The sequence below is a fragment of the Lampetra fluviatilis genome, chromosome 61, assembly GCF_964198595.1.
Source record: "Lampetra fluviatilis chromosome 61, kcLamFluv1.1, whole genome shotgun sequence".
In the NCBI taxonomy this organism is placed as follows: Eukaryota; Metazoa; Chordata; class Hyperoartia; order Petromyzontiformes; family Petromyzontidae; genus Lampetra; species Lampetra fluviatilis.
Window position 1 is genome coordinate 6,623,100 of NC_136335.1, and position 144,179 is coordinate 6,767,278.

The 144,179-nt window shown below is 54.1% G+C and overlaps 2 protein-coding genes across 2 annotated transcripts; one reads left to right on the forward strand and one right to left on the reverse strand.

Moving 5' to 3' along the window:
• Positions 1-14,759: 14,759 nt before the first annotated feature.
• On the reverse strand, positions 14,760-65,661 carry LOC144951246 (regulator of G-protein signaling 3-like). Its single transcript, XM_078881396.1, has 25 exons — positions 65,581-65,661; positions 65,203-65,289; positions 64,087-64,246; positions 56,969-57,391; positions 37,309-37,359; positions 36,153-36,211; positions 35,183-35,277; positions 34,273-34,341; positions 32,575-32,635; positions 31,831-31,921; positions 31,221-31,288; positions 30,961-31,042; positions 30,467-30,572; positions 29,561-29,792; positions 28,989-29,031; positions 27,912-28,133; positions 25,989-26,032; positions 24,615-24,887; positions 22,124-22,590; positions 21,153-21,435; positions 20,079-20,191; positions 19,015-19,134; positions 18,253-18,314; positions 17,371-17,537; positions 14,760-16,044 (listed from the first exon to the last, which is right to left on the reverse strand). Exons 1-25 carry the CDS (start codon positions 65,659-65,661, stop codon positions 15,823-15,825), a joined length of 3,681 nt encoding a protein of 1,226 aa, XP_078737522.1. The 3' UTR covers positions 14,760-15,822.
• A 6,202-nt stretch (positions 65,662-71,863) lies between these two features.
• LOC144951173 (nicotinamide/nicotinic acid mononucleotide adenylyltransferase 2-like) lies at positions 71,864-103,926 on the forward strand. Its single transcript, XM_078881314.1, has 11 exons — positions 71,864-72,684; positions 89,555-89,643; positions 91,794-91,861; positions 93,278-93,356; positions 93,685-93,862; positions 94,886-94,966; positions 96,078-96,122; positions 96,636-96,712; positions 97,610-97,711; positions 100,491-100,558; positions 102,473-103,926. The coding sequence occupies exons 1-11, from the start codon at positions 72,600-72,602 to the stop codon at positions 102,639-102,641; spliced, it is 1,041 nt and encodes a 346-aa protein (XP_078737440.1). The 5' UTR covers positions 71,864-72,599; the 3' UTR covers positions 102,642-103,926.
• Positions 103,927-144,179: the final 40,253 nt, after the last annotated feature.

Sequence of the window (144,179 nt, forward strand, 5' to 3'; positions counted from 1 at the left end):
CCGCACGAGGCACTCATCGGAGGCTGAGTCGACCTAGTGGAGGCCCGGGACCGGTTCAGACACTCGTCACTGGGTGTTGGCCGTGAGCGGTCACCGGGTCCACAGCGCTACCCGCTACACTACCGCTCCTCACCCCACGGTAGCGCCCACCCCCCACGCCAATCAGCACCCACCCCATCCCCACCCCCACCCCATTGTGACGCTGAACCATCGCGCGTCCCGTGGCACTTGTTCGCACCACGTGTTGGGGAGCGGTGGCGCAGTGCTTAGAGGCCGTCCATAAATGACGTCACGCACCTAGGGGGGGGGAGGGGTCAGACATTTGTAACGATGTGTGACTAGGGTGGGGGGGTGTTTGAGAAATGTGACGTCACATCAAAATGCGCAACTTTAAATAAATATAGAATTGTTATAACAACACTCCTCCACCATCAGAGTGCAGCGCCACATTAAATACGCACTACAATCACAATAGTTTAAAGCGATTTGAAGCATGTTTTATTTTCAAAATGGAAATATGGTTGGGGGGGGGGGCAGAGCTTTGTGACGTCATATTTGAGAGGGGGGTCTGACTTTTTGTGACGGGGGGGGGTCAAATATCGTCCAAAATCTTGTGACGTCATTTATGGACGGCCCCTTAGCGCGCTGCGTCACCGAACCCGGTGGCGGACCCGAGTTCGATTCCCAGCTAACGGCCAGTGGCAAGTGACGATTATAATCCGAACCGGTTGACCCGGGCCTCCGCTAGGTTGACTCGGCCTCAAATGAGTACGAGGTGGCGGTGTGTAACGAAAACACGACCATCGCAACAGGGGAGACGAAGGCGGCCGGGCGTGGCGTCGGCCTTTGTGATTTGCGTGAAGGTGTGATGGGTCGTGCAGAAATACAATGATCATGACAAAGACAAAATCAGGGGTGGGGAACCTTTTTTCTGCCAAGGGCCATTTGGATATTTATAACATCATTCGCGGGCCATACAAAATTATCAACCTAAAAATATGCCTGTTATATTTGGTCAAACATTTAATAAACTCGCCCCTAATGCGATGGGCTGGAACTGCTTCTCTTTGGCGAGGCGTGTGATGTTAGCTGGTGTTGATGATGTTGCTGCTACTCGCAACTGCTTTTCCAGGTTTGCTTCTAGATTTATTGAATTTCGAGTCCCGCCTGCGGTTGCCTTGGCAGGGCCACACCAAATGATTTCGCGGGCCTTGTACGGCCCCGCGGGCCGGACGTTCCCCACCCCTGAGATAAAGGGGGCAGCCCTGCAATTGCCGGCTCACGCCACCAGAGGCCGTCACCCGCTCTCGGAAGCCGTGGGAGTTACCCACACTGCACCCCACCACCGCACGTGACGAGCCTGCCGCTCCACACATCGTCTAAACGACACTGGACACAGGAATACTGTACCGTGAAATTTGGTTAGGGACCAGAGCATGGAAGGATGTCAAAAACGGACGAATATCAAAGCAGAGCCTTTATTTACAAAAAAATAATTCTTTTACAGTGATCACGAAAATAAGCACAGTATGAACACTGTACACGTGTTTTATAATCACGAAAATAACACCGTAGTGTTATACTGTTATCACATAAATAACTATTAATTGTTTACAGTATAATCCCAGAAGTACAGCGTTAAGAATTTTGATTAATATGTTGTTTTCTTCTGACTTTATGTGAACGAAAAGACACAAATTCGCCAGTTTTCTCATTTAAAATAGGTACATTTCTAAATATAACTGGCCTGGTCACAAAAGCAAAGTTTGTGGAGAATAATAGCCATTTTCTGTACTTTGTGAGTCATAAGCAATTATGAAATAACACTACCCAGGAGTCAAAAAATATGTTACATAGTGTAATATATGAATACACACAAATATAAGAGATGCTCACCGAACGAATTATATTCAAAGACTGAACGAAAAAAATGGCGCGTGGCGCGAACGTCGTGGAAGGGTTGCGATGAAATCGGATGAGAGAGGAGAGCCGCGTGGACGAAAGTTGAAATGTGGTGATGATTGAAAACGGCCGAAAGAGTGAAGCGACGAAATTCTGGTGGACGAAAGTCTGGTGGACGAAAGTGAAATGGACGAACGTCAAGTGGACGTTAGTCAACGTATCTCTCTATTTTTTTCACGTTACCAGGTAAGCCTCCACACCGAGCTACGTAGCTCTATTTCAGAAGCGATCTGGCTTCTGGAAAATAAATAACAGCTCGACGAAGTTTGATTATCATCGCGCGGGCATTTATAGTAGCAGCCATATACTCACGCGTGTTTCTGAATGTGGAGGGGAAAAACCAGAAGACCCCTAAAAAAAATCCACGTGGCCACGGGGAGAGAGACACTGCAAACTCAAAATATACAGCAGTAGGCGTCAGGGGTCGTTATCGAACCCACGCGACCTCCTGCACACCAGGCGAGGTAGTAAACATCTCCTAGCCACCGTGATGATGATAAGAGAGATAAAGGAACGCAAACTCCAAATATACTGCAGCAGGCGTCAGGGGTCGGGATCGAACCCACGACCTCCTGTAGACCGGGCGAGGTATTTAAAATCTCGTAGCCACCATTCTGCCGGGTGGACAGACGTGACGGGGTGATGGGGAGTATGGGATGGGTGGGGTTAAGAGGTTAATAAACTTTGACCCTCATTTCAACTGCGGTGGCGCCAGGAGATGGAGTCGGACCGGTGGCCCTCTGGATGGCAAAGCCGCGTGGTGCTGCTGACCGTGACACGGCCACCTTGGGATGGGCTGCCTCCACGAGCGCGTGCACAATCGAGCGGGGTCGTGGAGCCGTAAAATTAATCATAAACGGCAATTACGGTGATATGTCTATTAAAAGGAGAGTTGCAACATTTATAAATCGGCAAGAACATTGTTGCAAAATCCACGGCGAGACGGGGGGGGGGAGCAGGGTGGTTGGGAGTTCCCGTGCCTCGCGGCAAGCACCACTAGGGTTCGAATCCCGACTAAGGTGACCCCATACTGTTCGGTTTGGACGGCTCAGCCACCCGCTATGCAGAGGGGGGAGTGACGACGTTTGTGCGTGAGAGTTTGAGCGCCTTGGTGACGACGAATCTGAACTGGTGCTGAGCCGGTTAAATGCTGACTGATGAAGACCGCCTGCGTTGCGATCGAAACGTCGTGGGGTTTTTTTGCTTTTATTATTTTCAATCTATTTTTATTTTTCATTTTATTTTACTACTTTAATTTTTATTGTGGGTTTTTTTCTTTTATGATTTAGAATATATTATTTTTATTACTTTCAATTTTTATTTCATTTTATAATTTTTCTGTTTATATCTCCGTGACTTTACCGAAAGAACCAAGAATATGGTGCTAAGCCGTGCCCCAGAGGTCGACGAGTTCGATTCCCGCTCCCGGGCCGACAAACACCAGCGAAGATTTCCCGAAACGGTCCCGGACCTCCCCTAGGTCGACTCGGCCTCAAATGAGTACTTGGTGCGGTGTGTACACATGAACACTGGGAAGACAAAGGCAGTCGGGCGTGTTGCTGGCCACTCTCCCCCTCGCGTGCCGAGTTGGTCATCAAAGGTGCGCGCTCACAGCACTTGCCCGAACAGCCTGTTAAAGGCTATACGGGGGATCTTTGTCTCCTTCTTTGTGCGTGGAGTTTGCATGTTCTCCTGTTCACCCTGGCGTTCCCCCCGGGGTTCTGCGGTTTACTCCCATAGCTAACCCCCCCCCCCGCTCTCTCCCAACACAACGTGACTGGTGTCACGTTTTCAACACTGCACCGCGGATTTACTCGATCGCAAAGAAAAAAAGAGACCCCCCCCCCGTAGCCTTTAACAGACTGTTGGGGCAAGTGCTGTTTGCGCGCAGCACCTATGAAGGCCGGCACGGCACACGAGTTAGTGACCAACACCGCACCCGACCGCCTTTGTCTCCCCAGCGGCGATGTTTTTCCACACCACTGCACCAGGTACTCGTTTGAGGCTGAGTGGACATAGGAGAGGCCCAGAACCGCTTCAGATAATCGTCACTGGTGTTGGCCGTGAGTGGGAATCGAACTCTGGTGGCCGGTGTTCGTAGCGCAGCATAGCGCTAACCGTTGCACCACCGCGTCACAGCCTAACCCTCGCCACGACCAACCAATAGCCGCAATTCGCCACGAAGTTACGGTGACGTCACCACGACGCCTGTGCCAGGCCACGTGAAGTGTCGAAGGCTCGCTGCTGACAGGAGGTATCGGGACAGACCCAGCAGGCGCCATGGGTTGGCTGACTGAGATGACTGCTAGACGCACCAGCTGTACCCCCCTACTGTGTCAACTTGCTGTATTTTATCCGCGCGGCTCTCCACTCGTTGTGAGCGTCGCTCCTCTGCCCTCTGTTGTTGCTGGAGGGTGACCGCCTCCAACTGCCCAATAGTAGCAGCGTCCTTCACGAGCCTCCTCCATAGAGGCCGATCTTGATACCGCGGGAGTAGTCATCGGCAAGTCCACTCAGCTTCACATCCTCCCGTACAGCATCAGCTCCATCTCTTCTCAAGCCCATCTCGTGCCCGTTAAGCCCCCTCTATGCGGCCAAAAAGAAGTTGCTTAGGCATGCGGTGGCTGGGCATGCGGGATACATGACCCAGCCAACGCAGCCTTGCCTGCCGGAGGAGCTCACTGATGGGAATGTGTTCAGATCTTTCAAGGATTTGTGAGCTCCTCACACAATCCAGCTTGGTTAAACCCAGGATGGATCGTAGGCAGGGCCAACCTGAATGTTTCTAACCGGCGCAGATGTTTCACTAGAGGGGTCCACGTTTCACAAGCATAGAGAAAGGAGGGCATCACTGTGGACGAGAAGGCTCGGAACTTCGTGCGGAGCGACAGACCAGGTAGCTTCCACACAGCATTACGCAGCCGATACAAATAGAATGCCGCCCGACTGATTCGGAGTGAGAACTCTGCTGTCAAACCGAAGCTGGTTACTCGCAAAATGAGGCTCCACACACCCACACAAAATATAAAAAGACAAATATCCACCGTATAGCCTTAACAGACTATAGGGGCAAGTGCTGTTAACGAGCACCTATGAAGGCCGGAACGGTACACGAGGGGGTGGGTGGCCAGCACCACGCCTGACCGCCTTTGTTTCCCCAGTGGCGATATTTACACACCGTACCAGGTACTCATTTGAGGCTGAGTCAACCTAGATGAGGCCCAGGACCGGTTCAGATAATCGTCACTGGTGTTAGGGACCGTCCATAAATGACGTCACGCACCTGTGGGGGGGGAGGGGTCAGACATTTGTGACGATGTGTGACGAGGGGGGGGGGGGGGTTTGAGAAATGTGACGCCACATAAAAATGCGCAACTTTAAATAAATATAGACAACACGTTCTACTTAATTAAATATACTTTTTAATACGTGTTTTCTCCTACAACATCAGAGTGCAGCGCCACATTAAATACGCAACTACAATGACAATAGTTTATAATAGCGATTTGAAGCATGTTTTATTTTAAAAATGAAAATATGGTTTTGGGGGAGGGGGCAAAGCTTTGTGACGTCATATTTGAGGGGGGTCTGACTTTTTTTTTGACGCCGCGTGACGAGGGGGGGTTAAAAAATCGTCCAAAATCGCATGACGTCATTTATGAACGGCCCCTTGGCCGTGAGTGGGAATCGAACTCGGGTCGCCAGGTTCATAGTGCAGCGCGCTAACCGCTACACTACCGCTCCGCACACCCACACACACAGCACAACGGGTAGATTGTGGACCGCCTAGCCGGCCTCTCCAATGTTGCCGCGCGAGCAGGGATACCTCTGTAGTGACATCGCTGGATGTCGGGGACCCCCAAAAGGGGGGCTGGGGGGACCACGTGTCAAGCGGAGATCCTCCTCGATAGTTCGAGAAGGGGGTCGTGGCTAGGAGAGGAGCGAGCCCGGCCACAGAGGATAAAAGCCGGCCTCCCAGTGGGACCGGTTGCTGTTGTGATCCTCAAGACTCTACGTTCTATGCCTAAATCCGATGACAAGACCAACACGGGACCTGGACCCAAGCTGGGGTCCCGTCCATCGTAGCTACTCCCGGTGTAGTTAGTGTAGTTAGCCTGGTGGACCACCATCATAGGTTACTATCTGGTAATGGGGCAGTTACCCCTTTGTGTTAGTGTGTTGGTATTAATAAATGTGTTGCCTCCAAACAGGGCGTCTGAGTCTCCGTTTGAGCCCACTACAACTGGTGTCAGAAGTGGCCAAACGTTCTTAGTTAAATAACTATAGATAATGGATACAAGAAGGAAGGTACGTACCAGGACATCGGATGAAGAAGGCGACGATCCAGCAGCCCCGGGGATGACAACCCCGGAGGACGGAGGCGAGGCGCCGCCGACGGAGCTGCACGCCGTCCGGCCGTACAACGGCTCACCACCGTTGGGGAGGGTGCTCCGGGCGGAACACTCCCACCTCGCTGAGCTTCTCCACGCCGTGGGGATTCAGCGGTGGAGGAGAGAGACATGGAGCCGCGCAGAGCGGCAGTCTTTGCCGAAGTTTCCGCGGTTCCCGCCAAAACTTCCGCATTTCCCGCCAAAACGCGCCGCCAACCGGGAGCCTCCGCGATTCCTGCCCAAGATTCCCGCTAATCAGGAGCCTCTGCAGCACAGCCCATGTATACGGCCGCCATCTTGTTGTGGAGCGGAGTGGAGTTCCCGCCAAAATCGAAGCTGCACCGCGATCGCCTGTGCACACTCCATCTCTTCAACGCCGCCTGCCCGTTTTCAAATAATTTTCAGCCGCGGGAGGTGACTGGGCGGCCTTCCAGCGGTGCTTCCTTTCCAACAGCGAGATGGTGGGGTGGACGGAGACAGAGGCACTGAGGGCGCTTCCCGCCGCCCTGTACGACGACGCCCTGGCAGCATGTCACCATCCTGCTAGGGGACAGGTCCACGCTGCAGCAAGCGTTAAAGTAGATGGCGGCGATCTACGGACCGCCGTCCAAACGAGACCTCCATATCGTCATTCAAGCCATCGACGATGATGACTTGTGTTTGCTCAAAGTTTCCAGGTGCATTCAAGCTCACCTGCTCTTGCAACGAGACAAATAGTTGGGAGTGTGTGCCGCGCCTTGTGAGGCGCGGGATACACCTGAGGTCACAGAGCCGCCTTAAGCCTGCGCATCGACTCAGGGCGGAGGTTGAAGAGGGGACGGCATGGCACGACGGGACGACTTCCATTGCCGAGGGAGGACATCACCTCGTCCGGGGCGTGTCCGCGCCGGGTGCTTCAACTGCGGCCTGCCGGGACACGTCTCAGCGGGTTGCCTTGCGCCACGACGGCGCCTCTCCGGACCACCGCCGTCATCCATCCGCCGACTGGCCGCTGGTCGGAGCTGGCCCATAGATGGGTTGCCGCGACCGCTGATTCATCTGTTGTTGTTGGTTCAATCGAAGGGGTCGATATTAGGATGCTCGTTGACACTGGTGCGTTGCGGACCATAATTTATGAGCTAATCTATAACATTTTGCCCACTAAATGCCGTGCCCTATGCCCCGTTGATGTTTCTTGCTTCGCCACAAATGGCAGCTCCATTGGGCATCATTGATAAAATATCCGCACAGGTGTGTATTGGCGATGTTAAATGAATGGGACTGGTTCTCGTATCGACGTCCCTTGCGGTTCCATGCTTGCTCGGGACTAATTTTTAGGGTCAAATGCCGGTCAAAATTCTCATTGACCAAGGATGCATTGAATTGCTGTCGGGCCGTCGTATGGCATTTTTACCGTCTCTCGCTCGGGTGTGTACGGCCAACGCCACTGTGCAAGCAATGGTGTCCAAGACGGTTCGTGTTCCCCCTGACGCACAAATGCTGATCCCCTTACGCTTGCGCAAGCCATTAAACCGGACGGCGACTGCGGGAGGGATCCTCTTGGGATTGACATTAGTTGGAACCCAGACTCTGGTGTCCAACGACCAGGAACCCTTCATCCAGGTTCTCAACGCTGGGCTAGACACGTTCATTGTTCAGGAAGGCACCGTGTTAGCGCATGCGTCGCCCGCGCTTCACGAGGGATGTGTTGTTGGGGGTGTGGAGATCGTGTCTAATGCGCCGCCGCGTAAGGGTTCGGACGACGAGTAGTTGAATTCACTTTGTTCAGAAAGTGTGGAATTGTCCGACTCCCAGAGGGATGACTTGAGGGCGCTCTTACGTGAGTTCGCTGACGTTTATAGCATGGGGAAATTTGACATCGGCCGTACTACGCTTTTGAGCCACCATATCGATACGGGCGATGCCGCTCCCATCCGGCAGAACCCTTACCAGCCGAGTTCTGCTGAGAAGGAGCATGTTCGGCTTGCGGTTGATGAGATGCTCGCCGCAAACATCATTTCACCGTCCACCAGCCCGTGGGGAGCCCCTATCATTCTTGTTAAAAAGCATTATGGTAGCTTGCGCTTCTGTGTCGATTTTCGCAAGCTCAACAAGATATCTGTATTCTTAGGTTTTTTTCGGTAAAGTCACGTAGGTAAAAAAAATTAAAATTAATAAAAGTAAAAAAAAAAAATTACCTACGTGACTTCACCGAAAAAACCTATGAATATGAATCATTGCAGTCACGAAAGCTTCAAATCTAGAATTAAGATATCTGTAGCTGATGTTTATCCTCTCCCTCAGTTGGACGATTCTCTGGACGCCTTAGCGGGCACCCACTACTTCTCTACCCTTGATCTCCTGTCCGGATTTTGGAAGTTGCCACTGGACGAAGCCTCTAGGCCCAAAACAGCCTTTTTAACCTACGTGACTTTATCGACAAAACCAAAGAGTATGGATCGTTGCCGTCACGAAAACTTCAAATCTAGAACAAAATCAGCCTTTCGTACACCTCAGGGCCTATTCAAGTTCAATCGGCTTTCGATGGGGCTCCACTCCGCGCCGGCTCCGTTCCAACGATTGATGGAGATGGTCCTAGCTGGACTTCAGTGGGACTCATGTTTAATATACCTCGACGATGTTATCGTCTTTAGCCGTACGTTCAAAGAACACCTTGCTCGGTTACATGCTGTCTTTCTAGAAATGCGTGCGGCCAATCTTAAATTTAAGCCACAAAAGTGTCACCTCCTTCAAAAATCCTTCCGGTATCTCGGTGATATTGTCAGTGAATCGGGCATTGCGACGGACCCCGACAAAACCGCTTGTGTTCGGACTTGGCTAACCCCCACGTCGGTGGGGTAGGTGCGGAGTTTTATAGGGTTCGCGTCTTATTATCGACGTTTTGTCGCCGGGTTCGCTACCATCGCAAAATCCCTCCACACCTTGATGGCCAAGGGTCAGAAGTTTCATTGGGGGAACGCGGAGGAGGTCGTATTTGTTGCGCTCCGCAATGCCTTGGTGAACGCCCCTCCGCTCCGTTCCTGCCACGGCTGCTCCTACCACAGCCTGCCACTGGTTCTTAATGTTCTGCAGATGTAGATGCCATCACCACTATATTTTGCGTGGCGGTTGAACTTACGACTCTCGGTCCGAACAGGCAACTGGACACACGGGACCAGGTTTGTTCGCATCTCTGAAAGTTCGTAAGTCGAATGTTCGTAAGTAGAGGAGTCCCTATATGTTGAACTTCTTTCACACCTTACATAGCCAAAACCGTGCGAAACAAACTAAACAAACAGACACACGCAACGCAGTTATCAAGAAATGCGTGTGCTAATCTTGATGATTTAAAAATGCATAAGCACCAGGAAGGGGCTTCCTCGTGTCGTTCCAGATGGCCGCAGAAGCGCAGATGAATGCGCGCTGATGAGATGGCCACGGTCTTTGTTCAATCGCTATCGCCAAAATCCGCCGCCGCTGCTGCGACGATTCTAATTACGACGATTAACAACCAAACAACGTCAAGGGAGGGTACCGGCGGCTTAATCCGTCGCTCGATCTTTTCCGAATGAAAATATTTACCGCCGCGCAAAGTTCGCCCTCTCTCTGCGAGTCGATTAAAAATTAACAAATATCCAACATCGTGTCGCGTGCGGTGAGCTCGCGGGCGGTAAAAATGCACCCCCCCCCCCCACCTTTCATCCCCACCCACCTTTCATCCACCCCCCCACCTTTCATCCCCCCCCCACCTTTCACCCCCCCCCCCCCCACCTTTCATCCCCCCCACCTTTCACCCCCCCCCACCACTTTTCATCCCTCCCCACACCTTTCACCTCTCCCACCACTTTTCATCCCCCCCCCAATCACCTTTCATCCCCCCACCTTTTATCCCCCCCCACCTTTCACCATCTCATCACTGCGGCGCTCGACGATTTAGACCACGAGGCGAGCCAACAACAGTTTTATTTTTTTTATTCCTAATCCACTCGCAACCCCCTGCCACGCCACGTGGTGTCGCGAACAGCAAGGGTGGTGGCGCTGGTGGTAGTGGCGGCGGTGGTGGTGGCAGTGGTGGTGGCAGTGGTGGTGTGCAGTGGTGGTGGCGCAAAGTGGTGGCTCTACATCTCCCCCGCCTCGCCCCACAGCCCCCCCCCATATTAGAGAGAGGCCCACAGAACTGGATATCACAGAGCTACTTCTGACATTGCCTCTTCATTCAGTTACCCTCTGGTCCACACACAGTGCAGGGCACCACCTTCCCACCGGCCGGAGTACAACTCTGGAGGGCCTCTCTGGAGAGTGGTTCCTCGCGGGAGCGCATTTGCCGTGGGCAAGCAACTTGCAGGGCTGCACCTTGGCCTCGACCTTCAACGTGATGGTACTGCATCGCTCGGGTCACACGCAGTGGTTTGGCGCACTCCGATTAGCACGGCTGGCTACGTGCGGTGCGAAAGAAGTTCAACGCACACGCATCGACCGCGTCACGAATCTGGCGACTTGAGTTCGATTCCCGGCCATGGTCAGACATCAGTGGCGAGTGATAGCGGAATCGGTTCCCGTGGATTGATCGTGGCCGATGATGATGACGTCATAAGAAGATACATTGCAGCCACGTGAACGTGGAATTTCCACCCTGTGGCATTATCCAAAGAGATTAACACTGGCTCAGAATCATTACATAGGAAACCACTGAAGACTTTTATGAAAACATTTTGGTGGAAGGGGGGATGGACCCAAGTTATAATTGAGTCCACATGCTCCTGGCACCGTCGCTGTCACACAGACACAGCCTGCGGTGGTTGCACGGGGGGGGGAGCAGTCGCTATGCCTGAGGACACCCCCCCAGTGGCAGCTGTCCCCGACTGGCGAGTGACACGGGAACTTCAAAGACGTCCTGCCGTCCGATCCAGCGAAAAACCAGGCGCCGTAGTATTAACCAGGGCAGCCCCTGCCGGGATTCGAACCGCGAACCGCATTTGCAACGAGTGGCGAACGCACGGCCGCCGATCCACAAAGGCCGCCAATGGATTTCTTTTGCGAGCACAAATTTGAAGTCACGAAGGTCCCGTCTGTTCATAAGCCGACGACCCAAATCATCAGCCAGTTGAAATGCATAAGTTGGCAAGGTCAGTCAGTTCAGAATTCAACTAACCAAGTCACCAGGCCAGGTCAGAACCCGACTAAAAAAGTCACCAGCCAGGTCAGAACTCAACTAACCAAGTCACCAGGCCAGGTCAGAACCCAACTAAAAACGTAATCAGCCAGTTCAGAACCCGACTAACCAAGTCATCAGCCAGTTCAGAACCCGACTGACCAAGTCATCAGCCAGTTGAAAACCCGACTGACCAAGTCACCAGGCAAACTCAGAACCTAACCAAGTCGTTTCCTGAATATTCTCCCAGCAGATGGAGCGAAACGTCGGACATCGCGCCTATCATCATCAACAACAACAGCAACTAGCGGCACAACTCGATGGCATATCGGAGAAGCTGCTGCTGCAGCAGCAGCAGGAGCAGCAGCAGGAGCGCGACCCGAGGTCGCATCGCTTACTTTGTCTCCTCGCTGTGGCCGGCGTTCTGCTCCAAAAGGAGCAGGTCCCAGAGGCGGCTCTGAGGTGTCAGTGGCGTCTCCCCTTCTTCCATGGTCCTCAAAGCTTCCACCTCCACCTGCTCCTCCATCTGCTCCTCCACCTGCTCCTCCTCCTCCTCCACCTCCTCCACCTGCCCCTCCACCTCCTCCACCTGCCCCTCCACCTCCATCACCTGCCCCTCCATCTCCATCACCTGCCCCTCCACCTCCATCACCTGCCCCTCCACCTCCACCACCTGCCCCTCCACCTCCACCACCTGCCCCTCCACCACCTGCCCCTCCACCTCCTGGTACTCCTCCTCCACCTCCTCGTGCTGCTCCGCGTGCCGCTGCTGCGTCTCCACCGCGGCGCTCGACATTCACCGTCCGCGTGCCCGCGGAGGCGTGAGAACGACGCCCCCTCCCCCCCTGTGCTCCCCTCCCGTCCTGGAGCGCGCAACTTTATTGGTGACCTTTAGATGCCACCTCCACCTGCGATGATGCAGCTTCTGCTGCTGCTGCTGATGATGCTGATGATGCTGCTGCTGATGATGCTGATGGTGCTGCTGATGATGATGCTGATGGTGGTGCTGATGGTGCTGCTGATGATGCTCATGGTGCTGGTGGTGCTGATGGTGCTGCTGATGATGCTCATGGTGCTGGTGGTGCTGATGGTGCTGCTGATGATGCTCATGGTGCTCCTGATGGTGCTGCTGATGATGCTCCCGAGCGAGTGGCGGAGCGAGCAGTGCGCTGGGCTCGCGATCCAAAAGAGCCGCGCCCACTCCGTTCCATCCTCACGGTTGTGGCAATTGACGACGACGATTACGATGAAACAAAAACACAAACGGTGCAAGTCCTATTGGCATGATGAGGCAAAGCGTGACGGGGATCGCCCGGTTGTTTACGTCCAAGCTGGACTCCCATTGACGCCCTCTGGGCTCGTGACATCGCAGGTCGTGAAGCGCCACAGGTCAGGGAGCGGTGGCGCAGCGGTCGGCACTCCGGCAGACCCAGGATCGAATTCCCACTCGCGGCCAACAGCGGTGACGAATGTGTGAAGCGGTCCTTGGTGCCTCCCCTTAGGTCGGCTCGGCCTTAAACGAGTAGCGTGCCCGGGTCGGTGCGCGTTAACATCGCCACTGGGGAGACAAAGGCGGCCGGGCGTGGTGCTGGACACCCACCCCCTCGTGCGCCGTGCCGGCCTTAATAGGTGCTCGCTAACAGCACTTGCCCTGGCACTCTGTTAAAGACTTCCTGGGGGATCTGTGTCTTTGCTCGCTAACAGCACTTGCCCCAACAGTCTGTTGAACGCTACATGGGGGATCTTTGTCTTTGCTCGCTAACAGCACTTGCCCCGGCAGTCTGTTGAACGCTACATGGTGGATCTTTGTCTGTGCAAAGATGCAACCCTCGCTCAGGATGAGGTTTCCCACAACCCTGCTGCGGAGGCAAGGGTTGGTGGATCACGTCGAGATTTGTAGAGCTCACAAACCTGCTCTGGGCGCGTGCGAAGTTGGCCAGGAGACAAGAGTAGGGGGGGCAAGTGGATTCGTGAACCCATCTGTGTGGACCTGCGAGTTGTTGATCTCCCTTGCATGCGACTTGGGTTCCCTCCCGACACCCGCGTTCGCTCGCGCACGGAAAGAAGTGGGCCACGTGGCCCAGAGACCAGAGAGGGGGGGAGGGGGGAGGACAGGGGGGGTGGGAGGAAGGGGAGGAGAAGGAGGGGGAGGGAGGGGGCGAACGGATGATGAGGGAGGAGGCAAGCAGAGGAGGGAGGGAGGAGGCGCAGGAGGAGGGAGTGGGGAGGTGAGAGGATGGGGGGGGGGTGATAGGAGAGGGGGAGGGGGGGAAGAGGGGAGAGGGGGAAGGTGAGAGGAGGGGGAAAGGGGGAGGTGGTAGGAGGAAGGGGGGGAGGAGGCGGAAGAGGGAGGAGTGGGGAGGTGAGAGGAGGGGGGAGGGGGAGATGGGGGAGGTGAGAGGAGGGGGAGGAGGTGAGAGGAGGGGAGGAGTGGGAAGGAGGAGGGGGGGGGGGAGATGAGGGGGAGGGGGGGGCTCTGCGTGATCTCCGAGCGGACGCTTCGCCCCGTGACGACGACGCCTTCACGTCGATGGCGGCGCTCGCCCCCCCCCCCCCCCCCGCGGGGGTGAAACTCGACAACCGAGGAAGGAATCACAGCGGGGTCCCCCCAGACACAAGTTTGGAGAGACTCGGTAGGGGGAGTTTTTTTTTTCCCTGGATAGGGGTGGTTATTATTGCTGCGAATATAAATGCGTGCGTGAATACACTCGTGAGAATTTGTATACATCTTTGGATTGCGCACGCTTCATTACACTGCAGGCGATTAGTGGAATGGACAGTTAATACACCGTCAGCACGTTAACACGAACCCCAATTAACCCTTTCCCATTCCGATGATGTACGCGGTTCACCTGATAATTCCAATCGGATGATGTACATGGTGCACGTCATCATTTTGTTCCAATGATGTACACAGTGCAGGTCATCATTCCGTTGTGATGACTACACAGTGCACGTCATCGTTTTGTTCTGATGACATACGTGGTGTACATTGCCAAGAAAAAAACGACAAAAAAATAAAAACGTGATCGGTACCAGGGCTGCCACAAGGCCGTGCGGGAGGGGCGTGCGGCACAGTGGTGACGCCTGCTATTGTAGAGTGGCGGTGGTCGTGTCGCCACGGTTCTCTGCGGTGAGTAGCAGCTGCCGCTGCTGCTGCTGCTGCTGCCGCGCCTCTCTAGATCAAATTAGCGCCGAGCTGGTCGCAAGTTCCGATACTCAGCGGTGAACGGGACACCCTCCCACCCACCCACCCACCAGCCTGCTACTTGCAGACGTCTCGGAACGGGAAAGGTTTAAAAAGACTGAACAGCCCCATGCACATATATATAGAACGTAAATATTAAAAGCTTTCTGCTAAAACTCTCGTTGCAAATGAAACCGCGTGCAGCTCTGATCTCGCCCACCGCCAGGCAGCCAAGGGGATGGTGGGGGAGTGTGTGCAAGAGGGGCGCCCGGTGCGGAGATGGAGCGACGGAATTCGGCTGGCGAGCAGGTGTCACATCGCAGGATTGCGTGGCGTCGTCGTCGTCATCATCGTTTGTAATTGTCATCGTCGTCTTCATCATCATCATCATTATCGTCGTCTTCGTCATCGTCACGATTGTCATCATCATCATTGTCGTCATCGCCGTCAGGGATGATCGATCCGCTGCTGGACGGAAGCTGTCCCCAAAGCATCCCGCTGGGATGATCATTTGCCGGGCGACCGTAACGGCCGCTCATCGCCGCTGTCGCAGCCGAGACGGAACCCCCGAGGTGTCCGCTCCGGAATGCGTGGACGCGACGGTGTCCCCCCCCATCTCTCTCTCTCGCAGGCATCGGTTGATGGTTTACTCGAAGATCACCTGGGACTATCGCTCGCACGGTGCCTGGCGATCATCGCACCAGGAAAGCGCCGCTGCTGTGTCACTTACATGGCCTGCGGAGGGTTCTCGGGGAGTGAGCGACGCTGCTTCTGACGCTGCTGACTCAGCTGCTCACGCTGCTGCTGATGCAGCTGATGCAGTTGATGCCACTGCTGCTGCTGCCACCCCACGTGAGCGCTGCGTGGTGTAAATTTGTCAAATCTACCACGGGGACGTTGCCCACGCGCGATGGCCTCACCCATTTCTGGACGGTGCCATTAACCGCGGAGCGGACAGCGCGCTGCGATGCGTCACCGTTACCGAGCGTGGCAGCCGGCGGTGCCGCCGCGCTATCCTGTCGATGTCGACGACGAACAATGTCGCCCAGGTGCTTCAACACGGAAATACGCAATAAATAAAATAAACCCCAATCTTGGGGGAAAATGAAATCCCCCGACCGATTCGCGCTCGGGGCGCCGCCGAACGCCGGTCAGCGGCGGGACGGCGGCGGCGTCGGCGTCGGCGGAGGATGCCGGGGGGCGGCCGTGGCGCTCAGCTGGGTGTAGGCGGCGGAGCGCAGGAAGCGGGGGTACGAGTCGCCCTCCATGAGGCCGCGGATCCGCGCCTGCGCCGAGCGGAACGCGCCCGGGGACGCCGGCGCCGCCCGCAGGCGCTCCGACACGGCCGCCCGCGTCATCGCGTCCAGGTTCACCTGGCGGCGGCGGCGTGGGCAGTGGGCGGGGACACGACCACGGCGGCGGTGTTGGTTATCACAGTGGTGGTTGTCGTGGTGGTTGTCGTGGTGGTTTTGGTGGTGGTTGTGGTGGTGGTTGTGGTGGTGGTTGTAGTGGTGGTTGTGATGGTGATTGTCGTGGTGGTTGTGGTGGTGGTTGTGGTGGTGGTTGTGGTGGTGGTTGTGGTGGTGGTTGTGATGGTGATTGTCGTGGTGGTTGTGGTGGTGGTTGTGGTGGTGGTTGCAGTGGTGGTTGCAGTGGTGGGTGTTGTGGTGGTGGTTGTAGTGGTGGTTGTCGTGGTGGTTGTGGTGGTAGTTGAAGTGTGATGCAACGAGGCAACCGGAGCTCGATTCCCTCTCACGACCAACACCGGTGACGATTATCTGAACCGGTCCTTAGCCTCCCCTAGGTCGACTCAGCCTCAAATGAGTACCTGGTGCGGTGTGCAGTTAACATCGCGACTGGGCCCTGGTGCTGTCCACCCACCCCCTGCCGTGCCGGCCGTCACAGGCGCCACTCGCTAACGGCACTTGCCCCACCAGTCCGATGAAGGCTACACACGGGGGATCTTTGTCTTTATGAAATGTGGAATTTGCCGGTTCGATTCCAGCTGAAACAATGGGGGGCAGCTGACACAATGGGGGAAGTCTCTACCGCACCCCCCCACCACCGCCTCTGTCCACACAGCAGAGTGAGTGGATACGATCACCGTCAAGACAATCGGCAGGTGGCGTGCGGTGGCGTGGGGTGAAGTGTGAGTCCACCCACCTCTACCCAACAAGACAGCTGGAAGAGCAGGCCAAATAAACACGCCGGAGTGGAGGCCCTTCCGCCAGCAAGTGTGGCATGACTTAGGAAATTGCAGGGCTGCACCTTTGTTATTGTTGTTATTGTTATCGTCATAATCAGCGACCGCCAGGTGGCTATAAGGATTGGCTAACCCTGGTGATTGCGGTGATTTACTTACCAGTCCTATACTTTGCACTCCTATCGTCTTTTTTTCGTATCGTTCGTTGCTGTAACTTTCCGACTGGCCCCTCCTTGACATCTGCGATAAGAAGAGCTTCATAGCTCATCAGATTCCTCCAGTGTGAATAAAGATGTGTACAACTAGATTGGAAACTCATTTCTTTTCAAATGCTTTTCACTGTCCCCCCCCGCACCTCCGATAAAGCACGGTTTGGCTACGTACGGTGTGTAAGAAGTTCAACAAGCGCGCACGAACATCCTGATCCTGAAGCAACGTTGCACAGAATCTCTTGACCAGGCCCCAAGCGACCGAACATCCCCCTCCCCCCACCCACCTCGCGTGGGGCCTGCGTGGCCACAAACTCGCCGTAGATCTTGCGGGCGTGCGCCGATCGGCGCGACGCCGATCCCAGCCGCTGGTGCTCGCGGCACGCCAGCCAGAACTCGAGGTTCTCCTCCGAGAACTCGCTGCGCAGGAAGGCGTGGAACAGCCGCACGCCATCTGCTCATCACGCACGCGGAAGGCAACGTCACAAAGGGGGTGGGGGGAGGGGCGCGGTGGGGGGGGGGGGGAGCGACGTCGCGTTTCGGACGGCACGGCGATCGCAGCGGTGCCGACCTGGAGCGGTTTCGACGCGCGGGGTCTCATCGGCAGCTCGCTTGGTTCTAAACTAAACTGTCAGAAGTGACCAGGCCATCGCAAATGATAGCTCAATGAAGTGACTCATCATCATCATCACGCGGAAATTTACAGCAGCCAAATACTCTGAACGCGTCTCGTTGATTCTAAATCTGGAGGGTGTAAAACCGGAGGACGCGGAGAAAAATCCACGTGACCACGGGGAGAGAGACATCGCAAACTCCAGATGCACAGCAGGCGTCAGGGTCGGGATCGAACCCGCGACCTTCTGTATACCAGGCGAGGTAGTTAATATCTCCTAGCCACCGCGGCGCACACAATACCGGTGAACCGCCAAAAGTTTCTCGGCACGCCGCAGTGTTAACCAGGGCGGCCTGCCGGATTTGAACCACGAACCTCTGCAACGAGCGGTGGTCACCGCTGGGCCGCTTCACCGCCCTGCGAACGCAGCGGCGCCTCCCGTCGCGACAGTCCTCGCCACTACAAGAACGTCGCGCGGGATACCAACGGTGGTGCGCCGCTATATGACCCATCGACGGGCCACCGGGAGAGTAAAGGAGAGGTTGACGAGACTCACGCTTGTGAGAGAGGACGTTGTCGAAAGACTCGCTCCAGCTCATCACCTCCTCCGCACTCGGCCTGCGTGACGAACGTGAACAAGGTCGGTATTGGTCGACTGAGCCCGCCCACCACGACTGCTGAGGCCACCCACTACCCCCACTGACTCCACCCACCACTGCCCCCCTATGACTCCACCCATCACTACCTCCACCCACCACTACCCCCAACTCACTCCACCCACCACAATCCTCCAGACTCCACCCACCACTACCCCCCCCCCCCACTGAATCCACCCACCACTACCCCCCACTGACTCCACCCACCACTACCCCCAACTCACTCCACCCACCACAATCCTCCAGACTCCACCCACCACTACCCCCCCCCCACTGAATCCATCCACCACTACCCCCCACTGACTCCACCCACCACTACCCCCCCCGCTGACTCCATCCACCACTACCCCCCGCTAACTCCATCCACCACGACAACCCAAAGCAGCCCAACCCTGTGGCAGTGAGAAGGGACGAGGTCTGCACTGCACAGGAAGGGGTGGGGCCTGCACAGGAAGAGGCGGGCCCTCCAGAAAATGGGGGCGGGGCCTAAAAAGGAAAGGCGCCGAGCCGAAGAGGGAAGAGGCAATGGGATGGGGCCTAACGGGTAAGGGGAGAGGAGCAGGCGATGCACAGTAGAGCTGGGGATGTGGCCACCGGCCAGCTGGTGAGGCTTAAACGGTGTTACGGTAAAGGAGGGGAGAGGGGGTGAGGGGGCGTCTTGCCTGGAGGCCCGAGTGAGCCTGCCGAGGAACGTCTCCCCGTGGCCGGCTGTCGGCGTCGCCGCTAACTGTCCGTCGTGTTTCCGACGTAAAAAGCCCAGCCGAGTTTTCACGTCTCTGGCTCTGAAAGCGGGAAGGGGTGAGAAACACGAGCGTGTGTGTGCGTGTGTGTGCGTGTGTGTGCGCGTGTGTGCGCGTGTGTGCGCGTGTGTGTGTGTGTGTGCGTGTGTGTGAGAGAGAATTAAACATTAAACAACAATAATAATAACTCAATGAATGTGACCTTTACGCTTTTGCTGATTGTGGAATAAGCGGTGGATATCACTCAGGTTATGCAAGTCTATGGGTCTCTATGTGAGTGTTTGGGTCCATACATGAGTCTTGGACTCTTCATGTAAAGCTATGTGATAATATGAGTATCTACATCCACCATTACCACCACCACCACCACCGACCACCACTGACCACCACCACCCTACCCACACACCCACCCACCCGAACATCATCACCACCCACAACAACAACAACACCCGCAATTCACCAGTAAGTGGCGGTGACGTCACCACGGCACCTGTGACAGGCCAGGTGCACTTTGAGGGCACGCAAAGTGTCGAAGGATCTCTGCTGACAGGAGGTCATGGGACAGACCCAGCAGGTGCCATGGGTTGACTGACTAAGATCACTGGTGGATGCACCACCAGCTCTACTCCCTACTGTGCCAACAAAGGAAAAAGATCCCCCGTATGACCTTCCAAGTGATGTTAACGAGCAGCTATGAAGTCCGAAAATGGCACACAAGGAGGTGGATGGCCCCAGTGGCAATGTTTACACACCGCACCAGGTACTCATTTAAGGCCGAGTCGACCTAGGGTACGCCCACACCCGGTGCAGATAATCGTCACCGGTGTTGGCTGTGAGCGGGAATTGAACTCAGATCGCCGGGTTGCATCGCGCAGCGTAGCGCAAACCGCTGCACCACCGCTTCCTGCACAGTGCTAACACACACAGAGGCACACAGAACACAGATGATGATGACGACGATGGCCTGGGCCGGGACTCTCACTCACATGTCCGTGGCTCGTCGCTTGTGCTTGGGGGCTTCACACGCGAGGTCTGTGCCGAGCCCCTGGCTGACAGCGCCGTCCCCTGCACTGGCGCCCCGGTTCTGGAGCAGAGCCTCCTGATGGTGGCACCGGCCCAGACACATGGCAATCCAGAATCATGTTGTTTGTCTATGGGTCTCTAGGTGAGTCTATGGGTCTCTGTGTAAGTCTATGGGTCTCTATGTGAGTCTATGGGTCTCTGTGTAAGTAAATGGGTTTCTGTGTGAGTCTATGGGTCTTTGTGCGAGTCTATGGGTCTCTGTGTGAGTCTATGGGTCTCTGTGTGAGTCTATGGGTCTCTGTGTGAGTATTTGCTTCCGTAATTCTTTAGAACTGACAACATATTATTTTTTAGATTGAAAACTCATTTGTTTCGAACTCTTTGTTTTTGTGTTTAGTTTGTCGTCCTGCCACCACACCTCCGATTGGCACGGTTGGCTACGTATGGTGCGAAAGAAGTTCAACATTCACACATACCACGAGGAATTCGTGAGTCTCTATGTAGAGCTATGGGCTCTCTATTTGTTTCTACGAGTCTCTATGCAGATGTAGCGTTAATACTGACGCGATCCGGGGGTATAAATACCCAAGGGATCCCAGGTTTCTGTTAAAGGTGACGTCGAGGACGAAAGGAAAGTGAAGGCGAGGGGGCGTGAGAGAGACAGGGAACTCCCAGGAGGGGAGTGGTGATGTCACCGGATGAGGCGGGGCGATGGAGGCGCCTCCTGGTGGGATTTGGAGTGGAGTGGTCGCACGCGGCGTGAGCTCGCTCGGAAATTAAAGATGAGTTGTGTCATCTCAACCTTCGTCTGGTGGACTCATTATATACAGGAATATGGCTCTCTATCTGAGTCTACGGGACTCTCGTGCAAGTCCAGGGCCTAATTTCTTCCGGAATATTTTCAGGGCCGCCGGTAGACCGGAACAGGTTTTGCACGCGACTATTAATAACCACAACTCGTGTGTAGAGTGGAGGCATACCGGACGTGGTGGTGCCGGGCGCGCAAGACGTAGAACCCCGGGGTGTCGCCCCCTCACCTTTTGGAAGTTGAGGAAGGGCGCGTAGACGGCCGGGTCGTCGCCTCCCATTGACGCCCTCCCTCTGGACAGGAAGTGCCGTCCCCCGGCCGCCTCTCGCCCGGCGTCCGTAGAGGCGGCGCCAGCTGCGGCGCCCGCTCTGGCGCGAGGCCACGCCTCCCGGGTGGCGCCCCCGCGGCGCCCGGCCGCCGTGGCCGCCAGGAGGTCGTCCTCGCTGCGCGCGCGACGCCACGTCGTCGCCGCTGCCGTCACTGTCACTGTCGCGGCCTCTGCCGGGGCCTCCCTGCAGTGACCCGCAACGTTCCGGTTAGGGCGGTGGTCTGGACAAGGCGGAGAGGTTGCGAGCGTGCGACGCCGCTGGCCAGTCCCAACGGGGGCGAAACCGGCCTGCCGCCAGACCCGGTCTGACGACGCTGGGTGGCGACGGTCGCCGGAACGTAACGAGTCGCCACCGTGGCGGTGCTGCTTGCTGCGGGCGGTGGCTGGGCCGATGAACCAATTCGGACTGCACACCGCTCACCCGCGCACGCTATCCGTACAGCCGGCGGCTCTTTCTTTTTCTCATCTGCTGCCTGTGGTAGCGGCTACATTTACTAAACTCGGTGGGACTCTAGACAGCACATTGGTCTCTGTGTGAGTCTATGGGTCTCTGTGTGAGTCTATGTGTCTGTGTAAGCTCATGGGTCTCCATGTAAGTCTATGGGTCTCTGTGCGAGTCTATGGGCCTCTATGCCATTCAACGAATCTCTATGTGCATTTATGAGTCTCTGCGCGAGTCACTGGTGACCGGGCTCAGACCATCAACTCACTGCACCAAAGGCAGCAGCTGGAACGTGGATTCGAACCCAGGCTCCCAGTGGTGCGAGCTCCGTGTGCCTCTGACCTCCGAGCCACCCAGAGGCCTCCTCCTTTTCCTCCTCCGCCGTGCATGAACCCCGACTGAACATGACACGTGCAGTGAACACCCTCACCTGTGTCCCAGCATGCACGTCTCCTTGATGGCTGCGTGCTCGTTACGGTGGCCCTCACGACGGAGCTCCGAGCCGGGCCCGACGTCCCAAGCGGCCGTGGCGCTGGAGACACGGCCGTGTTGCACCGCCTCCTCTGCCCTGGAGCCCACCTCCGCCCTGGAGCCCACCTCCGCCCTGGAGCCCACCTCCGCCCTGGAGCCCACCTCCGCCCTGGAGCCCACCTCCGCCCTGGAGCCCACCTCCGTCCTGGAGCCCACCTCCGTCCTGGAGCCCACTTCCGTCATGGAACCCAGCTCAGTCCTGGAGCCCACCTCCATCCTGGGACCAACTTCTATCTTGGGACTGACCTCCGCCCTGGCACCCACCTCCACCCTGGGATCCACCTCCATCCTAGAGCTCATCACCTTTTTTGTAGGACCCACAATTGTTGCCTGCAGCTCAGCTGCAAGGAACGATAGATCTGAGATCTGTCGAATAAGATTTAGAAAAGATGAATTTAGCAAACTGCTTGTTATGCATCATCATCATCATCTACATCATCATCTCAAAAAGGTTACATTCATCACCGCCTATGGATTCGCCCCTGCCTGCCTCTCCCCTCTCATCATCAACGGACTGCCGAACCGAGTGCCGTTAGTGAGCAGCAGCTATGAAGGCCGGCACGGCGCACGGTAGTGATGGGTGGCCAACACCACGCCCGACCGCCTTTGTCTCCCAAGCAGAGATGTTTACGTTTCGCGCCAGGCATTCATTTGAGGCTGAGTCGACCTAGGGGAGGCCCAGGACCGTGAGCGGGAATCAAAACTCTGGTCGCTAGGTTGCGCAGTGTAGCGCGCTATCCGTTGTGCCACCGCTCTCGCGTTCACATGAGCTCATGCACACGCGCAACAAAATTGGCGCACGTGTGCACGCACACACACACGCCGACACGCACGCACTTAACAAGCAGCCCCGGGGGGCATGCGTAGACACAGAGAAGATCTACACACACGCAAAGATAAAGACAGATCCCCCATATAGCCTTAGAATGTAGGGGCAAGTGCTGTTAGCGAGCACCTATGAACACGAGGGGGTGGGTGGCCAGCACCACGACTGACCGCCTATGTCTCCCCAGTGGCGATTTTTACACATCGCACCAGGTAACTCATTTGAGGCTAAGTCGACCTAGGGGAGGCCCAGGACCGGTTCAGATAATCGTCACCGGTGTTGGCCGTGAGCGGGAATCGAACCCGTGTCGTCGGGTTCATAGCGCAGCGCGCTAAGCGCTACACCACCGCTCCCCACACGCACACGGGCACACACACACACGGGCACACACACACACGTACACACACGCACACACGCACACGGGCACACACACGCACACACACACACACACACGGGCACACACACACGCACGCGCACACGAGTACACGCACACACGGGCACACACACACACGGGCATACACACACGCACACATACGGGCACACACACGCACACGGGCACACACACCCACACACACTCACGAGCACACACACACACGGGCACACACACCCGGCACACATACACACGCGCACACGCACACACGGACACACACACACACGGGCACACACACGCACACACACGGGCACACACACGCACACGGGCACACACACACACGGGCACACACGCACACGGGCACACACACACACGGGCACACACACACACACGGACACACGCACACACACGGGCACACACACGCACACACGCGTCCCCCACACAGCAAGCAGTGGTCCTTGTCACCGCGCTCGTGCGCCGCTTCCTTCCCCACACCCTCCACCTCGGCCCCCCCCCATGCCCCCCCCCCCCATGGCCCCCCTCCTCTCTGCGTGGGAGGCCACCGCACTCACGAGCTGGCACAGCCGCCTGGTCAAGCCGGGCGGCGGTCATGGCGGTGATGATGGTGGTGATGGCAGTGGTGATGGTGGTGATGGCAGTGGTGGCGGTGGTGGTGGCGGTGGTGGTGGTCATGGCGGTGGTGGTGGCGGTGGTGGTGATGGCGGTGGTGATGGTGGTGATGGCAGTAGTGGCGGTGGTGGTGGCGGTGGTGGTGGTCATGGCGGTGGTGGTGGCGGTGGTGGTGGCGGTAGTGGCGGTGGCGGTAGTGGCGGTGGTGGTGGTCGTGGCGGTGGTGATGGTGGTGGCGGTGGTGGCGGTGGTGGTGGTAGTGATGGTGGTGGTGGCAGTGGCTACGCTGTTGCTGCCGCTGCTGCACGTGGCTGCCTGTATTGACCCAGCGCTGCGGATGAGGCAGCAGCAACAGCGAGGGGTTAGCGGATCACCGCACACACAGATGTCGTTGTGAAACTCCCTTCCCGTGGGGCGTTGGGGTGGAGCCGTGGCCTGGCTGTGCACAGCCTCCACGTGTTCCGTGTGCATGGGATCGAGTGTTTCCCCCTCTCACGTGTCGCCCGCAGTGTAATTTTTTTCTTAAACACAACCCCGCACCCCCCCCCCCCCCCCCCCCCTCACCTTAGCATCTGTGGCCTTTCCAGCACCGGCAGAACCTCGGCCGTGGTCCAGAGAGAGGCGATGACGCTGATGGTGCCGATGACGTTGATGGTGCTGGCGGTGGCTGAGAGGTTGCGTGTCAATCTCGTCATCATCATCGTCGTCGTCCGACGACGACGATGATGATGACGACGACGACGGCTTCTTCCACTCGGCCATGTGGGCCCCGATTCGGAGCCGGCACCGCCGCTTGTCTTGGAAGGAGTCTCCGCAGACGCCGGGCGCCTTCTTCTCCTGCACGACCACATCACCACCACGCGGCACGGGCCGGCACGTCGCTCGCTCACAAGGCGGTCTGTCATCTCCGTGTCACTCTCCACTTGCTACTACTGCTGCTACCAACTACTGCTGTTGCTGCTGCTACTGTGGTCACTACTACTGATGTCACTACTACTGCTGCTGATAATACTGCTGCTGCTACTGCTACTACTGCTGCTGCTGCTGCTACTACTACTACTGTTGTCACTACTATTGCTATTACTACTACTGCTGCTACTACTGCTGCTGCTGCTGCTACTGCTGCTACTACTACTGTTGTCACTACTACTGCTATTACTACTGCTGCTGCTGCTACTATTGCTGCTACTATTGCTGCTGCTGCTGCTACTACTACTGTTGTCACTACTACTGCTATTACTACTGCTGCTGCTGCTACTATTGCTGCTACTACTGCTGCTGCTACTACTGCTGCTGCTGCTGCTACTGCTGTCACTACTACTGCTATTACTACTGCTGCTACTGCTACTATTGCTGCTACTACTGCTGCTGCTACTACTATTGCTGCTGCTACTGCTGCTGCTACTATTGCTGCTACTACTGCTGCTGCTGCTACTACTACTACTGTTGTCACTACTACTGCTGCTGCTGCTACTACTGCTGCTACTACTGCGGTCACTACTACTGATAATACTACTGCTGCTGAAACTACTACTACTGCTGTCACTACTACTGCTGCTATTACTACTGCTGCTACTACTGCTGCTAATACTTCTACCACTACTACTGCTGATAATACTGCTACTACTACGAATGCTGCTAATACTGCTACCACTACTACTGATACTACTGCTGCTACTACTGCTACTACTACGAATGCTGCTAATACTGCTACTACTGCTGCTACTACTGCTGTTACCACGACTGCTGCTACTACTGCTACTGCTTCTACTACTACTGATGTTACTAACTGCTGCTTCTACTACTACTGATGTTACTAATACTGCTGCTTCTAGGACTACTACTGCTTCTACTACGACTGATGTTACTAATACTGCTGCTTCTATGACTACTACTGCTACTACCGCTGCTGCAACAGGAATGCAAGCGAGTACTTACGGGCTCGTGACCTCCGACGGAATAGCGGCGATCCGTCTTGACCCCTACGAAGACAAGAACACAACAACCGGACGTGAGCACGCAGCAGCCACACGTGAACAAAACGACGACGCACACCCCGACGCACACCCCAACACACACCCCGACGCACACCCGCAGCGCGTGAGCAGAGACGAGCAGGCGGCTAGGGCGGTGCAAGCGGCCACCAAAATACAGAGACCCCCGCCGGCGTGGGCGGATGTCTCCGTTGCCTCTCGGCGGGGGCGGCTCGCCGCGCCACGCCGCTCAGAGGCAGTGTGGCGCGGAGTTGCGGTTGCGGGCTTTGGGGAGCCCGCTCTAGTGGCCGCGACGCCACTCTCCCGTCGGTTACAATGGCCCACCTGGAAAGTTTTTTTTATATATATGCATAAAAAAATAGATACAAATAAATGCTTACCCGTGAAAAATCACGATCGACTAATAAAGTTTTTTAAACGAAAATCGAACGCGCGAATTATTCCGCACGTGCACAGAGCAACGGACAACCCCCCCCACGCTCTTTGCTCACGGAGGCAGCCGGCAAGGATTGTCACTCAACGTGAGACCCGAGCTGTAGATGTTTTACAAAACTTGCCTTCTGTCCGTATATTCCACTCAACTCAACACACTACAACAGTAACAACAATCATGATTATTATTCGCACTTGCAAGGCACTTTAACAAATGTCTCAAAGTGCCACAAATCGCCCGCATTTGTGGCCCGCCCGACACGCCGCCGTGCCGTTCCACTCCCATCGGCCGGTACTTTCGCAGCGGAACATCGCCGGAATCCGTCCACGTGGTGGGTCCAAGTGTGCTGTCGCGAGCGAGCAACCGAGTGAGCAATCGATCGAGTGACGGAGCGACCGAGCGACCGAGCAACCAAATGAGCGAGCGAGCGAGCGAGCCACCGAGTGAGCGAGCGACCGAGCGACCGAGCGACCGAACGTGCGAGCAATCGATCGAGTGAGCGAGCGACCGAACGTGCGAGCGAGCAATCGATCGAGTGACGGAGCGACCGAGCGACCGAGCAACCAAATGAGCGAGCGAGCAACCGAGCGTACGGGCGAGCGACTGAGTGACCAACCGACCGAGCGAGCGAGCGAGCGAGAGACTGACTGAGCGAGGCAGCGAGGGGGAGCGGCGCTGACCGTGGGTGAGAAGGAGCCGCCTTGTGGAGGCTACACTCTGTGGCAGCGATTGAGAAACTTCGCGCTCCATTTGCCGCGGGGAGAAATGTGCATTAGCGGCGTGCCCGAGAAGTGCCACGCTTTGTCCCGGCTGTGCGCACGAGTATTGTGCTTATCAAAAGATAAAAAAAAAATCTATATATATAATTGCCGAGTTCATTTCGTATTGTCGCCGTTTCTTTATTGCAAGCCAACCGTGCTAAATCGGAGGTGCAGGGGGGAAGGTCAACAAACTAAAGACAGCGGACCCCCGGTGATTGATCTGCTGCCAGAACTGCTGCTGCTGCTGCCGCATCCGGGATCCATCCTCCGAGTGTCCGAGCGAGGTTACGCAACGGACTTGGCACGGCGTCGTGCCCCGGGGGGGTTCCAAGTTGGGGTGAGAACGCGCGAGGCCGGAGCGGAGTCTCTTTCGCAGCAACAGTGTTGGCCCGAGTCTGCCGGTCGGGGATAATGCTGCCGATGTGCGTCGAATCCCAATTTTTGGACTTTGGGCAAAATATTTACCGCAATGACGATGGCCCGCGGTAGTAACCGGGGTGGGCTGCCGGATGCGAACTGTGACCCGCAGTGCGTGGTGCCTATTTGGTTGTTGTCAATGGGTGTTAACGAAACTGCTACCATCACGGATCCTCGCCCGGTACTAATAAAACAACAACAACAACAATAAAATCACCCCCCCCCCCCGCCGCCGCCCCCCCAGAACTCAACCAACCTCTCTCCGTGACGGGACGTGCGGCCTGCGGTGGGCGACGCACGCCGTGGGGGGGCGGCCCCCCACCACGAGCGTCGCTGGAGGCGCAGCACCCCGATCTGGAGCAGCAGCAGCACGACGACGACGATGACGACGCCGCCGTTGACGACGACGCCGACGATGACGCGGATGGAGAGCGTGGGCACGAGGCCGCCCCCTCCCGCGACCTCTCCGCAGCGCCGGCTGTTCGGGGGGGGGGGGGGAGGGGGGGTTCGCGATCAGTTCCCACGGCGTGGCCCTCAGGTGGGTACGGAGGCGCAGCCCGTGCAAGTGCCGGCTCACGCCCACCCCGCCGAAAATGTATCTGCGGAGAGCCGAGACGCGGGTCGCGAGGAGCCCGAAGCGTGCCGAATCCGGAGCGAGCCGCTGGATGGCGTAGCTTCGCCGGGCGTCACTTGGTCTACTCATCCACGGTGGCCGAAATGTCTTGCAAGAGGCGGGAGTGCCTGGTCGTCACCTCGTCACCACGTGACTCATTGCTGCTAAACCGTTTAGGCCACCGGGTCGACAGGGGCGGTGGATTTACGTCCATTGCAATGGTACCAATCGGGCCTCACAGCAAATATGCGTCCGAGTTCGATTCTCGACTTGGGAAACCTTTCCGCGTGGAGTTTGTGTGTTCTACCCTCGCTCTGCAGAGTGCGTGCGCCTACGGGTCCTGGGCCTCCCCTAGGCTGCTTCAGCCTCAAATGCTGCCAACAAAGATGACCAGACGTGGTGCCGGCCGCCCACCCCCTCGTGTGCCGTGCCGACCTTCATAGGTGCTGCTCGCTATCACCACTTGTCGTGGCTACGCGGGGGCGATCTTAGTTCACCCGGATTTCTACACTCTCCCCCTATTCCGCATGGGGGTTCCTCCGGGCGCTCCGGTCTTCCTCCAGTCGCTAAATAAACAAAGTGCTCAATTGTGATTGCGCGCAATTGAGCAGCAGCCTCGCTCTCCCGCTGTGAAACTGTGGCAGGACCCTCCTCGAAGAGAGTCCTGAGACTCTCCCGGCTGAGCCACGCGTCACGACAAAGGCACGCCGAGAACATTACCTCTGCGTTGAAGCTGCGTGGTGGACGCCACGGCCCTGGTCAGCTGTCGAAAAACGAAAGGAAATTATTCATGTATAGGCCACGACGCAGCAAGAGTGACGGCGGCAGACCAAAAGATGCATCCAGCCACTTGTCAATCCACCGCTGGTTTAAGGACCTCCCAACACCCCCCCCCACCCCCCCCTCCACCAAGGCTGCATCAGCCATGGTGGTTATTTGAACGCCACTTCGCCCACGCTGACCGCCACGTGTTGACGACAGACACGGTGCGGGGGGAGGGAACCCAGTCGGTGCGGACGCCGCTCGCCACCGACGTTACCAGCGAGCGGCTATCGAACCCGATTAATAAATATTTCATCCAAAGTGGCGTGGATTGCTTTCCAGCAGCCACGCACCCCTCTCTCACCACCCCCGCTGGTGTGACGCTGAAGCGGCGGTACATTGGCAGCGTTTGTTCATCGGCCATGTCGGGTGGCGGGGTGGATGAGGGTGTTACGACACAGATCCTAACGTACGCGACCTGCCCAGAAGTTCGATTCTTCAGAACCGTGACTACAACGAGCGGCATTTACCCCTGAGGCCGGGAAGTATTCCTTTGGTATGACGCCTTTGCCCGGCTCCCTTTTCCCCGCGGGAGCTTCGTTCTCCTTTCCCGCCATTCGGCTCCGGCGACCTCTAACCCCGGAGGTCCTGTCGCAGCCGGGGGCATGCTGGGAGGATGGCTGCAGTGTGTTGTCCGTGGCGACCGGCCGCCCCCAGCCAGCGCACCGCTCCACCCCCAGCACCACGTTGTGCGGGCAGTAACTGCAAGAGAGGCGCGCTGCATGGATAGGTGTACCTCTTACTCTAGTGGTAGTGCCTTACGCCAGTAATTATGTTTGTGGCACTGCTGTTGCTGCATCGTTGGCGGTGGTGCACAGGCACAGTCAACAATAACAACCCAACGCATCCATCAATAACACCGTGCATGTGCGTGGCTGTAAAAGGAAAAACATACAACAGTCGACGTTTCTCCAACGGCCCTTCTTCATAGAACATCAGTGCAGCGGGTAAATATCCACAGACAGAAACGCGTTTGCATTGATAGGCAGGTACAATATTTGCAGGCACGCACTCCAGTGTAGGTGAATTAACTACGTGAGAGGTAAGTAGATATACAACGTCCAGCGGTGGACTGACCATGGCTGTCGATGACATCGATGACTGGGAGCGAAATTCGGTGGGTGCTGTTACCCGAGTCATGGGTGGGGTTATCTGAATAGTGGGCTGGGGCTACCTGAGTAGTGGGCGGGGTTAACTGAGCAGTAGGCGGGGTTCCCTGAGCAGTGGGCGGGGCTGTGTAAGAGTGGAGCTGCCGGCTCAAAAACCGTAGTGGCATTTGGGCACGAGTGTGTGCGTGTGTGCGTGTGTATGTGTGTGCGTGTGTGCATGTGCGCGTATGCTCGCGTATGCACGTGCGTGCTCTCTCCGCTGCTCACTGGATGGAGAAGGCGAGCTCCTCGCAGCTCCACGTGGACACGGGCCGCCCGTTCAGCTCCAAGATGGCGTCCAGCGGCCGCAGGCCCGCGCCCTCGGCCGGGCTCCCTGCACCGCGGGGAGCACCAACGCCGACGCCATCGTTGGATCGCGCTGCCTCTTTACACACGACGACAAAGATGGGGTAGCCCCCCCACAGCCCCCCCCAATCCCGCCCCCTCCATCGACCGAGCAATCACGCGACGATGATGCTCCCGCCCCCCCCTCTCTCTACATCGCGCTGTGTCAGGGCCGTCGCCCGAGAAGTCGCCTCTATTCCCTTAAGGCCGCAGTGCTGTCGGCGAACGCGATGGAGGCCCGGGTGCTGGCGGGCGAGTGGGCGTCGGCAAAGTTAAAATAGATGGGAGCTAACGGCGGGAGGGGATGCCAGCTCACCGAGCGTGTGCCCGTGTGCGCGTGTCCCTGTTGAGCCTCCGCAGACAGGGCTCGCACTTGCCTGCGTCGACGCTTTGAACGCGCACGGGATCCTTGCCGTGGATCGTGAATCCAAAACCCTCAGCTCCGCGCGAAACCATGACCTGGACAAAACGAACAAGTCAGGGAAGGAATCGCATGCGGATTTCCGTGGTGCCTACCCAGCGCGTGTTTCGTACGCACCGTGACAGCGGGGACGTAGCCCAATAAAAAAGATGCTGTGAATTCACGCGCGTCAAAACTTTGTGGCGATAACCGGTGTGCGCGCCTGCATGCGCTCACCTTCACCGTGTGCTGGCCACAGGAAGAGACGTTCGCTGATGCCGGCCATGAACTTTGCCCCAGCCTGTCTGGAATCGTAAACATCGGATTCATTCAAACAGATGGCCGCCGCCGCCGCTGCTGCTGCTGCTACCGAGTTGGCAGCACAATGAATGACAAATCAACTCAAACAAAGCAGAATACATTCAGTTTTCTCTGGGATGTCTGCTTTCCATCCATAGCGAAATCGGTCAGTAGGACTCTATAAAGTCTTTGGGTCTCTATTTGAGTATATGGGTCTTTGTGAGTTTATGGGTCTCTATGTGAGTATATGGGTCTCTATGTGAGTCTATGGGTCTCTGTGTGAGTCTATGGTTCTCTATCTCAGTCTATGGGTTTCTATGTGAGTCTATGGGTCTCTGTGAGTCTATGGGTCTCTGTGCAAGTCCTTAGTGACCGGCCTGAGACCATAAACTCACTGTCACCAGAGAACCCGGTTTAACCACAGGCAGCAACCAAAACCCGGAGTGGAACCGGGTCTCTCTGCCATGCCGGTCCCTCTGACCCCTGAGCCAACCAGAGTCCACGTCCAGCTCCGCCGTCCATGTTTTTTTTTCAACGACATCCTCACCTCTGTGGTTCCTGAAGCGCCGCGTGGCAACCTTGAGGTGCTTGGTGCGGCCCAGCTCTTCGGCCAGCAAGTAGTACCAGCCGCTCACGTCCTACGGCGTGGCGGCAGTGGGGGGGGGGGGGGAGCAGTGGGGGACAGCGGTGGTGATTGTGGGTGGGTGGGGGATATTGGTGGGTGGGTGATGTCTCGTGAGGTGAGAGGGTGGTAGTTGAAGTGCGTGGATGGTGGGATGGTTTTTGGGTGGTGGTAGTGGTGGTGGTTGGGTGATTGTGGTGGATTGATGGTTGAGTGGTGGTGATGAAGTTTGGGCGGGTGCGTGGGGGGCGCGGTGATGGTGGGTGGGTGGTGGTGATGGTGTTCTGGTGGGTGTCTAGGTAGGGTGGTTTTGGTGGTCGGTGGTGGTGTTAAGCTGGGTGGGTGTGTGGATAGGGCGGTGGTAGGTGGTGGAATTGTATGGTAGGGTGGTAGTGGTGGTCCGTGGTGGTGGTCCGTGGTGGAGGTGATGGTGTTTGGGTTGGTGGGTAGGTGCATGCATCGAAAGGTGATGCTGGTGAAAATTTCGGAGGTGGTGGTAGTGATGGTGGTGCTGAGCCAATCCTCTAGCAACAGCTTGACCTTGCCACTCTCCAATAAGCGAGTTGTGGGGGGGGGCGGTGCCTCAAGACTCCAACTGCTACAACGTGGCCAGACCCACGCGATGAAGGCGAGCGAAATGTGCGATGCGCCCCCAGTGCCCATGAGTACCTTGGCCGCCATCATCAGCGAACGGACGCCAAAGCTCATGCATCCCAGCAGCTCGCTGTGCCTGCGACAGCAAACGGGCACCGCTGAACACTCCGGATTCACTCCACTCCCCTCCACGCTCTCTCCTGCCTCCCCCTCTCATCTCACTCCACTCCCCTCCACGCACTCTCCTGCCTCTCCCCTCTCATCTCACTCTACTCCCCTCCACGCACTCTCCTGCCTCTCCCCTCTCATCTCACTCTATTCCCCTCCACGCACTCTCCTGCCTCTCCCCTCTCATCTCACTCCACTCCCCTCCACGCACTCTCCTGCCTCCACGCACTCTCCTACCTCTCCCCTCTCATCTCACTCTACTCCCCTCCACACACTCTCCTGCCTCTCCCCTCTCATCTCACTCTACTCCCCTCCACGCACTCTCCTGCCTCCACGCACTCTCCTACCTCTCCCCTCTCATCTCACTCTACTCCCCTCCACACACTCTCCTGCCTCTCCCCTCTCATCTCACTCTACTCCCCTCCACGCACTCTCCTGCCTCCACGCACTCTCCTACCTCTCCCCTCTCATCTCACTCTACTCCCCTCCACGCATTCTCCTGCCTCTCCCCTCTCATCTCACTCTACTCCCCTCCACGCACTCTCCTACCTCTCCCCTTTCATCTCACTCTACTCCCCTCCACGCACTCTCCTACCTCTCCCCTTTCATCTCACTCTACTCCCCTCCACACTCTCCTACCTCTCCCCTTTCATCTCACTCTACTCCCCTCCACACACTCTCCTGCCTCTCCCCTCTCATCTCACTCTACTCCCCTCCACACACTCTCCTACCTCTCCCCTCTCATCTCACTCTACTCCCCTCCACGCACTCTCCTGCCTCTCCCCTCTCATCTCACTCTACTCCCCTCCACACACTCTCCTGCCTCTCCCCTCTCATCTCACTCTACTCCCCTCCACACACTCTCCTACCTCTCCCCTCTCATCTCACTCTACTCCCCTCCACACACTCTCCTGCCTCTCCCCTCTCATCTCACTCTACTCCCCTCCACGCACTCTCCTGCCTCTCCCCTTTCATCTCACTCTACTCCCCTCCACGCACTCTCCTGCCTCTCCCCTCTCATCTCACTCTACTCCCCTCCACGCATTCTCCTGCCTCTCCCCTCTCATCTCACTCTACTCCCCTCCACGCACTCTCCTGCCTCTCCCCTTTCATCTCACTCTACTCCCCTCCACACACTCTCCTGCCTCTCCCCTCTCATCTCACTCTACTCCCCTCCACGCACTCTCCTGCCTCTCCCCTTTCATCTCACTCTACTCCCCTCCACGAACTCTCCTGCCTCTCCCCTTTCATCTCACTCTACTCCCCTCCACGCACTCTCCTGCCTCTCCCCTCTCATCTCACTCTACTCCCCTCCACGCACTCTCCTGCCTCCACTCTCCAGCCTCCACGCACTCTTCTACCTCTCCCCTCTCATCTCACTCTACTCCCCTCCACACACTCTCCTGTCTCTCCCCTGTCATCTCACTCTACTCCCCTCCACGCACTCTCCTGCCTCCACTTTCCAGCCAGCCTCCACGCACTCTCCTACCTCTCCCCTCATCTCACTCTACTCCCCTCCACACACTCTCCTACCTCTCCCCCCCCCCTCATCTCACTCCACTCCCCCTCCACGTGCTCTCCTTGCTCGCTGTGACCGGGACTCACCGGCTTTGCCGATCGAAGCTCCACACGCCGATGAGTAGCCTCTTGTGTTCATCCTCCGCCTGCAAAACGCTGCGTGCGGGAAGATAAATCATCATTAATCTCCATCCGCCTGCCTCTCCACGAGGCCACGTGTGTGCCACGCGGGGTCACGACGGCTCCCGTCAAGGTCACCCAGCACGATAGAGATGTTGAGTGTAAAGTTTCGATGCCATTAAGCAAATCCCCTAGTGGTGATGCTGCTGCTGCGTTGGCATGGGTGCACAAGCGCAGTTAGCAATACTGCTCAACGTGTTCCACGTCAATACACACTTTGACTTTAAAGGGGGAACAAAAAATACATATATAAAATGGGTGATGTCTCAGACGATGGCTCTTCTTCTTTTATAGTGCCATGAAAAAGGACCATTGCCCGAAGCATCGGCTATTATATATACTTCCATTGAAGGCTATGCATTGTTGCTGACGGATGCGTTGAGTGTTTTTTTGCGGCACTCTCTGAGTGACATGCCAAGAGGGAAGGAAGAAGCCCCGGTGCTTGGTGGATTCAGCCTTTCAGGCCCAGGCAATGATGTCACAGGGTGGGCGTGCATCTCCCCTCCCTCTGTGATGACGTCACCGAGACGTCATCTCGACGCTCGGTGACGTCACGGAGGGAGGAGGCTTGGACAGTACCGTCGTCGTTGTTGTTGTTGTTATCATTATCGTCACCGTCACGAATTCAACACTTTAGCAGATAAAAGGCCCGCGGATAACAATGTGGCCGAGCCCGTGCATTTGCTTAATTTTATCTTCCCTGATATTATCGATCCGGGAGAGGCTCGTTTTAGCGACGCAGCCAATAGCGTCGCTTTGAATGTAACCACAGCGCGCCGAGGAGAGGGGGCGGTGGTGTTTGGGGTCGGCGATTTACAAGGCGAGGTGCTCGTGGAAGACAGGGCCCTTGCAGTCGGGCACCATCCTCGTTCTGCAGCGCTGCTTCCGCTCCAGATCTGGCACCAGCGCCAACTAAAACGTGGGGTGAGGGGGGGGGGGCAGAGGCAGGGGGGGGGGGTGTGCGAGGGGTAGTGACCGTCAGAGTCGCGAGAGGCGACTCAGCCCGGACGGGAGTGCAGCGAGCGTCACGGTTTGAGCCCCAGCGGGCCGCCCTGGTAAACGCCGCGGCTGGCATTCACCACGACCACCACCGCGCCGCCTGCCACTTCACGGCGGAGGTTAAGAGATCCCCGTCGCATCGTTCGAGCTGACGCAGTGAGCGGAGGGCGTCGCGACAGCACTGGAGGTGCAGTGCCGTCCGTCCGTCTGATCGCCGAGCGCCGGCTCAACACGAGGGGGGCGTAGGATTCGTCCCACCCCCACCTCCGACCTTCATCTCCGGCGGTTTGGTTGTCACGATTCATTGCCCAAGCTTGGTTCAATCGTTTAAATATCGTCTCCCATCGCCTCCCCGTGTTTCCGTAGGCGTTAGTACCGTTTGTTCACCCCATCTCTCTCTCCATAAGGATCGAGCCTCCCGTAAACCACGTGACTTCCATGTGCCCCCCCCCCCCCACTCTGAACCCCTCCCACCGTCACCGCCTGCTGGAAAAACAAACTCCTCCCCCTCCTGCGCCTCCTCCTCTTCCTATTCCCCCTCCTCCCCCGCCAACCAACTCCGCCCCCGCCATCCTCATCCATCCCCCTCCTCCACCCCCTCCCTCCCCCTCCTCCTCTCCCCCTCCTATTCCTCCCCACCCTGCTCCTCCTGATGCAGACTCTCCCTCCTCCTGCTCCAGTTTCACCGTTCCTTTTCCGTCCTGTCCCTCCGATCTCCCGTTCATGCCCTGCTCCCTTCCAGCAACTGATTTGCGAAGGGCCGATAATAATGATAATAATAATGGTACCTTGACGTATGAGTTGCAGGTCTGGAATTCCTTTCCCACCAGCCCCTTGGCTTCCATGACTGAGTCACACACAAAGACAAAGATCACCCGTATAGCCTTTGACAGACTGTTGGGGCAAGTGCTGTTAGCGAGCACCTACGAAAGACCAGAACGGCACACGAGGGGGTGGGTGGCCAGCACCACGCCCGACCGCCTTTGTCTCCCCAGTGGCGATGTTTACACACATCACACCAGGTACTCATTAAAAGCCGAGTCGACCTAGGGGAGGCCCATGACCGGTTCTGTGAGCGGGAATAGAAGTCGGGCCGCCGGGTTCCTAGCACGGCGTAGCGCTAACCGCTGCGCCACCGCTCCCCATCGCACATAACGCACAGACACCGCCGTAAACGTACAACGCATTCATCCGAAGTCCACATCAACATCGACTCAACTGCAAGCGAGAATCAAACCCAGGCAGCCAGATTTGTAGCGCTCGCGCGCTAACCGCTGCACCACCACTCTCCCGGGTCACTTTGTTTTTGTACAAGCCGTTGTTGCGGAGCAGACGTCCAAAAGCCCCAAAACGCCAAGGGGCTAGCAACAAACAGCACTCTTATTAGAGTCGCACTCGGTAAGAGTGTAACACACATCTTGAATTGTGGTTATTATTATTATTTTAACAAGAGGTTGGGAATGAGAGGCGAGGGTGACGATGATGATGATGGGAGGAGGGAATTCCAGAGTGCGGCAGTGTGAGGGAAGGAGCAGAGAGAGAGGTGAGTTGTGACCTGCGGTGTGGTGAGTGGGAGCGGTGGTGAGTGACTGTGCGAGTGGCTGAGTGAATGGGTGAATGACTCTGAATGTGTGAGTCGGTGAGTGGATGAGTGAGTGAGTGAGTGTGTCGTTGTGACCTGCAGTGGTGGTGGTGGTTGACTACAGCGGTGGTGGTGGTTGACCAGTGGTGATGGTGGTTGATTACAGCGGTGGTGATTGATCACGGTGGTGAGTGTGCTGGTAGTGGTGGTTGACTACAGTGCTGGTGGTGTTGGTTGTGGTCGACCACAGTGGTGGTGTTGGTTGTGGTCGACCACAGAGGTGACGGTGGAGCCGCTGCTGGCTGAAGGTCCCCCGCTGGAGGTGGACGCTGCCCGGGGGGGGGGGGGGGGGCTGCACTCACCGTGGACGCTGAGCGACGTCTCCTCCACGTCGATGGAGAGCTTCAGTTGACCTGCAACGCATCGCACACCCAGGGCTCTCCTCTCAAATCGCTCGTTGTTTTTATTCAACCCCCCCACCCCCCCCCCCATAGTTTAAAACAAATACAAAAACCCCTCCACCCCCTCTCCCCCGTATAGCCTCAACAGACTGTCGGGGCAAGTGCCGTTCACGAGGAGCAGCGCCCTGTGAAGGTCGGCGCCGTGGCACACGAGGGGGCCAGGTGGGTGGCCACCACCACGCCCGGCCGCCTTTGTCTCCCCAGTGGCCATGTTTACTACACACCGTACCGGGTACGGTATTCATTTTGAGGCTGAGTCGACCTGGGGGAGGCCCATAACCGGTTAAGATAATCGTCACCGGTGTTGGCCGCGAGCGGGAATCGAACCCAGGTCGTGAGGTTCGCAACGCAGCGAGGCGCTAACCGCTCCACCGCCGCTCCGCGCTCGGTTTAAACCGGGCACGCTCTCGCACTCGCACGCAAAGTGACCGCGACTTGGTCAATGACATCCCAAACGCTGCAAAAATGGCACGCGACAGTAGCGACAGCGACAGTAGCGACAGCGGCAGCAGCAACAGCAGCAGTGGTAGCAGTGGCAACAGCAGCAGCAACAACAGCAGCAGTGGCAACAGCAGCAGTGGCAGCGGTAGCGGCAGCAGCAGCAGCAGTGGCAGCAGCAGTGGCAGCAGCAGCGGCAGCAGCAGTGGAAGCAGTAACAGCAGCAGCAGCAACAGTAGCGGCAGCAACAGTGGCAGCAGCAGTGGCAGCAGCGGCAGTGGCAACAGCAGCGGCAGCAGCAGCAGCGGCAGTGGCAACAGCAGCAGCAGCAGCAGCAACAGCAGCAGCAGTGGCAGCAGCAGCAACAGCAGCAGCAACAGCAGAGGCAGCAGCAGCAGCGGCAGCAGCAGCAACAGCAGCAGCAGCAGCAACAGCCTTAAGACTCTGCGAGACGATCCTGGATGGTCGCCATCGTCATTGTCATTGTCGTCACTGCTATTGTCATTGTCATCGCTGCTATTGTCATTGTCATCACTGCTATTGTCATTGTCATCACTGCTATTGTCATGGTCATCACTGATGTTGTCATTGTCATCGCTGCTATTTCAAGGTAGCCAGCCACGCAGATATTATCAGCTGAGACGACAATTGTCCCCGACCGCCGTCTTTTCGAAACGGAAGTGGCTTTGCGTTTCTATTGTCGAGGGATAGAGAGAGAAACGTGAAACGTCTGACAATGGCCGAGTTCTCCGGAGCGGCTTCGGCTCTGATGATGCAATTTAAACTCATAACTTTTATTTATTTATTTCAGGGACGCCACGGTGGTGAGATGTTAACTACCTCGCCTGGTATACAGGAGGTCGTGGGTTAGATACCGACCCTGACGCCTGCCACTGTATATTTGGAGTTTGCGTGTCTCTCTCTCATCATCATCACAGTGGCTAGGAGATGTTAACTACCTCGCCTGGTATACAGGAGGTCGTGAGTTCGATCACGACCCTGACGCCTGCTGCTGTATATTTCGAGTTTGCGTGTCTGTCATCATCATCATCATCATCACGGTGGCTAGGAGATGTTAACTACCTCGCCTGGTGTACAGGAGGTCGTGGGTTAGATACCGACCCTGACGCCTGCTGCTGTATATTTGGAGTTTGCGTGTCTCTCTCTCATCATCATCACGGTGGCTGAGATGTTTTACTACCTCGCCTGGTGTGCAGGAGGTCATGGGTTCGATACCGACCCTGACGCCTGCTGCTGCATATTTGGAGTTTGCGTGTCTCTCTCTCATCATCATCACGGTGGCTCTGAGATGTTAACTACCTCGCCTGGTATACAGGAGGTCGTGAGTTCGATCACGACCCTGACGCCTGCTGCTGTATATTTCGAGTTTGCGTGTCTCTCTCTCATCATCATCACGGTGGCTAGGAGATGTTAACTACCTCGCCTGGTGTACAGGAGGTCGTGGGTTAGATACCGACCCTGACGCCTGCTGCTGTATATTTGGAGTTTGCGTGTCTCTCTCTCATCATCATCACGGTGGCTGAGATGTTAGCTACCTCGCCTGGTGTACAGGAGGTCGTGGGTTCGATACCGACCCTGACGCCTGCTGCTGTATATTTGGAGTTTGCGGTGTCTCTCTCATCCCCGTGGTCGCGTGGATTTTTTTCCGGATCCTCCGGTTTTTCTCTCCACATTTAGAAACACGCATTTAAACAATTCCGATTGTGTTGCTGCTAGAAATGTCCACACAATAAGCCACTTTTGGCCGGGTCACTTTTGAACAATAAGTGAATACCTCGGTGGGATTTGTCTGGTAGGAAGGGATGGTTTAGTTGCATTTGTATGCGCTTGGGTCATTTGTCTACCTTTCTTGTACTTTACAATACTGTCGTGTCTCTTTGTAACTGTTTGATGTTGTAACAATCTTACCCCGTGCCTACTGGACATCTCCATATATATTAAAGGCAAAGTTGTGATTATGTGTGTCTGTTCAAGATGTTTAGCGTACTTCCTGAAATGCAACAAACTTGAAATTTGCCATGTGGGTACTTTCCAGACTGTACACCATGCAAAAATTATAAAAATACACTTATTTCTTTTTCGAGGGGGGGGGGGAGCTCGATAATGCATATTTTTTTGCACGGCAAGTGAGCTGTGACATCACATCTGTCATGTGACCCGCGCACGTGGAAGCGTCACGCATTGTCGTGCAGTGGTTAGCGCGCCGCGCTACGAACCCGGCGACCCGAGTTCGATTCCCGCTCACGGCCACCGCCAGTGACGATTATTTGAACCAGTCCTGGGCCTCCCCTAGGTCGACTCAGCCTCAAACAATTCACTGGTCTGGTGTGTGAAGATCACCACTGGGGAGACAAAGGCGACCGGGCGTGGTGAATCCAAATCCCGGACGAAGGCGGGTAGTAAAGCTAGTCTGTGATAAAAAAACAAAGCTTCATAGCGCATCGGATTCCCCCAAGCACAAAAACACATTCACATTCTTCGCCGCAGTCCGGCGGGCCCCCGAGACTTTGCAGAACAATTCCTGGCCAGGGCGCGTGGCTCAGCGTCTCCGCCGCTCCGCGCTGTAGCGGCAGGCGCACGCGAGTCCGTGAGACCCCGGCGGTCGTGAGTCCGTGAGACGCCCTTGCCTCACCAGGGAGTCGGATCTCAACTGAACGTATCAGGCAAGATGCTTGCTACCCACCTGTGTCCATCTCTCATCATCCTCCTCCTCCTCCCTGTGCCCAATCTCGTTGTCGATATGTCTGCACCCCCCTTCCAACCCCTCCACTGGAATACACATTAAACAGCAGTGTCCATAGACTCAATACCGCCCATAGACTCAACACTGCCCATAGACTCAACACTGCCCATAGACTCAACACTGTCCATAGACTCAACACTGTCCATAGACCCAACACCGCCCATAGACTCAACACCGCCCATAGACCCAACATTGCCCATAGAATCAACACCGCCCATAGACTCAACAATGCCCGTAGACTCAACACTGCCCGTAGACTCAACACTGCCCATAGACTCAACACTGCCCATAGACTCAACACTGCCCATAGACTCAACACTACCCATAGACTCAACACTGCCCATAGACTCAACACTGCCCATAGACTCAACACTGCCCATAGACTCAACACTGCCCATAGAATCAACACCGCCCATAGACTCAACAATGCCCGTAGACTCAACACTGCCCATAGACTCAACACTGCCCATAGACTCAACACCGCCCATAGACTCAACACCGCCCGTAGACTCAACACTGCCCGTAGACTCAACACTGCCCGTAGACTCAACACTGCCCATAGACTCAACACTGCCCATAGACTCAACACTGCACCATAGTCTCTGGACAAGACGTACGAATGTTGAACTAATTTCTCACCGCACGCAGCCAACCGTGCTAATGGGAGGTGCGGGGGCTGAAGGACAACAAACAGCTGAACACAACAACGAGCAGTGTTGTTGTCACCGCTCTGCCTCTCAACTCTAAACAAGTTAGGGTCGCACAGCTCCGTGGTTCCAATCGAAGGGGCCGCCCTGGTAAAAAAAAAAATTATGATTTCCCTTTGACCTTTGTCTTGTACTTTGCACAGCTGTCGTGTGTGGCGTACCGTTTGTTGTCGTAACGTTCTGACCCCCGCCCCCCATCACCCACCCCGTGTCCCCTAACTGGACGTCTGTGAGAAAATAAGTTATATATAAAAAAAAACTTTTTTTAAACAGGCTTTTGTGAAATGTACGAGTAATGGAAGAACTCCACGACTCCAGGAAGTGGTCCCGAAGCTTGCCATAACGTAAGGGACCGTGGTGATTTACAGCCAACGTCAGTTGAGCGTGGACAATCAGACCCAAGCCGAAACATAACATGTAAAAAAGAATGTTTAAAAATATATATTTTATATTTGCAATGATAGAATATAGTATTGTCATCAGTATGACATACTTATACCAAGTTTGCAGTCGATACCACATTGGGAAGTGGTTAAAATTGAGTTACAAGATTTGAGGATACAACAGAGTGAGTTAAATAAAAAAGCGTGTAAAATGTTTAAAATTTTTATTTTTTATTTTAATGATAGAATATGCTATTGTCATCAGTATGACATAAGTATACCAAGTTTGCAGTCGATACCACATTGGGAAGTGGGTTAATATTTAGTTACAAGATTTGAGGATACAACAACAAAAACAACAACAGACGGAGTGAGTTAATAGAAAGCGTGTAAAGGAGAGAGAGAGAAGCTCATTAGCTCATCGGATTCCTCCTCTGGTGAGCGCGGTGGCGCGTGTCGCCGTCCGCTTCACTCGCCGTGGACGTGGCAAGGTCCCCCCCTTCCCCCCTACGCAGGTCGCCGTGCGTGTCGGAATCACGTGACAGCAGATTTGGCGAATTTGAACAAAAAAATGTAAAAATAGAAATATCCCCGCAGGATGACTCCCGTTGGAATAATGCAACAGCAGCAAACATCGCTAAGTGTTGAAACTTGACAGCATCCTCCTGAGGAGCAGTCGTGAGATGATCCAGCGAGGCCCTCCTGGGCTAAACAATCGTTAAGGACGCCGTCGATAACCTCCAAGCCACCCGGCCACCAGAATAATCTTAAACTCAACCGACTCAGCTGGAGAATTCTTGCCCAATTAACACACCTCATTCACTAATCGCGTTTGTCCATGATCAACCCCGGAATCCACAACTCAAATAGTCCAAGACCGCTCATTTAAGTGCAAGTCACAGTCCCACAAACAAACACGCGAGGCTTTTCTACCAGACAACAACAGCAGCAGCAACGGCGCGATAATGATTAACCATAAAAAAACAACGTAATGATGTCCGGTCCCTTTGACGATCCACTGCTGGATGAAGGCCTCCTGTTTCGCTACGCTGTGAACTAGACTTTGATAGTTGCTCATCACGAATAATTCTGCGCAATTCGAAAATTGCTCATGGAATCCGCAGCAGCAGCAGCAATGTGCTCAGTAGCTCCATACCCATGTGGAGGTCTGCTGCTGCTGCCTATGCGACTGCTGCTGCTGCTCGCCACGACGAGAGGGCTTCAGCGGACAGACAGAGACAGAGAGAGTTCGTGTCGTGTCGCTGTTCCTCCTCCTCCTGCGTTGAACGAGCCCAGACGACCACTGTGGTGGGTTCACCGTGCGCTCCGTAGCTGTGGCTTGCATGGCCACAGTCGCACCGTGTGGCTGTCTCTTTAATGTCTCTGTGAGTCTCTATGGGGCTCGACAGGTCTCCATTCGTCTCTGTGTCTACGTATCTCTCTATATGTATCTACGAACCAGAATCGGAATATGTATCTACACTGGAGGAATCCGATGAGCTACAACGCTATTTTGCACTGTGTCCAGTCAGTGGTGGTTTTTTTGGGTGAGATCGCGTAAATAAATAAATGAATGTTCCGTTAAACCCGCCACCACCCGACACAGCCAACTAGTAAGGGTTGTCACGTAAACAGAACGTGGGCAATTCGTCACTAGTACAGCACTAGTGTGTAGTGTAGTAGTGTAGTGTATAGTAGTGTAGTGTATAGTAGTGTAGTGTATAGTGTAGTGTATAGTAGTGTAGTGGTGTAGTGTATAGTATAGTGTATAGTGTAGTGTATAGTAGTGTAGTGTATAGTAGTGTAGTGTATAGTGTAGTGTATAGTAGTGTAGTGTATAGTAGTGTAGTGTATAGTAGTGTAGTGTATAGTAGTGTAGTGTATAGTAGTGTAGTGTATAGTAGTGTATAGTAGTGTATAGTGTAGTGTATAGTGTAGTGTATAGTGGTGTAGTGTATAGTAGTGTATAGTGTAGTGTATATTGTAGTGTATAGTGTAGTGTATAGTGTAGTGTATAGTAGCGTAGTGTATAGTGTAGTGTATAGTGTAGTGTATAGTCGTGTAGTGTATAGTAGTGTATAGTGTAGTGTATAGTGTAGTGTATAGTGTAGTGTATAGTGTAGTGTATAATAGTGTAGTGTATAGTAGTGTAGTATATAGTGTAGTATACTAGTACAGCACACAGGTTGTGTGTTGGAGAGCTAAGCCACAACATTTACAATCTGAGTTACGACGTTTCGCCAGTAATTACAACCAGCTTCATCAGGCGACAGCCAGATTTGTGAAGTCCACCTGTTTCGTTCCTTACGTAGAGGCGTAGATGTGGTGACCACGCTTCTGTGCTCTTGCGCAAAGTGGGGGGGATTACTGAGTCTACGTACATTATGCATCTGCATTATGCGAGCCCTTTGATCTTGTCCTTCCTGTAAAGTGTGTGTATTAAAATAGCCGTACCAATGGTAGTCCCGATTGAAGTACGCTGCCCTTCATTAATCCCGCATTGACAGGCGTGGTGAAGTATGTCCAAATAAAAACCCACAGCCAAGGCAGCATTGGGGAGGCCTTACACCCACAGCAGCGCTTTCACGAAGGGTCGCAAATTAGTCAGCGTCATTGCTACATTGAAGCAATCTTAAAAGACGACCGGCTTAACCGGGCAGACTTTCCCAATTCACAAAATGACTGCTGTCGTGACCAAATTGTGGGGTTTACTCATTCACCAACCACGACTCGCAGGAGTCCAGGGCGAGCCATCGAAGTACAAAAGAGCTCATCACAATCCCACAAATAATCACAAGGGGAATTTCCTACCAGACAGCAGCAGCGTGACAACGATTAGCTAGAACACAACGGCAATCATTTCCAGCCCCAATTGTCAATCCGCTGCTGGATGAAGACCCTTCACTGCTCGCAGAGGCCGGTCGCACCGCCGGTGCATATCTCCCGGTCGCTTCAATCGGTCAACCCGCGGCCAGTGCCGGATGAAGTTAGTGTGGGGCCTGTAGCATGATGGTATAAAGGGGCCCCGAATTAAAAAAACACGTAAATATTAAAACACAATTTTTTTTCTTTCACAGTAAAGTAATTGTATTTTTCATGTGCTATACAGCCAGATAATACGACGAATCGCAAACCTTAAACACCCGGTCGTTCGTAAAAGTTGAAGGCAGTATAGTACTATAGTAATAGAGCAAGTGCAGAATCACTGAACCGCAATTGATAGCTCGAAAGCATTTAGCGCAGGGCCCTTGAACGTGCGGGGCCCGTAGCCATATGCTGCTACTTTTGCCACTAGGATAATCCGGCGCTGCCCACGGCGCCTGCTGGGTCTGTGCCCCCTGACCTCCACGCCGGCACCGCGAGCCTTCGACAACTCCAGGGGAACACCTCCGCGGTGCCCCAGGCCAGGCGCAACGCGGCCGCTGGCGTCTCGTCCACGCTCGATACGACCTGGTCGTGGCACAGGCCGCAAGTCGAGGTAAAGCGCTCGACGTGTGCGTCATTGGACGCCACCCGTGGCCTTGGAAGCAGGAACAAGTAAACCCGTAAAAACAAAGTTTTTCACTATAAATCCTTTATATGCGTGGCATCGGGGCGGCTAGAGTCCTCTCGTCCTCTGGCAGCATTAAACAATTGGTAATTAAATATTTTAAAAAAATTCCCTAAACAGTGTAAAATTTTTGAAACATTTTTTCACGAAAATGCATTGTCACGCACAACGAGTCTGTGTGCAAAATGTCAGCTCGATTGGATCACGGGAAGTGGGTTAAAAAACGACCTAAAGATTTGCACGGTCCTAAGCAAGCAAGCGAACTTAATATAAAGGATTTAAAAAGGGCAGCAGTGGCATTGACGACGATGATGACGTGCGGTTCGGGTGTTCTCTTGCTTGACCCCGTCGCTTCACGATCGCCACGGTGAAGTACGGTCAAACATATTCTTGGTTCTTTCGGTAAAGTCACGTAGAAGGGAAATAATAAAATAATAAAAATGAAACATTATAAAATTCTCACGACGTTTCGGCCACAACGCAAGCAGACGTCCTCCTTGTGGCCGAAACGTCGTGAGAATTTTATTATGTTTGTTTTTATTATTTTATTATTTCCCTTCTACGTGACTTTACCAAAAGAACCAAGAATATGAATCCCTGCAGTCACGAAATCAAAATTTTACGGTCAAACAGCCACCACGACCGGCGCGGCACTGAGGCCTTCATCCAGCAGTGGATCGGCTGAGCGCTGTGAACCACTAACATTAACCACAACGCGTATGGGACACGCGGTTTAACATAATCGCTTAGCGTCGTTGTGGAAAGTGAAAGAGGTAACAAAATCAGGGCATAAACAACATCTATCTGTCTTCTTCTATATGAATGAAGACCGTCATCTGTATGTCTCGCACACCTCGAGGGTACTTCCCGACGAGGTAGAAAGCTGAAATGTGGTACACGGGGGGCTTCTAGGGACACAAACAACAGGGAAAGTCTGAAAATCCGAGATTTTTCATTTTAAGGCCCCCAAATATAGATGGCCCATATATTTTTCTGTCTTTTCTTGGATTTTATGTTTGCACATAGTCACATAGTCACTTTAAGATGTTTTCTTGTTCATGTTTTTGTTTGTTGCGGTTGCACCCGATTCAAGAGCCGAATCGCTCACAGGGCTATACCTAATAAATGAAACTGAAACATGTTTGTGCCTGGTGCCATTCAGAAACCGTTTTAAATAAAGATTGCGGTTCGTTTTGCTTGCTTGAGCATTAGACGGCAAATACAATTAAAGCGAGAACCATCGTTCTATCCCCTATTGTTTTTGAGATATTTCGAATTCAAGCGGTTTTGAACGACAAAATACGCATTTTATGATGTTCAAATCTGAGTAATTCGAAAAAGGTAAAATATAGAAGCTGCCCTCAGACTATTACGTTCATAAATTTTTGTTCTTTCTAATTAAAAAAGAACGGAATTTTTGGTATTGAGCGGTTTCCAATGGGTACGTCTTTAAATACGAGAAGTTGAATCAATTCGTCAAACATGTTTGTGCTTTTTTTGCGGACAAATACACATTTTTGGAGTAGTTGTTAGTGTCTGATCGTAGATACAATTTGTAAAAAATATATAATCAGGTTAATGATTATTATTTAATGAAAACGTTTGCCTGGCGAAGACAGGCGTTATGAACTAGTATTAAATATCGGTTAAGTTACTGAAAGACAATTTTTTTATCCAGATAAGTGCTCAACTGAGCTACAGAACCGACTTGTCTGTCACAAATGATAGCTCAACGTGGAAATGTATAGCGGCCAAACACTCTAAACGCGTGATTCTAAATGTGCGGAGGGGAAAACCGGAGGACCTGGAGAAAATTCCACGCGACCACGGGGAGAGAGACACGCAAACTCCAAATATACGGGCTAATAGTCTTAAAGTGAAAGTGCTCGTGCATGAATAAACAAAGAAAAATACGGTCGAAAGGCGTGTTTCAAAACGATAACCCCACAACTATCATTACCATGGGTCATTGTCTATCTACTGCTGGATGCAGGCCTCTCCTGCGAGGCCAGGCAGACTCACCGTGCGTGCTCAGCACGAAGCTGTTTGGGGTGCAGCGTGGCGCGGAGCTCTGCAGGGAGACGCGCCTCACCCTGCTGCCACCGCCGCCACCGGCACGCCGACTCAGCACGTGCATCCTCGCCACCCTCACCACCCTCGCCACCCTCACCACCCTCGCCCAAGCTCACCACCCTCACCCAAGCTCACCACCCTCACCCAAGCTCACCACCCTCACCACCCTCGCCCAAGCTCACCACCCTCGCCCACCCTCGCTACCCTCACCACCCTCACCCAAGCTCACCAAGCTCACCAAGCTCACCACCCTCGCCCACCCTCGCTATCCTCACCACCCTCGCCCACCCTCGCTACCCTCACCACAGCTCACCACCCTCACCCACCCTCGCTACCCTCACCACCCTCACCCAAGCTCACCAAGCTAACCCAAGCTCACCCAAGCTCACCAAGCTCACCAAGCTCACCAAGCTCACCAACATCACCACCCTCAGCCACCCTCAGCCACCCTCGCCCAAGCTCACCACCCTCACCACCCTCGCTCACAGATCTACCCCGCTCTGAGTTGTTTTTTTTTACATCGAAACCCAAACCAGCGTGAGACGATTCCGCTTGGCTACTCGCTGCTTGCCCCTTTCCACCACGACCACTGCGCAGGCTACACGGGGGAGCTTTGTCTTCGTGTCTCCACCGCGCACAGAGGACAGACACCGCAGTGGCTGAGAGCAGAGCGGCCGGATCACAGCCCACTGACGTCCACTTACAGAACTCCCCCTAACTCCCAGTCTTCCTTTTTAAACCTTTTAACAAACAACACAACGGCACCGCTTTGCAATCGAATCACAAACCCCGCAAATGAATGAACGTTCACAGGTTAGCGAGCGCCAGGTGAGTAACACCCCACGAGCCCCCTCCCCCCTCTCCCCCCCTCTCTCTCTCTGTCTGAGCCAGGTGAGGCAGAGGGCACAGCGCCTCCTCCAATGAAGAGGCTGCCGGAGGGAGGGGGCGGTGGGGGGAGGGGGGTCGTGGGCTGGCTGAACAAAGATCCCCCGTGTAGTCTTAACAGACTGTCTGGGCAAGTGTTGTTAGCGAGCACCTATGAAGGACGGTACTGCACACGAGGGGATGGGTGGCTAACACCATGCCCGGCCGCCTTTGTTTCCCTAGTGGCAATGTTTACACATCGCACCAGGTACTCATTTGAGGCTGAGAGGGGAGGCCCAGGACCGCTTCAGATAATCGTTGCGGGTGTTGGCCGTGAACGGGAATCGAACTCTCGTTGCCCGGTTCGTAGCACATCGTGGCGCTAACCGCTACACCACTACTCCCTACAAACGCACACTCTCACACACACTCACACACTCTCACACACACTCTCACAAACCCTCACAACAACCGAAATTCGCCACTAAGTGGCGGTGACGTCACCACGACGCTTGTGCCAGGCCATGTGCACCTTGAGGCCACGTGAAGTGTCGAACGCCCGCTGGCAGGAGGTCACGGGGCAGACCCAGCAGGTGCCACGGGTCGACTGACTGAGATGACTGAGATGACTGGCTGATGCACCACCTGTACCCCCTACTGTGCCAACTTGCTGTGGTTCATCCACCCGGCGCTCCGCTCGTTGTTGTGAGCGTCGCTCCTCCGCCCTCCGTTGTTGCTGGAGGGCGACTGCCTCCAACTGCCCAGTAGCGTCCTTTACGAGCCTCCTCCACAGAGGCCGATCTTGACACCGCTGGTACCAGTCATCGGCAAGTCCACTCAGCTCCACGTCCTCCTGTACCACATCATTCCATCTCTTCTCTAGCCCGTGCCGTGCCCGTTTAGTCCCCTCGATCCGGCCGAACATAAGCTGTTTGGGCATGCGGTGATTGGGCATGCGGGCTACATGGCCCAGCCAACGCAACCTTGCCTGCCGGAGGAGCTCACCGATGGAACTTTGTGCAGATCTTTCGAGGATTTGTGAGCTCCTCACACAATCCAGCCTGGTTAAACCCAGGATTGATCATAGGCAGGCCAGCCTAAATGTTTCTAACCGGCGGAGATGTTCCATTAGGGAGGTCAACGTTTCGCAGGCGTAGAGAAGGGAGGGAATGACTGTGGCCAAAAAGGCCCGAAGCTTCGTGCAGAGCGACAGACCAGGTAGCTTCCACACAGCGTTATGCAACCGATGAAAAGATAATGCCGCTCGACTGATTCGGAGTGAGACCTCTGTTGTTAAACCGAAGCCGGTCATGAGCACACTGCCCAGGTATGGGAAACTCTCCACTCTCTCCACAACTGCCCCATCACTGATTGGGAGTTGTGGGGGTGGAGTGCTTCATTTTGGGGCTGATGGTAAGGCCCAACCTCCTAATGGCACATTCCAGTTTCAGCAGCAGCGCCTCCAACTCCTCCTCTGAGTGAGCAGCGATTACCAGACCATCGGCATACATAACATGGTTGACCAATAGGGAGCCATCCCTTGACCGCACCCGGGCATCGATCAGCCTTCCATTGTATCTGTACCAGATGGAAATTCCTCCGGTACAGCTACTGAAGGCTTCATGAACTACGTGGTCGAAATAGATGTTAAATAATGTTGGATCCAGAGGACATCCCTGCCGCACCCCAAGGTTAACAGCGAATGGCTCTGACTCCCAGCCACGTAGTTTTACCCCGGCCTGCTCACCATCATGAAGGTTCTTAATGAGGGTGAGCAGAGGGTCAGGGACTCCGAAAGCACGAAGAACAACCCAGAGCCCAGGCCTACTGATGGTATCATCGGCCTTGACCAGGTCAATAAAGCAGAGATGTAGGTCTTGTTAGAATTCCCTACACCTCTGCTGTAGCAGACGGACAGAAAATATGACAAGCCTCTCCTCAGCGTGCCTAGTAATGCGATGTTGAATAATCCTTGCCAGGACCTTTCCCGGTACACTGAGGAGTGAGATGCCCTTGTAGTTGTTACAGTCTGAGCGGTCCCCATTCTTAAAGAGGGGGACCACCAGGGCATCCTTCCAATTCTGTGGAACCCGTCCAGTGGCCCAGACTGTTGTTATGATGTCATGTAGGGCAGTCTGCGCACAAACGCCACCCTCCCTCAGCATTTCGCTTGGGAGATCATCTCTGCCCGGTGCCTTTCCAGGCCTCAGACTCTGGATGACCTTCAGTACTTCCTCAACGGATGGCACCTCAGCCAGCCACTCACAGGCGGTGACTTCCTCCTCCAAAATTTGAGGCACCGCAGCCTCAGCAGGGTCATCACCACTTTGTGCCACGATGTTTTCTAGGCTGAGGGGTTCCCCCTCTGCCACGACCTCACAAAAATGCTCAGCAAATCTGCAGACCTGTTCCTGGGGGTTGGAGATTGCATCACCGTTCTTTCCCCTAATTATGGTAATTGGTGTGGCGCTGCGGTAAGCCTCCTCATTCTCTGACGTGGGATGCTGTAAATGATTAGAGTGGGCCTGTCGCTTTTTCTCAACCATCCTGAACACCTCCTCTGTTAGCCAGGGCATCTGGAGAGGTCTGGACCGCGTACCCAAAGCAGCCATTGCAGCTGCATGAGTCACAGTCCTAAACCTCGCCCATTTACCCTCGACATCAGAAGGAGTGGGGGCCGATGCCAACCCCAACTGCAAGCGATGATGAAATTCTTGCTTGCAAATTTCATCAGCTAGCTGAGACCAGGCCACCTTAGATTGGAATGGGGTCCTGTGTGTACACCCACCACTGCAGTGGAAGAATGGTGGCGCATCTTACAGATGACAAGTCGATGGTCGGAGGGCAGATCAGCTCCACGGTAGGTCTTGATGTCTGGCAAAAACAACCCCCTACCTCCCCGTGGTGCCGGACGGGCAACGATGTCGTGGACAGTGCTGTGGGGGGGAGGGCCAATTCCGATTGGCCTTTCCCCTCATGGCATCTGTGACCACCACGGCGGCTAAATCGGGGGCTCTGGACGGGTGCGAGGGGCTGGTAACCCCTCCACCTTCAATAAATTACCACTTAACAACGTAAAAAATATCAAATGAATAAGCTTGTGCCGGAGGCTCCGGGGGACAGGCATCTATGACGTCTCCTGGCCAAACCCCATCTGGCGGAGCCATGAGATTGAATCTTTACCCTCGGAGCTCCTCCAGAAACAACAAAAGCCACTACGAGTGGCCACGTGCAATGTTCAAATGCTCACTGCGGAGGAGAGGCTGCCACTCCTCTGTCGGGAGCTGGACCAGTACCGGCTGGATCTCTGTGGCATTCAGGAGGTCCGGTGGACCGGCTCTGGCTCCTGCCACCATGAGGGGTGGACAGTCCTCTACTCGGGGCAGGAGGATGTGGCTCTTCTTCATACACACTCACACACACTCACACACGCTCACACAAACTCACACACTCATACACTCTCACACAGACACACTCACACACACTCTCACACACTCTCACTCACTCTCACACACTCATACACTCTCACACAGACACACTCACACACACTCTCACACACTCTCACACACTCACACACTCTCACACACTCACACACTCTCACACACTCACACACTCACACACTCTCACTCACACACTCACACACTCTCACACACTCACACATTTTCACACACTCACACACTCATACACTCACACACTCTCACACTCTCACACACGCTCCAATTATATATAAACCCTCCCTGGTAGACAAGAGCAAGTTGCGACAGGTCACCGAGTGCCGTCCCGCGAGAGGAATTCCTAAAAGGATAATGCGGCGTGTGTGTGTGCATGTGTGTGTGCGCGTGTGTGTGCGTGTCTACACGCGCGCGTGTGTGCATATCTGCGCGCGTGTGTGTGTGCGTGTCTGTGTACGCGCGTGTATGTGTGTGTGTATGTGTGTGCGCGTGTGTATGTGTGTACGCGTGTGTGTGTGTGCGTGTGTGTGTGCGCGTGTGTGTATGCGCGTGTGTGTATGTGTGTACGCGTGTGTATGTGTGCGCGTGTGTATGTGTGTGTGTATGTGTGTACGCGTGTGTATGTGTGTACGCATGTGTATGTATGCGTGTGCACGTGTGTGTGTGTATTTTTAGACGGGGCTGCTGCTGCTACGCTGTGCGTGGTGGCTGTGTTGGCTCGGATTGAGGCTGCGACAGAGGGCGGATCACAGAGAGATGCGGGGATGAGAATCGTCTCCAAAAGCGAAATGGGGCGAAAGCTGAGAAGTAGCGCAAAGAATGAGAAGAAGACGCGGGGGGGGGGGGGGGGGAGCACGTTTGGAGAATTACAGCGAGAGACGTGGAGAGAGAGAGAGGAGAGACGAGAGAGAGAGAGGTGAAATTAAAAAAAATTATGGACGAAGCAAAGTGCCGACTACACCGAGCATCAACTTGTTTCCTCTGATCGTAGAAAAGAGAGAGAGGGGAGAGAGGCGAGGGAGGGTAGAGGGGAGGGTAGAGGAGAGAGAGGAGAGAGAGAGGAGAGCACGCGGATTAGAGAACAGACTTGGAACAGCATCACCGGAGTGACTTGACGAGACGAGCGAGGCCGGACTGGGAACAACAGCTAAAGGAGGGAGCTCCGTGCCTGACAGGAAAGCGGGGGGGGGGGGGAGATGTAGCGATGACGATGATGAGCGTTCACCTCTCGTGCGCAGGAGCGAGGCGGACCGCGCCATCATCGCGGCAGCGCCCTGCAAGGAAGGCGGCAACGATCGGGGTTCATCCAGCAGTGGGTAGAACACGGCTGATGATGATGCTGATTTAAGGACTTGGTGCAAGGGATGACGACGAAGATGATGATGATGATGACGTCGCGATCAATCGGACAAAAAAAGTTGGCGAAGTTCAAATCGCACCCCTGCTCTCCGGGGGAAGGGGGGGTCACACGGCCCATCGCGCGCCCCTCCCTCCCAAGTGGATGAGAACAACCGTCAAATGATCACCACTTTGCGGGGAATTTCAAAGGCGGTCGTCCTCCGGATATTCTCGCCCCTTCGCTGCAGAAATCCACTGGCACTCACTCCCCTGGCAGCTCCGATTAGCGCGGTGGGCTACGTACGGTGCGAAAGAAGTTCAACATACTTACATGCTGCCCATAAACTAACACTGCCCATAGACTCAACACTGCCCATAGACTGAACACTGCCCATAGACTCAACACTGCCCATAGACTCAACACTGCCCATAGACTCAACACTGCCCATAGACTCAACACTGCCCATAGACTCAACACTGCCCATAGACTCAACACTGCCCATAGACTCAACACTGCCCATAGACTCAACACTTCCCATAGACTCAACACTACCCATAGACTCAACACTGCCCATAGACCCAACACTGCCCATAGACTCAACACTGCCCATAGACTCAACACTGCCCATAGACTCAACACTGCCCATAGACTAACACTACCCATAGACTCAGCACTCCCCATAGACTCAACACTACCCATAAACTAACACTGCCCATAGACTCAACACTGCCCATAGACTCAACACTGCCCATAGACTAACACTGCCCATAGACTCAACACTGCCCATAGACTAACACTACCCATAGACTCAGCACTGCCCATAGACTCAACACTGCCCATAGACTCAACACTGCCCATAGACTCAACACTGCCCATAGACTCAACACTGCCCATAGACTAACACTACCCATAGACTCAGCACTCCCCATAGACTCAACACTACCCATAAACTAACACTGCCCATAGACTCAACACTGCCCATAGACTCAACACTGCCCATAGACTAACACTGCCCATAGACTCAACACTGCCCATAGACTAACACTACCCATAAACTCAGCACTGCCCATAGACTCAACACTGCCCATAGACTCAATACTGCCCATAGACTCAACACTGCCCATAGACTCAACACTGCCCATAGACTAACACTACCCATAGACTCAGCACTGCCCATAGACTCAGCATATTTTATTTTATACCTACGTGACTTTACCGAAAGGAATGCCACCCCTGAGGGCGACGTCTCCCGACGCGTGGCCGGTGTCTCGAATGTCTCCGAGTCAAAACAGCATCTCACGGCAGACAAAGCGCTGCAAGCCACAAGGGTGGCGGCTGCGGTGGCGGTGGTGGTGGTGGTGGTGGCGGTGGTGGTGGCAGTGGTGGTGGCGGTCGTGGTGGTGGTGGCTGTGGCGGCGGTGGCGGTGGCTGTGGCAGCTGCGGTGGTGGTGGTGGTGGTGGTCGTGGTGGCGGTGGCTGTGGCGGCGGTGGCGGTGGTGGTAGTGGTGGCGTTGGTGGCGGTGGCGGCTGCGGTGGTGGTGGCGTTAGTGGCGGTGGTAGTGGTGGTGGTGGTCGTGGCGGCGGTGGCGGTGGCTGTGGCGGTGGTGGCGGCGGTGGTGGCGGTGGTGGTGGTGGCTCTGGCAGTGGTGGAGGCTGCGGTGGTGGTGGAGGTGGTGGTGGCGGTGGCAGTGGTGGAGGCTGCGGTGGCGGTGGAGGTGGTGGTGGCTACGCTGCCGCACGTGGCCGCGATACGACGCTGTGTGGGGAGGCAGCAGCGAGGGCTTAAAGGATCACACACAGAATATTTGTTTTTATAAACAATGTATTATTCATAATGTAGGTTTTTTTCGGGTGAGCTCGCGTGAATATAAATGTGTCGTTAAACCCGCCACCAATTAGTACAGCCAAATAGCCAGCCAAATATTATTATTATTATTTACAAAGCTATTCGCTCTTTTAAAAAAACGACCTGGCCATAAATCATTGTCAGCAGCCAAACACTCCAAACGCGTGACGTTGATTCTAAATGTGGAGGGACAAACCGAAAGATTCGGATACAAATTCACGTGACCACGGGAAGAGAGACATGCAAACTCCAAATATACAGCAGGTGTCAGAATCGACCCAACGACCTCCTGTACACCAGGTGAGGTAGTTAACATCTCCTAGCCACCGTGATGATGATAATGAGAGAGACAAGCAAACTCCAAATATACAGCAGCAGGCGTCAGGGTCTAAATTGAATCAACGACCTCCTGTACACCAGGTGATGTAGATGATGAGAGAGAGAGAGACACGCAAACTCACAATATACATCAAATGTCAGGGTCGGGATCAACCCCACGACCTCCTGTACACCAGGCGAGGTTGTTGACGCCTCTCCACCGCGGCTGGCATCAAGGAGGAACCATACCCTGGGTCACCAGAAGAAGGCAGCAGCAGCCAATAGTGGCGAGTCGCATAATGCGGCCCTTCCCTACGGGACCAAGCGTTGCCCCTTGACGCACTCATTCATCCGCCGATAACGCCTTAATATGAACAAAGACAAAGGTCCCCCGTATAGCGTTTAACAGACTGTCGGGGCAAGTGCTGTGAGCGAGCGCCTATGAAGGCCGGCACGGCACACGAGGGGGTGGGTGGCCAGCAACACGCCCGGCCACCTTTGTCTCCCTAGTGGCGATGTTTACACACCGCACCAGGTACTCATTTGAGGCTGAGTCGACCTAGGGGAGGCCCAGGACCGGTTCAGATAATCGTCACTGGTGTTGGCCGTGAGCGGGAATGGAACTCGGGTGGCCGGGTTCGTAGCACAGCGCGTTAACTGCTCCACTACCGCTCCCACACAGACACACACTCACGCACCTCAGTGTGTTAAAGATTGTGCAGATGCATAAATGATGGTGCTGCATGAAGCCGTCATGTTTTTTATCTGAAAGGCGTAGGCCAGGGGTCGGCAACCTACGGCTCCGGAGCCGCATGCGGCTCTTTACAGGCTGCTTCTTGAAGATATGTACGTGAGTACAGTATGTACATAGATGCATTGCGGCTCTTGAAATACTGAATTTTGTACCGAATTGGAAAGAAATGGCTCTTCTTGTTATTTTGGTTGCCGACCCCTGGCGTAGGCAATTGCTCGCTCAGGCGGTCAACTGATAAAAAAATAAAGTCAACTCGTAACGCCGCGTCGCCGCCGCTGCACGGCATACGATCCTCACTCTTATGGAGAGAGGGGACGACTCAGAGAAAGAGAGGGGACGACTCAGAAAGAGAGAGGACGACTCAGAGATAGAGAGAGGGGACGACTCAGAGATAGAGAGAGGGGACGACTCAGAGATAGTGAGAGGGGACGACTCAGAGATAGAGAGAGGGGACGACTCAGAGATAGTGAGAGGGGACGACTCAGAGATAGAGAGGACGACTCAGAGAGAGAGGGGACGACTCAGAGAGAGAGAGGACGACTCAGAGAGAGAGGGGACGACCCAGAGAGAGAGAGGGGACGACTCAGAGAGAGAGGGGACGACTCAGAGAGAGAGGACGACTCAGAGAGAGAGGGGACGACTCAGAGAGAGAGGGGATGACTCAGAGAGAGAGAGAGGACGACTCAGAGAGAGAGGACGACTCAGAGAGAGAGAGGACGACTCAGAGAGAGAGAGAGGACGACTCAAAGGAGGCGCCAGGGGGAGGAGGAGCCACAGACGAGGAGTGGGAAGGCAGCAGCAGCAACCACGTGGTGTTGAGGAGCCGGCGCGACCAACGATCGCCCACCAAGCTCTGCTGTCCTCTACGTATCGAGGTGTCATCGGCACAACTAACGATGAGTGTTTAGATGTGGGAGGAAACCGGAGCACCCGGAGAAAGCCGGCGCGTGCGAGGGGGAAACACTCTATCCCATACAGACGGGACAGCCGGGGTCCACAGCATCTGCGTGTTGCGGTGATCCACCAACCCCTCGCCGCCGCTGCCACCTCCACACACGCTGCCGGAGCCTCACCTCTGCCGCAGGTGCCGGTGTAGGGGACGTGCTGGCGCCTGCGCGTGCGGTCGACTCGCGGTGATCGCCCCGGCAACCGCGGTGATCGCCCCGGCAACCGCGGTGATCGCCCCGGCAACCGCGGTGATCGTCCCGGCAACCGCGGTGATCGCCCGGGCAACCGTGGTGATCGCCCCGGTACTCGCGGTGATCGTCCCGGCAACCACGTCGATCGCCCCTGCGCCAGCGGTGATTGCCCCGGCAACCGCGGTGATCGCCCCGGCAACCGCGGTGATCGCCCCAGCAACCGCGGTGATCGCCCCGGCACTCGCGGCGACCGCGCCGGCGCTCGCGTCCCCATTGCTGTCGCGTCGTGGGCCGAGAGGGGCCGCAGGCGCTTGACTCGCGCGAACCTCACCGGAGCCTCGGCCATCGGGGAGGGGCCTGAGGAGGAGACACACGCGGACGCAGCGGCCTCCGTGAACACGCAACGCCGGGCGGCGGTGGTCCACAACGTGGGCCCATCGTGGGCCCAACGTGGGCCCCGACGTTGACACAACGTTGAGCTAACGTGGGCCCAACACTGGGCCCAACGTCCCCACGTCCGCTGAGCGACGAGCAGAGTTGAGAGTGATGGCTCTGCACACAAGGGGCACGATCCCACAGAGAGCGCCACCCCTCTGTCGAGCCAGCAGCTGTATATGTGCACACCACAGCTAAGTCTGTGGTGGTGGTGGTAGAGTGTGGGGAGCGGTGGCACAGCGGTTAGCGCTATGAACCTGGCGACCCGAGTTCGATTCCCGCTCACGGCCACCACCGGTGACGATTATCTGAACCGCTCCTGGGCCTCCCCTAGGTCTACTCGGCCTCAAACGAGTAACTGGTGTGGTGTATGAACATCGCCACTGGGGGGACAAAGGCGGCCGGGCGTAGTGAATCCAAGCCGGGTAGTCTGATCATAATCATTAGTGTCGTGGGTTCTTCTCCGGGGCTAGCCCGCTTACTCAACTACTCGCTCGCGAAAAGAAAAGATCTGCTGAACAAACAGGAACCTGGGCCATCAAGAAAAAACACGTACAAATCCCACTCTGGGCGTGTTCCAGCATCATTACCACGACCATCATCATCCTCATTCCTTGCGTATCTCCCCGATGGATCGGGCATCCGATTGGGCGACAGATGCCGTTTAAAAAATAACTAAAACTATTTACTTTTTTCAAGGTCACGACTCCTGGCTCCTCCTCCCTTTTCCTGCTGTTGAGATGTGTCTTGTTGTTTGTCGTCAGATGTTTGGATTCAAATCGTGCCCAGGGTTTGACTCAGAGCGTGAAGGCGTGGAGGAGGAGGGAGGGAGGGAGAAGGAGGAGGGAGGGAGGAGGAGGGGGGAGGAGGGGGGAGGAGGATGGAGGGAGGAGGAGGGAGGGAGAGGGAGGAGGAGGGAGGGAGGAGGAGGGGGGGAGGAGGAGGGGGGAGGAGGAGGGAGGGAGGAGGAGGGAGGAGGAGGGGGGAGGAGGAGGGGGGAGGAGGAGGGAGGGAGAGGGAGGAGGAGGGAGGGAGGGAGAGGGAGGAGGGAGGGAGGAGGAGGGGGGAGGAGGGGGGAGGAGGAGGGAGGGAGGGAGGGAGGGAGAGGGAGGAGGAGGGGGGAGGAGGAGGGGGGAGGAGGAGGGAGGGAGGAGGGAGGAGGAGGAGAGAGGGAGGGGTGAGGGGGGTTTGGCTTCCGAGTCCAAATGCCAACGGCTGACGTTAATCATGACCAGATGTGTAGTGGCGGTAGTGGTGGTTGTGGTGGTGTAGTGGTGGTGGTCGTGGCGGTGGTGGTGGCGGTTGTAGTGGTGGTGGCTGTAGTGGTGGCAGTGGTGGTAGCGGTGGCGGTAGTTGTGGTGTTGGTGGCGTTTGTTGTTGTGTAAACGCATTTGGGGTCGTACCAGCTTCTAACCGATGGGCAGACAAGAAGGCAGAGACACACAGAGACAGATTTCCCCTACAGACGAATCGACTCGACGCATCCGTCGTCAACAACAACGCTGTGCCCTTACAAGGACAACAGGCGACGTTTCGGGCAACGGGCCTTCGTCGTGGCATGTAAATGCAGGCGGCATACTAACGGGCTGCGCAGATTTTTAGCCACGGCGCGCGCAGCTGCTCACGAACAAGTGAGCAGTGAGCGACACGGAAATCCACCCACCAACCCCATCATCCCCCCCACCTCTCAACCACCCACCAACCCCATCATCCCCCCCCCACCACCACCACCGTCCACCCACCACCCCCATCACCCCACCACCACCACCAATTCATTCCGATGCAGCTGCCCAGCTGAGCTCTATTGCAGGCAGTAGATTGAGGCGGAGAAATGAATGAATAATGGTAAATGAGTGAATGAATGGTGAATGAATGAATGGGTTGTTGGGAGGAGTGGGGTGGATGAATTGGGGGGGGGGTGAATGTGGGAAAGGATTTATGCCGCGTCGAAGGCTGAACGTAACCACAACGTAACCACCACAACGTAACCACCACAACGTAACACCCACAACGTAACCACCACAACGTAACCACCACAACGTAACAACCACAACGTAACCACCACAACGTAACCACCACAACGTAACCACCACAACGTAACAACCACAACGTAACAACAACAACGTAACCACCACAACGTAACACCCACAACGTAACACCCACAACGTAACCACCACAACGTAACCACCACAACGTAACCACCACAACGTAACACCCACAACGTAACCACCACAACGTAACCACCACAACGTAACCACCACAACGTAACCACCACAACGTAACAACCACAACGTAACCACCACAACGCGAGCAAGCTTCTCCGCGCCAGCGTGGCCGTGGCGAGGAGAGAGTGCGGGCAGCTCTAGGGTGCGCCGTGTCCGACGTTTCGCTGCACCGGGCCCGACGTTCGTCTCATGCCAACGAACGTCCGCCCAACGTTGGCGCGTTTTGCTGCGTCGCAACGTTGGCACCGAATGTTATCCGTCGGCGCGATTCTGATTGAATTTTTTTTTAAGTTTTGAATGCTGTGGATTGATTGGAGAGACACTCATCCAGCAGTGGATTCAACGTGGCTGATGACGATGATGATGATGACGATGTAAAAACAAAAATGCCACCGTCTGTAAGACGCACACGCGTCACCGCATTGTCAACCTCACCCCCGCCTCACTCCTGTTGTCCGATGCCTCACACGGACAACGTTGCACAAAATCACGCGACGTTTCGGGCAACGGGCCCTTCCGCACACTGTACAGTATTGCACGCGCGTCTTTTTTATTTCGTGCCGTTGCGAAGCATTTGCTCGGCCAAAACGGGTGGTGGGTGGGGGGTGTGCCCGAAACGTCTATCGAAACGCCTCGTTTGTGGCTAAAACGAGTCGAACGGATGACACGTGTGTGACACAGCAGGGCATAGAGGCTCGTGCTTAAATTTCGATTTAAAGCTTTCGTGACTGCAGGGATTCATCTTCTTGGTTCTTTCAGTAAAGTCATCACGTAGAAGGGAAATAATAAAAGAAAAAAAGAAAACATAATAAAATACAATTCTCACGACGTTTCGGCCACAACGCAAGCAGCCGTCCTCAGATGAAGAACAGGTCTGTCGGAAAGACAGCGTCTGAAATGTTTTATTTTTTATTATTTTATTATTTCCCTTCTACGTGACTTTACCGAAAGAACCAAGAAGAGGCGCGTGGTTGTTTTGCTTTCTCCAGTCCATAACGCGCACAGATATGGCGCGGTCCCCCATGCAACATTCAAACCGTGGAGTGCCACATTTGAATTCCACATTCCTGCCGCCCACACCCGGGCTATGAGCAGCGGGAGCTGGTACAGTGTCGGCCGTTTTCAATAATTCACCAGGCAGATGGCTCAGGCTGCCTTCTCGGGTGGCGATATTGCTCAAAGGGGCAGCTCTCCGTGCGTGGTGAAGTATGGTCAACGGTCCCGCCACTCCACCCCCGCCGTGACCGTACCCGGTTTGGGGAAATCATCCAGCAGTGGAGTGACAAAAGCGCTGGCTGTGTGTAGGCGTGCGCATGAGCACGGCGTGAGCAGACGGTCGTCGTTAAAATGTTAATTCGACTTTCATTATAAAGTCACTCACTTTTTTTCAAGGATTGCTATTTTTTAAGGATAACTATTTTTTAAGGATAACTATTTTTTAAGAGTTACATTTTTAAGGATTACTCTTTTAAAGGATTAAATGTTTTAAGGATTACTTTTTTAAGGATAGGTATTTTAAGGATTACATTTGAAGGATTTTTTTTAATGATAACTATTTCTATGGATTTTTTAAGGATTACAATAGTTTTAAGGAAAACGTTTTTTTTAAGGATTAATATTTTTTAGATTTTGGTTGGGGGGAGGGGGAAAAGTCTCTTCGAATGTGTTTTTAAACGGAGACATTTGTGACTCCACTGCTTGCTGAGTGACCTCCCACACGCCACATCGAATGAGCCAACTGCATTGAGCATACTTCATTCGAGGTGACCATACTTCACCACGCACGGTCAGTACGGGTTTTTTTCTCGAATATTTGGGAAGCCTCCAGGAGATAGATGCAGGTCCAAGCAACCCCACTTGCCCTACTGCTCACACACCCTGTCACCCCATGCGGCTTGCTCCGTGGTCTTGTGCAGGGGAATTGAGTAATCAGGTCCATACGGCGTACAGCCGTTTCAATACGGGCAAAACGACGTGAAAAGATGCGTCCTTTTGCGTGTGTTTCTCCCTTGAGATGATGGGACTTTGTCGGATAAACGTTGAGATGTATAAGGGGCAAGGGGGTGACCGATAGGGTCTGAATTGGTCTGTGCTAAGGTAGGGGCACTGATAAGGGGTTGTCAGATGTGTCCGATAGGGATAGTGTTAGGCATAGTGCTATGGATAGTGATAGGGATAGCACACCTATCAACCCATACGGTTTATACTCTTAGTTCTTTCGGTAAAGTCACGTAGGTAAAAAATGAAATAAAAATTAATAAAAAAATAAAATAATAAAAATCACGACGTTTCGGAGGCAACACAAGTCTCCGTCATCAGGTGGGACCGTCACAGCCAGATTTACTGCATTTATTAATTTTAATTTCATTTTTTACCTACGTGACTTTACCGAAAAAACTAAGAGTATGAATCCTTGCAGTCACGAAAGCTTCAAATCTAGAACCATACGGTTTACCCCGTATTCTCGTACAGGGGAATTGAGTAATCAGGTCCATACCGCGTACAGCCGTTTCAATACGGGCAAAACGACGTTAAAAAATGCGTCCATTTGTGTGTGTGTCTCCCTTGTGATGATGGGACTTTGAGATTTGTAGGGGGCAAGGGGGTGACCGATAGGGCCCCGTGATTGGTCTGTAACGAGGTAGGGTCACTGACAAGGGGTTGGCAGCTACGCGGTGACACTTGGCACGTGTCAGAGGGGGCCCTCGCTGGCTTCGGGCTAGTCCTCACCACCGATTAGGAGCCGCCCCAAACTCCTCTCTGGCCTCTCGTCTCCGCTGCCGCGCGTTCCGTCGTTCGGCACGACGTTCCGGACGCTGGGCTCCGTCAGTGGCGGGGCGGGGGGGACGTGGGGGGGGGGCAGCACCCCCCTCTAAAGACTCCAATCGTGGTCACGATCGCCCCACGTCACTCCACATTCTGGGGGCGCAACGGATTGAAAAAACTAAAAGTTCCCACGCTTTACCCCCTGCCGTGCTCGACCTGCCCAATGAACTCTCTGCGGTGAACCCTCTTCTTAGTTCTTTCGGTAAAGTCACGTAGAACCCATTCAGTCTAACACGTCGCGGGCTTTCGCGACCAACATCATCCATAATAGAGGTTAGATCGCGTAAGTAATATATTAATGTGTCGTTAAAACCCGCCACCACCCGACACGGCCAACTAGCAAGGGTTGTCACGTAAACAGAACGTGGCCAATTCGTCTTTAGTACAGCACTAGTGTATAGTGTAGTGTATAGTAGTGTATAGTATAGTGTTTAGTAGTGTAGTGTATAGTGTAGTGTATAGTAGTGTAGTTCATAGTGTAGTGTATAGTGTAGTGTATAGTAGTGTAGTGTATAGTAGTGTAGTGTATAGTAGTGTATAGTAGTGTAGAGTATAGTGTATCGTAGTGTAGTGTATAGTAGTGTATAGTGTAGTGTATAGTAGTGTAGTGTATATTAGTGTAGTGTATAGTGTAGTATAATAGCACAGCACACAGGTTGTGTGTTGGAGAGCTAAGCCACAACATTTACAATCTGAGTTACGACGTTTCGCCAGTAATTACAACCAGCTTCATCAGGCGACAGCCAGATTTGTGGAGAAGTCCACCTGCCTCGTTCCTTACGTCGAGGCGTAGATGTGGTGACCACGCTTCTGTGCTCTTGCGCAAAGTGGGGGGCCGGGGGGGGGATTAACCCATTCACACTGCGGCTGGGTGGACAGAGACGGGGGGGGGCTGGGGTGGTTTGGGGGGGGGGGGTCAAGAAACTCTCGCCCCCTCCCCGTTGTTTGAACGGCCGCGCCGGTGACATGGACTCGAACCGACGGACCTCATTCACAAACGCGTTGTTATGTAAGTCACGCAAAATCATCACCATCATCACCATCATCATCACCATCATCACCATCATCATCACCATCATCATTATCACCATCATCACCATCACCATCATCACCATCATCACCACCATCACCACCATCATCACATCATCATCACCACCATCATCACCATCATCATCACCATCATCATCACCATCATCATCACCATCATCATCACCATTATCATCATCATCACCATCATCATCTATACACACCTGACGATTTAAAACAATTTGAACCGCAGCAGCGCATAGACTCGCACGCAATACAAAGGTAAGCCACACAAGCTACACAATACAATGACAAGCCACACAATACATTGACAAGCCACACAATACACAGTCACACAATACAAAGGTGAGCCACACACACAATACAAAGGTGAACCACACAAACACAATACAAACACAAGCTACGCAACAAAAATACAAAGGTGAGCCACACACACAACAAAGGTAAAGCACACACACACAATACAAAGGTAATACACAATAACAATACACAGGTAAGGCACACACACAGACCCCTTACCTCGTGCCTCTGTCCGATTCCTGACTGCAAAATCCTTCCCGCGGCTTTGATGTGCGGTGACCGCCTCCTGCTTCTGTCCCACCTCCACCTCCTCCTGCTCCTCCTCCACCTCCACCACCTCCTCCTGCTCTACCACCACCTCTATCTCCTCCACCTCCTCCTCACTTCATCCCCTTGGCACTCGTGGGGGGCAACGCCGATCGGCGAGGGGGGCCACTCGATGTGTAAAGGGAGGAAAAGCAGAAAGCCCCAGAACGGATGTCAAGTTGTAGATTCAACTCTTTGGGGGAAGGGGGCAGGGCGGCCGACAAAGTGCTGAATTCCTCAGCGCTTTGCCACGATGCAAATCGCCACCGTGAGCGGCGATTTGCCGATGTATAATTAACCCGGGGGGGGAGGGGTAGAATGGAACTGTTGGCCGGGCTCTGTGAACGCGATTGAGTCTTCTTCTTCTTATTCTTGGTGCTCTGGCCACTTTGAAACGTGCACACTGCCCTCTTAGGCCTCCCGGACGACCAATGGGTAGAGAGGGAGCACCTCGGCTGGGGGGGGGGTCACGCAACAAACCGTCGGCGCTGGGTGGTTGGTGTTGAACCCGGCCAATGGGACGGGGAGAGCTGGAGATGTTGGGTTTTGTGTTCCCCCCCCACCAACCCCCTCTCTCTCTCTCTCTACAAAAATTCCAAACACTCACCCAGTGGGGCCTACTCCCACCCCCACCCACTCACCCCCACCCACTCACCCCCACCCCTACTCCCACCCCCACCCACTCACCCCCACCCCTACTCCCACCCCCACCCACTCACCCCCACCCCTACTCCCACCCCCACCCACTCACCCCCACCCTCCTACCCCCACCCTCACCCACTCACCCCCACCCTCCTACCCCCACCCTCACCCACTCACCCCCACCCCTACTCCCACCCCTACTCCCACCCCCCCCTACCCCCACTCTGACTCCCACCCCCCCCTACCCCCACCCCCCCTACCCCCACCCCTACTCCCACGCCCACCCACTCACCCCCACCCCTACTCCCCCCCAGCCCTCCTCCCACCCCCCTACCCCCACCCCTACCACCACCCCGCCCGACTTATCCCAGTTTGACATCTCTGTACCGTGTCCCTCTCGCCCCCCCGCTTCCCCCGACCCCCAGGGCGCACGCTGCGCACTGAGTTGCTCTGCCTGCCATGGGCGGAGGTGGCCTGGGGGGAGGGGGGGCACGAGGAGGGGGAGGGGGGCAATGCCCCGCCCATAACTGGGCACCTTAATTAACTTACGTGCAACTTGTGTGTAAGTAATATTTAACTTAAAGCTTTCGTGACTGCAGGAATTCCTATTCTTGGGTCTTTCGGTAAAGTCGCGTAGAGAGGTTGTTACTTTTTTGTTATTTTCTTTGAACCTATCTACGCGACTTTACCGAAAGACCCAAGAATATCAAGTGTAAGTAGTTTACAATTGAGAAGTCAAGCTCCGCCTAGGCAGTGGCTGCCCACGGCTACTGCCGCTCCGTCTCCGTGGCTGTTCACGCGCACGATGACGGCAGCGACAGCGGCGATGTGTTCACGCAGCTGCATATTCACAATCAACAACAACAACTGCCATTGGCCACTAAGTGGCAGTGACGTCACCACGACGCTTGTGCCAGGTCATGTCCACCTTGAGGCCACGTGAAGTGTCGAACGCCCGCTGGCAGGAGGTCACGGGGCAGACCCAGCAGGTGCCACGGGTCGACTGACTGAGATGACTGAGATGACTGGCTGATGCACCACCTGTGCCCCCTACTGTGACAACTTGCTGTGCTTTAGCCACCCGGCGCTCCGCTCGTTGTTGTGAGCGTCGCTCCTCCGCCCCCCGTTGTTGTTGGAGGGCGACTGCCTCCAACTGCCCATTAGCCTCCTTCACGAGCCTCCTCCACAGAGGCCGATCTTGACACCGCTGGTACCAGTCATCGGCAAGTCCACTCAGCTCCACATCCTCCTGTACCACATCACTCCATCTCTTCTCTAGCCCGTGCCGCACCCGTTTAGCCCCCTCGATCCGGCCGAACAAAAGCTGTTTAGGCATGCGGTGAATGGGCATGCGGGCTTCATGGCCTAGCCAACGCAGCCTTGCCTGCCGGAGGAGCTCACCGATGGGACTTTGTCCAGATTTTCGAGGATTTGTGAGCTCCTCACATAATCCAGCCTGGTTAAACCCAGGATTGATCGTAGGCAGGCCAGCCTAAATGTTTCCAACCGGCGAAGATGCTCCACTAGGGGGGTCCACGTTTCGCAAGCGTAGAGAAGGGAGGGAATGACCGTGGCCGAGAAGACCTGAAGCTTCGTGCGGAGCGACAGACCAGGCAGCTTTCACACAGCGTTACGCAACCGATGAAAAGATAATGCCGCTCGACTGATTCGGAGTGAGCCGGTCATGAGCACACTGCCCAGGTATGGGAAACTCTCCACTCTTTCCACAACTGCCCCATCACCGATTGGGAGTTGTGGGGGTGGAGTGCCCGATGGTACAAAATACCCAGGCAGGTGCTTCGTTGTGGTGTGGCTGATTGTAAGGCGCCACCTCTTAGTGGCACACTCCAGCTTCAGCAGCAGCGCCTCCAACTCCTCCTCTGAGTGAGTCGCAATTACCAGGTCGTCGGCATACATAACGTGGTTGACCAATAAGGAGCCATCCCTTGACCGCAACCCGGCATCTATCAGCCTCTCATTGTATCTGTACCAGATGGAAATTCCTCCGGTACAGCTACTGAAGGCTTCACGAACTACGTGGTCGAAATAGATGTTAAACAATTTGGGAGCCAGAGGACATCCCTGTCGCACCCCAACGTAGTTTTACCCGATCCTGCTCACCATCATGAAAGTCCTTAATGAGCGTGAGCAGAGGGTCAGGGACTCTGAAAGCACGAAGAACAACCCAGAGCCCAGGCCTACTAATGGTATCATAGGCCTTTACCAGGTCAATAAAGCAGAGATGTAGGTCTTGTTGGAATTCCCTACACCTCTGCTGTAGCAGACGGACAGAAAATATGGCATCTGTGCAGGACCGCCCTTTCCTGAAACCGCATTGGGGCTCCGCAAGCCTCTCCTCAGCATGCCTAGCAAGGCGATGCTGAATAATCCTTGCCAGGACCTTTCCCGGCACACTGAGGAGTGAGATGCCCCTGTAGTTGTTACATTTTGTGCGGTCCCCCTTCTTAAAGAGGGGGACCACCAGGGCATCCTTTCAATCCTGCGGAACCCGTCCAGTGGTCCAGACTGTTGTTATGATGTCATGTAGGGTAGTCTGCGCACAAACGCCACCCTCCCTCAGCCTTTCGCTTGGGAAATCATCTCTGCCCGGTGCCTTTCCTTGTCTCAGACTCTGGATCGCCTTCAGTACTTTATCAACGGATGGCACCTCAGCCAGCCACTCACAGGGGGTGACTTCCTCCTCACACACACAAATACACACAACTGCACAATCATACACACAAATACGCCCATCTGCATTTTCACAAACACACGCAAATACGCACAGCTGCATATTCACACACACACACTTGCGTGTGAGTGTAGGCATTCGCACCCATGTACACACAAGCCCACACAGCTGCACATTCACACACAACACAGCGACAAAGACCCCCCCTGTTCAGGATTATAGACCTTGGGGCAAATGCAAAAAAAAACCTACCCCCATCCCCTACCTCCCACCTCTACACAGACAAAGATCCCCGTATATCCGACATTGACTGTTGGGGCAAGTGCTGTTAGCGAGCACCTATGAAGGCCGCCACGGCATAAGAAGGGGTGGTGTGGCCTGCAACCACGCCCGGCCGCCTTTGTCTCCCCAGTGCTTCTGTTTTGTTCGCCGCTCTCTCAAGAAAGTGTCGGTTGAGTCACCACGGCGCCTGTGCCAGGCTAGGTTCAGCCCGAGGCAACGTGAGGTGTCGGCAGGGGGTCACAGGGCAGAAAAAGCACGTGGCATGGGTTGACTGACTGAGATGACCGGCAGATGCATCACCAGCTGTGCCCCCTACTGTGCCAACTCGCTGTTTTATCCGCCCGGCCTTCCGCTCGTTGTTGTGAGCGTCGTCCGTGCTGGAGGACGACTGCCTTTCGACTTGCCCAGCAGCTTCTGTCGCCAGCTTCTGGCTCTCTCACGAGACAAAGATCCCCCGTGTAGCCTTGCCAGATCGTTGGGGCAAGTGCTGTTCACGAGCACTTTTAAAAGTCCGGCACGGTACACGAGGGGGTGGGTTGGGTGGCCGGCACCACGCCGGGACCGCCTTTGTCTCCCCAGTGGCGATGTTTACTACACACCGCACTGGGTACTCATTAGAGGCTGAATCGACCTAGGGGAGGCCCAGGACCGGTTCTGATAATCCTCGTCGGTGTTGCCCGTGAGTGGGAATGGAACTCCTCGGGAGACCCTGGGGTCGTCCATAAATGACGTCACGCACCTAGGGGGGGGGGTCAGACATTTGTGATGATGTGTGACGAGGGGGGGGGGGGTGAGAAATGTGACGTCACGTAAAAATGCGCAACTTTAATTAAATAAATATAGACACCATGTTCTACTTAATTAAATAGACTTTTTAATCAATGTTTTTTCCTACAACATCAGAGTGCAGCGCCACATTAAATACGCACTACAATGACAATAGTTTAAAGCGATATGAAGCATGTTTTATTTTTTCTGGGAGGGGGGGGGGGCAGAGCTTTGTGACGTCATATTCGAGGGGGGGGGGGGGTCGGGCTTTTTGTGACGCCGTGTGACGAAGGGGGGGGGATCAAAAATCGTCCAAAATCGCGTGACGTCATTTATGGACGGCCCCTAACCGCTTCACCACCGTTCCCCGCCCGCACGCCTTCTGCTCCCCACTCACACGCACAGAGGCAAATTTACACAGGGAGACCCCCCCACCCCCCACACAATGCCTACATCGACTTTATTGGGGGGGGGGGGGGAATTTGAGTGCAAAGACAAAGATCCCCCGTCTAGCCTGAACAGACTGTAGGGGCAAGTGCTGTTAGCGAGCACCTATGAAGGCCGGAACGGTACACGAGGGGGTGGGTGGCCAGCACCACGCCCGACCGCCTTTGTCTCCCCAGTGGCGATGTTTACACACCGCACCGGGTACTCATTTGAGGCTGAGTCGACCTAGGGGAGGCCCAGGACCGGTTCAGATAATCGTCACTGGTGTTGGCCGTGAGCGGGAATCAAACCCGTGTCGCCAGGTTCGTAGCGCACACGCACAGACACACACACAGACACACACACACAGACACACACACAGACACACACATACGCACAGACAGACACACGCACAGACACACACACACACGCACAGACACACACGCACAGACACACACACAGGCACAGACACACACAGACACACACACGCGCAGACACACACACAGACACACACGCACAGAGACACACCCACAGACACACACACACGCACAGACACACACACACACACAGAACACACACGCACAGACACACACACAGACACACACAGACACACACACACGCACACACACACAGACATACACACAGACACACACATACACACACACACGCACAGACACACACACAGACACACACACACAGACACACGCACGCTGGGGTTCACGCCGTGCCACCACAGCGACCCGCTCATCCTCCCCCATGGTGGCCAAGGGCTCGCTGGCCCTTCCCCCACCCCACCATCGATCCCCCCTTGACTTTCATGTTCACTCAGTCAAAGCAAAGGGGACAAGCGTCTCTTTACGGCTGAGTCAGCGTAAGCCTCTGGCAAATCACGTGACTTCTGTGCGTGCACACCCCCCCCCCCCCCAACTCTGAATGCCTCTCGTGAACGTGTCGATTTAGAACTGCGTTGGTGAGTTTCGTTTGTTGCCCATCACCGCCGACCATCCGATTAGCACGGCCGGGTACGTACGTCGCACGCACCACACACACATCAGTGACGTGCGGTGAGGTCAATGGCAGGGGAGGCACTGGCTCGTGTCAGAGCCAGAGTCACACACTGAGGGGGGCGTGTTAGACACGCTATGTAGTAGTAGCTACTACTACATATGTAGTTACTACATATGTAGTAGTAGCTGCTACTACATATGTAGTAGTAGCTGCTACTACATATGTAGTAACTACATATGTAGTAGTAGCTGCTACTACATATGTAGTAGTAGCTGCTACTACATATGTAGTAGTAGCTGCTACTACATATGTAGTAGTAGCTGCTACTACATATGTAGTAGTAGCTGCTACTACATATGTAGTAGTAGCTGCTACTACATATGGGCGCAGCCCTGCAAGTGGCCCGCTCACCCCCACTGGTGGTGGAAGGTCCTCCAGGACTCGAGGGAGCTCCCGAGCAGAGCAGAGCAGTGGCTCTGCGAGCCCTCACTGCAGACTCGCGCCCCCGTTCTTCTCAATCGTAAAACAACAAAATGCGCAACGTTCATACAGACATCGGGTTTGATGAAACAAAGTTGTCACTTGACGTGCCCAGTGCTTAATCTGCGTTTTCGATGATTTACCTTCGAAACAAAAATCTTGCCACGTCTCGCTACCCCCCCCCCCCCCCAGGGGGTGCAGCGTGCACCCCCAGGTCAAGAAGAAGAAGCACTGCCCGAGAGGCTACTTCGGCCTACTCTTCCACGCTTGCCAAGTGCGGGGATTTACCCACAACACACTTCGCCTCACCGCAGGCGAGCTGCCGACAAGACGATCGGCGACTGTGCCCCCCCACCACTCACGCTGCTGCTGCTGATGCAGCGATGGGCCCCCCAGCGATGTGCCCAGGGGGTGGGAATCGCCGGCGACGTCTGTGCATTTCAAGTCCGGCGTGCGAACCACCCGATTCAAGAGCCGCATGGCTCACAGGGCTCACAGGGCTCACAGGGCTATTCCTAATCAATGAACTGAAATGAACTGGACTGAACCACGCACTCGGGCTGAACGAATAATCGATTTGAAATGGAAATCGCAATTTGAAACAATGCGATTAGCCAATCGCAAAAGGCTGCGATTTTTTGCGATTTGAAAAATCCTATTACTAATTGTAATTGTTTAATTTTGTATAATTATAACTTTATTTGTTTAACTTAACAATTGTTCGATGTTTGATTGTTCTATTTCAATTAAAACATTTTAATAAATACATTTTTTAAGCAATTAATATCTTGTAAGTTATCATCCTTGCATTATACTATATAGAGCAGTTAATATTTTGATGGTATCATGTGGTAATGCTCCATCACATGTTTTACATCTATTACACATTATTGGTTCTTTCGGTTAAGTCACGTAGAAGGGAAATAATGAAATGAAATAAATAATAAATATATACTTTTTTTCCCCTCTACTTGACTTTACCGAAAGAACCAAGAATATGAATCCCTGCAGTCACGAATACTGTAAATCGAAATCCATTCCACAGTGAATATTTAACTGAAGCTTGGCTTACATTGTTTTTATCGCAAATCAAATCGCAATGTCAGAAAAATCGCAATTAGACATTCTCCAAAAATCGTTCATCCCCATCACGCACACCGCTGCCGGCATCCCCGACCAAGAGGTGAATCCCTCTGATCTGGCATCACCAGCGACTCTCATCCCTGGCTCACCGCAATCTCATCCGAGGTGACGTAATGGGTCCACCCCTCCCCCCTCCCTCTCGCTCCATCCTCAAGGCACTGCACCCCCTCCCCTCCCTTCTCTGCTCTCTCCCCACGTCTCTGTCCGCTCTCATCTCCCTCATCACCCAGTGGGCATCACCCTGCCTCTCCCCCTCCCCTCTGTCCCATTTCCTACACCCCCCTCTTTCTCATCTCCACATCCCCCACGGCCCCTCCCTGTGTGCCTCTCTCCTTTCCTCTCTCCCCTTCTCTCCTCTCGTGCCCGGATTGGCCCGTGCCACATCGGTTCACCGCCCAGACGTCACACCCAGCTGACGAGAGGACCCCACAGCGCCGCTGCCGATATTGCTGCTGCTGTTGTTAGTGCTGATGTTGCTGCTGTTGCTGCTCTAGGCATTGCTGGTATTGCTGCTGCTGCTGACAGTGCTGATATTGCTGCTGCTGTAGGCAGTGCTGGTATTGCTGCTGCTGTAGGCATTGCTGGTATTGCTGCTGCTGTAGGCAGTGCTGGTATTGCTGCTGCTGCTGCTGACAGTGCTGATATTGCTGCTGCTGTAGGCAGTGCTGGTATTGCTGCTGTGTAGGCAGTGCTGGTATTGCTGCTGTAGGCATTGCTGGTATTGCTGCTGCGCTAGGCAGTGCTGGTATTGCTGCTGTGTAGGCAGTGCTGGTATTGCTGCTGTAGGCATTGCTGGTATTGCTGCTGCGCTAGGCAGTGCTGATATTGCTGCTGTGTAGGCAGTGCTGGTATTGCTGCTGTAGGCAGTGCTGGTATTGCTGCTGTTGCTGTAGGCAGTGCTGGTATTGCTGCTGTAGGCAGTGCTGCTGGTGCTGTTTGCAGTGCTGGTATTTGCTGCTGGTGGTGGTGACTGCTGGGTGCAGAGATGGGCGAGCGGATGGCTCCACACATCATCCTGCTGACCTACGGAGACTTTAACCCAATCACCAAAGGACACCTGGGCATGTTCGGTGAGGTCGCCTGCACAGGGCGTGTGATGATGACACTGCAAACGTGCAAACACCCGCGACGCACATTGGAACATACATAGTGGAACATCCATGTGGTCATACTCTTTGGTTCTTTCGCTTGTGTTGCGCCCGAAACGTCGTGATTTATTTTATTTTTCTACCCCACGTAACTTTACCGAAAGAACCAAAGAGTATGGATCCCTGCAGTCACGAAAGCTTCAAATCAAGATCCACGTGTGTGTTGCTATACAGGGCGCTTCAAAAAAATGTTAACACTTACACGGGACTATCGTTTTTAATGGAAAAAGAACGGCTAATACTACACTGCAACATGATAACAAATGTAACGTTAATAGCTTCAACAAGTCAACGAGTCTCACCACTTGTTCGCCATCGTTGTCAACGCGTGCCTGGAATCTTCTCCAGCACATTTCTCGTGGTGTTGTTGCGAATTCTCCGAAGTGTTCACATGTTTTTGAAGCACCACCTTGTAATATATTGTTGTACGTGCAAGGGCGAGGATCCCCCATATAAGCCTCTTTTTCTGTAGGTTGTCGGCGCAAGTTATTGTTAGCGAGCACCTGTGAAGTGGTGAATATCTGTAAAACCTGTACGCGGCCTCCCCCTAGCTCAGCTCAGCCCGAAACGAGTTCCTGGTGCAATATAAATGTCGACACTGGGTATTTAAAGGCGGCCGGGCGTGGTTGCTGTGCCGTGTCAGTGGTTATTGGTGGTCATAACAACAACAAGCGCAGTTCGCCAGTAAGTGGCGGTGACGTCACCAGGGCGTCTGTGCCAGGCTAGGTGCACCCTCGGCGTGCCGAAGGCTCGCTGCTTTTACAGGAGGTCGTGTGACAGACCGGTGCCATGGGTTTGAGTGAGAAGACCGTTACAGACACGTACTTCTTTATATGTGTCAGGCACATAATGGGATTAATACAAGGCCGTAATTATAATTTTTATTCAAATATGCTCAAAATGTCCCCCCCAATATATTGCTATAAAAATATAATTGCTATGCTAAGTAAATAAAATCAACAATTTGCTAAACCTTGGCCACAATATCTGGACTTGTCTTCATATAAATCAATGCATAGATTTATGTTTATATGATTGTGGTTATGGTTGTACTTATTAATCCCTAATCTCTGCCATTACATACAGTGAAACAAGAAATGGTTAAAAAGTAAAAACAGAGCAATGTAATACAATACACTATTAGACATTATTGTAAAACATAAATAATAAAAAGTCCATCCCATGTGTTAGTGAATGTTTTAATATTTTAGGCAGCAAATGAGTTTTCAAATGTAGATATTTTTCTGGGTTGGGACCCCCAGACCCCCTGGAAGATTTGGTCCCCCCCAATGTTAACTCCATGGCTACGGCCTTAGATGAATACAAGCAAGCACATGCAAAGATACGTACACACGAGGGTCCGTACACAGGGACGTCTAAATGCAATGACACATATCCCCGGGAAAGCCTTCAACACACTGCTGGGGCAAGTGCTGGTGTTGGCCACCCACCCCACATCCTACTCAATGGCGATGTTTACACACCGCACCAGGTACTCATTTTAGGCTGAGTCGACCTAAGGGATACCCAGTAGCAGGTCAAACATTCGCCACCGTTATTGGGTTTGTAGCGCGGTGCAGGGCTAACCACTGCACCACCGCTCCCCACACTGCGTTACATATGAACACAAAACGCATGCACGCGTAAACACATGCACACATCGATACACACGTACACGCAACGCATCTATACACGAAATCGCGTACAGGTGACGTGCATAATCGAGATACATTCGAAATACATAATTACGTATGCATTTTATTTATTTAAAATTTTCGTGACTGCAGTGATTCATATTCTTGGTTCTTTCGGTAAAGTCACGTAGAAGGGAAATAATAAAATAATAAAAATAAAACATAATAAAATACAATTCTCACGACGTTTCGGCCACAACACAAGGAACAGAGCTGTTCCTTCACGCTGTCTTTCCGACAGCTCTGTTTCTTCACCTGAGGACGGCTGCTTGTGTTGCAATAGAAACGTCGTGATAATTTTATTGTTTTATTTTTATAATTGTATTATTTCCCTTCTACGTGACTTTACCGAAAGAACCAATAATACATATCAATTACATAATTCTGGACATGTAGGTTGTCGCTATAAATGTGATCCATAACAGAGTTTATTTTGAGGTCACATCGTGTGCATGTAAATGTGTCGCTAATCCCGCCACCACCCGACACAGCGAATCAGCAAGGGTGTGCTGTACTAGCAACGAATTGGCTCGTTGTCTTCACGTGACAAACCTTACTAACCAATTGCCTGTGCCGGGTGGTGGCGGGTTTCACGACCACGACGTTTTTATTTACGCGATCTACCCCAACAACCTCGAATAGGGATGATGACATCACTAAGCACACACACATTAAAGCATGCACACTCCATAGACATCACTTCACAATCACTCAAACACTACAGACATGAAGATGCCCGTGCTACGCCGCTTTTCATGAGAATATAACAAACATTAATTTGTTATTCACAGCATATGCTAAAACATAGATAGATTTGGGGAAGCATTCATTCAGCAGTGGATTGACCATGGCTGCTGATGATAATGATGATTATATTTAAATTTCGCACAGCTGTCCATACCGTACATCAGTGAAATACTGAATATTTAATATATTGTAAACTAGCTTTACTACCCGGCTTCGCCCGGGATTTGAATTCACCACGCCCGGCCGCCTTTGTCTCCCCAGTGGCCATGTTCACACAACACACCAGTTAATTGTTTGAGACTAAATCGACTTAGGGGAGGCCCAGGACCAGTTCAAATAATCGTCACCGGTGGTGGCCGTGAGCGGGAATCGAACTTGGGTCGCCGGGTTCGTAGCGCAGCGCGCTAACCACGACACTACAATGCGTGACGCTTCCACATGCGCGGGTCACGTGACAAATGTGACGTCACAGCTCACTTGCCGTGCAAAAAAATATATGCATTATTGAGCTCCCCCCCCCCCCCCCAAAAGTGTATTTTTATAATGTTTGCATGGTGTACAGTCTGGAACTTTCCAGACTGTACACCATGCAAACATTATTTACTTACCCACATGGCAAATTTCAAGTTTGTTGCATGTCGGGAAGTACGCTAAACAATTTGAACAGACACATAATCACAACTTTGCCTTTTATTTCTATAGAGATATAATGTTTGCCATAATACACAACAGAATTAATATAAGGGGAGAAAAATGTATGCATTTGTACATACAGTACAGGCTACATCTAAACTCATCGAGAAATAGAGGATTGTAAAATATGTATCAGCTGTTATGTTACATTTGGACATATCCAATGAATAATATAGTTACGATGCATATACATTTGTTAGGTAAATGAATGTACCAAGCGCACACATTGTAATGATATATTAAGGCACATTGTGTTTAAGACACACCCTCTATATACGTACATAATGTGGCATAATGCATTGGATTTACACATAAATCGATAATGCAGCACGGTCAATATTAACATTTCACTGTTATTATGCCTTATGACGCCTAACCATAGTATAATTACATTTCTATTAAAGTCCTGCATATTAATTATTTTACTCTGCATACAGTATAGTGTTTAGTTTTGTGTGTGCGTGTCAAGAACGCGCGCTTGGGGAGACAAAGGCGGCCGGGCCCAGCCCTTAATCGACGCTCGCGAGCAGCACTTGTTCAGGCTCTACCGAGGGAGGGGAGGGGAGCTGTATATTCGTCTTCGCTTGCTTTGCCAACTACTGACCAGATATTCAGAATTATCTTCGTAAACACCGATTCTCGTCAAAACCGTTACAATGTCATTATTGTGTCTCGCATACAAAAAACAAACACGCTTTTGATCTTACGTAAAATTCCAAGATCGTAACGGATTATAATCTTTGCAATCTCAAAACTCACGTTTTGCTCCCACTCATTAACTCCCCAATCCATTCATTCGTTGAATCAATTCGTCATCATTCACGTCATCTCCATCGTCACGTCCACCCGTCGTATGATGGTTAATCCCGCGTACGAACTTACAAATGGGCCTCATCCGAAGCGCCTTGTCCGAGGCTCTTTGTAAATTATTTTAAAATAAGATGAGAACACCCAGACTGATGGATGGTGGCTGTTGGGGGCACTAAACACGCGCGCCGGAAGGCAATGAGACCCTGGGACCTACAGCAAGCTCAGCAGACACGCCACGGCACACTCCGCCCGCTCGTCTGTCTACAGGGCACAGTTGCCCTACGTACGGTGCGAAAGAAGTCCCATACATAGCGGGGACGATGGGAGTAGTCGCCCCCCACCCACCCAGCCACCACCACCTCGGCCCCCCCCACACACCTTCCCCCACACCCTGCACGCCCAACTCTGGCACTGGTGCCAGATTAGGGGCCGTCCATAAATGACGTCACGCACCTAGGGGGGGGGGGCAGATTTTTTGTGACGATGTGGGACGAGGGGAGGTGGGGATAAATGTGACGTCACATCAAAATGCGCAACTTTAAATAAATAAACACTCCTACAACATCAGAGTGCAGCGCCACATTAAATACGCACTACAATGACAATAGTTTAAAGCGATTTGAAGCATGTTTTATTTTCAAAATGGAAATAAGGTCGGGGGGGGGGGGGGTCAGAGCTTTGTGACGTCATATTTGTGTGGGGGGGGGTCTGACTTTTTGTGACGACGCGTGACGAGGGGGGGGGCAAAAATCGTCCAAAATCGCGTGACGTCATTTATGGACGGCCGCTTAGAGACTCAGAAAATGGACACGTTACTGACATTTACTTATTCTTTGGGTCTTTCGGTAAAGCCACGTGGATAGAAAAATAACAAAATTAATAAATATAAATAACGTACAATATCCCGACGTTTCGATCGCACCACAAGCAATCGGCATTAGGTGAAACATATAGCGGGAGAGCTGCTGAGGCAGGCAAGACTATCTGTGGGGAGCGCTGCTAAGGCAGGGAGTTTACAAGATTTGAGATGGGTGTAGCCCAAGGGTCAGTGGGCGGGGCTAGAGATGAAATTTGCATGTCAATTTTAAGATGGGGTGATATTTACTTCAAGAAAATACAATTAATCGGGTTTTTTTTTCGTAACTAATGTTGGGCCCTAATTTTTTTTATATATATATATAAAATGGTGACATTTCGTGACTATGCCCGATTTCCCCTCCACACCGAGGATCAACATCACCGCGTTTGGACGATTTCCACGACTTTTGGCTGCTGCCAGAAATGTCCGAATGATGGTGCCACTTTGTTGAGCTATCGGTTCGTGGTGGCGATGTCGCTTGTGAGACATCAGTTAATACCTCAGTGGGCTTTGCCTGGTAGGATGTGGATGGTTTAGTGTTGTGTTTGTTTGTGTCTCGGTGATTTATATTCTTGGTTCACTTGGAAGGAAAATAATAAAATAATAAAAATAAAACAATAAAATTCTCACGACGTTTCGATCGCAACACAAGCAATCATCATCAGGTGTGAAAACCACGGCAAGAACATTTGAAAAAAGATGATTGCCCGTGTTGCAATAGAAACGTCGTGAGAATTGTATTGTTTTCTTTTTATTATTTTATTATTTCCCTTCTACGTGACTATCGAAAGAACGAAAACGCATGGATTCCTGCAGTCACGGAAGCTTCAAATCGAGATGTTTGCGACTCCCGTCGTGTTTGTTGTGTTGTTTGTTGTTGTGACGTTCTTACCCCGTGCCCCTACTGGACATCTTTGTAAAAAGAGCTTCACAGCTCATCGGATTCCTCCTGCTGTAGAAACAAACATTCTGGTTCAGATTTTCCCTCCACATTTGGAATCAACATCCCCGCGTTGAGACTATTTGGCTGCTAGACATGACGATAAGCCACTTCTCGTCGGGCTATAATTTGCGATAGCCAAATCGCTTCTGGAAAAGAGCTACATTGATCAGCGGGCCTCACCTGTTCATGGGTTAGATCGCGTTATTTCTACATGTGTTGTAACCCTCCACCCACCCGACACGGCAAAATAGTTCACTACTTTAGTTCACTGCTGGATGTTATTACCAGCGAAACGTCAGAGTACTAAAAAAAACTGTAAATGCTGCGGATTCACTCTTCAACACACCGGTGGGCTAAAGTAGTGAACTATTTTGTCTTTTGTCAACGTGACACTTTTTTGCTGATTGGCCGTGTCAGGTGGTGGAGGGTTACGACACATTTATAAATAACGCGATCTAACCTAAAAACTGTATTATTAATAATATTGGCAGCGAAGGCCTACGTGGGGCCTCACCTGGTAAAATAACCTAAAACTCGTTTAGTTTCCATGCCAAGTCCATGTTGAGCACTGAACAATTACCACCGCCAACCACGAATGCAATAATTGCTCCTTTGGCCAGAGTTGTCACTACTGTTCTGGTATCTGTGATGTCTGCATGGAATTGCCGATTTGTTTTTTTGTGTGAATACCACTGAGACATATATATGCATAGATATATACACACACACAAGTTCAACGATGCACCAGACATTGAACACACACAAGGGGCGTTTGGGAGGGCTGTGACCCAGATAGAAGAATGGGAGGGAGGAGGGTCTAAATATGAGTCTATGGATCTCTGTGTGAGTCTGTGGGTCTCTGTGTGAGTCTATGAGTCTCTGTGTGAGTCTATGGGTCTCTGTGTGAGTCTATGAGTCTCTGTGTGAGTCTATGGGTCTAAATATGAGTCTATGGGTCTCTGTGTGAGTCTATGTGTCTCTGTGTGAGTCTATGGGTCTCTATGTGAGTCTATGTGTCTCTGTGTGAGCCCATGGGTCTCTGCGTGAGTCTATGTGTCTTTGTGTGAGTCTATGGGTCTCTGTGTGAGTCTATAGGTCTCTGTGTGAGCCCATGGGTCTCTGCGTGAGTCACTGGTGACCGGTCTGAGACCACCAACTCACGGCACGGGACGGCCTAACCACACGACAGCGCCTGGAGCCTGGCATTTCGAATCAGCCTTTCTGCCTTGCTGGTTCAGCGCCTCTGACCTCTGATGAGCCACAACCCCTGCAGGGAAGGCTGCGATGGACGCAGCACGAGGCATTGCTCCCTTCCGGCGTGTCCCATCTGCACCTCCCCACCCCCCCGTGTCTACTCGTGATACCCCATAGTGGGGGGGGGGGGTTGCTTCCAGTGAGAACACAGCATCCTCGCTGCCAACACCGATGTTGGAAATTCATCATCGGAGTCTGTATTTGTCTGTGCCGCTCGAACGCAGGGGGCGGATTCTCTCTGAGACGCGCGTGATGTGGACGAACGTGGGGGGGGGGGGAATTAGAATCGGAGTCTGTATTCATACCGCAGGAGGAATCCGATGAGCTAGAAAGCTCTGTGTTTTGTTCACAGATGTCCAGTAGGAGCACGGGGTAAGAACGTCACAACGACAACAGTCACACGAACACGATAGTGCATTGTACCAGAATGGTAAACACATCACCCAAACACAAACACACGCAACACTAAGGGGCCGTTCATAAATGACGTCACGCACCTAGAGGGGGGGGGGTCAGACATTTGTGACGATGTGTGACGAGGGGGGGGGGGTGAGAAATGTGACGTCACGTGAAAATGCGCAACTTAAAATATAGACACCACGTTCTACTTAATTAAATAATACATGTTTTCTCTTACAACATCAGAGTGCAGCGCCACATTAAATACGCACTACAACGACAATAGTTTAAAGCGATTTGAAGCATGTTTTATATTTTGGGGGGGGGGGGGGGGGCAGAGCTTTGTGACGTCATATTTGAGGGGGGGTCTGACTTTTTGTGACGCCATGTGACGAGGGGGGGGGGTCAAAAATCGTCCAAAATCGCGTGACATCATAATTGGACGGCCCCTAAACCATCCACAATCCTACCAGGCAAAGCCCGCTGAGGTAGCGGCCTGGCCACCAATGATAGCCGCCCAACAAAGTGGGCCCATCGTTTGGACATTTACAGCAGCCAAATTATCTAAACGATGTGAATGCGAGTTTTTATAAATGTGGGATGGGTTCAAGGTCGTAGCCATGGTGTCAACATGGGGGGGGGGACCATATCTTCCAGGAGGTGTTGGGGTCTGTCCCCCCAGAAAAAAAAAATCTAAATTTGCAAACTAATTTCCTGCCATTTCCTGCCTAAAATATTTGTAATGGCAGAGATTAGGGACGAATCAAGTACAACCATAACCACAATCATATTAACAGAATTCTATTTTATAGCAATGTATTGGGGGAACATATTTGAATATTGGGGGGGGGGGGTGCGTCCCCCCTAATATATATTATAATTATGGCCTTGGATTGGTTTAACCAAGACCTCGCCACGCTGATCGGAGCGGCGTTGGCGAAGGGGACAGGGCCCATCGCTGCCCGTTGATGTTCGTAGCCGCGGTGAGAGCCGTTGGGTTTATAGTGGCAGTGCGCGAACCGCTGCGCCACCGCTCCCCCCGTCTAGCCTTGAACAGACCGATGGGACAAGTGCTGTTTGGGAGCACCTATTGAGGCTGGCACGACACATGATGAGGGTTGGCTAGCGCCATGTCCGACCACCTTTGTCTTCCCGGTGGCAATGTTTGCACACCGCACCAGGTACTCGTTTGAGGCTGAGTCGACCTAGGGGAGGCCCAGGACAGGTTCAAATAATCGTCACTGGTGGTGGCCGTGAGCGGAAATCGAACCCTGGTTGCCGGATTTGTGGCGCAGCGTAGCGCTAACCGCTGCACCACCACTCCCCACTCAGACACGCACACTCACGCATACAAAGATAAAGACAAAGATCCCCGTATAGCCTTAACAGACTGTAGGGGCAAGTGCTGTTAGCGAGCACCTATGAAGGCCGGAAAGGTACACGAGGTGGTGGGTGGCCAGCACCACGCCCGACCGCCTTTGTCTCCCCAGTGGCGATGTTTATACACCGCACCAGGTACTCATTTGAGGCTGAGTGGACCTAACACAATATCATACGCACACACACGCACACATGCACACTAACACACACACTAACACACACACTAACACACAACAACAACACAACAACCGCCATTCGCCACTAAGTAGCGGTGACGTCACCACGACGCTTGTGCCAGGCCAAGTGCACCTTGAGGCCACGTGAAGTGTCGAACGCCCGCTGGCAGGAGGTCACGGGGCAGACCCAGCAGGTGCCACGGGTCGACTGACCGAGATGACCGAGATGACTGGCTGATGCACCACCTGTGCCCCCTACTGTACCAACTTGCTGTGCTTTAGCCACCCGGCGCTCCGCTCGTTGTTGTGAGCGTCGCTCCTTCGCCCTCCGTTGTTGTTGGAGGGCGACTGCCTCCAACTGCCCAGTAGCGTCCTTCACGAGCCTCCTCCACAGAGGCCGATCTTGACACCGCTGGTACCAGTCATCGGCAAGTCCACTCAGCTCCACGTCCTCCTGTACCACATCACTCCATCTCTTCTCTAGCCTGTGCCTCGCCAGTTTAGCCCCCTCGATCTGGCCAAACAAAAGCTGTTTAGGCATGCAGTGGCTGGGCATGCGGGCTACATGACCCAGCCAACGCAGCCTTGCCTGCCAGAGGAGCTCACCGATGGGACTTTGCCCAGATCTTTCAAGGATTTGTGAGCTCCTCACACAATCCAGCCTGGTTAAACCCACGATGGATCGTAGGCAGGCCAGCCTAAATGTTTCCAACCGGCGAAGATGCTCCATTAGGGGGGTCCACGTTTCGCAAGCGTAGAGAAGGGAGGGAATGACCGTGGCCGAGAAGACCTGAAGCTTCGTGCGGAGCGACAGACCAGGTAGCTTCCACACAGCGTTATGCAACCGATGAAAAGATATTGCTGCTCGACTGATTCGGAGTGAGACCTCTGCTGTTAAACTGGAGCCGGTCATAAGCACACTGCCCAGTTATGGGAAACTCTCCACTACTGCCCCATCACCGATTGGGAGTTGTGGGGGTGGAGTGTCCGATGGTACAAAATACCCAGGCAGGTGCTTAGTTTTGGTGGGGCTGATGGTAAGGCCCCACCTCTTAGTGGCAAGCTCCAGTCTCAGCAGCAGCGTCTCCAACTCCTCTTCTGAATGAGCAGCTATTACCAAATCATCGGCATACATAACATGGTTGACCAATAGGGAGCCATCCCTTGATCGCACCCGGGCGCCAATCAGCCTCCCATTATATCTGTATCAAATGGAAATTCCCCCGGTACAGCTATTGAAGGCTTTACGAACTGCGTGGTCAAAATACATGTTAAATAATGTAGGAGCCAGAGGACATCCCTGTCGCACCCCAAGGTGTACAGGGAAAGACTCTGACTCCCGGCCACGTAGTTTTACCCGGGCCCACTCACCATCATGAAGGTCCTTAATGATCGTGAGCAGAGGGTCAGGGACTCCGAAAGCACGAAGAACAAACCAGAGCCCATGCCTACTGATGGTATCATAGGCCTTGACCAAGTCAATAAAGCAGAGATGTAGGTCTTGTTGGAATTCCCTACATCTCTGCTGTAGCAGACGGACAGAAAATATGGCATCTGTGCAGGACCGCCCTTTCCTGAAACCGCATTGGAGCTCCGCAAGCCTCTCCTCAGCGTGCCTAGCAAGGCGATGTTGAATAATCCTTGCCAGGACCTTTCCCGGCACACTGAGGAGTGAGATGCCCCTGTAGTTGTTACAGTCTGTGCGGTCCCGCTTCTTAAAGAGGGGGACCACCAGGGCATCCTTCCAATCCTGCCGAACCTGTCCAGTGGTCCAGACTATTGTTATGATGTCATGTAGGGCAGTCTGTGCACAAACGCCACCCTCCCTGAGCATTTCGCTTGGGAGATTATCTCTGCCCGGTGCCTTTCCTAGTCTCAGACTCCGGATCGCCTTCAATACTTCCTCAACAGATGGCACCTCAGCCAGCCACTCACAGGGGGTGACCTCTTCCAATATTTTAGGCACCGCAGCCTTAGCAGGGTTATCCCCACTTTGTGCCATGATGTTTTCCTGGCTGAGGGATTTCCCCTCCCCCAGGACCTCACAGAAATGCTCAGCAAATCTGCAAACCTGTTCCTGGGGGTCAGAGATTGGATCACTGTTTTTCCCCTAATGATGGTAATAGGTGTGGCACTACAGGTAACTTTTTTGATGGAATTAAAGAGTGATTTGTGATCGCGGGCCACTGAGGCCGACTCCATCTCTTCAGCAACCCGTGACCACCCATCCTTGCAGCACCTTACGGCTCTCCGAACCTCCGAGCGAAGGCTGCGGTAAACCTCCTCATTCTCTGACGTGGGATGTTGTAGCCGATGAGAGTGGGCCTGTCGCTTTTTCTCAACTAACCTGAACACCTCCTCTGTCAGCCAGGTTTTCTGGGGAGGTCTGGACCGCATACCCAAAGCAGCCATTGCCGCTGCATGAGTCACAGTCCTAAACCTCGCCCATTTACCCTCGACATCACGAGGAGTGGGGGACGATGCCAACCCCAGCTGCAAGTGATGATGAAATTCTCGCTTGCAACTTTCATCAGCTAACTGAGACCAGGCCACTTTAGGTTGGAATGGGGTCATGGGTGTACACCCACCACCGGAGTGGAAGAATGGCAGGCGCATCTTACAGATGACTAGTCGATGGTCAGAGGGCAGATCAGCTCCACGGTAGGTCCTGGTGTCAAGGACATGGGCTCGCATCCGCTGGTCCGTCACTATGTAGTCCAGCAGATGTTCTTGCTTGGACCCGGCATGCATCCATGATGTTGTGTGGATGCGCCGATGCCGGAAGAGCGTGTTGGTAATTACAAGCCCATGGGCTGCACAAAAATCTTTCAGCCTCCTACCGTTGTTATTGAGCTGATCTGGCCCATGCCTTCCAATCACTCCAGACCAGGTGCCAGCATCATGACCAACTCGGGCATTGAAGTCACCCAACAAGATGACTCTGTCCCGAGTGGCCACTTTAGCCAGCACCTGTGACAGGAGGTCATAGAAGGCATCTGACTCATCGGCTTTGCCTGCATCCCTCCAGGGATGTTCGTCTTCGGTGGGGGCATAAGTAACCACGACCACCACTCCTCGCCTCCAGTTGATGGGAAGGCGAGCCCAAAGTATCCTGGGGCTTACAGCTTCCCACACCTCACCACCACGCTCCCACACCCCCTTCATTCTTTTGTTCAAAAGAAGAGCCACACCCTGTTGTTTGGCAGTCTCCTGCCCCAAGTAGAGGACTGTCCACCCCTCATGGTGGCAGGAGCCAGAACCGGTCCACCGGACCTCTTGAATGCCACAGAGATCCAGGCGGTACCGGTCCAGCTCCCGACAAAGGAGTGGCAGCTTCTCCTCCGCAGTGAGCGTTCGAACATTCTACGTGGCTATCCGTAGTGGCTTTTCGTTGTTTCTAGAGGAGCCCCGAGGGTGAAGATTCAATCTCCTGGCTCCGCCAATTGGGGTTTGGCTAGGAGACGTCATAGAAGCCTGTCCCCCCGGGGCCTCCGGCACAAGCTTATTTGTTACATTTGTATGTTTATATCGTAGTCTCGTGGTAATTAATTGAAGGTTGAGGGGTTACCAGCCCCTCGCACCCGTCCAGAGCCCCCGTTTAGCCACTGTGGTGGTCACAGACGACATGAGGGGAGAGGCCAATGGGCATTGGCACTCCCCCCACAGCACTGCCCACGACAGTGTTGCCCGTCCAGTACCGCGAGGAGGTAGGGGGTTGTTTTGCTGGACTAACACACACTAACACACACACTAACACACACACACACCAACACACACACTAACACATACTAACACACACACACAGGGAGGACGCCTTTCAGCCTCATTGATCGCAAGTGGCCTTAGTGCGCGTCCCGCTAAAGCGAACGCGTTGAGGCCACTTAGCTGGGGGCGGGGGTTGGGATGTGTCCAGAGAAGCACGGCCCAGCCAGCCTCCCACCCCCCAAGGGGCCGTCCATAAATGACGTCAAGCACCTAGGGGGGGGGAGGTCAGACATTTGTGACGATGTGTGACGATGGGGGGAGGGGGGTTGAGAAATGTGACGTCACGTAAAAATGCGCAACTTTAAATAAATATATACAACACGTTCTAATTAATTAAATAGACGTTTTAATAAATGTTTTCTCCTACAACATCAGAGTGCAGCGCCACATTAAATACGCACTACAATGACAATAGTTTAAAGCGATTTGAATATTTGTTTTTTGGGGGGGAGGGGGAAGAGCTTTGTGACGTCATATTTGAGGGGGGGGGTCTGACTTTTTGTGACGCCGTGTGACGAAGGGGGGGGGGGGTCAAAAATCGTCAAAAATCGCGTGACGTCATTTATGGACGGCCCCTTGGGGCAGCGGGTGGAAACTCCACCGTTCTATGGCGGGCGCTGGGGGGATGGGCGGGGGTGCAACGTCGTTCCACGATGACAATCCGCGCCACGTGGCACTCGAGTCTCCACGGCGATGGCGGCTGCGTGCGGTGCGAAAGAAGTCCGAGGCGCGTGCAGGGAGTGAGACGTGGAGGGCGGCCGCTGGCGACGAGGGAGACGATTGATGGCGATTACTGGGGAGTGGAGGGGAGGGAGGCAGGGAGGGGGGTGGGAGGGAGGGGGAGGAGGCAGGGAGGGGGGAGGGAGTGCAGGGGGGGAGGAAGGCAGGGAGGGGGAGGGGAGGGCGGGAGGGGAGGGAGGTTGAGGGAGGGGAGGGAGGGAGGGAGGGAGGGGAGGGGATGCGAGGGAGGGGAGGTTGAGGGAGGGGAGGGAGGGGAGGGGAGGGAGGTTGAGGGAGGGGGGAGGGAGGCAGGGGAGGGATGGGGGAGGAAGGGGAGGGAAGAAGGTTGAGGGGGGGGGGGAGGTTGAGGGGGGGGAGGGAGGGGAGGGGAGGGAGGGGAGGTTGAGGGAGGGGAGGGGAGGTTGAGGGAGGGGAGGGAGGGGAGGGGAGGGAGGTTGAGGGAGGGGGGAGGGAGGCAGGGGAGGGATGGGGGAGGAAGGGGAGGGAAGAAGGTTGAGGGGGGGGGGGAGGTTGAGGGGGGGGGAGGGAGGGGAGGGGAGGGAGGGGAGGTTGAGGGAGGGGAGGGGAGGTTGAGGGAGGGGAGGTTGAGGGAGGGGAGGGGAGGGAGGTTGAGGGAGGGGAGGGAGGGGAGGGAGGTTGAGGGAGGGGGGAGGGAGGCAGGGGAGGGATGGGGGAGGAAGGGGAGGGAAGAAGGTTGAGGGGGGGGGAGGTTGAGGGAGGGGTGGGAGAGGAGGGAGGAGGTGTAAAGGATGAAGGGGAGGGGGGGCGTAGAGGGGAGCATCTGCCAAGTCAACGTTGCCGGCAGCCTTCCACCAGCGACGAGTCGTCCATTGCCGTGGCCACGGACTCGGGGCTCCCCCCTGCCACGGCCAACTCGCGTCCACGCGGAGCCCCGCGGTGTCCCCCTGGCTCTGTTGTGGTGGCCCTGCCGCCTCTCGTTCTCTCGCACCATGCACGTGTGTGTGTGTGTGCACGTGTGTGCGCGTGTGTGTGTGCGCGCGTGTGTGTGCGCGCGCGTGTGCGCGCGCAAGTGTGAGTGCGCACGTGTGTGTGTGCACGTGTGTCTGTGTGTACGTGTGTGTGTGTGTGCGTGTGTGCACGTGTGTGTGTGTACGTGTGTGTGTGCGTGTGTGTGTGCACGTGTGTGTGTGTGCACGTGTGTGTGCGTGTGTGTGTGCACGTGTATGTGTGTGTGCACGTATGTGTGTGTGCGTTTGTGTGTGTGTGTACGTGTGTGTGTGCACGTGTGTGTGTGCACGTGTGTGTGTGTGCACGTGTGTGCGTGTGTGTGTGCGCGTGTGTGTGTGTGCACGTGTGTGTGTGCACGTGTGTGTGTGTGTGCACGTGTGTGCGTGTGTGTGTGCACGTGTGTGTCGTGGGGAGCGGTGGTGTAGTGGTTAGCGCGCTGCGCCACGAACCTGGCGATCCGAGTTTGATTCGCGCTCACGGCCAACACCGGTGGCGATTATCTGAACCGCTCATGGGCCTCCCCTAGGTCGACTCAGCCTCAAATCAGTACCTGGTACGATGTGTAAACATTGCCACTAGGGAGACAAAGGCGGCCGGGCGTGGTGTTGGCCCACCCCCTCGTGTGCCGTTCCGGCCTTCACAGGTGCTCGCTAACAGCACTTTCCCCTACAGTCTGTTAAGGCTATACGGGGGAACTTTGACTTTGTGTGTGCGTGCGTGTTGGTGTGAGTGTGTGAGTGTGTGCGTGTTCCAGCAGAATGAAAACACTGTCCGACCCTCTGATCATAATCCGCATCTCGTCTCTCACCCCCAGCCCCCCCAATACTCCGGGTGTAACTGGCACGTTGCAATCCAGAGTGCGCGTTCTTGAGGGGGGTCCACGAAGTAGCGGGTGGGTTCAGGCCAAGGCCGTAGCCATGGAGTCAACATTGGGGGGACCAAATCTTCCAGGGTGTCTGGGGGTACCCAACCCAGAAAATTTTATAAATTTAAAAAGTCATTTGCTGCCTAAAATATAAAAAATTCACTAACACATGGGATGGACTTGTTATTTATGTTTTACAATAATGTCTAACAGTGTATTGTATTACATTGCTCTGTATGTAATGGCAGAGATTAGGGATTAATAAAGTACAACCATAACCACAATCATATAAACAGAAATCTATGCATTGATTTATATGAAGACAAGTCCAGATATTGTGGACAATGTTAATTAAAATTGTTGTTTTGATTTACATTGCATAGCAAATTTTTTTTTAAGCATATTTGAATATTGGGGGGAAGTGTCCCCCCCCAATATAATTCGGGCCTTGGTTCAGGCGGTGCAGTGAGACCCCGAAGGGCCGTGCGGTGTGCCCGGGGGTGGCCAGGGTCCGTAGGCGGCACCACGGCGAGTGGGATCGTCGACCCGTCCGTGCGGACTTGTCCCGGCGTGGCTCTCCGGCCTGCTCCTCGGGGGTTAGTGGCGCCGACCGCCGTCGTTCGGCGTCCATGTCCGACGTTTCGCCCCGCGTGCCAGTGAAGAGGAGCTTTCCGACAAGCGCGCGGTCGGCTACGTAGGTGGCAGGGGGGGGGGGGGTGGCCGCGAAAGGAAGTTCGACGCGACGTCACTAAGTGACCGTGACGTCACCACGGCGCCTGTGCCAGGCTAGGTGCACTTTGAGGCCACGTGAAGTGTCGGAGGATTGCCGCTGACAGGAGGCCTCGAGACAAACCCAGCAGATGCCAGGCGTTGGATGAGTGAGATGACCAGTAGATGCACCACCAGCTGTACCCCCTACTGTGCCAGGCTAGGTGCAGGAGGTCTCGGGACAGACCCAGCAGGTGTCATGGGTTGGCTGAGTGAGATGACCGGTAGATGCACCACCAGCTGTACCCCACACTGCTCCAACTTGCTGCGTTTTATCCGCCCGCCGCTCCGCTCGTTGTTGTGAGCGTCGCTCCTCCGCCCTCCATTGTTGCTGGAGGGCGACCGCCTCCAACTGCCCAGCAGCAGCAGCAGCGTCCTGCACAAGCCTCCTCCTCCACAGAGGGCCGATCCTGACACCTCAGCTCCATATCCTCCTGTATCACATCAGTCCATCTCCTCTCCGGCCCATGTCGTGCCCGTTCAGTTCAACGTTCAGCGTACACACACGAGTACATTAAATGCTCGTGGAGTCCAACGCAACATCGTGATTAAGACTCACGCGGTAATTCATCGGTAAAGGGAAATAAGACAAATGAACGGCCCCGCTGTGTGGGTGTGAAGGACACGGCCACTCCACTCCCAGTCGTCGTGAGCTCGCCGTGCCACGTGGCACCGTTTTTGTCTTCTTCTTTCTTCATCTGTGCCCCCCCCCCCCACCGCGGGAGACAGAAGCGGCCCGCGCCCACCTGCACGCGAGCGGCGACTGCACGGTGATCGGAGGCCTCATCGCGCCCTGCCACGACTCGTGCAACAAGCACGTGGGTCCCACTCGGGCGATGCGCACTCATCCTCCTCCTCTTGCTGTTGTTGTTGTTCTTTGTTGTTGTTGTGACGCTTGTTTTTGAGAATCTGCCTTTGCATCATCTGCATCCCCTGCCTTTGCTGATTCTCCAGGACTCATTTTATGGAGGGTCCTGTCGTGTTTTTGCAGTAGGCCGGGGTGGGGGGCGATGTTGCCGCCTGTAATCCCAATTGAGTCATTGGCAGTGCATTTTTCCAGCATTGGCACCACAACTCCGATCGTCCTCGCAGCAGCAGCGGCAGCAGCAGTGGCGGCTTTTGGCTCAGCCATCGAACAAATACCATGACCGCGTCACGCGGTGCTCTGCGGCCGTCTGGAACGCTCTTCCGATATCAGGAGGCTACTGGGAGCCATGCCACTTTGACACCATCTATGTTGACGAACTAATTTCTTCATAGAACTGCTTTATTCGTCTAGTTTGTTGTACTTCCCCCCCCCCCCGCACCTCCGATTACCGCAGTTGGCTACGTACAGTGCGAAAGGAGTTCAACCGACGTACGTTGTGCGATGTTGTTTAGCTATGGGCGGAAACCCGAGAGCCCAGGGGAAAACCCACGCGGAACAGGAGATAATACAAACTCCATAATAGAGGTAATTTTTTGGGTTAGATCACGTAATAAATATATGAATGTTGTGTCGTTAAACCCGCCACCACCCGACACAGCCAATCAGTAAGGTTTGTCACGTAAACAGAACGTGGCCAATTCGTGACTGGCACAGCACACAACGCTGTGTCTGAGAGTAAACCCACAATGACAATAATTACAACCAGCATGTACTCGAATTGTAGATGTTGTCGTGGGTTTACTCTCCAACACACCGGTTAGTCCTGGGCCTCCCCGAGGTCGACTCAGCCTCAAACGAGTACCTGGTGTGGTGCCACAAGGAAGACAAAGGTGGCCGGGCGTAGCGCCGGCCAGCCACCCCCGCGTGCAGCATGCCGGCCTGCATAGGCGCTACTTGCTACTAACAGCACTTGCCCCAACAGTCTGCTGAGGCTACACGGGGGATGGCTGTCTTTTGTCGCACAGGAGGAATAGGCTTGCGTGTGTGTTTTTTCCATCCCCATTAAAGTTACACTGATGTAGTTTGACATCAGCGGTCTCGCGTGTGCACGCGCGTGCATCGTGGCGACGTCTCCGTGCGAGCTGCGCGCTCGCGTCACGGGGGAGCGGTGGCGCAGCGGTTCGCACCGGCACGCCACTAGACCTCGTCGGCCCGAGTTCGAGTCGATCCGGGGGTCCTTGGTCGATTCCTTCCATAAAGAGAAACGCTCAACGCGTCTCGTCAGCAATGCGGCGCCCTTGGAAGGAAACAAAATTTGACAATGGGCGACGTTTTTGGGAATGGGCCTATCTCAGCTTTGAAACAGGGGCATTGCCCAAAACGTTGGCCATCATATTTCTTGATTTACTTCCCTTTCAGGCCACACGCCGATATTCACACGGGACGTGTTGAGTTTCTATTCTCAAATTGAAAATTAATTTCCTTAGAACTGCTCGTTATTGTGCAACGTACGGCGCGAAAGAAGTTCAACATACGTATTGATTTTTTATTGCACCACTGCTAACGCAGAAGTTGCAGGCACAACATCACCAAATACCCTGAAACGAGTGGCACCGATACGGTGCGTAAACATCACCCCCGCCGTGCCCCGTGCTGGCATTAGTGAATACTCGCTAACAGCATTTGCCCAAACAGTCTGTGCAGGCTACAAGGGGGGGGGGGTGAGATGTTAACTACCTCGCCTGGTACACTGGAGGTCATTGATTCAATCCCAACCCTGACGCCTGCTGCTGTATATATGGAGTTTGCATCTTTCTCTCCCCGTGGTCGCGTGGATTTTTCTCCGGGCCCTCCGGGTTTTTTTCCCCTCCACATTTAGAGTCAACGTCACTACGCGTTTAGAATATTCGGCTGCTGCTCTAAATTCCCACGTGATGCTGATGATGATGATGACGGTGACGAGCCCTCGCTTCGTTGAGCTGTCATTTGTGGTCGCCAGGTCGCTTCGTAAAAAGTGGGCTCTTTGCCTGGTCAAATAGAACGTAGTTTGAGTGTAATAGCAGTCTCTGTCTGTGCGTGTGATGTGCATTCTCCTTCTAGGCGCTGCTGCCAAGTCACCACCGGCTGACCATGTGCCACCTCGCAGTGCGCTCCTCACACTGGATCCGGTATCGCAGTCCTCCGCTCCTCGTTCGCGAATGCCATTGCATCGATTCATTCGTTTATGAATTCATTCGTTCATGTATTCATTCGTTTATGAATTCATTCGTCTGGCTAGGCTGTCTGGCTAGACGGTCTATGTCCTGGATAGGGTGTCTGGATAGGGTGTCTGGATAGGGTGTCTGGATAGGGTTTCTGGATAGGGTGTCTGGATAGAGGGTTTGTCTATATCCATGGCAAGGGTGTCTAACTAGGGCGTCTGGCGAGGTTGTCTTGCTCGAGGGTCAGTTTATGTCCCTCTCAAAGGTGTCTACACAGGGTGTGTGACTTGGCTGTCTGGCTCGAGGATCTGTCTGTGTCCCTGGCAAAGGTGTCTAAATAGGGCGTCTGGCTAGAGGGTCTGTCTATATGCCTGGATTGGGCGTCTGGCTAGGTTGTCTGGTTAATGGGTCTGTCTGTGTCCCTGGCAAGAGCGTCTGGCTAGGTGGGGGGATGAGGGCAGCGATGAGAGCGGCTTTTAGCCAGCGCCTTCTGTTGCCGTGCAGAATTCCGCCCGTTTTACGAGCCGATCGATAACCTCCCAGACGCGGCGCCCGACAGCACCGGGGAATTGGCTCCCCTCCTGAGTTACAGCAGCGGTGACCGCCGCTACCGCTGCTGCTGCCACCACAGTGGAACGGGCTTGGTGGTGACGAGTTCGGTGGTGACGGGTTCAGTGGTGACGAGTTCGGTGGTCAAGGGTTCGGTGGTCAAGGGTTCGGTGGTGATGGGTTTGCAGCACGCGATCAGGAGGAGGTTGCTGGGGGGGGGGGAGGGGGGTAGTGGGGGGGGAGATTCTTAAATCTGCCCTGCGACTACCTCCTCCTCTGTCGACCGAGCAGTGCAAGATGTCCGGCCAGAGTTGAAGAGAAGGCCGAAAACCCTCTAGAGAGGAGCTTCCTTGGGAAAGCCATTCCACCAAGCAGGGGTTTGAGCGAGCAGTTGCAAGGCTGCTCCCTTTACCTTAGTCAGTGATTTAAACTCCACATTCCTATGGCCGGGGGTCAGTCAATTCCGGCGACAACCGCTGTTGACCTTCCTGCAAAATTGTGCTTATTTTAGCGGCCAGCAAAGGGATGATGGGATGAGTCGACCACCACAACCTGGGTGTGAACTTGCGACCATTCTGTTCGCGAGCAAGTCGCTCTGCCACTGAATCAGCCGGCCGAATTAACAGCGGTTGTCCTCGTACGCCAATGGCCTCTACCATAGGAATGTGGAATGGGCTCAGGGCTGCTAATGGAGATGAGATGTACGTGTGTGTGCTCGCTAGCAGCCCTTGCCCCCCTGACAGTCTGTTGAGGCAGTACAGGAGGAGGGGGAGGAGGGGCGGACTTTGTCTTTGTCTCTCTGTGTCGTCGTTGTCGTCGTCACTGTGGACGCAGAGTGGACCCCTGGGCGTGCCTGCAGGACAGCGCGCAGTCGGCACGGTCGGTCCTCGAGCATCACCGCAACCTCCTCAAGGTGTGGCCGCCACCCAGGGAGGGGTGGGGGGGGGGGGTCCAGCGCTCGCACGAAGTTCCTCTCCCACGTTGTGTGCTCGTGCGCTTCGTCGCTGCGACGGGGACGACGCTCTCACCTCAACCGCCGCACATTCACAACTTCTTCCTGCACAGTATCCATGCCGCGGCCTAACCCTAACCTTACATGTTGAGTGAGAACCTCCGTATTGACCCCTTTTGTACCGACCCCTGTGTTCCGCACCCCCCCTTCCCCGTTCCACCCCCCTGCCCCCCTCCCCTGTGCCTTCCCCCCACTCTGACACACCCGCACCGCCCGCCACCACCACCAGCAAATGAGCGGCTGCATCTTCTGTGACGTGACCTCCCCCGTGGCGGCGGCAGCAGCGCCGGCGGCGAGTGCGCGCCCGGGGCAGGGAGACGCGGCACCGCCGCAGGGCAGCGTGGGCCACCAGCCAGCGCCGCGCGGGCCCTCCCGCCCCGGCCTGCCCGCCGGAAAACCCACCCCAGGTACCAACCGCCACGTGGCCATGGCGCGCCGTTTGTTGCCAGCCTCGCTTGACGTTTTGGCCGCTAAAACCAAACAATCCAGGAGGCTCATCGGTTAAGACAGCTGCCACTGGGGTCAGTGCTGAAACGCAAGACGGATGCACAGATGTACGCGAGCGCTCTAAACGCTCTAGTGCTCATTGCTGGACCTGTTCCAGCCATCCTTCCTCTTTATGTCCTTCCCCCTTACTCGTCAGGCCACACCCCTTCCTGGTTACACCCCACCACTTCCTGATTGGGCCCCACCTCTTCCTGATTAGGCCCCACCATTTCCTGATTAGGCCCCACCCCTTCCTGGTTAGACTCCATCCTTTCCTGTTTTGGCCCCACCAAATCACGATTAGGCCCCACCCCTTCCTGATTAGGCCGCACTCCTTCCTTATTAGGCCAAACCCCTTCCTGATTCGGCCCCCACCCCTTCCTGAGTAGGCCCCCATCACTTTCTGCTCCAAACCTTCCCTTTTTAGGCCCTGCCCTTTCTCTAGGCCCCGCGTGTCTGGGTTTAATCCCCGGGGCCCCTTCCACCACACAGAGGATTGTGGAAGTGGGAGGGGGGGCGGTAATGTGCGTGCACCGCAGTGGTATGGGTGGGTCGGGTCAGGGGTGGAGGGGTATGGGTTGGTCGTGGCAGTAGGGATAGTTTTCTCTTTCTTTTGTACAAATGCTGATGTAGATGACAGAGCAATAACGACAATTTCACATTCAGGTGATCAAGCCAGACAATTGCAATCTGGAGTAGCGGAGTTTATCGGCGTGATGTTTCCTTGGTGTTTGCGGATCAGGGCACCGCGTTGTTGTTTACTCGAGATAGTGGTGGGTTGGGGTCAGAGGGGGTTATTGGTGTTGCAGCTTCACTACGACGGCCAGAATGACCTCTCAGAGCGGCGAGATAACGACAGTGGCGGATTAGAATGCAACCGAAGACAGAGTCGCGACGTGAAGAAACGAAGCGGCGTTAAATCTCACTTCCTGCCCCCTCCGCAGGGAAAATTCTCAACAATCTGGGAGGAAACCTCACGGTGATGTGCTGCTCACGCCCGGAGACGGACGTGTTCAGCTTCATCGGTGAGTCCCATTGCAAACGTCTCGTGCCACGGGCCAACCGCGGTCCCGGCAATCGCTCGTGGTCCAACCCGGGGCTCAGCCGGAGCGGAGGGGATGGCGATCGCCTCCATCAGTGGCTCCGAAGCCAGTGGTGGAAATTCCACGTTCCCGTGAAGCTGCAGCAGCAGCCGGGTAATCTCAGTCAAGACCAAAAAAGAGGATTTCTCCACAACTCTGGCTGTCGCCTGATGATGATGCTGTATGTAATTACTAGCAAAATGTCACGGTCCTTGAATTGTAAATTATTTAGTGGATTTACTCTTCAACACACCAGCGTGCTGTACAAGTAAGAAATTGGCACGTTTTGTTTACGTGAGAACCCTTACTAATTGGTTGTGTCTGTAGGCGGCGGATTTAACGGCACTTTATATTTACATGATCTAACCCAAAAAACCTCTCTTATGGATATTGGTCACGAAAGCCTTCTCCTACGTGTTAAACGGAGGGTAATCCTAAGCGATGATGATAATTTAGTACGTTTGGTATTGGCGCTGTCGCTCAATTGGAGCAAGGCTGTCGTCCGTCATCGTCATCACGAAAGAAGGCGCCGCCATGTTTCACAGACACGGCCTGCAGTAGTTTCGCGGTTGGGTGGTGGGGGGGGCGACGATGATTGCCGCTTTGTGCGCATGTGCGCATGTGCATGTGTGTGTGTGTGCATGTTTGTGTGCGTGTTTGTGCGTGTGTGTGCGTCTATGTGTGCACGCGTGCACGCACGCGAAATCCCAATTGAGAAATTCGCGTGTGGCTTTTCAAATTTGCTGAATGCCGTTACCGTGACACCGGCCGCTGCAGTGGTCCCACTCCCGCTGCACGAGAAATCTCTCACGTCCGCTGCAATGCAGCGTTAGCTGGGGCGGCCCGGCGGAGTCGCAACTGCAAACCGCTGCGGCCAACGCGCTCAGCCTAGGTCACGTCACCGGTTGCCCCACTGCGCTGCCGACGACCCCAGAGACCCGAGTGTGACCCCTAGCCACGGCCGACGATGAGGGGGATATCCCGAACGGGTCGTTGTGCTGCGATGACTCAGCGTGATGTGGACAAATTCCACCGATGCTCCTTCTCGTTTCAGACGAGAACGCCAACATGGGGAATGTGCTGCGTTACGAAGAGATCGGTGAGTGCAGACTGATTTTTTTCTAACTTCTCAGTTTTCACGGGATCGTTTCCATCAAAGCATTGCCTGGACGATTGGCTGGAAAGACAAACAAACAAACAGCCCTTTGGGCCACGTCGATGGCGTCGCTGGTTAATCACTTACGTCGTGTTTGGGGAGGGTGGCATTAAGCGGGACAGGGCACACAATGGCGTGCCCTCCCCCCCCCGTTCCGAATAACGTCACGGGAAATCTTTGACGTCCACCGCGAGCAAAGTGGGCGGCCCATTGCGGTCCTCACGTTTCGTATTGACCGGGGCGGCCACTGGGTTTGAACAGTCAATTTCCAGGACAAGCTGCCGCCTGGCCGCGTCACCGTGGCCTCCTGCCGGCGAGCCTTCGACCCTTCACGAGGCCTCGGAAGTGCACCTAGCCTGGCACCAAGCACCGTGGTAATGTCACCGCCAACTTAGTGGCGAAGGGCAGTTGTTGTTGTGCGTGAGTGAGTGACCTGGTTCCTGTCGTCTTGGGCAGACATGAGAGTCAAGCTGCTGTGTGGCAGTGACCTGCTGGAGTCCTTCTGCATCCCCAACCTCTGGAGCGAGAAGGATGTAAGTGAATGAAAGAATGAATGCATGGACAAGTGAATTGACAAACAAATGAATGGATTAGCGGTGGAATGAGCGATTAGTGAATGCACAAATGAACGGGCGTTTAGTTAAGTGAACAAATGAACTAAAGCGTTGAATGAACAATTGAATGAAAGCACACATGAATGAACTGATGAGTAAACCTGCACATGATGGGATCTGCTACATTTGTCGCCCGCATCGTGTGGTGCGCTTGTCCCGTGAACGTCACTCACTGGCTCCTCCACCACCACCACACTGTGGTCAACCACCACCACCACACTGCAGGTCACAACAACTCACTCACGCACCCACTCACTCACTCGTTCACTCAACTACTCATTCACCCATCCACTCACTCAGTCACTCATCTACTCACTCACTACCCTGCAGGTCAGAACTCACTCAATCGTTCACCGACTCATACATTACACTCGCCCGATCACTCACCGACTCACTCAGTTGCTCATCCATTCACCGACTCACTCATTCACACGCCCACCCACTCACCACACTGCGTGTCACAAATCACTCGCTCACTGACTCATATATTCAATCGTCCAATCACTCACCCACTCATCCACTCACTTCACTCACTCACCAACCCACCCACTCACCACACCGCTCCACTCTGGAATTCCCTCCTCCCATCACCATCATCATCATCATCGCGGTCGCCTCTCATCACCAGCACCCGGGTGACAAAGCTCACCGTGCATGGTGCTGTGCGGGCGTGGTGCTGGCTGACCATCCATCTCAATGTGCCTTCATCACAGGAGCTCGCTCACAGCACCTGCAACGAACAGTCTGCTAATAGCCACACGGGGGATCTTCGTCTTTGCTGTGTGTGTCGCCCCCCCACCACCACCGTGAGCGCAGCTGAAGAGCATCCTGGGAGACTTTGGGTTGGTGTGCGTGCCGCGTGAAGGTCACGACCCCTCGCGCATCATCGCGCAGTCTCCGCTGCTCAGCAAGTACAGGGTGCGTGGAGACCCCCCCACCCTACACACACAAAGACAGAGATCCCCCGCGTAGCCTTGACAGACTGTAGGGGCAAGTGCTGTTAGCGAGCACCTCTGAAGGCCGGCACGGCACACGAGGGGGTGGGTGGCCAGCGCCATGCCCGGCCGCCTTTGTCTCCCTAGCGGCGATGTTTACTACACATCGCAACTGGGTACTCATTTGAGGCTGAGTCGACCTAGGGGAGGCCCAGGACCGGTTCAGATCATCGTCACTGGGTGTTCGCCGTGAGCGGGAATCGAACTCTGGTCGCCGGGTGCGGAGCGCATTGCGCTTCAGTTTCAGTTTCATTTATTAGGATTTACCCTGTGAGCCATTCGGCTCTTGATTTGGGTTCAACAGCAACACACAATAAAATTACAAGATACACCTAAAATTCATTGTACACAAATCTAAACATCACATACGTCAACAATAAAATCCTACAGAAAAAGCACAACCCGTCCATACTGCGTACAAAAAGTGCAAAAAATTCCATTTCGATGTTTGATCCCAATAACAAACACATTCGTGCGGAGGGAGCTGGTAGGAACGTTGGGTTGCTCGGTCAATGGCCAGGGTCAACGGCGGCGTGGTGTATTCCGCAAATATGCCCGACTGTGAGGGCGGGCACAAGCCGGCGTGAGTAGGTTAAACGTTGAGTTTTATAAGGGTACCACGGGGTGACCAGCTCCTCCCCACCCAGCCCCACCCTCCCCACCCAGCCCCTCCCCACCCTCCCCACCCAGCGCCTCCCCCCCCACCCAGCCCCTCCCTCCCCACCCAGCCCCTCCCCACCCTCCCGACCCAGCGCCTCCCCCCCCACCCAGCCCCTCCCTCCCCATATTCTTAGGGTTTTTCGGTAAAGTCACGTAGGTGACTCCCTCCCCACCCAGCACCTCCCTGCACGACGGACGGACACAATAATCCCCTGTGGGCTGGTGGAACGAGTGGATTCCTACCAGTATCATAATACAATACAGATCAAAATTGTAAGTATAAATTTGTTCTAAATGAAAAAAAATCGGGCCAAACCAAGCCCCTCTAAAACTTACTAAAACAATGCTATATAAACAACGTAACAGTTTTCCCAACAAATGTGATTAAAAGTTTACAATAGCGACACACACAACACACATCACTAAACGTAGCATTCTTCGCTAGCTGCATAAGTAAATCCATAATAGCCAGGTTAACAATAGCAGTAGCAGCGCACTATAATAAAAATACATATTCATTTCATACATCGGTCATCTATAGCTATAGTTTTTATTTCAGGCCACAGGATAGCAGTGGCAGCTATGGTTGTACGACTCCTCCAGAGAAATTCTGAGTGATCGTCTTGTTGGTAACGATCCAAGCTGGAGTTTATTTGCGATAGCATTCCAGACCCTGGAGGCATCTATAGCAAAAGCCCTTCCTCCAGTATTTGTACGGCAATTAGGAATGCGAAGCTGGTAAATGAGCGAAGATCTTAGTTCATATTTGTTTTCCGAAACAATAAGGAACCCATGAGGTAATCTGCGGATTTTTTTGTAAGTACCTCCTAAATAAATAATATCTGATTCATAAGACGTAGATAATTAAGAGATGTTAAGTTTGACCCAACGGAGACCGATGCACGTGCACGCACTCACTCACGCACACTCGGACACACACACATCCTTGCGCGCACACACACAAGCACACACAGGCGCACTCACATGCACACACACACGTGTACTCACACACGCACACGCACTCACACACACATAAACGCACTTATGCGCGCACACGCTCTTACACGCGCACACACTTACTTACGCACGGGCACACTCACACACGCACACACCCGCACGCACTAACGCACGTACTCACACACGCACACACTCGCGCACACGCACACGCGCACCCGCACACTCGCACGCACGTGCACTCACCGCCGCACACACTCACGCACACGTACGTACTCATGCACGCACACACACGCACACACGCACACGCGCACCCGCACACTCGCACGCACACGCACTCACACCCGCACACACTCACGCACACGTACGTACTCATGCACGCACACAGACGCACACGCGCACACACACACACGCACGCGCACTCACACACGCGCACACTCACGAGCGCATGCCACTGCTGCCGGAAGGGCCTCCACTGGATGGAGTTCTCGAGAGAGAGCCCCTCTAGATTGGTGTTGGGCCTCCTCTGCTGGGTCTGCCCCGTGACCTCCTGCCAGCGGGAGTTCGACACTTCACGTGGCCTCAACGTGCACATGGCCTGGCACAAACGCTGTGGTGATGTCACCGCCACTTAGTGGCGAATGGCGGTTGTTGTTGTGTGTGCGTGTGTGTGTGTTCCACAGCCTCAAGGTGCACATAGCCTGGCACAAGCGTCGTGGTGACGTCACCGCCACTTATTAGCGAATGGCGGTTGTTGTTGTTGTGTGTACGGAGCGGTGGTGTAGTAGTGGTTAGCGCGCTGCGCTACGAACCCGGCGACCCGAGTTCGATTCCCGCTCACGGCCAACATCAGTGACGATTATCTGAACCGGTCCTGGGCCTTACTGAAGTCGACTCAGCCTTAAATGAGTACCTGGTGCGATGTGTAAACATCGCCACTTGGGAGACAAAGGCGGCCTGGCGTGGTGCTGGCCACCCACCCCCTCGTGTGCTGTGCCAGCCTTCATAGGTGCTCGCTAACAGCACTTGCCCCAACAGTCCATTTACAGGCTATACGGGAGATCTTTGTTTTTGTCTTTCTTCCACAGCACAATATCATCACTGTCACGACAGGCAAGAGCACAGCAACCTCTGCCATCAGCTCCACAGAAAGCAGGCAAGTGGCAGTGGACCTCGACGTCTGTCTAACTTACTGCAGAATTGCCTGACTTGAAGTTCAACTGCACAGGTGACCGGGTGGCTCAGAGGCCAGAGGCAATGAGCCGGCATCGTTAAAGACCCTGGGTCCGAATCCGGGTTCCAGCCACTGACTGTGATTAAACCAGTGCAGTGAGTTGATGTTCACAGTCTGGTCACTAAGGGCTCACATAGAGACCCGTAGACTCACATGGAAACCCCACAGACTCACGTAGAGACTCGTAGACTCACATAGACACCCCACAGACTCACGTAGAGACCCGTAGACTCACATAGAAATCCCACAGACTCACGTAGAGACCCGTAGACTCACATAGACATGCCACATACTCACGTAGAGACCCGTAGACTCACATAGAAATCCCACAGACTCACGTAGAGACCCGTAGACTCACATAGAAACCCTACAGACTCACGTAGAGACCCATAGACTCACATGGAAACCCCACAGACTCAAGTAGAGACCCATAGACTCACATGGAAACCCCACAGACTCGCATAGAGACCCGTAGACTCACATAGAACCCCCACAGACTCACATAGGGACCCGTAGACTCACACGGAAACCCCACAGACTCAAGTAGAGACCCGTAGACTCACATTGAAACCCCACAGACTCACGTAGAGACCCGTAGACTCACACGGAAACCCCACAGACTCAAGTAGAGACCCGTAGACTCACATGGAAACCCCACAGACTCACGTAGAGACCCGTAGACTCACACGGAAACCTCACAGACTCACGTAGAGACCCGTAGACTCACATATAAACCCCACAGACTCACGTAGAGACCCGTAGACTCACATAGAAACCCGACAGACTAATGTAGAGACCCGTAGACTCACATGGAAACCCCACAGACTCACATAGAGACCCGTAGACTCACATGGACACTCCACAGACTCACATAGAGACCCGTAGACTCACATGGACACTCCACAGACTCACATAGAGACCCGTAGACTCACATAGAAACCCCAGAGACTCACATAAAGACCCGTAGACTCACATAGAAACCCCACAGACTCACGTAGAGACCCGTAGACTCACATGGAAACCCCACAGACTCACGTAAAGACCCGTAGACTCACATCGACACCCCACACACTCACATAGAGACCAAAAGAATCACGTGGAGCCCCATAAACGTACACGTAGACTGGCGTAGACTGAGTTGTGATTAGACCAGGTTCTAATGTGCAGTAAGGTGGTGGCTTCAACCCGGTTACCGATAACTGCACACCAACAACAGCAACAAAAAGCGCGTCACATTAAACGTGGTTTTGCGCTTAATTTAGCCAATGACCTAATCTGAGAGTTACAAATAACATCGGTTTGACCGCCGTGCAACGATATGCAGCGCCCCTGGTGAGGGATGAGAGGCAAGGGAAGGGATCTCAGAAGTAGCTCTGTGATAGCAACTTCCACAGGCCATTTTGTAACACGGGGCCGTCACGGCCATTATGAACCACCACAACCACCTCCATGGCAGGAAGACTCACAATCCCTTTGACCTCTGACCGTCATCTTAAGTAATTCTTGTTGGGGGAATGCTCATTAGTTGCCTGAAAATACCTTAAAATGTAGAGGATAGGAGAGCTTGGGCAGCCATTGATAGCGCCAGCTTCTCACTGCCTCGCTCCTCGTCCGTGGAGTCCCGGCGGTTGCGAGAGACGAGTCAAACGCCGACAGCGGCGTTGGCTTCGGCCGGTACAACGTCGCTCCACGTCGCCACGAGGCAAAGGGCTCCATCCGACCTCTCGCAGGGGAGCGTGCGACCTTCCCCGCTTAGGGAGCGGATGTCGCAGAGCTACCGCCGAGGCGACGCCCGCTTCCCCTGAGCCCCCTTCTAACCTGTGCCGTTGCCCCAAGGCTGGCGCTGGCGAGGGGAGACGCTGACGTCTCTCGGCTCCTGAGCCAAGCGGTCATCGACTACATCCTCCAGAATCGCCTCTACATCGCGGAGACCGGCACCGGCGGCACCGTCAACACCGGCACCACCGCCGGCACCGCCGCCACCATCAGAACCGCAACCGCCTAAAGAAGTAGCAACGCGCCATCGTGCAGGCAACGCTGGCCCGCCCCGGTCACGAGGGTAGCTTCACTGCCGCTGGCGTTAGCCAACACCCGTTATTCTAAACCCGGCGCAGAGGGGGAACAGAAGCTTAAACAAGTTAGGAAGGGAAGTAAATCACACAGACGCGTGGATTCTGTGACACCCCCGCAGCACGCGATCGGTTGTCCTGTGCAGCGTTGAATTGGCGTAAGGAAAGGCGAAGGGTGGGGAAAGCAGCGGTCGAGGCATATTGAGAGTCGTGCTTTGCTCTCGTTTCCGTCTCCAGGTCCTCGGGCAATAACCCCCTCGGATCAATGTGTCCGGTTTTCTCTGGGAGGGGGGCCGAGTCCCCAGTAGCAATGCAACTTCACACTAAAGATTAGTTCGGATCAGATCATCTCTTCAGGAGTAATTGTGACCCCCCCCCCCATCCCCACACCGTTATAGACGGACACACGGACACACGGACGGGACAGAGCTGACGCATAAACTCTTTCACATCCCTAAGCGCGATGAGAGTGATGTGATGGTACATGAGACGGAATTCGTGAGGACATTTAAACCTACCGAATTTTGATTTGAAGCTTTCGTGACTGCAGGAATCTTTCCTCTTTGGCTCTTTCGGTAAAGTCACGTGGGTAGAAAAAATAATAGATCACGACGTTTCGATCGCAACACAAGCACCCGTCTTCAGGTGAAAAAGAGGGGGAATCTGCTGAGGCAGGCTGTTGATAACGGTTTAGAGATGGGCAGGGCAGCTAACGTTAATGTAGCAGCGAGCTTACATTGACACTTACATTGACACTTACATTGACACTTACATTGACGCTTAAATTGACTCTAGATTTGAAGCTTTCGTGACTGCAAGGAATCATATTCTTAGGTTTTTTAGGTAAAGTCACGTAGGTAAAACATCAAAATTAATGAAAATAAAATAAAATAAAACAAAAAATCACGACGTTTCGGAGGCAGGTGGGACCGTCACAGCCGAATTAGCTGCATCAAGTGATGCAGCTAATTCGGCAGTGACGGTCCCACCTGATGACGGAGACTTGTGTTGCCTCCGAAACGTCGTGATTTTTTGTTTTATTTTATTTTATTTTCATTAATTTTGATGTTTTACCTACGTGACTTTACCGAAAAAACCTAAGAATATGCTTACATTGACGCTTACATTGACGCTTACATTGACACCTACATTGACGCTTACATTGACACTTACATTGACACTTACATTGACACTTACATTGACACTTACATTGACGCTTAAATTGACTCTAGATTTGAAGCTTTCGTGACTGCAAGGAATCATATTCTTAGGTTTTTTAGGTAAAGTCACGTAGGTAAAACATCAAAATTAATGAAAATAAAATAAAATAAAACAAAAAATCACGACGTTTCGGAGGCAGGTGGGACCGTCACAGCCGAATTAGCTGCATCAAGTGATGCAGCTAATTCGGCAGTGACGGTCCCACCTGATGACGGAGACTTGTGTTGCCTCCGAAACGTCGTGATTTTTTGTTTTATTTTATTTTATTTTCATTAATTTTGATGTTTTACCTACGTGACTTTACCGAAAAAACCTAAGAATATGCTTACATTGACGCTTACATTGACGCTTACATTGACACCTACATTGACGCTTACATTGACACTTACATTGACACTTACATTGACACTTACATTGACACTTGCATTGACGCTTACATTGACGCTTACATTGACGCTTACATTGACACTTACATTGACACTTACATTGACACTTACATTGACACTTACATTGACACTTACATTGACGCTTACATTGACACTTACATTGACACTTACATTGACACTTACATTGACACTTACATTGACGCTTACATTGACACTTACATTGACACTTACATTGACGCTTACATTGACACTTACATTGACACTTACATTGACGCTTACATTGACACTTACATTGACGCTTACATTGACACTTACATTGACACTTACATTGACGCTTACATTGACGCTTACATTGACACTTACATTGACGCTTACATTGACGCTTACATTGACGCTTACATTGACACTTACATTGACACTTACATTGACACTTACATTGACGCTTACATTGACGCTTACATTGACACATTGACACTTACATTGACACTTACATTGACGCTTACATTGACGCTTACATTGACGCTTACATTGACGCTTACATTGACACTTACATTGACACTTACATTGACGCTTACATTGACACTTACATTGACACTTACATTGACACTTACATTGACGCTTACATTGACGCTTACATTGACGCTTACATTGACACTTACATTGACGCTTACATTGACGCTTACATTGACACTTACATTGACACTTACATTGACGCTTACATTGACACTTACATTGACACTTACATTGACGCTTACATTGACACTTACATTGACACTTACATTGACGCTTACATTGACACTTACATTGACACTTACATTGACGCTTACATTGACACTTACATTGACGCTTACATTGACACTTACATTGACACTTACATTGACGCTTACATTGACACTTACATTGACGCTTACATTGACACTTACATTGACACTTACATTGACGCTTACATTGACACTTACATTGACGCTTACATTGACACTTACATTGACACTTACATTGACACTTACATTGACACTTACATTGACGCTTACATTGACGCTTACATTGACACATTGACACTTACATTGACACTTACATTGACGCTTACATTGACGCTTACATTGACGCTTACATTGACACTTACATTGACACTTACATTGACACTTACAAGCGGATTTCCGGGCTCTGGCCGAGCTCGGCCTTCACCGAGCTTACATTTAGTTCTCTCTCCTACTCGCTCGCTCCTACTCGCTCTCTCCTGCTCGCTGCTACATTACCGTTAGCTGCCCTGCCCATCTCTGAACCGTTATCAACAGCCTGCCTCAGCAGATTCCCCCTCTTTTTCACCTGTAGACGATTGCTTGTATTGCGATCGAAACGTCGTGATCTATTACATTTTCTACCTACGTGACTTTACCGAAAGAACCAAAGAGTATACCTACCTAATTGCCCATGAAGCTCGCAACAATATTTGATTTGAGCGATGATGTCCTTAATTTAACGAGGCCTAACCCCACCGAGACTATATACAGGGCGGCACAAAAGTCAGACCACGTAGGGTTAATGCCACCATATATGTTATTATAATTTGTATTTGTTCATTAAGTTAATGTATTATCTATTATGATTAATATCTCAAATCCGTTGATTACAAAACTCGGCCAAGAACCCGGAATGGATCGGGACTAGGTACCAATGGCCAAAGCAACAATGGACGAATGTTCATTGCCTGCTATCGTTTAACAAAAAAAATGAAAAGTCCTCAATTAATTTTCAAAAGAGAATTTCACGCGTGCGTGAACGTTCCATGGGAGTCCATTTGGACGTGTGTTCAACCTAATTAAATAACCCCTTTGTGCATTTGTTCAAATGAATAACATGACCCAGTGTATGTGTCCTGACGTTCGAGTCACCCTGCAGATCAATCCCTTGCTTGAGGGCGAATCAAAAGGCGATGGCGACGCTCACGTAAAGACCGCAGTTTGTGAATTATTTTTTTCACAGTTACGGTATTTAACTAATTTTTGTCACGAATTATTTCCAAACGTACAATGTTTTGTAAGAATCATCACGTGTCTTGGTGTTCCACTTGTGTAAGGACCATCACATGTCTTGGTGTTCCAATCGGTGTAAGAACCATCACATGTCTTGGTGTTCCAATCGGTGTAAGAACCATCTCGTGTCTTGGTGTTCCACTCGGTGTAAGAACCATCTCGTGTCTTGGTGTTCCACTTGGTGTAAGAACCATCTCGTGTCTTGGTGTTCCAATCGGTGTAAGAACCATCTCGTGTCTTGGTGTTCCACTTGGTGTAAGAACCATCTCGTGTCTTGGTGTTCCACTTGGTGTAAGAACCAGCTCGTGTCTTGGTGTTCCACTTGGTGTAAGAACCATCTCGTGTCTTGGTGTTCCACTCGGTGTAAGAACCATCTCGTGTCTTGGTGTTCCACTTGGTGTAAGAACCATCACGTGTCTTGGTGTTCCACTCGGTGTAAGAACCATCACGTGTCTTGGTGTTCCACTCGGTGTAAGAACCATCACGTGTCTTGGTGTTCCACTCGGTGTAAGAACCATCTCGTGTCTTGGTGTTCCACTTGGTGTAAGAACCATCTCGTGTCTTGGTGTTCCACTTGGTGTAAGCACCATCTCGTGTCTTGGTGTTCCACTCGGTGTAAGAACCATCTCGTGTCTTGGTGTTCCACTTGGTGTAAGAACCATCACGTTTCTTGGTGTTCCACTTGGTGTAAGAACCATCACGTTTCTTGGTGTTCCACTTGGTGTAAGAACCATCTCGTGTCTTGGTGTTCCACTTGGTGTAAGAACCATCACGTTTCTTGGTGTTCCACTTGGTGTAAGAACCATCACGTTTCTTGGTGTTCCACTTGGTGTAAGAACCATCACGTGTCTTGGTGTTCCACTTGGTGTAAGAACCATCCCGTGTCTTGGTGTTCCACTTGGTGTAAGAACCATCACGTGTCTTGGTGTTCCACTTGGTGTAAGAACCATCACGTTTCTTGGTGTTCCACTTGGTGTAAGAACCATCTCGTGTCTTGGTGTTCCACTTGGTGTAAGAACCATCACGTGTCTTGGTGTTCCACTCGGTGTAAGAACCATCTCGTGTCTTGGTGTTCCACTTGGTGTAAGAACCATCTCGTGTCTTGGTGTTCCACTTGGTGTAAGAACCATCACGTTTCTTGGTGTTCCACTTGGTGTAAGAACCATCTCGTGTCTTGGTGTTCCACTTGGTGTAAGAACCATCTCGTGTCTTGGTGTTCCACTTGGTGTAAGAACCATCTCGTGTCTTGGTGTTCCACTTGGTGTAGGAACCATCTCATGTCTTGGTGTTCCACTTGGTGTAAGAACCATCACGTGTCTTGGTGTTCCACTTGGTGTAAGAACCATCACGTGTCTTGGTGTTCCACTTGGTGTAAGAACCATCACGTTTCTTGGTGTTCCACTTGGTGTAAGAACCATCTCGTGTCTTGGTGTTCCACTTGGTGTAAGAACCATCTCGTGTCTTGGTGTTCCACTTGGTGTAAGAACCATCTCGTGTCTTGGTGTTCCACTTGGTGTAAGAACCATCACGTGTCTTGGTGTTCCACTCGGTGTAAGAACCATCACGTGTCTTGGTGTTCCACTTGGTGTAAGAACCATCTCGTGTCTTGGTGTTCCACTTGGTGTAAGAACCATCACGTGTCTTGGTGTTCCACTCGGTGTAAGAACCATCTCGTGTCTTGGTGTTCCACTTTGTGTAAGAACCATCACGTGTCTTGGTGTTCCACTTGGTGTAAGAACCATCTCGTGTCTTGGTGTTCCACTTGGTGTAAGAACCATCTCGTGTCTTGGTGTTCCACTTGGTGTAAGAACCATCACGTGTCTTGGTGTTCCACTCGGTGTAAGAACCATCACGTGTCTTGGTGTTCCACATACGGCCTGTTCCCTGACTATGGATGTCCTCGTCAGACACTTTATAATCACAATAATTAATAATCACCATGTGTAGTTTTAGATGCAGCACAGCTTAGCAGGGTCGTTGTTCTTGCAAATTGCCTCCCTCACAATGGCCGAGGAGCCGCAGACGAGGAGTGGGAGGGCAGCAGCAGCCACGCGGTGGTGATGGGCCAGCGCTACCAAACAATTGTCCAAGCTCTGCAGTCCTCTATACATCAAGATGTTATCCGACGATTCGGTTTTTTCTTCTTCTTAATACGCCCGGGTAATCGTTATTGTAATCTAGGGATGCGTTGCCGTTTATTTAATTTCTTTGGGAATTATTTTGGCACGTCTGACAACATCGAGTCAACGTATGAACTCCCAATGGTCCGACAAACGATCGCTTCCGATAAGACACACGTCACCGGAAGTGACGTCACAGAAGGTACGTTGCCGTGCCCTCTGCCATTTCCCCGCCATTTGGCGAAGACGCGATTGAATCGGCACGAGCGCGCTAATGCCCCGGAAAAAAAACACCACAATTCTCCTTAAACATATAATGAAATCCCAAACTTATCTCGGCTCTGTGCAATGATAAAACATCGCTTTGACTACCGATTATTTTTTTATTTTACCGCGTGCGTTGCCAACACAGCCAGCTGGTGGTGGCGCTGCTGCTGCACGTGGCTGCGGCCTGTAGTGATCTGGCACTGTGTGTGTGCGTGTGATGGCGGCAGCAGCAGCAGCAGCAATCCTCACGAGCTCGATGGCAACGTGGAGGTGCTACTGCTGCTGCTACTGCTGCCGCTGGCTACGACCAGATGGCTTCAGCAGACAGAGAGAGAGTTCGTGTCGCTGTTCGCCCCTCTTCCTCCATTGAAGGAGCGCAGACCACCACGGTTGGTTCACCGTGGCGGTCCGTAGCCGTGGGGTGCATGGCCACGACTCGCCCCGCCGTGTCTCGCGTCTTTACCGCTTCATTCACGAAGGAGATTCGTGCATCGGCCTGCTGGTGATGTTCTGGCGATGCGGCTCATGGTTACCTGAGTGGCTTCGAGGGGGAGGAGGAGGAATTCCCAAGACAGGAGTGTGTGATGTTTGGGTATCGGATGAGGTCTTAATTGGCAGTGGATTGATCATGGCTGCTGCTGATGATGATGACGACGATGAAGCCGTGTTGCAGAGCAGCCGGAATCCCGTGTTCACCAAATCTCGTAGGCCTGCGTTGGTCTCGTAATTCACATCACCAATAAACACACACACACATTGTATAGCAGTTTTTTGGAAACTGTGAAGTGATTCACATTCGTAAGTGCACGCCCCCCCCCCCCCACCTCTCTTTACCCAGTAGTGGCACAACCCGATTGTACGTTACACACTGTGGAGCATACCATGTTATGCAGGGGCAAGGGGGAGGGGGGGTAAATTGTAAAGAGCGATTTGCCGGGATACGCTTTAGCCGTTGTACCACCCGCGTAGGATCTAACCCTAAACGACGTCCAACGTTTCTCTCGGCAAGCGGGGGAGCTTCTTCAGGAATTCATTTCGGTTGAATTCACTCGAAATCGGTTGCTAAATTCTAAAGAATCTTTCCGACTGCCGCAGATGCCGCAGATTCTCACCGCTGTAGAGTGGCGTAGCGTTGTCGGCGGCTTCCGCAGGAACCGAAAGAGGAGAATGTCCCCAGCACGAAACGTCGGACATCGTGCCGAACAAACACGCGCGGCACGATGCGGAGACGCCTCGGAGGGGCGCGTCAGCGGTGATTTTAAATGGGAATCACAACAAAAGACAAAGATCCCCCGGGTAGCTTTAAACAGACCGTTGGGGGCAAGTGCTGTCAGTGGGCACCTATGAAGGCCGTTGGGGAATCGAACTCGGGTCACCGGATTCGTAACGAAGAGCGCTAACAGCTGCACCACCGCTCCCAATACGTGTGTGTGTACACACGGATCAGCAAACTGCCCCTGTTACAAGAGGAGGCCGGGTAGCCCAGAAGGTCCGAGGTGCTGAGCCGGCAATGCTGAGACCCTGGGTTCAACTGCAGGTTGCAGCTGCTGTCACAGCGAGTTCATGATCACAGCCCAGTCGCCCATTGATTGGCACAGAGACCCATTGACTCCCAAAGAGACCCACTGACTCACATAGAGATCCAGACTCACATAGAGACCCATAGACTCCCAAAGAGACCCATATACTCACATAGAGACCCAGACTCACATAGAGACCAATTGACTCCCAAAGAGACCCATAGACTCACATAGAGACCCAGACTCACATAGAGACCCATTGACTCCCAAAGAGACCCACTGACTCACATAGAGATCCAGACTCACATAGAGACCAATTGACTCCCAAAGAGACCCATGACTCACATAGAGACCCAGACTCACATAGAGACCCATTGACTCCCACAGAGACCTACTGACTCACATAGAGACCCAGACTCACATAGATGCCTATAGACTCATATAAATACTCACTGACTCCCACAAAGGCACAAAGACTCGCATCGACGGAGTTGTGATTAAACCAGGTTCTCAAATGCAGCGAGTTCATGGTCTCAGCCTGGTCACCAATGAATTACATAGAGACCCATAGACTCACATAGAGACCCGCTGACTCACGTAGACTCACAAACTCACAGAGACCCAGACTCACATAAAGACTCATAGACTCACATAGACACCCGCTGACTCACACAGAGACCCATAGACTCACATGGAGACCCATCTACTTTCATAGAGACCCGTTGACTCACATAGAGACCCATAGACTCACATAGACTAAGCTGTGATTAACACACAAACAAAACCCACCACGTTAAATTTGGCTCTGTACTTCGTTTAGCTGAGATCCAGCTCTTGAGAATTTAATATTTTGGTTTGACTTTCATGCGATGAATGTTAATCTCATGTGTCAGAGCATTTGCCTGGGAGAGTGCTATCCTTCTTTGCGTGTGGACCAGAGTGTCATTTGAATAAGAAGGGATCTCTGAGGTAGCTCTGTGCTATCCACTTCTGCGGAGCGTGTTGTGTAAACCAGTGGCACTTGAAGAAGGGCTCTCAGATGTAGCTCTATGATATCCACTTCCGCTGGCCCTCCTTCAACGCGAAGTGCAGCACTGCTGCGCGAGAGCTTTCCAGACGGATTCTCTGCCTCGTAACGACGACGCGACGGCGCTGATGGCAGAATCGGGATGAAGCTGGGGTTGGGATGGGGGGAGCGACGATTAATACATTTTTAAAGAGCCCCCCCCCCCTGTCTCTCTCTCTACTTGTCTTATGCAACAAATTCACCACTTAAAGAAAGTTAGTAATATTACATATGCAAGTTCGAATGATTATTATTGGTGTTGTTGTTACTGTCGCAAGCGCTAATGTGAATCTATTTTGCGTGCTGAGTTTGCGTCTTCCGGCAGAAATGTCACTCCCCCAACCCCCGTCAACCCGCGTGTTGCGTTTTGTGTTCCACGGAGACGAAGGGACACGAATAAAGCTCACCGCACGGACGTGGCAACGCAGAGTGGTTGCGTGTACGACGGTCAACGGCTAAGCACAACCATCCCCTAACCCCTAAAGTCTAATGTCTAAACCCAACCCTAACCTCGAATCCTGAAGTCTAACCCATAATCATAACCCGTAACCCCCTAACCCCTAAAGTCCAATGCCTAACCCCAACCCTAACCTATAATCTTGAATCCTAACCCTCAATCATAACCCTAACACCCTAACCCCCTAAAGTCTAATGCCTAAACCCAACCCTAACCTCGAATCCTGAAGTCTAACCCATAATCATAACCCTAACCCCTAAAGTCCAATGCCTAAACCCAACCCTAATCTCGAATTCTAAAGCCTAACACCCAATTATAACCCGTAACCCTAACCCCTTGCCATGGACATTAAACCTGATCGTTAACCTTCAACTGGAACATACGACCCATAACTCTAAACCATAACCTGGAACCCTGCACCTACCCCCGAAACCTTAATGCTAATCCCTAACCCATAACCCCAAATGTCATGCACAACCAAAATATTTAACCCGTAACCAAAAACTAATCCGTAACCGCAAACCATAACAGTACTCACTAACCACAAATTCTGGCGCGTAAAACCGAACGAAATCAAAATGCCATCATAGCGATTGAGCAAGGGGACTCATCTCTATTTGTTCCGTCTGTGCGGGGATTGAGTGTTGCGCCCTCGCACACGCGTAGACTTCCTGCGGCCGCTCCGGGTCCCTGCCACGTGGACAAGCGCCCGGCACCTCCGATGAACACAGTCGTCTACGTACGGTGCAGAAGAAGTGCAATGCACTGTAAGGAGCCGTCCATAAATGACGTCACGCACCTAGGGGGGGGGGGGGTCAGACATTTGTGACGAGGGGGGGGGGGGGTTTGAGAAATGTGACGCCACATCAAAATGCGCAACTTTTAATACATATAGACAACACGTTCTACTTAATTAAATATACTTTTTAATAAATGTTTTCTCCTACAACATCAGAGTGCAGCGCCACATTAATTACGCACTACAATGACAATAGTTTAAAGCGATTTGAAGCATGTTCATTTTTTATTTGGGGGGGGGGGCAGAGCTTTGTGACGTCATATTTGAGGGGGAGGTCTGACTTTATGTGACGCCGTGTGACGAAGGGGGGGAGGGGGTCTAAAATCTCGTGACGTCATTTATGGACGGCTCCTAATACGCTACTGGTGGGTGGGTGAGTGAGTAGGCCCTACCCACTGGATGCACTGTGACCTCTTGGACAATCCGGCCCTGCTGCTGAGGCCGATGCTGCTGCTGGGGTACCATGGCCAGCAGCGTCACGCCCACAAGGGGGTGCAGCTCACGGGGCAGGCTGTGAGCCTTCAGCCGCAAGTCCACAAGGGGGTGCAGCTCACGGGGTAGGCTGTGAGCCTTCAGCCGCAAGTCCACAAGGGGGTGCAGCTCACGGGGTAGGCTGTGAGCCTTCAGCCACAAGTCCACAAGGGGGTGCAGCTCACGGGGCAGGCTGTGAGCCTTCAGCCGCAAGTCCACAAGGGGGTGCAGCTCACGGGGTAGGCTGTGAGCCTTCAGCCGCAAGTCCACAAGGGGGTGCAGCTCACGGGGCAGGCTGTGAGCCTTCAGCCACACGTCCACAAGGGGGTGCAGCTCACGGGGCAGGCTGTGAGCCTTCAGCCGCAAGTCCACAAGGGGGTGCAGCTCACGGGGCAGGCTGTGAGCCTTCAGCCGCAAGTCCACAAGGGGGTGCAGCTCACGGGGCAGGCTGTGAGCCTTCAGCCACAAGTCCACAAGGGGGTGCAGCTCACGGGGCAGGCTGTGAGCCTTCAGCCACAAGTCCACAAGGGGGTGCAGCTCACGGGGCAGGCTGTGAGCCTTCAGCCGCAAGTCCACAAGGGGGTGCAGCTCACGGGGCAGGCTGTGAGCCTTCAGCCACAAGTCCACAAGGGGAACCCCGCAAGCCCCGCAGGAGGCTACGAGACGGAGTCGTCTTGCTGGAAGCGCTAAGAGCGACAGCCAAAGACTCTCCGTTACGAGGGATTGAGTCGTTCAATTGCTTTTGTGAAAGTTTGGTGAATTGCACTCACGCACACACACACGCACTCACCCACTCGCCCGGGCATTCACCCATTCATCGACCTCACTCACCCGCTCACCGATCCACTCACGACTCAGGCACCCATTCACCAACTCACCCACACACTCAGCCCATTCACCGATCCCACTCACCCACACACTCACCCATTCACCTACCCCACTCAACCACTCATCCATTCACTCACTCACCCATTCACTCACCGACCCACTCACCCACCCACTCACCCACTCACTCACCCACTCACTCGCCCACCCACTCACTCACCCACTCACCCACCCACTCACTCACCCACTCACCCACTCACTCACCCACCCACTCTCCCACCCACTCACCCACTGAGCTTTATGACATCATATATGAGGGGGGGGGTCTGACTTCTTGTGACGCCGTGTGACGATGGGGGGGGGGGTCAAAAATCGTCCAAAATCGCGTGACGTCATTTATGGACGGCCTCTTATTACATTGCCCGGTGGGAAAGAACGCTTCTGAATTCCGATTGACGTCGACAGCGCAGGAGAGAAGAGACAACCCACACAGACACACACCACACACACACACCACACGCACCACACACACACCACACACCACACACACCACACACCACACACACCACACACATACACCACACACACACACCACACAACACACTCACCACACACACCAAACACACCACACACACACACATCACACACCACCCACACCACAAACACCCAACACACACCACACACACACACCACACACACACACCACACATACACCACACACACACACAACACACACACACACCACACACATACACACACCACACACACACAGACACACACACACCACACACACACACCACACACCACACACACACCACACACACACACCACACATACACCACACACACACCACACACACACACAACACACACACACCACACACATACACACACCACACACACCACACACACCACACACAGACAAACCACACACACACACCACACACACACCACACACACACACACCACACACACACACCACACACACACACCACACACACACCACACACACACATCACACACACACCACATACACCACACACACCACACACACACCACACCACACACACCACATACACACACCCCACACACCACACCACACACCACATCACACACACACACCACACACACCACACACACACACCACACACACTACACACACACCACACACCACACACACCACACACACACCACACACACCACACGCCCCACACACACACCACACACACCACACACATACACAGACACCACACACACACCACACACACCACACACCCGAGCTAAATAAGGAAATGCCATTGTCAGCGAGAGGCAAGAGCGGGCCCGCTGTTCCTGGAGAGGCCGTCAACTCTCTCAAGGCGATGAAACGCCTCTTGCACAATACTTCTAAAAATACACACACATATATAGATATCCATGTATATTTATAGTTTTTGAAGTGTCAACACCAAAAAATCCCGGCTGGCGATATTCACAACAATTGTGCAAAAGTCCAGTTGTGGCTTGTCAACCAACGGACGCTATTTCGGTCACGGGCTTTTGTTTGTTTGCTGTTGGCCATACTTCACCACGCCGGTCGTCGATGCCGGGTGGCGAACAACGTGACGGAGCGCCAAGAGTGCCGTGCGTGTGCGTGGTTCACGTTGAACTTCTTTCGCACCGTACGTAGCCGACCGTGCTCATCGGAGGTGCAGTGTTGAGTCTATGGGTAGTGCTGAGTCAATGGGCAGTGTTGAGTCTATGGGCAGTGTTGAGTCTATGGGCAGTGTTGAGTCTATGGGCAGTGTTGAGTCTATGGGTAGTGTTGAGTCTATGGGCAGTGTTGAGTCTATGGGCAGTGTTGAGTCTATGGGCAGTGTTGAGTCTATGGGCAGTGTTGAGTCTATGGGTAGTGTTGAGTCTATGGGCAGTGTTGAGTCTATGGGCAGTGTTGAGTCTATGGGTAGTGTTGAGTCTATGGGAAGTGTTGAGTCTATGGGCAGTGTTGAGTCTATGGGCAGTGTTGAGTCTATGGGAAGTGTTGAGTCTATGGGCAGTGTTGAGTCTATGGGCAGTGTTGAGTCTATGGGAAGTGTTGAGTCTATGGGCAGTGTTGAGTCTATGGGCAGTGTTGAGTCTATGGGTAGTGTTGAGTCTATGGGTAGTGTTGAGTCTATGGGCAGTGTTGAGTCTATGGGCAGTGTTAGTTAATTGGTAGTGTTGAGTCTATGGGCAGTGTTGAGTCTATGGGCAGTGTTGAGTCTATGGGCAGTGTTGAGTCTATGGGCAGTGTTGAGTCTATGAGTAGTGTTGAGTCTATGGGCAGTGTTGAGTCTATGGAAAGTGTTAGTTAATTGGTGTGTTGAGTCTATGGGCAGTGTTGAGTCTATGGGCAGTGTTGAGTCTATGGGCAGTGTTGAGTCTATGGCAGTGTTGAGTCTATGGGCAGTGTTGAGTCTATGAGTAGTGTTGAGTCTATGGGCAGTATTAGTTAATTGGTAGTGTTGATTATATGGTGCAGTGTTGATTCTATGGTGCAGTGTTGAGTCTCTGGGCGGTATAGACTCAACATTCTGGCCTGCACGGAAGAAAAGGCTAACGACACCCTATAGCTTACTAGTCGAGTGGAGGTCACCCCATCCGCCAGCAGTAGCGTGAGTGAGCACTTGCAGGGCTGCACCTTTAACCTCTTGCCCGCGCAACGTAAACACGTTGGTGGAGCGGTGGCGCGGCGGTTATCAACGCATTCCATCGCTGCCAACCTGGCGGCCTGAGTTGGATTCTCACCAACTCGCAACGGCCAGCGTGGTGAAGTAAACTGTATGGGGGGAGGGCCTTCATCCAGCAGTGGATTGAGATTGCACCTGTAAACATCAATAATAATAATTGTAGTAAAATTGTAGATGTTGTGGATTCGCTCTCCAAAAAACCGGTGGGCTGAAGTGATAACTATTTTGGCGTTTTGTTCACGTGACAAATCCCTTACCGATTGGCTGCGTCGGGTGGTGGAGGGATTCGCCACATTTTTACTTACGCGATCTAACTCAATAAACTTTATCGTGATTAATACTAGGAATATTATTACTGCACGCAGTGCACACACCGCAGGAGTGCTGCGCCACGCATACCTGGAAATGCGTTTGTATATTTAAAGTCTTTTGGTCGACCACTGCACCAACCAACCGCAGGGAACTCTGTTCCAATAACTTACACCAAGCACAGATTGAGACCAGCGATAAGGGGGGGGCATGAAACTGTTGCCAATACGCGCGAACAAGGAAGACGCCACCGACACAAATTCTCTTCTGACGATTTCCAATGAGCGTTCTTGGTTCCCTTGGAATTTGATGGCGAGGCGATTGAAGGCGGGGAATTCCATGAATTATGTATCGTCATCGTCATCACCCTACCCAGCACCGCCTCCCCCGCCCATCATCATCGCCATCACCATACCCAGCCCCCCCCCATCACCATCACCCTACCCAGCCCCCCCCCCCATCGTCATCACCCTACCCAGCACCGCCCCCCCCATCCTCATCGACCATCACCCTACCCAGCCCCCCCCCTTCACCATCACCCTACCCAGCCCCCCCCCCCATCATCATCACCCTACCCAGCCCCCCCCCCCCATCGTCATCACCCTACCCAGCCCCCCCCCCCCATCATCATCGCCATCACCCTACCCAGCCCCCCCCGCCCCCATCGTCATCACCCTACCCAGCCCCCCCCCCCCATCATCATCGCCATCACCCTACCCAGCCACCCCCCCATCGTCATCACCCTACCCAGCCCCCCCCCCCATCATCATCATCACCCTACCCAGCCCCCCCCCCCGCCCATCATCATCGCCATCACCCTACCCAGCCCCCCCCCCATCATCGCCATCACCTTACCCAGCCCCCCCCACCCATCATCATCATCACCCTACCGAGCCCCCCCACCGCCCATCATCATCGCCATCACCCTACCCAGCCCCGCCCACCCCATCATCATCGCCATCACCCTACCCAGCCCCCCCCCCATCATCATCATCACCCTACCCAGCCCCTCCCCCGCCCATCATCATCGCCATCACCCTACCCAGCCCCCCCCACCCATCATCGCCATCACCCTACCCAGCCCCCCCCACCCATCATCATCATCACCCTACCGAGCCCCCCCCCCCCCGCCCATCTCATCGCCATCACCCAACCCAGCCACGCCCACCCCGTCATCATCGCCATCAACCTACCCAGCCCCCCCGCATCATCATCATCACCCTACCCAGCCCCCCCCCCCCCGCCCATCATCATCGCCATCACCCTACCCAGCCCCCCCCCCGCCCATCATCATCGCCATCACCCTACCCAGCCCCGTCCCCCCCCCATCATCATCGCCATCACCCTACCCAGACCCCCCCCCCGCCCATCATCATCGCCATCACCATACCCAGCCCCCCCCCCCTATCATCGTCGCCATCACCCTACCCAGCCCCCCCCCCCCATCGTCATCACCCTACCCAGCCCCCCCCCCCCCCCATCATCATCGCCATCACCCTACCCAGCCACCCCCCGATCGTCATCACCCTACCCAGCCCCCCCCCCATCATCATCATCACCCTACCCAGCCCCCCCCCCCGCCCATCATCATCGCCATCACCCTACCCAGCCCCCCCCCCCCATCATCGCCATCACCCTACCCAGCCCCCCCCACCCATCATCATCATCACCCTACCGAGCCCCCCCCCCGCCCATCATCATCGCCATCACCCTACCCAGCCCCGCCCACCCCATCATCATCGCCATCACCCCTACCCAGCCCCCCCCCATCATCATCATCACCCTACCCAGCCCCCCCCCCCCCATCATCGCCATCACCCTACCCAGCCCCCCCCACCCATCAACATCATCACCCTACCGAGCCCCCCCCCCCGCCCATCATCATCGCCATCACCCTACCCAGCCCCGCCCACCCCATCATCATCGCCATCACCCTACCCAGCCCCCCCGCATCATCATCATCACCCTACCCAGCCCCCCCCCCGCCCATCATCATCGCCATCACCCTACCCAGCCCCCCCCCCCCCGCCCATCATCATCGCCATCACCCTACCCAGCCCCGTCCCCCCCCCATCATCATCGCCATCACCCTACCCAGCCCCCCCCCCCATCATCATCATCACCCTACCCAGCCCCCCCCCCCGCCCATCATCGCCATCACCCTACCCAGCCCCCCCCCCCCGCCCATCATCATCGCCATCACCCTACCCAGCCCCGCCCCCCCATCATCATCGCCATCACCCTACCCAGCCCCCCCCCCTCCATCATCATCGCCATCACCCTTCCCAGCCCCGCCCCCCCCATCATCATCGCCATCACCCTACCCAGCCCCCCCCCCCCGCCCATCATCATCGCCATCACCCTACCCAGCCCCCCCACCCATCATCATCGCCATCACCCTACCCAGCCCCCCCCCCCCCCATCATCATCGCCATCACCCTACCCAGCCCCCCCCCCCCCCATCATCATCGCCATCACCCTACCCAGCCCACCCCCCCATCATCATCGCCATCACCCTACCCAGCCCCCCCCATCATCATCGCCATCACCCTACCCAGCCCCCCCCCCCCCATCATCATCGCCATCACCCTACCCAGCCCCCCCCCCCCCATCATCATCGCCATCACCCTACCCAGCCCCCCCACCATCACCATCACCCTACCCAGCCCCGCCCCCCCATCATCATCGCCATCACCCTACCCAGCCCCCCCCCCATCATCATCGCCATCACCCTACCCAGCCCCGCCCCCCCCATCATCATCGCCATCACCCTACCCCCCCCCCCATCATCATCGCCATCACCCTACCCAGCCCCCCCCCCCATCATCATCGCCATCACCCTACCCGCCCCCCCCCCCATCATCATCGCCATCACCCTACCCAGCCCCCCCCCCCCATCATCATCGCCATCACCCTACCCAGCCCCCCCCCCCCCCATCATCATCGCCATCACCCTACCCAGCCCCCCCCCATCACCATCGCCATCACCCTACCCAGCCCCGCCCCCCCATCATCATCGCCATCACCCTACCCAGCCCCCCCCCCCCATCATCATCGCCATCACCCTACCCAGCCCCGCCCCCCCCATCATCATCGCCATCACCCTACCCAGCCCCCCCCCCCCCCCATCATCATCGCCATCACCTTACCCAGCCCCCCCCCATCATCATCGCCATCACCCTACCCAGCCCCCGCCCCCATCATCATCGCCATCACCCTACCAGCCCCCCCCCCATCATCATCACCCTACCCAGCCCCCCCCCCATCATCATCGCCATCACCCTTTACAGCCCCCCCCCCCATCATCATCGCCATCACCCTACCCAGCCCCGCCCCCCCATCATCATCGCCATCACCCTACCCAGCCCTCCCCCCCCATCATCATCGCCATCACCCTACCCAGCCCCCCCCCGCCCATCATCATCGCCATCACCCTACCCAGCCCCGCCCCCCATCATCATCGCCATCACCCTACCCAGCCCCCCCCATCATCATCGCCATCATCCTACCCAGCCCCCCCCCCCATCATCATCGCCATCACCCTACCCAGCCCCCCCCCCCATCATCATCGCCATCACCCTACCCAGCCCCCCCCCCCATCATCATCGCCATCACCCTACCCAGCCCCCCCCCCCATCATCATCGCCATCACCCTACCCAGCCCCCCCCCCCCATCATCATCGCCATCACCCTACCCAGCCCCCCCCCCCATCATCATCGCCATCACCCTTTACAGCCCCCCCCCCCATCATCATCGCCATCACCCTACCCAGCCCCGCCCCCCATCATCATCGCCATCACCCTACCCAGCCCTCCCCCCCCATCATCATCGCCATCACCCTACCAGCCCCCCCCCCGCCCATCATCATCGCCATCACCCTACCCAGCCCCGCCCCCCCATCATCATCGCCATCACCCTACCCAGCCCCCCCCCATCATCATCGCCATCATCCTACCCAGCCCCCCCCCCCATCATCATCGCCATCACCCTACCCAGCCCCCCCCCCCATCATCATCGCCATCACCCTACCAGCCCCCCCCCATCACCATCACCCTACCCAGCCCCGCCCCCCCATCATCATCGCCATCACCCTACCCAGCCCCCCCCCCCATCATCATCACCCTACCCAGCCCCGCCCCCCCATCATCATCGCCATCACCCTACCCAGCCCCCCCCCCCCATCATCATCGCCATCACCCTACCAGCCCCGCCCCCCCCATCATCATCGCCATCACCCTACCCCCCCCCCCCCCCATCATCATCGCCATCACCCTACCCAGCCCCCCCCCATCATCATCGCCATCACCCTACCCAGCCCCCCCCCCATCATCATCGCCATCACCCTACCCAGCCCCCCCCCCCCCCATCATCATCGCCATCACCCTACCCAGCCCCCCCCCCCCCCATCATCATCGCCATCACCCTACCCAGCCCCCCCCCCATCACCATCGCCATCACCCTACCCAGCCCCGCCCCCCCATCATCATCGCCATCACCCTACCCAGCCCCCCCCCCCATCATCATCGCCATCACCCTACCCAGCCCGCCCCCCCCATCATCATCGCCATCACCCTACCCAGCCCCCCCCCCCCATCATCATCGCCATCACCCTACCCAGCCCCCCCCCCCTATCATCATCGCCATCACCCTACCCAGCCCCCCCCCCCCCCATCATCATCGCCATCACCCTACCCAGCCCCCACCCCCCATCATCATCGCCATCACCCTACCCAGCCCCCCCCCCCCATCATCATCGCCATCACCCTTTACAGCCCCCCCCCCCATCATCATCGCCATCACCCTACCCAGCCCCGCCCCCCATCATCATCGCCATCACCCTACCCAGCCCTCCCCCCCCATCATCATCGCCATCACCCTACCCAGCCCCCCCCCCGCCCATCATCATCGCCATCACCCTACCCAGCCCCGCCCCCCATCATCATCGCCATCACCCTACCCAGCACTGCCCCCCCCCCCATCATCATCGCCATCACCCTACCCAGCCCCGCCCCCCATCATCATCGCCATCACCCTACCCAGCCCCCCCCCCCATCATCATCGCCATCACCCTACCCAGCCCCCCCCCCCATCATCATCGCCATCACCCTACCCAACCCCGCCCCCCCCATCATCATCGCCATCACCCTACCCAGCCCCCCCCCCCATCATCATCGCCATCACCCTACCCAGCCCCCCCCCCCATCATCATCGCCATCACCCTACCCAGCCCCCCCCCCCCCATCATCATCGCCATCACCCTACCCAGCCCCCCCCGCCCATCATCATCGCCATCACCTTACCCAGCCCCGCCCCCAATCATCATCGCCATCACCCTACCCAGCCCCCCCCCCCGCCCATCATCATCGCCATCACCCTACTCAGCCCCGTCCCCCATCATCATCGCCATCACCCTACCCAGCACCGCCCCCCCCCCATCATCATCGCCATCACCCTACCCAGCCCCGCCCCCCCCATCATCATCGCCATCACCCTACCCAGCCCCCCCCCCCATCATCATCGCCATCACCCTACCCAGCCCCGCCCCCCCATCATCATCGCCATCACCCTACCCAGCCCCCCCCCCCATCATCATCGCCATCACCCTACCCAGCCCCCCCCCCCCATCATCATCGCCATCACCCTACCCAGCCCCGCCCCCCCATCATCATCGCCATCACCCTACCCAGCCCCCCCCCCCATCATCATCGCCATCACCCTACCCAGCACCGCCCCCCCCCATCATCATCGCCATCACCCTACCCAGCCCCGCCCCCCATCATCATCGCCATCACCCTACCCAGCCCCCCCCCCCCATCATCATCGCCATCACCCTACCCAGCCCCCCCCCCCATCATCATCGCCATCACCCTACCCAGCCCCCCCCCCCCATCATCATCGCCATCACCCTACCCAGCCCCCCCCCCCATCATCATCGCCATCACCCTACCCAGCCCCCCCCGCCCATCATCATCGCCATCACCTACCCAGCCCCGCCCCCCATCATCATCGCCATCACCCTACCCAGCCCCCCCCCCCGCCCATCATCATCGCCATCACCCTACTCAGCCCCGTCCCCCATCATCATCGCCATCACCCTACCCAGCACCGCCCCCCCCCCCATCATCATCGCCATCACCCTACCCAGCCCCCGCCCCCCCCATCATCATCGCCATCACCCTACCCAGCCCCCCCCCCATCATCATCGCCATCACCCTACCCAGCCCCGCCCCCCCATCATCATCGCCATCACCCTACCCAGCCCCCCCCCCCATCATCATCGCCATCACCCTACCCAGCCCCCCCCCCATCATCATCGCCATCACCCTACCCAGCCCCGCCCCCCCATCATCATCGCCATCACCCTACCCAGCCCCCCCCCCATCATCATCGCCATCACCCTACCCAGCCCCCCCCCCCCATCATCATCGCCATCACCCTACCCAGCCCCGCCCCCCATCATCATCGCCATCACCCCCCCCCCCCGCCCATCATCATCGCCATCACCCTACCCAGCCCCGTCCCCCATCATCATCGCCATCACCCTACCCAGCACCGCCCCCCCCCCCCATCATCATCGCCATCACCCTACCCAGCCCCGTCCCCCATCATCATCGCCATCACCCCCCCCCCGCCCATCATCATCGCCATCACCCTACCCAGCCCCGTCCCCCATCATCATCGCCATCACCCTACCCAGCACCGCCCCCCCCATCATCATCGCCATCACCCTACCCAGCCCCGCCCCCCATCATCATCGTCATCACCCTACCCAGCCCCGCCCCCCCCATCATCATCGTCATCACCCTACCCAGCCCCCCCCCCATCGTCATCACCCTACCCAGCCCCCCCCATCGTCATCGTCATCACCCTACCCAGCCCCCCCATCGTCATCGTCATCACCCTACCCAGCCCCCCCCCCATCATCATCGCCATCACCCTACCCAGCCCCCCCCCCGCCCATCGTCATCGTCATCACCCTACCCAGCCCCCCCCCGCCCATAATCATCGCCATCACCCCCCCCCCCCGCCCATCATCATCGCCATCACCCTACCCAGCCCCCCCCCCATCATCATCGCCATCACCCTACCCAGCCCCCCCCCCCATCATCATCGCCATCACCCTACCCAGCCCCCCCCCCGCCCATCGTCATCGTCATCACCCTACCCAGCCCCCCCCCGCCCATAATCATCGCCATCACCCCCCCCCCCGCCCATCATCATCGCCATCACCCTACCCAGCACCGCCCCCCCATCGTCATCACCCTACCCAGCCCCCCCCCGCCCATCATCATCGCCATCACCCTACCCAGCCCCCCCCCGCCCATCATCATCGCCATCACCCTACCCAGCCCCCCCCCCCGCCCATCATCATCGCCATCACCCTACCCAGCCCCGCCCCCCCCATCATCATCGTCATCACCCTACCCAGCCCCCCCCATCGTCATCGTCATCACCCTACCCAGCCCCCCCCATCGTCATCGTCATCACCCTACCCAGCCCCCCCCATCGTCATCGTCATCACCCTACCCAGCCCCCCCCATCGTCATCGTCATCACCGGGCGTGTTCTGTCCACTGCTGGATGAGCGCCGATCTCAACGCTCCCTCTCGATGGCGCTCAGACGATGGACTCGCAGAGGGGCGGCCACGCGGCCGACAGGATATGTGGGAAATGTTTTGGCATTTTAGGACATGTGTGAAGAAGACGCATCGTCTGACTATTTATTTAGCAAAAATAAAAATGTAAGCGTCGGTTGAGGGTCACACACACGCACCCGGCTCTCTCTTGCGATGGGGTTTCGTGATGACTTTCTAACGCAAGTGAATTATTGGTAAATAAAAAAAGAATTCCCATCGGCTCATTCATTTATTCAACACTCTCGTCGTCATCACAACAAACACCGCGCGTGTTCTATCCCCTCCTCGGACGGTGCGTTTCTCTCCCTCAACTCTTCTCGGCGGTCAGCGTGAGGTCGACATGATGTTAGTTACAATTACTGGCAGTCGCCTGATGATGCGAGTGGTAATTACTGGCACGTTCTGTTTACGTGACACACCTTACGACTAATTGGCTGTGTCAGGTGGTGGTGGTGGTGGTTTAACGACACAACATTTATATTCACGCCTTCTCACCCAAAAAAAAAACTCTATTATGGATACATTCATTTTAATGGGGGAGGAGGAGGGAGTAGGTGAGAAGACGGGGGAGGATGAGGGATGTCCAAGACAGAAGCAGGTGCGATGATGATGTGTGGTTCTCCAACGAGGAGGTGTTTATTATTATCATCATTCTGCACATCAGCACTGTTACACTTTGCACGACAGCGGCGTGCCACTTCTGGTGGGCATTTGGTAATTCGTGACTGGGCGGGAATTCTCATTATTAATTTATTTTAGGCCGGCTTGGCTCATGCGATAAGCGGCTCACGAAAAGTACCGGCCAGGATTTGGATTTACAGGAAAGTAATAATCGACGGGAATTCACCGATATTCGGGGCAGATTTTTCAGAGAAGTTTGACCGGGCCGGCCCCCTCTGTGATCCCCTGGCTCCGCGTGCCGTTCTATACGGTAAAGCGCAACGTGCAGTTCAATACAGTAACGCTCAGCGGAGATTTGATCGTATCCGTTGTGAACAACTCTCTTCGCTGGCGCTGTGATTCACGAACTATATTTATCGCGTGCGGTTAACCACACTTGTAATTTGTTTTTTTATAAAACACGTTTTAATCAGTTGCTGAGCACGGACTCCAACGTTTCTAAAATATGTTTTAAAAATGGTCAGAAACAAACAGCCCTGGCAGAGACGCAATAGGCAAGAGTTTAAACACGCGTGGTTACTGAATATAGCAAATGTGTTTATTGTAGAAGCTTGGGATGAAAGACGATGGTAATGATGGCTATGATGGGTCGAGACAATTCCAGAGTGGTGCCGCGCAAGGCAAGAATCAGAGAGAGAGAAGTGGGGTGACCTGCAGAGAGTTCAGTGGGTGGGAGAGCGAGTGATTATGTGGGTGAGTGACTGGGTGAGTGAGAGGGTGAGTGAGTCTGTGGGTGAGTGGCTGGATGAGTGGGAGGGCGAGTGATTATGTGGGTGAGTGACTGGGTGAGTGAGTGAGTCTGCGGGTGAGTGGCTGGGTGAGTGGGAGAGCGAGTGAGTCTGTGGGTGAGTGACTGGGTGAGTGAGGGGTGAGTGAGTCTGTGGGTGAGTGACTGGGTGAGTGGGAGAGCGAGTGAGTCTGTGGGTGAGTGGCAAGGTGAGTGGGAGAGCGAGTGATTATGTTGGTGAGTGGCTGGGTGAGTGAGTGAGTCTGTGGGTGAGTGGCTGGGTGAGTGGGAGAGCGAGTGAGTATGTGGGTGAGTGACTGGGTGAGTGAGGCGTGAGTGAGTCTGTGGGTGAGTGGCTGGGTGAGTGAGAGAGCGTGTGAGTCTGTGGGTGAGTGACTGGGTGAGTGGGAGAGCGAGTGAGTCTGTGGGTGAGTGGCTGGGTGAGTGGGAGAGCGAGTGAGTCTGTGGGTGAGTGACTGGGTGAGTGGGAGTGCGAGTGAGTCTGTGGGTGAGTGACTGGGTGAGTGGGAGTGCAAGTGAGTCTGTGGGTGAGTGACTGGGTGAGTGGGAGAGTGAGTCTGTGGGTGAGTGGCTGGGTGAGTGGGAGGGCGAGTGAGTCTGTTGGTAAGTGGCTGGGTAAGTGAGAGAGTGAGTGAGTCTGTGGGTGAGTGACTGAGTGAGTGGGAGAGCGAGTGAGTCTGTGGGTGAGTGGCTGAGTGAGTGGGAGAGCGAGTGAGTCTGTGGGTGAGTGGCTGAGTGAGTGGAAGAGCGAGTGAGTCTGTGGGTGAGTGGCTGAGTGAGTGGGAGAGCGAGTGAGTCTGTTGGTGAGTGACTGTGTGAGTGCGAGTGAGTCTGTGTGAGTGGCTGGGTGAGTGAGCGAGTGAGTCTGTGGGTGAGTGACTGAGTGAGTGGGAGAGCGAGTGAGTCTGTGGGTGAGTGGCTGAGTGAGTGGGAGAGTGAGTGAGTCTGTGGGTGAGTGACTGGGTGAGTGAGAGAGTGAGTGAGTCTGTGGGTGAGTGGCTTGGTGAGTGGGAGAGCGAGTGAGTCTGTGGGTGAGTGACTGAGTGAGTCGAAGAGCGAGTGAGTCTGTTGGTGAGTGACTGGGTGAGTGAGTGTGAAGATCTACCCAAGTCGTACAGTCGTGGTGGGTTATTTGACCATACTTCACATCGTTGGTCAATGGGCGTTGGTGAGAGCGTTTCGCGACATTGGCTCCCCACTCACTCCGCCCCCCACTCCCCCTCCACCCCCAACTTCCCCATCCGCGCGCTGCGCTACGAACCTGGTGACCCGAGTTCGATTCCTGCTCACGGTCAACACCAGTGACGATTGTCTGAGCCAGTGCTGGGCCTCCTCTAGGTCGACTCAGCCTCATATGAGTACCTGGTGCGGTGTGTAAAAGGAGCGCCACTGGGGAAACAAACGCGGTCGTGTGCCGTGCCGGCTGATACAGGGTGGGTGAGTGAGTGGGTGAGTGAGCGTGTGAGTGAGTGAATGGGTGAGTGAGTGGGTGAGTGAGTGAGTGGGTGGTTGAGTGGGTGGATGAGTAAGTGAGTGTGTGATTTTCACACCTGATGACGATTGTTTGTGTTGCAATCGAAACGTCGTGAGAATTATATTGTTTTATTTGTATTATTGTTATAATTTCCCTTCTACGTGACTTTACCGAAAGAACCACGAATATGAGTGGAACTGTGCGTCTTGGGCCTCTCTCTGGCATCAGAGTCGGCATGGCAAGGAAGCGGCCCCTGGGGGGCATGGTCCTGGTGAGGGTCAGAGAGAGGGTAAGTGAGGACGTGACACTCTGGATTAACTCGAGAGGGCACGTGACCGGCACAGGGTAGCGAGGGGGCCCTAAGGGTGGCTTGAGGGACACGTGGTGCTCGGTCGAGAACCTTCTGGTGAGATCCAGAAGGAGGCGTGCCCGAGGGCGGATCGAGGCCACGCCTCTCAGGAGCATAAAAGGGAGGTCCCGAGAGCAATCGCGGCTGTCTGTTGGAATAAAACCCGTCGGTGCTACGTCTCTTCGATTCTCGGTCTTTGCGCTCGGCATCGTGGGTCAGGCAGTGTGTTACTGACTGACCCGGTGATGGAGTTAGGGGCCGTCCATAAATGACGTCACACAATTTTGGACGACTTTTGTCACACGGCGTCACAAAAAGTCAGACCCCCCCCCTCAAATATGACGTCACAAAGCTCTGCCCCTCCCCCCAAAAAAAATATATAAAACATGCTTCAAATCGCTTTAAACTATTGTCATTGTAGTGCGTATTTAATGTGGCGTTGTACTCTGATGTTGTAGGAGAAAACATTTATTAAAGTCTATTTAATTAAGTAGAACGTGTTGTCTATATTTATTTAAAGTTGCGCATTTTGACGTGACGTCACATTTCTCAACCCCCCCCCCTCGTCACACATCGTCTCAAATGTCTGACCCCCCCCCCCCACCCCTAGGTGCGTGACGTCATTTATGGACGGCCCCTTATACCCCGTTGTGGTCTAGTTACTCGTTGTAGTCTAGATATTCTGTGTACCTTCATGTCGTTACCCTGTTGGGGTGTGAGAATAGACGTGTTGCCTCCAAGTTCAAGTGTGAACCCACTACAAAAGTATAAATCAATCTAAGTCATTCGCTATTCGACAAGAGCATTGGGGCACTGTTGATCATCTCCCGTCCACAGCTGCGATGACAGCCCTGGAAATTCCCCATTCCTATGGCGGGGTCGAGTCCATCCCACCGTTGTTGACTCTCCAGTATAAACATGACTTTGAAATACGGATATCAACTTCATGTGCTACTGATACTTCAACATATACAGGGTGCTTCAAAAAATAGCAAATGTTAATAGCTTAAAAAGCTTAAAGAATCTGCACTTGTTCGCCATCGTTGTAAACGCGTGCCTGGAGTCTTCTCCAGGTGGTCTCCAGAGCCCGGCGGCTGCACATTTCTCGTGGTGTTGTTGCAAATTCTCAGAAGTGTTCACAAGTTTTTTTGAAGCACCCTGTGAGAGTGTGTCTATAGAGACAGAGGCGCCTGCTTATCGCAGGACATCGGCGGAGCGGGGTATCCCTCGGGAGGGAGGGCTGGAGCCACAGGGCTGTTGAGTGACGACGCCTTGAACCGAGTGGTAACGCACGGCTAGACTGGCCGTCGTGAGTGGGCAAAGAGCCGCCACGTCGCCAGGAGCACCGACATCCAGGCCTCCTCGGCGCCACCAACCCCAACGCTCACCGGCACCCCACGCACACACGCACGCAAGGACGCCTCCCGGTGTGGATTCCTCGGCCAATAACAGAGTAGCATAGAAGGGAGAGCCGCTGACTTACTCCCGTAAGTTTAAACACTCATTCATTGGCCAATAAGATACTAGTGTAATGTGATAATATATCCGGGTCGCTGACGGATCACAACTCGTCACGATGATTGGCTCTGCCAGTCCTGGTCCATAGCCAATGGGGGGAAGCCTATGGGCGTGGCCCTGACATAATGGAAAGATGACAGCTGTAGGTAGAGGATTGGTTCTGCTGGCTTTAGCCACAGCCAATGGGGAGACGAGTCAGGGGCGTGGTCCCTGGAGCCTACGATGGAGTCTGGAAGATTCCATAGAGGCTAACCAGGATTGGTGGAAAGGTACCACGTGATCTGGGTATTAAATAGGGGTGGAGACGAACAACACGTGGTCAGAACTGGAACGAGTGGAGGGAGACGCCACGGGAGAGCGGGGGTCGAGGCTGCCACGTGGCTGCGCGCGTCTCTCTCGCTCTCTATCCCTCTCACACTGTCTGCCAGCAGCGTGAAGGAGTGTTGTATTGAAAGACAAATAAAGACTGGATTCCAGAAGTCGCTTCCACGACCTTTATTACACTAGCATAGCGCAGGGCTTTGGAGTGGATCGTAGGTTAGTAATGCCGGCTTGACCAGCGGCCCAGCTGCTGCGCAGATTTGCTGCCGAACACATGAACCCTCATTCGGTGGCCGTTAACGCCTTCATATGGGCGCCACGGTGGCTCAGAGATGTTAACGACCTCGCCTGGTGGACAGGAGGTCGTGGGTTTGATCCCGACCCTGACGCCTGTTGCTGTGTATTTGTAGTTTGCGTGTCTCTCTCTCTCATCATAATCCTGGTGGCTAGGAGATGTTAACGACCTCGCCTGGTGTACAGGAGATCGTGGTTTTGATCCCGATCCTGATGCCTTATGCTGTATATTTGGAGTTTACGTGTCTCTCTCTCTCTCTTACATCATCACGGTGACGAGGAGATATTAACGACCTCGCCGGGTATACAGGAGGTCGTGGTTTTGATACCGACCCTGACGCCTGCTGCTGTATATTTGGAGTCTGCATGTCTCGCTCTCTCTCACACCATCATCACAGTGGCTAGGAGATGTTAACTTCCTCGCCTGGTATACAGGAGGTCGTGGGTTCGATCCCGATCCTGATGCCTGCTGTTGTATATTTGGAGTTTGCGTGTCTCTCTCTCTCACATCATCATCACGGTGACGTGGAGATGTTAACAACCTCGCCGGGTATACAGGAGGTGGTGAGTTCGATCCCGGCCCTGACGACGCCTGCTGTATATTTGGAGTTTGCTGTTGGCTACGCACGATGCGAATTTAACTATGAAAACCATCCAGCAGTGGATAGACCTCGGCTGTTGCTGATGATGTAAGCACGTTATATTAAAATCTCGCCACCGTGGCGAGAGTTTAACGATGGAAATCTTCCAGTAGTGGATAGAACACGTCTATTGCTGATGAAGTATGCGAGATTTTAACTATGGAAACCGTCCATGGTGGCTAGGAGATGTTAACTATCTCGCCTGGTGTACAGGAGGTCGTTGGTTCAATTTAGACCCTGACGCCTGCTGTATTTATACACTTATATAAGCGCACTACTTTATCTGTGATGAACGCTGCAATTTCCATCGTTTTCATGCAGGGGGCGCTGCAAACCTACGCGCCCCCTGCATGAACGACGGAGGCGCAGGGACAGACGTTCGATGACGTTGGAATCGATCTGCAGACGGCGGTCTTCTCGCACGGCCATCAGCTCTATGTCGTCTTATCTCGATCCCGCAATCCCAAACAGGTGAAAGTCCGCATCGAACCGAACCCCCAGCAAGGCCATCTACTTAGCGAGGAGAGAAAACTCACACGAAATGTGCTTTTCAATGAAGTCTTCCAGATGTAAAATGATATAAGCTTTTAATGAAGAAATAAAATTATACAATTTAATGCAATTAAAAGATGTTTCATTTTAAAACTTCAAAACGGAGCATCGGGTGCTTGCGTGAATGCGTCGTTCGTGTGCAACTTGTTTCGTGACTTTCCTGGCGGAAGGCCGTGAATGGTGGTGAGGGGTGCCGCGGGTGCCCCCGAACAACCCCTAGTTTAATAAATAATAATACTTTGATTCTATACATTGCGTCATTCATGCCCCAACAACAAGCGTAGTTGGTGTTTTCCATGTTTCTCGCCTCGTGGTCGCGTGGATCTTTCTCGGGGTCATCCAGTTCCCCCCCCCCTGCCCACACATTTAGAATCAACTTCACTTCGCGTTTAGAGCATTTGGCCGCTGTACATTCCCACGTGATGATGATGATCAACTTCCGCCGCCGCCGCGTTGAGATATCGTTTGTGATAGCCAACTCGCTTTTGAATAAGAGCCACATAGCTGGGCGAAAACTGTGCGGAAGAGCCATTGGCTGAAACGTCGCCGATAAAATATTTATTTTTATTTTTAAGGTCACGCAAAGACAGAGACAAAGATCCCCCGTGTAGCCTTAACAGATTGTTGGGGCAAGTGTTGTAAGCGAGTAGCACCTGTGAAGGCCGGCACGGCACACGACCGGGTGAGTGGTCAGCACCACGCCCGGCCGCCTTTGTCTCCCTAGTAGCGATGTTTACGCACCGCACCGGGTACTCATTTGAGGCTGAGTTGACCTAGGGGAGCCCCGGGACCGATTCAAATAATCGCCACTGGCGTTGACCGTGAACGGGAATCGAACTCGGGTCGCCAGGTTCGTAGCGCAGCGCTAACTGCTACACCACCGCTCCCCCACACACACAGAGACGCAGACGCGCTGTGGTTATTGACACGGGATGTGTTGAGTTGTATTATAATACGTAATAATAATGCATCATAATCATTGTTGACTGTGCTTGTGCACCACTACCAGGGACAGCATCACCGCACCAATTGTGTCACTCGCCCAGACGCACGAACTCGCAGGCACCGCACATCAACAAAGACAAAGCTTCCGCACGCCGCCCTGTGTAGCCTTTACGGTCTGTTGGGCAAGTGCTGTTAGCCGATCAAAAACTGTTGGCAGCGGCCGGTTCTTTAATCTGATTTTTAACCAACAAACAGAAAAAAAAATTCTCATTGCAGGTTCCATGATGATTGCTTTGGATTAACAAGCTTCAATTGACAGCTCAGAGATGATGTCACCGCTCAGCCCTCACTGCTCGCGTCCCACGCTGCGCGTTCATTTACAGCCCAGCTCATTGGGACACTCGGTCTACAGGAAAGCCACCCACACGGATGCCGATCTACAACCTGACTCCCACCACCATCCAGTCCAGAAGAATTCCCTCATCAAAACTCTATACCACAGGGCACGTTGCGTTTCCGACAAGGCCGTAGCCATGCAGTCAACATTGGGGGGGGACCAAATCTTCCAGGGGGTCTGTGGGTCCCCCCCCCCCCCAGAAAAAAAAATCTACATTTGAAAACGAATTTCCTGCCTAAAATATAAAAAAATGCACTAACACATAGGATGGACTTTTTTTATTTGCAATAATGTCTAAGAGTGTATTGTATTACATTGCTCTGTATTTTTCTTTTTTTACCTTTTCTTGTTTCATTGTGTGTAATGGCAGAGTTTAGAGATGAATAAAGTACAGCTATAACCACAATCATATAAACAGAAATCTATTTCATAGCAATATATTGGGGGGGGGGACATTTTGAGCATATTTTTATATTGGGGGGGATGTGTCCCCCCCAATATTGTGTCCCCCCAATATCTATTATCATTACAGCCTTGATTTCCGACGATCACCACCCAGCCAGTGAACTGGAGGACGTACACCAAGCCCTCAAGATGAATGGATATTCGGATTGCACAATCTGTAAAGCTGTCACCCCAACCGTTGGGAGAGAACCATCTGAGGACCCCAATCAAAACCATCACCTTGCCATACATCGCAGGGGTCACCAAAGATATTTACGAAATCATGAGCAAACACAAGATCCAGGTCCGATTCAACACAATACATGAAATTCGTGATCTGATCCCATCTGTGAAGGATGTGATCCCTGACATGCAATACCCCGGTGTCTACAAACTAAGCTGTGCATGCGGCAATAGTTACATTGGGGAAACTAAGCGACATGTCTTAGACCGCGTTCGCGAACACAAGGCAGATCTGAAATACGGAAGGACCAATGCCTCTGCCGTGGCTGATCATTGTTTTAACGCTGTGGGCTCACATGAAATTGATTTCTCCAAGACGAAGGTACTATGCAAAACCACTGGCTATCAACAAAGATTTGTTCATGAAGCCATCCAGATATATAAACATAGACACAACTTCAACCGAGAGGATGGCTACAAACTGAGCAATCATTGAAAGGACGTTATTAACCAGGTAAAGTCTTAACTGACTGTGATGCTTCCATCCTACCTGCCGATGTTAGCAGTTGTTTCCAACTCTCTGAGTTACATTACCTTGTTAAATGTATTCACATTAACAGGCTAAATGTCTCACTGACATAGCCGCTGCTTCCCTTTTCCTCGATGTGGCGGTGGTTCTCGTTGTTTAATCGGCTGAATGTCTTTCATTAACACGGCCGCTGCTGCGGGAGCCGTCTCACATTGGCACGATAATCTCTCATCTCGAGCAATACAATGGCTTCTTCAGCACCGTAGCCGTGGGGTTACATTAACAGACTGACATGCTAATCTCTAGCAACACAATGGCCGAGGTATAGCTATCTCTGCGTTCTTACATTTACTTGCAAATTCCATCTCTAGCCCCGCCCACTTACCCTTGGGTTGTACCCATCTCAAATCTATATAAAACCTATATAACCTTTATCTGCAGTAGCTCTCTCGCCATATTTATTCCTGCCTCAGCAGACCGCCTTCTGTACTTTTTCACCTGAAGACGATTGATCGTGTTGCGATCGAAACGTCGTGATGTTTGATTATTTCTCTACCTACGTGGCTTTACCGCAAGACGCAAAGAGTATGCATTCCTGCAGTCACGAAAGCTTTAAGTCAAGATTTTGCACAGCAAAGTAATTGTATGTTTTCATTTGCTATACAGCCAGATAATACGACAAATCTCTAACCTTAAACACCCGGTCGTTCGTAAAACTGGAAGGCGGTATAGTACTCTTTGGTTGTTTCGGTAAAGTCAAATAGGTATAAAATATTAAATTAAATCACGACGTTTCGGGCGCAACACAATCGTCCATCATCAGGTGGGACAACCACATCAAGAAGCAATTGCTGAAGTGGCCAATTGTTTCTCGCTGTGGTTGTCCCACCTGATGACGGACTACACGTGTAGTAGCTACTACTACTACACATGTAGCTACTACATGTGTAGTAGTAGTAGCTAGTACTACATGTGTAGCAGCTACTACATGTGTAGTAGCTACTACATGTGTAGTACTACACGTGTAGTAGCTACTTCATATCAAGTAGCTACTACATTTCGATTTAAAGCTTTCGTGACTGCAGGGATTCATCTTCTTGGTTCTTTCGGTAAAGTCACGTAGAAGGGAAGTAAGAAAATAATTAAAATAAAACATTATAAAATATGTAGTAGCTACTTGTAGTAGTAGCTACTTGTGCTACGAGGATGACCCGGCACTGGGGGGGGGGGGGGGGGTGTTATAGGCACACTTTGCCTTTCCGCGAGCTGTTATTCACCGCGCTTATCGCCGTCCTCGTTGTTTTATTACATCTGTCACGCGAATCGTGATACCGAGGTCAGAGTTCAAAGTCACAACTAATACTGTACGGTACAGATCTATTCTTGTTCTGCAATGAGTCATTGTCTTAGGAACAAATCCAATGTCTTAGGAGCAAATCCAATGTCTTACGAACACCGCCATTGTCTTAGGAACATGGCCATTATCTTAGGAACATATCCATTGTCTTAGGAACATTGTCTTAGGAACAAATCCATTGTTTTAGGAACCCGGCCAATGTCTTAGGAACAAATCCATTGTCTTAGGAACACGGCCATTGTCTCAGGAGCAAATCCATTGTCTTAGGAACACGGCCATTGTCTTAGGAGCAAATCTATTGTCTTAGGAACACGCCCATTGTCTTAGGAGCAAATCCATTATCTTAGGAGCAAATCCATTGTCTTAGGAACACGGCCATTGTCTTAGGAGCAAATCCATTGTCTTAGGAACATGGCCATTGTCTTAGGAGCAAATCCATTGTCTTAGGAGCAAATCCATTGTCTTAGGAACACGGCCATTGTCTTAGGAACACGGACATTGTCTTAGGAACACGGCCATCCCAGGTCGCACGTCCACCGCGGAGATGGAGCGATGGCACCGGTTGACGTGGAGGAGCTAGGCGGGCGCCGTTCGCCCGATCGTGAGAGGCGGCGGGCGCCTTCATCCAGCAGTGGATTGACCACGGCCCGTGATCACGATGATGATGCCACTGGAAGTCGTCACACGCGCGATGATTTGGATTTACTTGCAAGGTTGCCCGTGCCGTATAATAATTGTACGTGTGCCATGAAGTAGGGACCTTACCCGAAACGTCGCCTGCAATATATATTTGTCGATGCACGTGATGAGTTTTGTTTATTAAAAGGACATTTTAAGAATTTGGTGGTGCGTCTAATAATATAATCTGGTGTGTGTGTAAGATGTATTAAGGCTCTTACAGTCTGCTAAGGCTATACGGGGGAACTTTGTCTTTGTGTTAGATTTGGACTACTCACTGACAAGCTGGTCACGGGTCACACACATAGCCAAAGACAAAGATCCCCCATATAGCCTGTAACAGACTGTTGGGGCAAGTGCAGATCGCGTGAAGCAGCACCTATGAAGGCCGGCACGGCACACGAGGGGGTGATTGGTCAACACTGCGCCCAGCTGCCTTTGTCTCCCCAGTGGCGATGTTTACTACACCGCGCCAGGTATGCATTTGAGGCTGAGTCGACCTAGGGGAGGGCCCAGGACCGGTTCAGATAATTGCCACTGGGTGTTGGCCGTGAGCGGGAATCGAACCCGTGTCACCGGGTTCGTAGCGCAGCGCGCTAACCGCTACACGACTGCCCCCCACCACTACACACACTCACACACACACGCATATACATGGCGTGTAATGAAAACGCGCGTTCTCTCACGCACCGTGTGGTCGAATCCGACTCTGAAAGTGAAACCAGAACTTGCGTGCGCTGCTGAGTGGGGTGTTCGTGCCGCGGGCCTGGCGCAGCCTTTTGTTGTTCACACTTTGTGACAAGTCGGTGTGGGTGGGTGGGAGTGTAGTGGGTGCGTTGTGTGGGTGGGTGGATGTATAGGGGGTGGGTTGTGTGGGTGGGTGTATAGTGGGTGGGTTTTGTGGGTGGGTGGGGGTATAGGGGGTGGGTTGTGTGGGTGGGGGGGAGCGTAGGGGGTGGGTTGAGTGGGTGTGTCGGTGTATAGGGGGTGGGTGTATAGGGGGTGGGAGTATAGGGGGTAGGTTGTGTGGGTGGGTGGGGGAGAGGGGGTGAGTAGGTTGTGTGGGTGGGTGGGAGTATAGGGGGTGGGTTGTGTGGGTGGGGGGGAGCGTAGTGGTGGGTTGCGTGGGTGGGTGGGTGTATAGGGGGTGGGTTGTGTGGGTGAGTAGGTTGTGTGGGTGGAGGGGAGACGGGGGTCAAAGGTGTGGGCACAAAGTTTCAGAAGCCCCACCTCCGTGGCTGAGATCATGGAAAAGAGACGCGAAAGAAAAAATCCGTCACCACAGAATTGTCAACGGCGAACGGGCGGAATTTCAGCTCCATACCATCACGGGATTTCCCGCAGCCCTCGTACCCAGAGCGACGATCAAAAAGAAAATGCCACACCGCCAGAGTTGTCGTTATCGAATCAATCACGAGGCTCCGACGTGCACTCTGAACCACCCGTATCCCCGTGACAAGCCGACGAACAGGAGAAAGAGAGAGGGAGGGAGGGGTGGAGGCATCCAGCCCCTATCGCGGTCGGCGAACGGAGAAGTGAAGTTTAGAGCGAGCGGGTTGGTTTCATGACACGGGGAATTCACGCTCGGCCGCTACAGCCGCTGCTTTAAATTCCCCACGCAGCCACCTCCAGGCAAGGCTGTCACTCCTCTCTGGCAGACACCAGTCGCTGTTGGTTCACCAGCAGCAGCAGCTAAGCCCACGAGGGGGGTCTTCTCTGCGTTTTGTAGCGCGATCGATTAAACGAGAGTTGACGGCTTGTCACGCGGACGGCTTCAGACACATTCGTGCCCCAGATTATCTGTGACGGAGTGATTAGGTGGCCTGACCGGGTGGGTGGGTGGCCTAGGGAGTGTGGTAGTGCCCGCACACGCGTGCGGCCCCACAGTAGCTGCTGCTGCTGGTGGAGTTGTCGGCCGGCGGCGCGCGAGTTGTGTGAGCTCTAACGCGTGCTCAGAGTCGCGAGGCGTTCTATCTGGCCAGTGCAGGTGATAGAAGCAGTGCAGGTGATAGAGGCAGTTCAGGTGTTAGAGGAGTCAGCAGGTGGCATTGGCCGCACATCTCGCGCCATGCGCTGTGGAGGCGGGGCGCCCTGCACGCCCGCCACGTGGCTGCTGCCCGTGCTGCTGGCCGGCGCGTGGCTCTGCGCCGTGGGGGTCGCGGTGCTCGCCTGGGTGGAGGTGAGGGCCGGGGTGGAGGAGCTGTACGAGGTAAGGGAGCTTCACCTGGTACCGCACGCAACGCGCGGATTTGTGGATTTCGTTCGACGTAGCAAATTTTGTTTCGAGGCTCAGAGTGAGGCTTTCATTGGTGTAAAATAAAAGGGCATTCTAAATTCATGCAAAGAGCCACCAGCCACCACCCCCCTTAAAAAAAACGATCCCCAAAATGAGCACGGAAAATCGCGAGTTGACAATTGAACCGAGAGACGAGGAAGACGCACGCGAAGATTGGGGGTGGGGGGATGGTGGTGGGTGTGTGGTGGGGGTGGTGGTGAGGGTGGTGGTGGGGGTGGTGGTGGTCGGGGTGGTGGTGGTGGTGGGGGTGGTGGTGGGTGTGTGGCGGTGGTGGGGGTGGGGGTGGTGGTGGGGGTGGTGGTGGTCGGGGTGGTGGTGGTGGGGGTGGTGGTGGGGGGGGCGGTGGTGGGGGTGGGGGTGGTGGTGGTGGTGGTCGGGGTGGTGGTGGTGGTGGGGGTGGTGGGGGGGGCGGTGGTGGGGGTGGTGGTGGGGGTGGTGGTGGTGGTGGGGGTGGTGGTGAGGGTGGTGGTGGGGGTGGTGGTGGTCGGGGTGGTGGTGGTGGTGGGGGTGGTGGTGGGTGTGTGGCGGTGGTGGGGGTGGGGGTGGTGGTGGTGGTCGGGGTGGTGGTGGTGGTGGGGGTGGTGGTGGGGGGGGGGCGGTGGTGGGGGTGGGGGGTGGTGGTGGTGGTGGTGGTGGTCGGGGTGGTGGTGGTGGTGGGGGGGGCGGTGGTGGGGGTGGGGGTGGTGGTGGTGGTGGTCGGGGTGGTGGTGGTGGTGGGGGTGGTGGTGGGGGGGTCGGTGGTGGGGGCGGTGGTGGGGGTGGTGGGGGGGGGGGCTGGTGAGAGACTGAAATCTGAACGGCGCCGATTCGAGAGGCCAGGGTCAGCGGGGCTGGCTCGGGGTTGGGGGGCGACTGGGCAGGACGGCGCTGTGCGAGACCGAACACTGCGTCTTCTTCGCACAGATTCGTCAAATGCAAAAGTATTCCCACAAGAGCCCGTCGGGCTTCTGAGCGCCGTCGTCAAATTACAAAGACGAGCGAACAACAACAACAGCAGCAGCAACGACTACAAACGAATTTCTTGGACCGGTTTCGACGCGTGGGTGTTTCACCAGCAGGGCCTTTAACCGCGTCCCCTCTTTGATCCACGCGCAGACTGCTCTGGGCAAGCTGGTGAAGACCGAGAGACTGAAACTCCGCATGGGACACGATGGTGAGCGCGAGAATTGACGATGGTGTGAGGGATCACCAGTGTGGTGAAGTATGGTCAAACACCCCCCCCCCTTCCCCCATCCTCCTGCGAAGTATGGTGGGGGGGGGGGGGGAGGCCTTCATCCAGCAGTAGATTGAGATTGAACGTCGTGCTCAGATTGTAAATGTTGTGGCTTGCTCTCCCACACACAACCGGTGGGCTGTACGAGTATACTACACTATACACTACACTCACTATACACTATACTATAAACTACACTATACACTACGCTATACACTACACTACTATACACTACACTATACACTACACTATACACTACACTATACACTACACTACACACTAGTGCTGTCCTAGTGACAAATTGGCCACGTTCTGTTTACGTGACAACCCTTACTAGTTGGCTGTGTCGGGTGGTGGCGGGTTTTAACGACACATTTATTTATTTACGCGATCTAACCCACCAAAAAACATTTACTATGGATGATATTGGTCGCGAAAGCCCGCCACGTGTTAGATTCAGATGGTTTTGCTGCTATATATGTTCAAATTGTGGGCCCACTTTGTTGAGCGGCTATCATTTGTGGCCAGGTCGCTTGTGAAAAATAATTTCATACCTCAGCGGGCTTTGCCTGGTAGGATGATGGATGGTTTCAGTGTTGTGTTTGTTTGTGTTATTTGGTTATCTTTCTTGTACTCTGCACTTACTATCGTGTTTTTTTTATTGTTTGTTGTTGTGACGTTCTTAGTAGAAATAAATAAACATTGCGGGTCTGAGATTGATGGAGGGGCCCTATGGGGTTAGAGGCATCGTGGCGGTGGGCAGAAGGGGAACGTGGATCATTACGCACTGCTGCTAAACTCTTGCAATGACTCATCAATCAACGCTGCCCGCTGAAGATGAAGACTTAATAAATTAGTACATTGGGGACTTTTCTTTTTAAATTGCTCACGGAATTACAATGATGATGATGATGACACATCACCAATCAAAGCTGTAGGGCCCTGATGTGCTGAGGCGTTGGGTGGGATTTCCCTCGCCGCGATGAATTTTCATCCCCGGACCTCCACTTTCATCCCTTGGGAGGAAGTTGGGTGGGGGGGAGGTTGAGGGGGGTTTACTAAATGTAATGTTAAGATAAAAATCGGCAAAATTAACTCAAACACTTTTTTGTGTTAACAGGTTAAGTCGCCACTGAACTATATAACTATTTTTCAGAAGCGACTTCGCTATCACGAATGATAGGTCGACGAAGTGGCTCATCATCATCAACATCGCGTGGACATTTATAGCAGCAGCCGATTACTCTCCGCCCGTGATGTTGATGCCAAATGTGGAGGGAAAACCCGGGGAGCCCGGGGAAAAATCCTCGCTACCACGGGGAGAGAGAGAGACACGCAAACTCCAAATATACAGCAGGCGTCATCAGGGTCAGGATTGAACCCACGAACGACTGTAGACCGGGCGAGGTAGTTAACATCTCCTAGCCACCGTGATGATGATGATGATGATGGTTAGAGAGAGACGCAAACTCCAAATATACAGCAGCAGGCGTCAGGGTCGGGATCGAACCCACGACCTCCTGTAGACCAGGCGAGGTAGTTAACATCTCCCTAGCCACCGTGATGATGATGATTAGAGAGACACGCAAACTCCAAATATACAGCAGCAGGCGTCAGGGTCGGGATCGAACCCACGACCTCCTGTACACCTGGCGAGGTAGTTAACATCTCCCTAGCCACCGTGATGATGATGATTAGAGAGACACGCAAACTCCAAATATACAGCAGCAGGCGTCAGGGTCGGGATCGAACCCACGACCTCCTGTACACCTGGCGAGGTAGTTAACATCTCCTAGCCACCACAGCGTACATACGTCAGAACGTGCTGATAGTGATGAGATGAGTTATTTTTATCGTTATTATTGTTCGATAGCCGCCACGTCGTTAACGATGCCTCTACCTGTGCTGCTGCTCCCTTCAGGCGAGCGGCTCGCAAGCACCACACCGACCTGGGCCCGAGACGGGGACACTGAAAGGCCCTCCGCTCATCTCACCCGTAAGCTCACACACCACGTGACACCTGTAAGCTCACTCACCACGTGACACCTGTAAGCTCACTCACCACGTGACACCTGTAAGCTCACACACCACGTGACACCCGTAACCTCACACACCACGTGACACCCGTAAGCTCACTCACCACGTGACACCTGTAAGCTCACTCACCACGTGACACCTGTAAGCTCACACACCACGTGACACCCGTAAGCTCACTCACCACGTGACACCTGTAAGCTCACTCACCACGTGACACCCGTAAGCTCATACACCACGTGACACCTGTAATTTCACTCACCACGTGACACCTGTAAGTTCACTCACCACGTGACACCTGTAAGTTCACTCACCACGTGACACTTGTAAGTTCACTCACCACGTGACACCTGTAAGCTCACTCACTCACTCACTCTCGCACTCTCTCACTCACTCACTCACACACTCTCTCACTCACTCTCTCACTCTCTCACTCACTCACTCTCGCACTCTCTCACTCACTCACTCTCGCACTCTCTCACTCACTCTCTCACTCTCTCACTCACTCACTCACTCTCGCACTCTCTCACTCACTCTCGCACTCTCTCACTCACTCACTCACTCTCTCACTCACTCACTCTCTCACTCTCTCACTCACTCACACACTCTCGCACTCACTCACTCCCTCTCTCACTCACTCTGTCACTCACTCTCTCACTCTCTCACTCACTCTCTCACTCACTTTCTCACTCACTCTCTCACGCACTATCTCACTCACTCTCTCTTTCACTCTCTCACTCACTCTCTCACTGACTCACTCACTCTCTCACTCTCTCACTCTCTCACTAACTCACTCTCTCACTCTCCGCTAGACGTAAACGTGGCCGCAGGGCAGCTCTCCCGCCTGGCCTGGAGCGACGGCGGCGCTGGCGACGGTGTCGCCGCGAGTCTGCGGGGCGGCATGCGCTACCACAACGGCAGCCTCACGGTGCCGCGCGCGGGCAGCTACTTCGTCTTCTCGCAGGTGGGCCGTCGTTCCGCGCCACCCCACCAACGGGTTGGCTATCGTACGGTGCCCGCGAGAGGTTCAACGTGCGCACGCGTACACACACGCGTACACACACGCGTACACACACGTGTACGTGCACACATACGCGTACACACGTGTACACACACACGTGCACACGAGTATGTGTACGTGTGCAGTTTGTTGCTGGCCACTTGACATTTTGGGCTTTGGGCCTGTGCTCGTCAAACTCCATCATCATCGTCACCATCGTCGTCACCATCAACATCATCACCATCGTCATGATCACCATCACCATCAACATCCTCATCAACATCACCATTGTCATCATCAACATCATCACCATAGTCATCAACATCATCAACGTCATTAACATCATCATCATCATCATCTACATCACCATCATCAACATTATCAACATCACCATCATCAACATCATCATCGTCATCAATATCACCATTGTCATCATCATCACCATAATCATCAACATCACCACCATCATCATCAACATCATCGTCATCGTCTACATCACCATCATAAACATTATCAACATCCTCATCATCATCACCATCGTCAACATCATCATCATCATCGTCATCAACATCATCATCATCGTCATCATCAGCCTGGTGGTGGTGGTGGTGGCTCTGTTGTTGGCCTGTAACCCAGCGCTGGTGACACGAGGGGTTGGTGGATCGCCGCTGGATTGTCGCGACTCTCCCTGGGGGGCCACCGCTGAGTAGCCGTGCCTGGCTTGCCAGGAGAAGGCGGTGCAGCAGAAGCGTCATCTCCACCTGCTCCCTCTGTGTGGGATCGAGTGTTGCTCCCTCGCACACGGCTAAACACGCAATTCGTATGGCCGACGAACACCGTCATACGTAGAGGACCGCAGAGCTTGGAAGGCGATCGTTGGTAGCGTTGGCTTCTGCTGCTGCCTTCCCGCTCCTCGTTTGTGGTTCCTCCCCCTGACGCCTCCACTGAGTTGTCCTCTCTCTCTCTCTGAGTTGTCCTCTCTCTCTCTCTGAGTCGTCCTCTCTCTCTGAGTCGTCCTCTCTCTCTCTGAGTCGCCCCCTCTCTATTAGTAGTATGACTATCGTCGTCATCACTTCCCCCGTTGATCAACCACCGCATCCCCCCACAGGTCCAGCTGTACCACGTGGCGTGCGGACGAGTGAGGGAGTCGGCGCACGTAGAGGTTGTCCACTCTGTCCGCGTGACTTCCACCACCGACACCACCACGGCCACCACCGCCACCACCACGGTCACCACCACCGACACCACCATGGCCACCACCACCGCCACCACCGCCACCACCGCCACCACCACCGACAGCAGCAGCGGCGGCGGTGCCGCCACGGTCATGAGCACCACTTGGGCGCCCTGCGCGTCGGCCGGCAGCGCCCGGCCCACGTGGTTCCAGAGCAGCCACCTGGGCGGGGTGCTCCACCTGCAGGCGGGCAGCTCGGTAGCCGTGCACGTGACCCACGCCGACCTCGTGGGGGACAAGAGGGAGTGGAACTTCTTCGGGGCGTTCTTGCTCTGACCGCCGCCTTCTCCTCCTTCGTCTTCCTCCTCCACCTCCTCCTCCTCCTGTGGCGTTTGCCGTCGAAGGTTGGGAGGTCGCCCTCCACCCGAGCCGCTGGGGCGCCGCTGCTCAGCACCCCCCAACCCCCCCAGCCCCCCCAACCCCCCCAACCCCCCCCCCACCCCCCAGCCGCCCCGCCACCCTCACCCCCAACCGCCCAACCCCCCACCCCAACCCCCCCACCCCCCCCAACCGCCCCGACACCCTCACCCCCCTCACCCCCAACCCCCCACCCCCCCAACCCTCCCACCCCCCCCTCCACCTGGACATCTGATGCCCACCTGGATGCCCGGTGCCCACGTGGTGAACTGGCATCGAGGTGGAGGCCACCGTGAAGATCCACCGCGACGCCCTTCGTGGCAGTGTCAACACGCACGGCCTTGGGTACAACTCAGGCAGTCGCCTCCCACACCCTGCCTGAACAACAACCACAACAAACACAAACGAACA

What these genes read in the sequence shown, in the direction of transcription:
- LOC144951173 (XM_078881314.1), top strand. Translation starts at nt 72,600, where the DNA reads ATGGGCGAGCGGATGGCTCCACACATCATCCTGCTGACCTACGGAGAC. An exon ending in ACCTCTGGAGCGAGAAGGAT is followed by an intron (nt 96,713 to 97,609) that starts GTAAGTGAATGA and finishes CCGTGAGCGCAG; the next exon opens with CTGAAGAGCATCCTGGGAGA. An exon ending in CGCTGCTCAGCAAGTACAGG is followed by an intron (nt 97,712 to 100,490) that starts GTGCGTGGAGAC and finishes TTTCTTCCACAG; the next exon opens with CACAATATCATCACTGTCAC.
- LOC144951246 (XM_078881396.1), bottom strand. Translation starts at nt 65,661, where the DNA reads ATGCAGCTGCGTGAACACATCGCCGCTGTCGCTGCCGTCATCGTGCGC. An exon ending in CGTTCAAAGCGTCGACGCAG is followed by an intron (nt 30,573 to 30,960) that starts GCAAGTGCGAGC and finishes CCCGCGGTGCAG; the next exon opens with GGAGCCCGGCCGAGGGCGCG. An exon ending in CACGCAGCTTCAACGCAGAG is followed by an intron (nt 28,134 to 28,988) that starts GTAATGTTCTCG and finishes CCCCCCGAACAG; the next exon opens with CCGGCGCTGCGGAGAGGTCG.